Source organism: Triturus cristatus, chromosome 12, assembly GCF_964204655.1.
Source record: "Triturus cristatus chromosome 12, aTriCri1.1, whole genome shotgun sequence".
Lineage (NCBI taxonomy): Eukaryota > Metazoa > Chordata > Amphibia > Caudata > Salamandridae > Triturus > Triturus cristatus.
Genome location: NC_140595.1, coordinates 376666399 through 376810577, shown reverse-complemented (window position 1 = coordinate 376810577; position 144179 = coordinate 376666399).

Sequence of the window (144179 nt, the reverse complement as noted above, 5' to 3'; positions counted from 1 at the left end):
CGGGACCTGCTGGCGCTGCCGCGGCCCGTTGTAACGACCATCCTCACCGGGACCTGCTGGCGCTGCCGCGGACCGTATATCTTCCGGGGACCTGCTGGCGCTGCCGCGGCCCGTTGTATCGACCATCCACACCGGGACCTGCTGGCGCTGCCGCGGCCCATACCACCTAACCACCAAGCTCGAGGATTGTGAGCTCATCATCATCTCATCCGAACTACCTGATTGGTAAATAGACTGTCCCGCTACCCCCTTCCCTACCTTGCGAGACTCTAATCGAGGGGACCCCTGAGTCCAGACCTCCTTGTACCAGTTAACCGTACCTTAAATAAGTGCTTATAAAGAACACTGAACCTTATCCGTGTGTGATATCTGTCTGTGGGGGGGAAGTTACTTGTCTGTACGATCGCTGGAGACGGCTCTCCCCGGAGACCTCTCCTCCTGACCCCGGCCGACCCTCCCGGTCCATCTACCTTTTCTAACAACACACACATGAAATAGTCACATCGGTGCACGCTGGTCGTTAAATGACAGTTGTTAGTGTCCCTGTCCCTGGCATCAGGGGACAGTTGCGGGTGGTGGTGACTGTGCCATACCAGTGATGCTGTGCTTGACACGTTTGTACTACATGCACACATGTGCAAAGTGTGAAGGAGAAGTGTGCCAGATAGTGCCCCATCACACATGACATGTGTACACAGGTCATCACACATCAATTGTGCAAATACATGAGGAGACATGTGCAATATCACTGCCTGACACACCTAGGCCCTGCACATGTAGGACAGCAATGACAATGACTTGATGTACATCCTTTTGCGAGTCTGAGACCTCCATTCCTTTCGTGTGTGCATCCTATCAACAGTGTAAGCATGTGAAATGCACCATACACACGCTCTGAGGGCATGTGTACGGTCCATATCACTATATTAGTGGTGCCGTAGGAGCACGCGTGGTATGGACCGTACACACGTACGTGTACTACCAGTGCCTACATGTACAGGTACGCACTGGTAGTACACGTACCCGTACGTGTACTACCAGTGCCTACACATACGTGTACACACTGGTAGTACACAGACCCATACTTATACTACCAGTGCCTAACACGTACATGTACGCACTGGTAGTACACGTACCCGTACATGTACTACCAGTGCGTACCCGTACGTGTAGGCACTGGTAGTACCTGTATGTGTAGGCACTGGTAGTACAGGTACGGGTATGTGTTAGGGGTGGGCGGAATTTGCGAAATTAACTTTCGCAAGTTGTCGCGAAAATGTTTAAAATTATCGCAAACAAGCGGAAATATCGCGAAGATGCGGAAGTTTTTTTCCGGCATGTTCGCGAGATTTTCTGCATGGTTGCGGGTCGCCAACTTACCCATGTGGTTGCTTGCGGGCGCGGCCATCTTGTTTTGAGTTGTCTCGCGGTGCATGATCGCGAGAAGAAAGACGTGATCGCGCGACGCATGACGTCACTGCGGGCACGAACTGTCGCGAGACAGCGCAAATGGCTAAAAACAATACAACATCTCATGGAGAACGCGACCGGATCAAGAAAACTTGTCGGCGAACGCAGGGATTTAGGTAAGGCGATCGCGCGAGAATGTATTATTTTACAGCGCAAGCAAGAAACAAATTATCGCCAAGCTGCGGAAACCGGAAATTTTGACATTTTCGCTCTCTCCGCGGAACGCGAAAATGTCAAATTATCGCAATTTCCGCGAATGGAACAAAATTTTCACCCAGGCCTAGTATGTGTACTACCAGTGCGTACACGTATGTGTACTACCAGTGCCTACACGTACGGGTACACACTGGTAGTACACATACCCGTACATGTACTACCAGTGCCTACACATACGTGTGCGCACTGGTAGTACACGTACCCGTACGTGTACTACCAGTGCCTACACGTACGTGTACGCACTGGTAGTACACGTACGTGTAGGCACTGGTAGTACACGTACGTGCAGGCACTGGTAGTACACGTACGGGTACGTGTACTACCAGTGCGTACATGTACGTGTCAAATGCACTGTGCAACTGGTACCGTAGGGGTACGTGTGAAACGCACCGTACCTGTGTGTGGATTTGAAAATTACATAGGGGACACATAAGGGACAAGTATTAGGCACTAAATGCATGCTGGTTGTCATGGATACAGAGTTTTCAGTTCAAATGTTTCCATCAGGTGTCCTGGAAAAGTCAGTTGGCCACAAAAAACAATGTTGCAAAGTGGTTGCTGACTTGACATGATGCTCAAAATTTGAACGATGCAAATGCTGTCACTGGTGTATGTGGAAAGGGATTGGAGTAAACGTAAGATGCGAATGAATCTGACCAATCACTAGGCACTCCTCCAAATGAATGCCCCTCAGCAAGACAGATATAAGTCTGCCAGAACCCATGAGTGGTCACTTGCCTGCACAACTTTCCTGTTGACAACACTGCTGCAGTCTGTGCTTCTTCTTGCACCATGTCAAGGTCTGTGGAGAGGGCCCAGCCATTCAACCAGGAGGAGAATGAGGCATTGCTGGATGTCATCCTCCCACAGTACACCAGCCTGTATGGGAGACCAGGGGAGCAGGTGAGTGCTGACTCCACTACCTTTGACTGTGCACCTTTTTTGTGACTGTCACTTCTGGCATTGTGTCCAGGTGTGACAGACATGCAATGTTGTTTAGAGTGGGTCCCGGGGTTGGGGGAATGGCTTATGTCTCCCATGCAGAGCATGATGTAGTTCATGTGTGCACTCCTCACTTGCATTGTGCTTACTGTGACATTCACTGCATAGTGCATGACACATTCAGCCTGGCAAATCCTTTGTGGCATTTTTTGTCTATAGTCCTGAGGTGATTCTGTGGTCCCCCGGTGTGACAGGTGACTGTACCCACAGATGTGTGGGAGTTGAGTGGAGCTGTTGTGAGAGTGTCCAAGTGATGTGTACGCCTCCTGGACATTGATGTGTGTGAATGTTCCTTGTCATGTGGGTGAGTGTCTATGTGAAGTGTTGCACCACAGCTGCATGGAGGAGGCAACAGCTCTACCCATCTGATGTGAGAAGTAAGCCGTGCTGTGTGTCTGACTTGCTGAGCTAGCCCCACACCTGTGACACCTCACAGGCAAGTGGCACATGTGCAGAGTGAGGTTTGTATCCGCTGTTGCCAATGGCATGTGATTGATCTGTGCCTGTGTGTGTCTGTGTACTCTCCTGAGGTTGCTTCAGTGGCCTGGGGCATGTAACTGCTTGGAGGTGCTGTCCATCAGCCTGGTGTTGCTTGTGATGCACAGTGTGTGCCATGATCATGGAGTGTGTCGCACCCCTCATGCCACCTGTGTACTTTCAATGCCATGTAGTGCATTGGGGCTTCCACAGAGGCCAATGTCCATATGACAAAGATGCTATTCCTTGGCAGCATCCTATGCCCTGTTCAACATATCAAAGATGTTCAAATGTGTGTCTCTCTGACATGGAGCAGGTGTAGTGATGTTGTCTCACTTTGTCATCCTCACAGGTAACTGCCTACGAGAAGGGGGAGATCTGGAAGTGGGCCGTGAGATCGGTGGAGGGTCGCAGTCGGCGCCTAGCCCAAGTCCGTAAACGGTGGCAGGAAATCCAGTGCTGGACCCGGAGGATCGCCCGGGTCCAGCTGGGGGACTCTCCTCCACGCCCCCACGGCGATCGCCGACGCCTGACCCACCAGATGAGGTGTGTCCTGGCGGTGGTCTTCCCTGACATGGATAGGCAGTTACAGGAGAGACAGCAGGACGGAGGGGGTAGGTACATGTGTGTTTGTTGTTTGTCACCAGCTTTTGGAAGTGCTCAGTCGCCTGGATACACTGCCAGGGTTTATATGTGCAGTGCATATCCTGTTCCCCCAAGTCAACCAGTGCTGTTCTTCCTCCCTTCCCCTCCTTGACATGTGTTCCCTGGTCTGTGTGTCATCACTATTGCACATGGTCATCTAGGCTGCCAGTTAATCCAAGTGCACATTGCTTTCTGCATCATGTGTGGGGGGTGGTCTGTGACATGTGTTGGTACCTTGTCTGTGCCCTATCCTGTTCAGTCATTTGGGGGTCCATATTTGTTGACACTGATGCTGAGTCTCAACATAGGAGTGTGAGGTTTCAAATGAACAGACTTGCAGCATGCATGACCGATGTTGTGGCCTCAGACATGATGTGCATGAGTGGGAGATATGCATAGTGCCGGGACGGTTGCTCATGTTACAGTCAGATCATTCCAGGACCATGGAGCAGTGTGCCCACTACAGTCCCCTGAGACACCCTTGCCTCGTAATCATGTGTGTCATCCAACACTGTGTCCATTCTCTGTGTGTTCAGCATAGGTTGGCCTCTGTGGCATTGTTCCCTGGCCTCATTTGTATTTATCTAAAGTGTGCTACATGTGTCCACTGGACAGGGTGCCCCCATTTGGCTTGTGCATACTCACACTGGGCAGTGCCTGTGTGTCTATTCACAACTATCTGTTGATGGTTGTTTGTCACAAATATGGGTTGGCAGCCTCACGAGGTGATGTGGAGTACATTTGGGAATTCTTGATGCACATTTTTGTAAACCCTGATTAAGAGGTGTCACTTCTTGATCTGTCTCAATCAAATTGTCTCAGGTATGGGGGGTTTGTGCGGGTGAGGCCTACATGTACAAACCTTATGTCGCCTTGCCAGGTCTGACCTGTGTGTAATAATTGTCTGGACAGACACTCAACATGCAGTGACCCAGTGATGTTGTGCAGGGTTTAATGTTTGTGCTTTGCAGCATGTGTCAAAAGTTTAAATACATGATTCCTGCTCATCCATTTTTGGCACCAGTGTGTGGTCCAGATGCTACATAGTTTTGTCTTTGTGTGCTGACATCTGTGTGGACATTCTGGCTTGCCATGAGGGTTTCTCCTCAGTGCAGGTGTGCCGTATTCCAACACAATTGCAGGCCCATTAGCTTATGCATTGTCCTGTGTTTGGACATGTGTGCCATTCCACATGACAGGCAGTGGGTCAGATGTGTTGCCAACTGTGTCATCATGGTACGGATGGCCATGTGACAGGTGGCATGATTCAAGTTGTTAGTCAAAAAGTCTTGTACCTTGGCACTCACTACACTTGTCAACATGTCTTCATGTTTTCAATGCTTGACTTTGATGTTTTGTTGTGAATAATGTGCCTGCATGACAGATGTCTCCCAAGGACGTGCACAAGAAACCACCTTTACACTTTCAGGGAACACGCTGGCACATTTTAAAGAAAGGCACAGTTCGAATAAGACTGTTTTTCAGATTATACATAACCATGTTACAACAGTGTGGTGGCATTTGGGTAAGTCCTTGGTTGTTGCTGATACCAACTTACGAGTGTCAAGTCATCCAGACTGCCGTGGTCCCATGTATATGTACTTTCTGAAACCCCATTTCTTTCTAACAGTGGCTTCTTTGAATAAGGCTGGCAGCTCATACAATGACTGTGTAAATGTAGTTTTGTGTGCACCTCCTTGTGTGACTTCTTTTATACAGGCACATGTGTGTTCTGTTCACAAAGTGGCACATTCACACATTCTAAACATGTAGATTGTGTAAAGTGGTGTGATTCCCAAGGGATCAAAATGTATTTTGTTTGGGTTTCCAAAGTACTTACAGGTCTCTGAGTGTGGGGACACCTTCAGCATTGAGGTCTGTTATTTAGCCTTGGGTGCACCAATACTGTTTCTTTCACACTAAACAAAAGGTGGCATGCCTTCATAGCATTGCTGTGCTCAACTGTTCCCAGACACTAGCTTCTCAGTATATTTCTAATTCAAGTTTTTGGCTGTTGTGTCCTATTTTTCCTTGTTTCCAAGTGGCATGGTGGGTCAACCAACTGGGGAGTACAGGGCTTACAAATGTGCCGAGTAATCTAGATGTTACTCATGATGCATTGCCTGAAATGCACTGTGACCTATTTTGTTTTGACTCATGTGTCAGATGTATACAGGTGACTGATTATTTTCTGTATCTTCACCTTGCCCACAGCATCATCGTAGGAAACCGAGGGAGACACCTGCACGGACCTGGAGGAGGGATCCAGCACCGGTGCCACCAGTGCTGCCGAGTCTGCGGGAGCAAGTGGCACGGAGGGCGAGGGGAGACCGACTATGACGCTGATGGGTCCGAGGCTGAACTCATCGAGGGGGCAGAGGCTGCTACAACACCTGGCAGCAGCACAACATCTGTCCCCGCCTCCTCCATTCCCATCACCACCCTCCCAGTTGCTCTGGTCCCTTCTGTCTGTGCAGGGCACCACCATGTCTCCTTCATGCCAGGCACCGCACCCCCTGCCCCTGTCACCCTGCTGCCCTCACTGCAGAGTGTGTGGATATTCAGCGGCAGTTGCAGGTTGGCCAGACATCGATGCTGAATGTCCTCCATGGCCACACCACACTGCTGACACAGATGGTGTTGTTCATGAAGGGCATGTCAGCAACGATGTCTGACCAACGGATGTTGCTGAGTTCCATGGACTCTTCACTGACGGCAGCAGTGAGTCTCCTGCAGCGCTTCATCTTCCCCCTACCCCAGCCCCATCCACACTTCCCACTCCCATGCCTGTCCCATGCACACCCAGACATTCCCAAGCACGCACCCCACCAGACACAGGCAGCACACCACCACGTAAGGGCAAGCACACACCTCCTGGCACGCACACTCAGGGGGATAAAGGCACACCCACTGGGTCTGGGGCACACAGACATACACGCAGCCACAGTCTGAGTCCGCATGCCTCACTACCCAGTCCCTCCAAAGGCACTCCCCTTGGCTCCCCTGCCACACAGTCAGACAAGGAGAGCTACATGTCTGTGCTGGGCCGCAGCCCCACTGTGTCAGCAGCCTGCAAGCGGGCAAGGCACTCCCCGGGTAGGGGAGTTGAATCCCCCCCATATCCACCCCCTCCCCCAGAAGCACTGCACCCCATCCCTCCGACCCCCCCTCCTTTGTGCCTGTGGTTTCTTCTGGTGCAGGGGATACTCTGGATGCCCTGGCAGAAGTGTGCAGCGCCGAGCTCACCTCCACCTTTGGCACTGCCCCACCCCCTGTGGTGGAGGCGTCCAGCCCTGCACCCACCACACCTACCCTTACACCTCCTGTCCCTGCGGTGCCTGCTCCTTCCTCACATGATGCCCCCCCCAGTCATCGAACCTGAGGGTTCCAATGTGCAGGCAAGCTAGGGGAGACTCGTGCCCATGTGTCCCCCCAAGGACTTCTATTCTGGACTGGCCATTGGCCTTTGTATATAGTGTTCTTGAAAAAAAAATTATGCTGATTAAAGCATTTTCTTTTTACTTTAAACACTATTGCATTTCAGGTATTGATGTTGGTGCTGATGCTTCAGGAGTTGGGGTTGTGGTAATGTGTTATGTTTCTGGCAAAGGTTCGAGTCTGATGGTCATGAGGTGGACCATGGGATCTGCGTGCCATCACAAGGTCTCTGCAAAGGATCTTTGGTCGTGTGTGTTATTTATTTTTTGAGACATTGTACCAAGCAGTGTCCCTTCCTCAGTGGCACCTGACATCTTCCCTGCAGAGAGTTGCACAATTGTTGTGCTGACCTGTGTATACATTCCCTTTGTTGGTGACGGATCCCTTCAACTATGGCCATGCCTGCTCAGCAATGTCTCAGGCTGCATCGTCTGTGCCATCCTTGCTAGTCACTGTACTTGTGTATTGAGTATGTTGACATGCCTTCATGGAGAAACCTTTTCCGCACTATGATTGTGTGTAATCCCAGCCTAGCACACATATGGTACTTGTTCTGAAGGGTATTTGGGCACCTGACTCACAATTGTGGGCATTGTATCTGTGGGAACTCCACCCTATTCCTTCCATGAGAGACAACATCTTGGTGGCTGTCCCAGCACCTGTACATTCCTATCAGTCCTGGGATGTGCGTGACAGTGTTTGTTCCATTTGGCTCTCTTAGTTTAGTAGGTATTTACATGACTATACAGTCTTGTGGCATGATCCCTGTGTGTGTATTGTGCTGCATCCGCCAGGGGTGGGTATGCATGTGTCATTTGTCCTCACATCCACATGTGGTGTGTCATGCAGTGGGGGAAAGACATCCATCCTCATGGGAGTGGGACACTGCTGTCAGTGATGTGTTGTTATGGCACTATCAAAATAGTCAAAAATTAGGGATGCGTACATACACCCATGGAGTTGTGGTCATCTGATAATGATTTACACACCCCCATGTCTCTGTCCACTGCTGGTATTCCTCTGCATCAACCCCTCACATGTCTCTGTCCACTGCTGGGAGTGATAGGCAGCCACCCCTCACATGTCTCTGTTCACTGCTGGTATTCATCTGCACCCACCCCTCATATGTCTCTGTCCACTGCTGGGAGTGATAGGCACCCACCCCATGTCTCTGTCAACTGATGGGAGTGATAGGCACCCACCCCTCACATGTCTCTGTCCACTGCTGGGAGTGATAGGCACCCACCCCTCACATGTCTCTGTCCGCTGCTGGTATTCCTCTGCACCCACCCCTCACATGTCTCTGTCCACTGCTGGTAGTGATAGGCACCCACCCCCATGTCTCTGTCCACTGATGGGAGTGATAGGCACCCACCCCTCACATGTCTCTGTCCACTGCTGGGAGGGATAGGCACCCACCCCTCACATGTCTCTGTCCACTGCTGGTATTCCTCTGCACCCACCCCTCACATGTCTCTGTCCACTGCTGGGAGTGATAGGCACCCACCCCCATGTCTCTGTCCACTGATGGAAGTGATAGGCACCCACCCCTCACATGTCTCTGTCCACTGATGGGAGTGATAGGCACCCACCTGTCACATCTCTCTGTCCACTGCTGGTATTCCTCTGCACCCACCCCTCACATGTCTCTGTCCACTGCTGGGAGTGATAGGCACCCACCCCTCACATGTCTCTGTCCACTGCTGGTATTCATCTGCACCCACCCCTCATATGTCTCTGTCCACTGATGGGAGTGATAGGCACCCACCCCCATGTCTCTGTTCACTGATGGGAGTGATAGGCACCCACCCCTCACATGTCTCTGTCCACTGCTGGGAGTGATAGGCACCCACCCCTCACATGTCTCTGTCCACTGCTGGTATTCCTCTGCGCCCACCCCTCACATGTCTCTGTCCACTGCTGGGAGTGATAGGCACCCACCCCCATGTCTCTGTCCACTGATGGGAGTGATAGGCACCCACCCCTCACATGTCTCTGTCCACTGCTGGGAGTGATAGGCACCCACCCCTCACATGTCTCTGTCCACTGTTGGTATTCCTCTGCACCCACCCCTCACATGTCTCTGTCCACTGCTGGGAGTGATAGGCACCCACCCCCATGTCTCTGTCTACTGCTGGGAGTGATAGGCACCCACCCCTCACATGTCTCTGTCCACTGCTGGGAGTGATAGGCACCCACCCCTCACATGTCTCTGTCCACTGCTGGTATTCCTCTGCACCCACCCCTCACATGTCTCTGTCCACTGATGGGACTGATAGGCACCCACCCCTCACATGTCTCTGTCCACTGCTGGTATTCCTCTGCACCCACCCCTCACATGTCTCTGTCCAATGCTGGGAGTGATAGGCGCCCACCCCCATGTCTCTGTCCACTAATGGGAGTGATAGGCACCCACCCCTCACATGTCTCTGTCCACTGCTGGGAGTGATAGGCACCCATCCCTTACATGTCTCTGTCCACTGATGGGTGTGATAGGCACCCACCCCTCACATGTCTCTGTCCACTGCTGGGAGTGATAGGCACCCACCCCTCACATGTCTGTTCACTGATGGGAGTGAAAGGCACCCACCCCTCACATGTCTCTGTTCACTGCTGGGAGTGATAGGCATCCACCCCATGTCTCTGTCCACTGCTGGGAGTGATAGGCACCCACACCTCACATGTCTCTGTCCACTGCTGGTATTCCTCTGCACCCACCCCTCACATGTCTCTGTCCACTGCTGGGAGTGATAAGCACCCACCCCCATGTCTCTGTCCACTGATGAGAGTGATAGGCACCAACCCCTCACATGTCTCTGTCCACTGCTGGGAGTGATAGGCACCCACCCCTCACATGTCTCTGTTCACTGATGGGAGTGATAGGCACCCACCCCTCACATGTCTCTGTCCACTGCTGGTATTCCTCTGCACCCACCCCTCACATGTCTCTGTCCACTGCTGGGAGTGATAGGCACCCACCCCCATGTCTCTGTCCACTGATGGGAGTGATAGGCACCCGCCCCTCACATGTCTCTGTCCACTGCTGGGAGTGATAGGCACCCACCCCTCACATGTCTCTGTCCACTGCTGGTATTCCTCTGCACCAACCCCTCACATGTCTCTGTCCACTGCTGGGAATCCTAGGCAGCCACCCCTCACATGTCTTTGTCCACTGCTGGGAATCCTAGGCAGCCACCCCTCACATGTCTCTGTCCACTGCTGGTATTCCTCTGCACCCACCCCTCACATGTCTCTGTCCACTGCTGGGAGTGATAGGCATCCACCCCCATGTCTCTGTCCACTGCTGGAAGTGATAGGCACCCACACCTCACATGTCTCTGTCCTCTGCTGGTATTCCTCTGCACCCACCCCTCACATGTCTCTGTCCACTGCTGGGAGTGATAGGCACCCACCCCCATGTCTCTGTCCACTGATGGGAGTGATAGGCACCCACCCCTCACATGTCTCTGTCCACTGCTGGGAGTGATAGGCACCCACCCCTCACATGTCTCTGTCCACGGATGGGAGTGATAGGCACCCACCCCTCACATGTCTCTGTCCACTGATGGGAGTGATAGGCACCCACCCCTCACATGTCTCTGTCTACTGCTGGTATTCCTCTGCACCCACCCCTCACATGTCTCTGTCCACTGCTGAGAGTGATAGGCACCCACCTCCATGACTCTGTCCACTGATGGGAGTGATAGGCACCCACCCCTCACATGTCTCTGTCCACTGCTGGGAGTGATAGGCACCTACCCCTCACATGTCTCTGTCCACTGATGGGAGTGATAGGCACCCACCCCTCACATGTCTCTGTCCACTGCTGGTATTCCTCTGCACCCATCCCTCACATGTCTCTGTCCACTGCTGGGAGTGATAGGCACCCACCCCCATGTCTCTGTCCACTGATGGGAGTGATAAGACCCACCCCTCACATGTCTCTGTCCACTGCTGGGAGTGATAGGCACCCACCCCTCACATGTCTCTGTCCACTGATGGGAGTGATAGGCACCCACCCCTCACATGTCTCTGTCCACTGATGGGAGTGATAGGCACCCACCCCTCACATGTCTCTGTCCACTGCTGGTATTCCTCTGCACCCACCCCTCACATGTCTCTGTCCACTGCTGGGAGTGATAGGCACCCACCCCCATGTCTCTGTCCACTGATGGGAGTGATAGGCACCCACCCTTCACATGTCTCTGTCCACTGCTGGGAGTGATAAGCACCCACCCCTCACATGTCTCTGTCCACTGATGGGAGTGATAGGCACCCACCCCTCACATGTCTCTGTCCACTGCTGGTATTCCTCTGCACCCACCCCTCACATGTCTCTGTCCACTGCTGGGAGTGATAGGCACCCACCCCTCACATGTCTTTGTCCACTGCTGGGAATCCTAGGCAGCCACCCCTCACATGTCTCTGTCCACTGCTGGCAGTGATAGGCACCCACATCTCACATGTCTTTGTCCACTGCTGGGAATCCTAGGCAGCCACCCACCCACCCGCACCCTTGGTGCAGTACACTGCTGTCCTGAAAATACACACACTCCAATATACTGGTTATATGCTGCACCAGGCCCTAAGCCATCATTCGTGGCGTGTGTATGCCTTGTATCACAAATGTACTGGTGCCCTAGGGGTACGGGTGATGCAGACCATACCCCCGCATTCATAGGATGGGTACGGTCCGTACCATGCGTACCCCTACGTCACCACTGCAATAGTGGTACGGACCGCACCCATGCTCTGGTAGGGTGTGGGTACGGTCCGTACCACCATTGTAGTGGTGACGTAGGGGTATGCGTGGTACGGACCGTACCCACGCCCTCAGAGTGTGGGTACGGTCTGTACCACCATTGTAGTGGTGACGTAGGGGTACGCGTGGTACGGACCGTACCCACACTCTGAGGGCGTGGGTACAGTCCGTACCACCATTGTAGTGGTTACATAGGGGTACGCATGGTACGGACCGTACGCATGCCGTCAGAGCGTGGGTACGGTCCATACCACGCATACCCCTACGTCACCACTACAATGGTGGTACGGACCGTACCCACGCTCTGAGGGCGTGGGTACGGTCCGTACCACACGTACCCCTACGTCACCACCTCAGGGCGTGGGTACGGTCCGTACCACCATTGTAGTGGGGACGGGTACGCGTACACGTCCACTTCCGTTGTTGCGGTACGCAGGGATTGGTGGACATGCCCCCCGAAGTGACCAGACCCTGGAGGTAATGTATGTCCTCCATATTGTATGTTTTAATTTGTGTAGGGGGTATGTTTCATTCCCCTCACCCCCCCTTGACCCATGGGTGTTGTTCTCACCTTCTGCGGCATGTGTGTCGGGTTCGGTGCACCAGGTCGTAGGCTAGGAGGGCTGGGATGACACGTAGGATGGGGTCCACGGCTGTCCGTCGCGTACCGGTGTTCCTTATTCGCGTCGTACTCAATTTCCTGGGAGTTTTTGGCTGCCGTAAAAAATGAGCCGTGCGGAGTGACGTAGAGACAAATCGTACTTGCTGGTCCGTAAAACGCTGCCTGACTCCGTACGGACGTCACATACGCGATGTCCCGTATCAGAATTGTTGGTATTTTTTAGCCGTACGTAGTTTTGTACGATTCGTACGGAAATGGTATTTCTGTACAAATCGTACTTGCTGGTTTGTAAGGTGGATTTCCCGGGTACGAGTCGTATGGAGAATACGCTCCGTACGACTATTCGTACCCGAGTTTGACAGGATTGGAATCGGCACCTTAATGTGATTTGTAGTTTTTTATATTATGTGTGCACTTGAAGTGTTTGTATTGCTTTTTTAGGCATGATCTCAAACTGTCACTGAAACTGAAGCTTAAGCTGTCACTTTGAAATGAATAACCCTTGCTTTGCACAACACCCTTAGATCCATTAGCCCCAGGGTTGGGTTGACTGCCAGAATGAGATTCTGACCAGTTTCTTTGTGACCTTATTCAAAAATGTAAAAAACCTTTAGAACCGTTCTTAAATTAATTAAGCATTTTTAGCAGGATCCCAGCCAGACTAGTTAATAACAGCTTAGCATCAGGCAAAAAGTGAGGGTAAACATAAAAGCAGATCCTACCTTCCTACACTGCATGTGACTAAATCTGTGAGTGGGTGCATAAGTGTCTGAGTCGCTCTAGCCATCCGTGTGTGTGTCAGTGAAAGCAAAAGTCTCTCAGGGGGTCTGTGAGTGTCTGAGTGGCTTTGTGACAGGGTGCAAGAGTATCTGAGTGGGCCTGTCAGTGGGTGCATCAAACTCTCAGTGGGTGTGTATGTGAAAGCAAAAGTCTCTCAGTGGGTTTATGAGTGGGTGCATGAGTGCCTGAGTGGGTCTGTGAGTAGGTGTATGAGTCTATGAATGCTTATGTGATTACACACGTGGGTCTCTAAGCGAGTCTGTGTCTGGGTGCATTAGTGCCTTAGTGGGTATGTGAGTAGGTGTATGAGTGTGTGAAAGTGACTGGGGAGTGTGTACAAATATATATTTTTTATATTTTCACCAATATTCTTGATGGTATAAACACAAAAGGGGAGGGTGGAGGCTGATTAGAACCGCACCAAACAAATATTAGTGGTTAACGTAAATAGCTCAGAGATAGTGCACGAAACCAGAGAGTACTACCCTCTTTACTCTCAACGATGTGGGACAAAGTCCTACAACAACATATGGATACACGGAAGGTTCAGCACTATAAACTTTCATAAGGTCTCCAAGTACCTATACACTTTTGTATCTTTTCCAGGTAACAAATAAACTCCTGATAAAGCATACGACACATATAACATGTAAAGATGTTCTTCTTTATTGATTTTGAGTGAAGATTTCTTCCATGTCACATTTCATATTTTCATAGCCATAGCCAACGCGTTTCGTCTCCCATGAGACTTCTTCAGGGCTATCAAAAGAGCATACACGAAAGATTTTTAGGATTCAATGCTAGCATCTTTGAACATGGTTTGAAAATAATTTTTTGATTCCTTTACAAAACAAAAACATAACATTTCTGTATAATTCTACATTGACCATATCATTCACAAAGCATTTTACATGCACAGATGGAGGGCCTAGCCTATGGAAGGCAAGAGAAAACTTTAATGTTACTATTTCTCAGTAGTGACTATTCTCTACATTGTTGACTTCATAAATACATTCATAGGTGCTTTAACTCACAAATATGTGATATCATACTTAATTACAAAACACATATTGGGTAAAGACTTTTTGGGTACATCTAGCTTCATTAAAAAGTACATAGTGTTGTTATCATCCAATGTCACATCTTCATTGCCACTATCCTATGATCAAATTGTATCATATGCCGCTGAAATCATGCAGTGCGAGCTAGCTCTATGTTATGTAATTCGATAAATCTGAATACATTGTATCTGAATTTATCTTCTGAGCAGCTTCACATTGTATAAGGTAATCTAACACAGGTCAGAGATACACAGTAGCGTCGCTATTACATGTCATCCTTTAAAGTTATATCTAATTTGCATACCTCAATATTATGGTGAGTATAATTCTTTTCTGTCTTGCCGTTCTTTTGGATATGGTTTCCACGATGCAGGTTTTATCTGGGTCATAAAGTATTCTATGGTAAATATATTTATATAACCTTTAAGTATTCATTCCATAATTGTTATGTTCCTAATCTTATACTTAGTGACATCTTGCATCTTCATACCAAAATAGTTTTTGCTTGCCCATATTAATCAGTAGTGATATCCATTTATTGGTGGCCTAAACTTTTTAAAGAATAAAACCGTACTACATAATCACGTAGTTCCATTGCTAAGAATAAATATTAAAACATAAATTCCATTTTAAAAGCTATAATACATAACATATTTTATAAATGGATCAATACTGCAGTTGCATTTAGGGCTTATGATGTAGCCAAAATTATCTTTAAAGAAGTGACAATGAAACAGATAAATTTCAAGACTAGCATAGAAGCATTTTTTCTTTTTCTCATTCATTAGCAAGATAACACAGAAAGAAATATTTTTCTATATTAAAGAGTAAATGTCTACTTGTATACGTCATCGTGACACCAATTAAGAGTCTTCGTTCCATATATAATTGTAATGCAGGTGCTATGTAAATGTCCGCCTATGTAGGCATCATGACACCAATTAAGAGTCTTTGCTCCATATGAGATCATATTTGCATGTACTAAACGATCTCATCATCTTTTCACATATATTCGTAATAAACTATAACCGCGTGTAAAGGAGAGTCGCAAGAGCACAAACGATCATGAAGATCGTGCCTCTTGCTTGTGTTTACACCCCACCCATCCCGTGTAGGTGTAAGATGCTCGCGGAGTTAGTTGCGTCTATTTAGAATCAAAATGAAGCGCGTGCATCTGTTTAAACGAGTGCGCTAGTTAAACTGTAAAAAATCAAAGTGACAACCAAATGCTCCTCATTTAGATCTGCAACTGTACCAGGCCCATATTGCATTTCAGTTGGACAGGGGTTTTCTATCTAATCAACTTACTTGTGACGGTCTGTTAACCACCAACTCAGGTCATGATTTCAGCGAAGCCGTGTGCGTATTGACCTCGGCTTTTTAAATCCGGCGCCCGATGATACCAGTGTCACGTGCCCTGTATGTAATTTCGAGTGTTTGTCAAAAGTGTTGGTGCAACACTATCGGCCATCTTGGAATGGTGTAAAGGTCCCGTGTGTTGTAAACATCATCGCATACAATCAAATAAAAGGTGAAAACTAATTAAAATATTCTGGGCAGCATTCAAGATATATAAGTTTTCTTTTTATGATTAGTTGTTTAGTTTCTTTCATTTCGTTTTATGACAATTTAAATCCAGCGCCTGGTATTATTCATGTCACGTGCCCTACACGGCGCCTGGAGCGTTTCGACAAAGGTGTCGTAACTACTGGCGCGGCCATCTTAGAGTGGTGAAATAGTCTAGTGTATTTAAAACATATATCTTAATAAACAGGTGAAGGCCAACCAACTTATTAGGAACGACATTCCAAATATATAATGACAAATTATATGAGTTCAATAACTCACAAATGAATATATTGTTGGCATAAATAAATACAACGCCGTGAATATTGAAGCAATAGCAAATCCGTTTAAAACAGTATATGATTAATTCATTACTTTAAAATATCTATTTATATTTATTAATGATTAGTGTGCATAAGTTAAGATGTGGGCAAAGTTTTGACAGAATTGGTGTACACGTCAGATATCTTTAGAAAGTCAGTCTATCAATATATCGGTAAAGGGTGTTTAGAACAGTACTATATTAATTCATTGCCATAGCATGTCTTTATATAGTAGTTAATGATTCATATTCATATACTCGATTGAACATAAAATTCAAAGAGATTAAATGAAGTGGATAATCGGAGTACTGTTACAGACATCTATAGACAGATCAAGTTAAGTAAATGTATGGCGCGACATAATCATAACATATGTGGATCACTCCCTTCCCCAGTAAGATCATAGGAAGTGATGCATCTCATCATAGATATTAAGGCCAAACTGCACAGTTCTAAGACAACATATCCATGACGCCTCTCGTTGTCGCAAGATCAATTGTCTATCACCTCCACGTTCTGGCATCTTAACATGATCGATGCCAATGAATTTAAAGTTTTTGTCATTGGGGTGTTGAAGTACTGGGTATTTTAGACCCAGCGGTGCAGGGGCACACACCCTATGACTTCGGGGTTTCACCCTGTTCCGGACCTACAGAAACACAGAGTCTTCTGGGTGAAGTCAAAGAATCGTTTATTGGCTGCAGACCAATGACAGATATCCTAGAAGTACAACAGCGTGTATGTTCTCAGGAGACTGCTGAAAATCATAGGAACGGACTTCTCCTTAAGTACAAAATATCATGCTCCAGGCACACATTCCTTGGTTTACGATATGGTCATATAAAGGCATACATTACAAACGAAAAAGCAGAGTCATGAGGACCATCCCACATTCCAGTTCGGCCAGCCCACAATGATTTACACAGGAAGGTTCAGATCCCACATTAGATTTACAGATCCCCCCAATAAACATGAGCATCTCCTGTTTTGGGAAACAAGTCATAAAGCAAGAACAAGCAGGTGTGGAAGAGATTAGCCGGGGGTTTGTGTAGAATGAAAGGGTTTTATGACGGGTCAAGCCCTGATACGAATCACAGGTGGACGGAGGAAGGGGAGCTCGTGAGACCGGTTTGACCCGGGGCAGCAGTGCCAGCTGCCCAGGTCACAGAGAAGTCAGAGGGAAAGCCCATGTACTGCGAGGCCCGTATTAACTCCATCATAGCCTATGTGAGGGCAATGACAAGATGGCCACTGCTTCCAAAATGGAACCCGCGTAGTTGAGCAGAATAACGTGTACACAGTGCATTCATAGCTAGAACGGCACATAAAGCACTCGTACGTGCCGCATTTACCATTTGCGGTTCGCTAATACCAAGATAGACAGGGGTAGGGCCCTGTTCCCTACGTGGTTCCGAATATCAAAGTACGACAGACCCTCCTTTTGCCCTTACATAGGCAATCACTATACTCATCTTAATCCGAGTCTAGGTCAATGTTCACGAAGTCATGGAGATGTTGCTGTAGCATCATCCTATTACTTAGCTCGTCCCTCGATACAGGTTTCCTTACACATAAGGTAGCACAGAGGCCACATATCGCAGGAGCACACTGTATGCATAGACAGAACAGGAAAAGAATGGCTAAGATCATTCCAATGACCATCAGAACTTCCCAACCCCAGGCAGATATCAATTCCCAGAACCATCCCATCAGTGACCAATCTCCTTTATCCACATGTATGGATTCAGATATTTTATGGAGTTTGGAGATGGCTCGATACACTGTTGGAGCATTATCTGGTATGAAAATGCAGCAACTGGATTGGATGACCTTGCATACCCCACCGCGGTCTGCAAGAATAACGTCTAGAACCATGCGGTTCTGTAAAGTCATGAGGCGATCCGCTTGGAGCTCAGCTGTCAAATTACTAAGGGCACCAGCCGTTACATTGACGGTGGATTCAACCACACGAGTCAGCTGTCTCAGGTTCCTACTATTGACCATAGGTCCCCAAAACGGCAGGAAACCCAAGAAGAAGTCTCCTGCTTCCTGACCGGCAGTGTCCTCCTTACTAATCACACCTCTCACAACTCTGGTCTTGTGATAGTCAGAGGCGGCAGTAAATGTCGGCGGTAGCAAGTTCGCAATATAACATGTGCCCGAGAAATCAGGGGGCAACCATGTATATGCTCGGTCATGACAGATGAAATATGTGCCCTTAGCAGCCAAAAACGCAGGGGAAAACTGTGACGGGAAAGTGTACGTTTCAGTACAGTCACTTCTTCCCAGTTGAGCCCTAGGATTCTGACCATTACCCTGTAAGCAGAACCGACCCATGTGGGGTACGACCCAGATTGGAGATGAGATTTTTCGCTGTCTTTCACCCAGACTAATACTATACCCCGTCGCGTTCCATCCTACATAAGGTCTCAGCTCTTCTTTAGGAATGGATGAGTATGCATCGATATCTCTACTCATATCGGCAACTCCTTTCATCAAAGCCTTATTATTGGTGATGGGTCTGATGGAACGCGGTGGGCGAGGGGAGTATGTATCTAGAGCATAGAGAAACATGGTTTGGAATGCCCATGACGATCCATTGTAACTGTACGGTAGCACCAGGTAGGGAATACCCTTGTTAATGGTATGGGGCATTAACCCACAGACCCAGCAATTGGTCGTATTCACTACTAGCTGGTGCTGGTGCAAGAGCTGGATAAACGAGTTATTTACGAACTCTGATCGTCTGGTCTGTTCGTGCTCAGGCAAAGGGTGAAAAGAGTGAGAGGAGGCAGTAGAAAGAGATATAGGCTGTTGAGTGGGTGCAATGGGTTTTTTAGCAGAGAAAAACACACATCCTACAATAAACATCATGATACTACACAGTGTAAAAAAGCACAAAAAGACAAAACATTTACTTTTTACAATTCTACACATCCTTGTTTGAGAGTTCATTTCCTCAATCGGTCTCTCCATCCTACAAAACTCCATCCTCTACTCGGGCCGCTCGCGGTGGATGAGTTTCTTCTGCTAAGGAGTACGCCTGTCAGTCCAGGGAAACGCCCTAGACCAACCAGAACCGTCGACCTAGCGTCTTCGGCCTGTACCCCAAAGTCTTGGCACCGCGACCCTGCGGCAGAACCCGGATGGTGGTTCGAAAAACAAAAATCAAGAAAGTCCTTCAGATGGGAGAGCAAAAAATGTCAAAAGGGAAATAATGAGGAAATCTTTATTTGTCCATGGGCCTAGGTCTCAAATTATAGCGGAGACGGCCAGGTGCTGTTTGGTCTTGAAACAAAATTTCAGGCTCAGTGGTGTCCAGTCGATTTGATGGCGACACAGCTTCCTGCAGAATATTGTCACTCTCTTGGACTGAAGCTGTGTCTCTTAAGCGTGCGTCACTGAATGGTACAAAGCGAGGTACAATGTCTGTCTCTGAGTCGGCGATACCCTCGTTGACCCACTGGTCATATGGCAGAGGCAAGGGAACTACCTTGCAGTGAGTACCATGAATCCAGTGTTTCTTCCCTTTCACTCGCACTGCTGATCTTGTCGAAAGAAGAACAAGATGAGGGCCGATCCAGCGAGGTTCGTCGTTGCCCTTACGCTGGAAATTCCGGACCAGGACCCACGAGCCAGGGTTGATGGGGTGTCCAGGAGGTTCAGAGGCTTGGGGAAGAGTATCATGTACCTGTTGGTGCAAAACACGCAGTTTAATAGTCAAATCATACAGGTAATCGAGCAGTACTGGATGCTCTATTTCACTGAACTTCGTAGGCCTTGGCACACCCCATACATTGGCCGGGCGGCCAAAGACTACTTCATAAGGACTAAGTCCCACTCGTGAGTGTATCGTCATTCTGGTGGACAGGAGTGCTAGGGGCAGAGCGTCAGGCCATTTAAGACCAGTGCTCGCCTGGATTTTGGCCAACTTGAGCTTTAAGGCTCCATTGTAGCGTTCAACTAGTCCAGCTGATTGGGGATGATTTGCAGCGTGGAATTTCTGCCTTATGCCTAAACCTTCACATACATTCTTCATCACTTTACCCACAAACTCACTTCCATTATCACACCACACCATTCTCGGCATTCCAAACCTGGGGAAAAACTCCTTCACAAGGGCTTTGGCTGTGGATAGGGCAGTGTTATCTTTCAGAGGATAAGCCTCTACCCATTTGGAAAAAGCACAAACAACCACCAATACATATTTCAGGTTGTTGCATCTTTCCATGTGAATAAAGTCCAGCTGCAAAACTTCGAATGGACATGATGGGGGTGCAAAGTGACCGGCCGGGGTTGGGGTTCCCCTACCAGGGTTGTACTTCAAGCATACTATACAATTCTTGACCACATTCTCTGCACATTTGGGAATCCCAACATTCTGCCATACTGGAGCCAACAACTTACAGATACCTTTCGTACTGATATGCGCCATTCCATGCGCCATAGTAACTACTGGAAGCACATATGCATCAGGCAACAACCATCGCCTATGTTCTGTCAGGTCAATCCAACAACCATTCTCATCCAACTTACCCATACTCTCTCTCCACTTGCTTAACTCTTCTTCTGTAGCTTCAGCCTGAAGCGACTTCACACTCTCTATTGTGTTCTCGCACATTCCCACATCATTAACCCATCTTGCGGGGCCTGCAACATACATTCTAGTCTTCACATTCTGTGCGGTTTCTCTCGCGGTCTCATCAGCAAACGCATTCCCACGTCCAACATCATCTGTGACTTTCCTGTGCGCACTGCATTTCATGATCGCAACTTGCAAAGGTAGGGTCAGTGACTCAAGGAGATCATTCACCAACTTGCCATTCTGAATTTTAGCTCCATGCGACGTCAGGAACCCACGCTCTTTCCACAGTCGCCCAAAATTATGAGCCACGCCAAAGGCGTACTGGCTATCTGTGTATATGTTCACTCTCATTCCTTCAGACAACACACATGCTCTCGTGAGGGCGATCAATTCTGCTGCTTGGGCCGAATTATGTGGCACTCGTGCAGTTTCCACGACCGTATGTAAAGTCGTGATAGCATATGCAGCAGTCGTGTCACCATTAGGAAGCTTGAAACATGACCCATCTACCCATAAAGTGCCATCACATTCAGTCAGGGGAGTATCTTTAAGATCTACTCTCCCTTTCGTCTCTTCTTCTGTCCTGAACAGACAGTCATGTTGCTCAATCTCATCTGAGTCTGCTGGAATCGGCAATAATGTGGCTGGATTCAGCGTATTGCATCTTTTTATGTGTATGTGATTCGCTAACAGTGTGAGTTCATACCCTGATAATCGCGCACTAGTCAAGTGTTGTGTCTTGGTTCTATTTAATAATGTGTCTACAGCGTGTGGAACCATAACAATCAATGTGTTGTCCATTACCAGACCAGCAGATTGTCGGATAGACATCGCTGCAGCAGCTGTCGCTCTCAGACAGCTTGGCAATGCCCTCGCTACAGGGTCCAAGGTGGATGAAAAATACGCGCATGGGCGCGGTCTGTCGCCAAAAGGCTGTGTTAACACTGACAACGCACATCCATCTTTCTCGTGAACATATAATGTAAAAGGCTTGCTATAGTCAGGAGTACCCAACACAGGAGCTGAACACAACGCATTGCGCAATTCCACAAAACTTTTCTGGCACTCTTCAGACCATGGGATAGGATTCGGTGTGTCTTTGCATGTTAATGCTAATAAAGGTTTTGCCAACAAAGAAAAACTTGGGATCCAATGCCTACAGTATGAAGTAATGCCCAAGAAAGCACGCACTTCTCTCTGTGTCTTTGGCACACTCAACTGTGCAATGGCTTGAATTCTCTCTGGGGTCAGTCTCCTTCCCTCCTTCGATAAGAGATGACCTAAGTAGGTCACTTCTTGTCGACAATATTGCAGCTTAGAGAGAGACACTTTGTGATGGTAAGCGGATAAATGGCGCAACAGTGACAATGTGGCTTCTTTACAGATCTCCTCAGTATCCGCGGCGATTAGTAAATCGTCCACGTACTGAATCAGGATAGCTCCACTAGGTAAAACAAGTACATCGAGCTGCGCTTTCAAAGCTTGACTGTATATGGATGGACTCTCGCAGTAGCCTTGGGGAGCGCGTTTGAAGCGGAAGCTTCGGCCTCCCAGACTAAAACCAAAAATGTCTCTGCTCTCTTCTGCAATTGGGATACTAAAGAAAGCATTCTTTAAATCGATCACTGAAAACCATGCAGCAGAGGCTGGAATCATCGTTAACAAGGCAGTTATATCGGGGACAACCGGAAACTGAGGCACAACAATCTTATTAACCTCTCTAAGATCAATCACAAATCTGTAAACAGGTGGCTGTGAAGGGACCGTTCGTTTTAAGACAGGTAAAATCGGGCTATTGCAAACGTTGCCTCTTGTCTCTTCAATCACACCCTTATTAATCAAGTCGCTGACAATGTCTAACAATGCTTTCTGCCCTTCATTAGAGATCTTGTACTGGGGAATACGTGGCAGTCTGACATTAGCCTTTAGAGTCACCACATATGGTGGTATTTCCAAGAGGCCCACATCATTGGGACCAGTAGCCCAAAGGGCATCCGGAAGGGATGACAATTCAGGTGGCATCGTGTTTTTAGACAAATACATTGGAGAAACCACTTGCTTGCCTAATGTAAGTTGTACTCCTGAAGGAGAACAATACAGTGTAGCGTGCAATCTTTTCAACAAATCTAACCCCAGCAAATTCTCACCACAACCTGTTGTCAGGATCAGGGGCGCTTTCAGCTCGCAAGGTCCAACAGAAAGTGACATGGGACTGGAGATCGGGTTCCTAACTGGGGCGCCAGAAAAACCTACTGAAACATTTATATCGCCAGACAAAGGTGCGCCAGGGAGTTTTGAATGCATGATTGAACTCTTTGCAGCACCAGTGTCTAGCAGAAAAGGCTCCGTTACATTTGCTGTAGTCACCTCAACATACGGTCCACTCTGATCCACTGGCACTGAAACAACTCCCTCTCTCTGTCTATGGCTGTCCTAGTAATCATTATTCTCTGCATCACCATCTTCTGCATAATAATCATTATTGTAATACTGTGCCGTATTACCAGTCGCATTAGCTTGCTGATCAAAGCTATTAATTGCGCTTTGGGGCGGAAGAGGACGCGCGTTTTGGGGAACACTTCCACGCCCTCTGCCTCTAGGAGCTTGCTGACCACCTCTACCTCTGGCGCCATACGTATTACCGTTCCGTTGCATTAATTTAGGGCAACTATATTTAAAATGACCTTCCTCTTTGCAGTATGAACATTGGTTGGGACCTACCGGGACACGTGGTTGATAATACCCATTCATTTGCTGATTGTTCTGAAATTGTTGGGGTTGGTGATAGACACCTTGGGGTTGCCTATAATTATTATCACCTCCACGTGGTGGATAGGCCTGCTGTAAAAGGACCTTTGTCTTTAGTTCCTTCGTTTTCTTCTCCGTTCTATCTTTCTCGTCTTTATCTCTGTTTTCATAATACTGTGCAGTAGCCAGTATTTGCGCTGAAGAAGAAACGGCCCAAGAACTCTCTGAATCTTTCAACTTTTTACACAGGTCAGGGAGTAAATTCTGCACAAACTTATCCACAAACAACCGTTGGCCACCCTCAGTACTCATATCTTGCCCACTGTGGTCAATAAACGTTTCCTCAAACCTAGTAAAGAAGTCTGACACTGTCTCATCTTTCTTTTGCTTACATGCAGATAACTTGTCCCAATTTACGCGCATCGCAGGCATTATTGTCTTCATATACGTAATGATTCTACCAGGCAATTCAGCTACTAAAGGTTCTGGTTTCGCACCACCCGTTTGTCTAGCATCAGCAGCGACAATGTTAGCCCATGTATCCCCTAGTTCTGCATTGTGATCTACATTACGAATTGATCCCCATAGAGGCTGTGGAACAACATTACCAAACAACATGTCTATGTCGGCCAGATTCATAACGCATGACCCTGCCGTCTGTGACAACTCTTTATAATAACCTGCTGGGTTTTTACGGGGATCAGGCAATGTCTGCTTAAGTGCTAACACCTCAGAGCGCTTCCATGGAACATGCACCCAAACACGTTGGAAATGCGCTGGCACAGCGGGGTTATTGCCGACAGCTGCAACTGCTTCCTTCCATACCGGGGGAACTTCTCTCATAGGGTATTGTCGCGCTTTTGCCTTTTTCCCCACAAGGACCTCGTGTTCAAACAATGACTGCTGGCAATCGTCATTCCTTAAGGACAATACAACCGCAACTGCTTTATCTACTTCGCGGTCCACAATTATACCAGTTCCAAAATCGAACCTCACTCTACACAATTCCTACGGGTTCGGATTTCTACCACTATCCTCCAATTCTTCACAGAGAATTTCGCACATTTTCTCAAACACATATCTCTGTTTCGGGGCATCCCATTGATGGAAAGTGTTAACAACCGATTCCACATCATACAGTGAAGGAAAAACGATCCATCTACGCGCCATGTGATCTATTACCTTTTTCTCATCGGGGTTAGGCAATTGGCTGCGCAACTGCTTACGCTGTACACCAGGAGTTGCACCAGATGACCCAAAGAGAGGCGACATTAATGTAGTAACCACATTAGCTAAACGCTGTCGCGCTGAAGGAGAAGCTGAGGCGAGAACAGGAGGAAAAACAGAGGGAAGAAAAGAGGATGTAGAGACAGGTACTGGAGTGGTGGAAGGAAGAGTGTTAGGGGAGGCAGTTACTGGATTAGGCAAAGTCGCAGGAAGTGCGGGGGTAGTTGGAAGCACAACTAGCGGCGCTTGAGAGGACTGCGCTACAGGAATAGGAACTGGTTGCAAAGCAACTGGCGGTTGCGGCAAGGCTTGCAGTATATGCACTGGAGGTGGCATATTTACAAGCTGGGGAGGCGCCGTGGCAGTTTGAGCATACGGGGGTGGCGAACTCAACAAATGTGACATCAAGGGATCTTTCTCCTTTTCTTCTGACTCATCCTGCTTAGGATATGGCAAAGCTGGGTAACATTTGTCAATCCCTAACTTACGCTGCCTGTGCATTTGCTCATTCATTTGCTCCTCTTCATTGTCTTTAAATTGTACAGCTGCTTGCATTACTGACATACCTCTCTCTCTCTTATTCTTTTTCGCTAGCTTAATTTCCTTCTGTTTGGCTTCCTTTCGCCATAAGCGGAAAGAGTCAAACATCGCCGGCCGGGCTTTCTTCTTAAACAATTTAATTTCCAGATTATCTAAAATATCGGTATCAAAACTACCATTTTGGGGCCATTTTAAAACACCGTCTTTCCTGGTGTAGTGGATCCACACTTCGTTATATGCAATGGGGCCTACGCCATGTTTCACATAGAGCTCATAAGTTGGAGTTCCAACCGGAGGAACCGGACATGATTCCTCTAGCTGGAAATCTTTTCCACAACCCAAACAGAATAATCTACCAAATAGTCCAGAACCAGGCATCTTCGCTCACTAGTCTAGATCCAAATGTCAAAGGATTATCGATTACGATATTCTCGTGAATACACGAGTCCTCTGGCTTTGGGGTTTGCAAACACCAAATCACCAATTACCAAATCAAACCAAACGATCCCGAGGGATACCAAAACAAATGGGAGACGCTCCACTTATACTTAACTGAATATTGCTGATCGATGACGTCACCAGAAGACTCTCTCGATTGTCTCGCTCTCTCAAACTCGTCAAGGGTCCAAAACAGGTCGATTAATCAGGGCAGCAGTCCTTCGTAGCCGTCGGGACGCGGAGAACCTCGCAGAAAAGACTTTCGGACCACGTCGACATGCAGGGGTCGATGAAGTGGCGGCCTTCCTCCGGAATTTCCACACGAAGCTCCTCACGAACCTCTGGCTTGGACTGGTACCGCTGAAATCGGCCCGAGTTGGGCGCCAAACTGAAGTACTGGGTATTTTAGACCCAGCGGTGCAGGGGCACACACCCTATGACTTCGGGGTTTCACCCTGTTCCGGACCTACAGAAACACAGAGTCTTCTGGGTGAAGTCAAAGAATCGTTTATTGGCTGCAGACCAATGACAGATATCCTAGAAGTACAACAGCGTGTATGTTCTCAGGAGACTGCTGAAAATCATAGGAACGGACTTCTCCTTAAGTACAAAATATCATGCTCCAGGCACACATTCCTTGGTTTACGATATGGTCATATAAAGGCATACATTACAAACGAAAAAGCAGAGTCATGAGGACCATCCCACATTCCAGTTCGGCCAGCCCACAATGATTTACACAGGAAGGTTCAGATCCCAAATTAGATTTACAGATCCCCCCAATAAACATGAGCATCTCCTGTTTTGGGAAACAAGTCATAAAGCAAGAACAAGCAGGTGTGGAAGAGATTAGCCGGGGGTTTGTGTAGAATGAAAGGGTTTTATGACGGGTCAAGCCCTGATACGAATCACAGGTGGACGGAGGAAGGGGAGCTCGTGAGACCGGTTTGACCCGGGGCAGCAGTGCCAGCTGCCCAGGTCACAGAGAAGTCAGAGGGAAAGCCCATGTACTGCGAGGCCCGTATTAACTCCATCATAGCCTATGTGAGGGTAATGACAAGATGGCCACTGCTTCCAAAATGGAACCCGCGTAGTTGAGCAGAATAACGTGTACACAGTGCATTCATAGCTAGAACGGCACATAAAGCACTCGTACGTGCCGCATTTACCATTTGCGGTTCGCTAATACCAAGATAGACAGGGGTAGGGCCCTGTTCCCTACGTGGTTCCGAATATCAAAGTACGACAGTGTTCACATTGAACATGTATGGAAACTGGATATTTGTCATTGCCATTTTTTATAGCTCTTGCATGTTCTTGTATACGCAGTTTCAAACTGCGTATACTACTCCCAATGTATTTTTTCTGGCAGGCACATATAATCATATATACCGTAAAATCAGTATTGCAGTTGATAAAGCAATTTATTGTGTATTCTCGTGAATTGTTGCTGAATTTCTTATTCCTATTAATGCCAAACTGGCATATGCAGCAATTACCACAAATATGGAAACCCAGAGGTTTGTCTGGTAACCATGTGTGTATAGGTGTCTGTGAGTCCCTGATGTAGCTTGGACTCAGGACTTCTTTTAGGGTTTTGCTTCTACGATAGACAACTCTCGGTTGCTTAGACGTTATTGTGCTTATCTGACCATCTTTAGAGAGAAGGTGCCAATTTTTCTTTAAGATATTATTTACAAGATGACTCTGAGCATTGTATTCTGTAATGAAAAGTATCCCAGATTCATTTCTCTCTTTAGTTGGTTTGTTTGTGCCTTTCGCAACCAATAGCTCTTTCCTTTTGAGGGTCATAGCCCTCCTTTCAGCCTTATTTAAACATGCCTGGTTATAACCTCTCTGTCTGAATCTACTCTTGATTTTGTTGATGTTACTTCTAAAGTCAGTTTCCAGACTGCAATTGCGTCTTGCGCGAACCATTTCACCATAGGGAATGGCTTCTATGGTGGATCGTGGATGCGCGCTGGTAGCGTGCAAATAGCTGTTACAGGCAGTTCTCTTCCTATATATGTCACTGTGTATATTTCCATCCATGACAAACAGTTTTAAGTCTAGAAACTCTATATTTGTTTCAGAGTGCTGAATAGTAAGCTTTACATTAAAGCTGTTTGCATTAAGGTAAAAGTGATACCCCTCTAGCTGTTCAATTGTGCCATGCCATATCATGATAATATCATCAATATAACGGGCATAGAAGATTACATTGTTAACCCAGGTTTGGGCGCCCGGGCTCCAGACATGCTCCACCTCGTACAGCCCCATAAAGAGGTTGGCATAAGAAGGAGCAAATCTGGAGCCCATCGCAGTCCCACGTCGCTGTAGGAACCATTCTCCATTGTGTAGAAAAGCATTGTGTGTTAAAATCATCTCTGCCATGTCCAAGAGCATGTCCGTGTGTTCTAGATGTTGTGCGCCTCTCCTGAAGAGAAAGTGTTTAAGGGCTCTCATTCCTTCCCTAATATGAATACAGGTGTAGAGGCTCTCTACATCCATTGTAACAAAGTGTAAGTTGTCCTGGTCCCACTTGAAGTCTTCAAGTTTACACAGAAGGTCAGAGCTATCTCTAAGATAGGAGGGGAGATTCTTCACAATGGGTTGGAGAAAGTTATCTACATATTTGGCGATATTTTCAGTTGGTCCTCCATTTCCAGAGATAATGGGGCGCCCTGGTGGAAAAGGCCCCCTTTATGGATTTTAGGTAGGACATAAATACAGGGTGACCGAGAGTGGTGTGCCTGTAAGAATTTGTATTCAAGATCCGTCAGTAGATTGGATTCATGCCAATCCCATAAATGTGCATTAATGTTTCCTTCTATCCTGGGCAAAGGATTCATTTTCAGTTTATCATAACAGTTGATATCATTAAGTTGTCTTTCTATTTCTTGGAGGTAGTCTGTTCGATTCATAAGGACGATGTTTCCACCTTTATCTGCCTCTTTTATAACCAACTCCTTGTCATTTTTTAGGGATAGTAATAACTCACTCTCTGCCTTACTGAGATTTCTTGAGAATGCACACCTACGTTTACTATAGTATGAATCCTCTAATGCATAGAGATCTTTTGTTACATTTTTATGGAATTCATCAATGGCTGAGTTCCTCATTTGTGGTGGTATAAATTTGGAACTACAACGTAAGCCACAGTCAATTGTATGATCCTGTGTAATGTTTAAATGGTTAGCCATCTGTCTCACGTCCCCAACCTCCTCCTCGTCATAGAGTGTTGCAAGTAAATGTGTGTGGTGTAAGTCTGCAATAGATGGTACATTGGTATCATTAAACATTAATGAAGGAGTGCAGTAAACAGATTGATGATCATCAAAGTATTTTTTAATCTTTACCTTGCGTAAAAATTTGAATAAATCGGTGTGCAGGTTTACAAAATCACATTTGCTTGTGGGACAGTAATTCAATCCCTTACTCAGAACAAGTTCTTCCTGGGGTGACAATGCTCTTGTAGACAGATTAACAATTGACAACATATCAGAATCAGTGTGTGTCTCATTATCAGTGTCCATCACTATTTCTTGTTACCCAAGTTTTGTTCCCTGGCTCTTACTCCTGACCTTGTGTTTCTTGCCACCCCTTCGTCTACATCTTCGTTTGGTGGTCTTACCCTGTTTCCCAATCTGTACCTCCGTACCTCTTGTAAAAAAACTGAAGGTGGGTCTGCGTTGGATGTGTTACTAGTTCCTTCTCCGGGATCACTTCCCATAGAGGAAATCGAGGTGTTGCTTGAAGAAACACTGCATGGTTTTTCACCAGCGTTTCTTTCTGTCTGTTGTGATTTCTGAGGTAAGTCATCATATTTTCTCGCATATGTGAAAATGCGTCCCCTTCTATAATCTTCCTCATCTCTCCGGATCTTCTTATGTTTCTTTTCTTTTAGATACAGTTGATAATTACTTATCTCTTTCTTTAAGATTGTCATATTTTTCTGTATTGTTTCCTTCAGATTGCTCTCATTAATCTCTAGTTCTAACACTCTGATTTCCTCTTTAATCTTAGTGACCTTCCTCTCAGCATTAGTGATTAACGTCCCCATCATTTTATATGATGCTTCATACAATCCCTCCTCACAATCTTTTAAAAGATCTGGATCCAGATCCTCAAAGTTAGGGAAGATAAGGATTCTGAGTCCTCTGAGGATACGTTTGTTCTCAATGTATTTTTTGAGAGTGGCTCCATCCCACCATTTGCCTAATTCTGCCTCCTTTAATTTCTCCAATCTCATAAATTTGCTTTTTAGGCCCTCATTTTTATCTGTACAGGCACCTTTTTGTGGTGCCTTTGACGGTGGTCTGTCATTGAATAAGTCTTCTAAGAGATCTTCATGTTTGTCATCATAGTCCATAATTAAGAGTGTTTTAACCCAAAATGTTAGTGCTGGCAGCCCACGAAACAATATAAACACAAAAGGGGAGGGTGGAGGCTGATTAGAACCGCACCAAACAAATATTAGTGGTTAACGTAAATAGCTCAGAGATAGTGCACGAAACCAGAGAGTACTACCCTCTTTACTCTCAACGATGTGGGACAAAGTCCTACAACAACATATGGATACACGGAAGGTTCAGCACTATATACTTTCATAAGGTCTCCAAGTACCTATCAATCAATCAATCAATCATAGGCAATTATAGAGCGCTCTACTTACCCGGAGGGTCTCAAGGCGCTGGGGGGGGGGGGGTGGGTGCTGCTACTACCCGAACAGCCAGGTCTTGAGCTTCTTCCTGAAGGCGAGGTGGTCTTGGGTCAGGCGCAGGTCGGTCGGGAGGGAGTTCCAGGTCTTGGCGGCCTGGTAGGAGAAGGACCTTCCTCCTGTTGTCGTTCTTCGGATGCGGGGGATGGCGGCGAGGGCGTGACTGGCTGATCGGAGGTGTCGTTTGGGAGCGTAGAAGTTGATGCGGTTGTTGAGGTAGCTCGGGCCTTGGCCGTGAAGAGCTTTGTGTGCGTGGGTGAGGAGACGGAAGGTGATTCTCTTGTTGACCGGGAGCCAGTGCAGGTCTCTTAGGTGTCCGGAGATGTGGCTGTGTCGTGGGATGTCGAGGATGAGTCTGGCTGAGGCGTTCTGGATCCGTTGGAGTCTCTTCTGGAGCTTGGCGGTGGTTCCGGCGTAGAGGGCGTTGCCGTAGTCCAGTCAGCTGGTGACGAGTGCCTGGGTGACATTCTTCCTGGTCTTGGTGGGGATCCACCGGAAGATCTTTTGTATCTTTTCCAGGTAACAAATAAACTCCTGATAAAGCATACAACACATATAACATGTAAAGATTTTCTTCTTTATTGATTTTGAGTGAAGATTTCTTCCATGTCACATTTCATATTTTCAGAGCCATAGCCAACGCGTTTCGTCTCCCATGAGACTTCTTCAGGGCTATCAAAAGAGCATACACGAAAGATTTTTAGGATTCAATGCTAGCATCTTTGAACATGGTTTGAAAATAATTTTTTGATTCCTTTACAAAACAAAAACATAACATTTCTGTATAATTCTACATTGACCATATCATTCACAAAGCATTTTACATGCACAGATGGAGGGCCTAGCCTCTGGAAGGCAAGAAAAAACTTTAATGTTACTTTTTCTCAGTAGTGACTATTCTCTACATTGTTGACTTCATAAATACATTCATAGGTGCTTTAACTCACAAATATGTGATATCATACTTAATTACAAAACACATATTGGGTAAAGACTTTTTGGGTACATCTAGCTTCATTAAAAAGTACATAGTGTTGTTATCATCCAATGTCACATCTTCATTGCCACTATCCTATGATCAAATTGTATCATATGCCGCTGAAATCATGCAGTGCGAGCTAGCTCTATGTTATGTAATTCGATAAATCTGTATACATTGTATCTGCATTTATCTTCTGAGCAGCTTCACATTGTATAAGGTAATCTAACACAGGTCAGAGATACACAGTAGCGTCGCTATTACATGTCATCCTTTAAAGTTATATCTAATTTGCATACCTCAATAATATGGTGAGTATAATTATTTTCTGTCTTGCCGTTCTTTTGGATATGGTTTCCACGATGCAGGTTTTATCTGGGTCATAAAGTATTCTATGGTAAATATATTTATATAACCTTTAAGTATTCATTCCATAATTGTTATGTTCCTAATCTTATACTTAGTGACGTCTTGCATCTTCATACTAAAATAGTTTTTGCTTGCCCATAGTAATCAGTAGTGATATCCATTTATTGGTGGCCTAAACTTTTTAAAGAAAAAAACCGTACTACATAATCACGTAGTTCCATTGCTAAGAATAAATATTAAAACATAAATTCCATTTTAAAAGCTATAATACATAACATATTTTATAAATGGATCAATACTGCAGTTGCATTTAGGGCTTATGATGTAGCCAAAATTATCTTTAAAGAAGTGACAATGAAACAGATAAATTTCAAGACTAGCATAGAAGCATTTTTTCTTTTTCTCATTCATTAGCAAGATAACACAGAAAGAAATATTTTTCTATATTAAAGAGTAAATGTCTACTTGTATACGTCATCGTGACACCAATTAAGAGTCTTCGTTCCATATATAATTGTAATGCAGGTGCTATGTAAATGTCCGCCTATGTAGGCCTCATGACACCAATTAAGAGTCTTTGCTCCATATGAGATCATATTTGCATGTACTAAACGATCTCATCATCTTTTCACATATATTCGTAATAAACTATAACCGCGTGTAAAGGAGAGGTTGGGTTGACTGCCAGAATGAGATTCTGACCAGTTTCTTTGTGACCTTATTCAAAAATGTAAAAAACCTTTAGAACCGTTCTTAAATTAATTAAGCTTTTTTAGCAGGATCCCAGCCAGACTAGTTAATAACAGCTTAGCATTTTTCAAAAGGTGAGGGTAAACATAAAAGCAGATCCTACCTTCCTACACTGCATGTGACTAAATCTGTGAGTGAGTGCATAAGTGTCTGATTCGCTCTAGCCATCCGTGTGTGTGTCAGTGAAAGCAAAAGTCTCTCAGGGGGTCTGTGAGTGTCTGAGTGGCTTTGTGACAGGGTGCAAGAGTATCTGAGTGGGCCTGTCAGTGGGTGCATCAAACTCTCAGTGGGTGTGTATGTGAAAGCAAAAGTCTGTCAGTGAATGCTTATGTGATTACACACGTGGGTCTCTAAGCGAGTCTGTGTCTGGGTGCATTAGTGCCTTAGTGGGTATGTGAGTAGGTGTATGAGTGTGTGAAAGTGACTGGGGAGTGTGTACAAATATATATTTTTTATATTTTCACCAATATTCTTGATGGTACATGGGGTGGCGCTGGCAGACACATCATCATCGCATAATTCGCCCGTAATTAATAAACATTTATTTTGGACACATAACGTGTGAATAACACCCCCATTTCTCAAACATGGGGTCAGAGTACCTTCACCCTGACCTCTTATGTTAGCTTTGACAGAAATTTTCAGCCCCAGGAACTGTTCCCGATGGATAAAATGTCGGGGCAACTTTCTGTTCAGGTTGAGTGCAGCCAATCACAGAATTCCCGTTGGCGTGTGCATTCGCGATTGTCAGCTAAATCATCGCAAAATATCAGCAGTCAGAACGATTGCTATAAATTTCAACATAAATTTCTCAAAAACTACTGAATAGATTTACACTGGACAACCAAAAGGCACTTCCTTGAACCAACATCTACCTCCCTGTCAAATTTGGTGTAAGTCTGTTCAGTGGTTCGGGCTGCAGGTTTGATTAAAGGTTCCTATAGGATTTAACATTACAAAATGCACCCTTATTTTACACCCCTATTTCTCTGTCCCCATGGCACACATCACCCCCACACTTAACATGACACACAGAACCTACCTGGGCACTTTCTTTACAAAATTTCATGCAAATTGCTCAAATGACTAAAGTTACTGGCAAGTCAAAAAATGCTTTTCCTATGGAAACTAGGTCCTAAATATAACTACCTACTGGCAACTGCAAGTAGGTATTTTATATTACCTACTGGTGGTCACCAGTAGGTAGTTATAGTTAGAAGCTAGTTTCCATAGGAAAAGCACTTTTTGATTTGCTAATAACTTTGGCGTCGTTTGACAAATCTTCACGAAATCCTCCAAAAGAAAGGTCTATCCAAGTCAGCTCCTATCCTGAAAGTTTGGGGGTGATTCGTCAAGCGGGGGCTGAGAACAAATGGGGGTCCCAAAATGCGTTTTCTCTATGTTCATTTCCATAGGAAATTTTGAGACGGGCTACAGCCCAAACTGCTGAACAGAATAACCCCAAATTTGCCGAAAAGGTAGTGCTTGGTTCAGAAAGCGACTTTTTTTTTTAATGGTATAAATCCGTTCAGTAGTTGCTTAGAAATTAAAAAAATAAAAGTTTTGATATCTAGGGTAGCGGTGGAGTCGCAACCATGCCCGACCACAAGCTTCATTCTAATTGGCTGCCACGACCAAGAGCTTCATTCTAATTGGCTGTCAAGACTCCAAACCAGGAATTGTTGGCAGCCGTCTTGTGACTCAGTAGAAGCGAGTCACCAGAAAACAGAGAAGCAAAGATATAAAACAAGAGAACGGGGCAGGATAGAAACACCCTGACCCCCTAAACCTGCTCGGGTGGGGGGTCCCAGAAGGACCCCCAGGGCCAAACAAAAGCATTTTTTTAAAAACAAATTTGGCGCAAAATGCGCTGGGGTCGCGAATTCCGCCGAAATTGTTTATAAACAATGAAGCGCGGGTTCCCGCATTTTATTTTAATGAGGCCCCCGGGTGGGCTAGGTCTCGGGGCATTTCTTAAAAAATAATAGCGCGTCCACCACCTCCCTGGGGCTTCACTCATGTTGGGAGGGGGCGCGCGGCCCTTCTCATGGAGCCCGTTATGGCCCTGGGGACAGCCACCCCCCAGGGCCGTCTCCTGCAGTGTCCCGGGGTGCCCACCCCCGGGACACTGCTGTTTGCTATGACAGGGCAGGAGCCCCGCTGCTCCTGCCCTGTCATAGCAAACTTGCTTTGGATTTTGGAAGCAAGAGCAGGGAAACCTGCTCTTGCTTCCAAAATCCAAAGCTGATTGCTTTTCCACACACTGACATGCAGCTCCCCATGGGGAAAAGCAATGCCGGCTCCCGCAGAACGCGGGGAGCCGTCGGGACTGTGGGCACATTGGGGCTCCCCCCACGGTCCCCAATGGTGAGGCCAGGCCCCGGGGGATGGGGTCCTCGGGCCGGAATCGGCCAGGGAAGGAGAGCCGACGCGACCCTCTTTTTTTTTTTCTTTTTCTTTTTTTTTTAAATAATGAACATGTTGGCATGCTTCGGGGGATGTGGTCCTCGAGGCGAATGTAAATTAGTGAAAGTGGACTTTTTTTTTTAAATGGAGTCACGACTCTAGCGCGGCTCTGAGCGCGGCCCCCCTTATGAAAGCGATGGGTGAGTGGCTCTCAGTGCGGCACTCGAGTACTTCTTAAGTCTTTTAAACACCAAGGGGTATATATTCTGGAGGACACATCGCCGAGTTAACGGCATTTTATCGCAACCAAAATGGTGATAAATTTAACGCACCATTCACAAGCTGGAGCAAACAGCCCACATCACCAGTTTACCAGCAATAGCAGCCTCAAAAAGCATCGTCATGGATGACCCCGGCAAATATTGCTAATGAGATGTAGAGTAGGCATTCCCATGCAAAAAGCAGCAAACTCATCACCTTGCAAGTTTCTCAACCACCAGCAAGATCATCGAAGAAAGTACAAAACAGGCGATAAGGTGTGTTAGTAGCAGGAAGTTTACACGTGCTCTGAGCTGGTGTAAAGTCGGACTACAACTTGCAACATGATAGGGAGCCCAGCCCAGAGCCACACCTGAATAACAACAGATGCAATGGAGCCAACGATCATGCAGCTCGGACACCCAACACTGCTCCGACACCCCCTGCCACCAGCCCCTTGTCTGCCATCCCCCCTCACCCACACCCCTACAAACAAATGGGACAGCAACCTTAGGAAATCTGGAACTTAACACATTGGCTGATGTCACACAATTGTAATAAAGAAGATGCATGTGAGGTTGGACAAATAAGAATCTCAGTCATCTATGAATTTACATATAAAACATTTTATTTAAACAAAACAACAAAATAAAAGTAGGTACAGGCATGGCGTGCCATCCCTCAACAATTTGTGAATCCCAGCCTGCAAGACAAAAAGAAAGATAAGATTGTGCGTCATGCATCCATCAAAGGAGGGAGAGAGAAAGAGAGAAAGAGTGAGAGAGAGGAAGAGAGAGAGAAAGAAAGAAAGAAAGAGTGAGAGAGAGAGTAAGACAGAGAACGATAGAAAGAGTGAGAGAGAGAGAAAGAGTGAGATACAAGGAAGAGAGAGAGAAAGAGAGAAACAGTGTGAGAGAGAGGAGGAGAGAGAAAGAGTGAGACAGAGAGGAAGAGAGAGAGAAAGAAAGAATGAGAGAGAGAGGAAGATACAGAGAAAGAGAGAAAGAGTGTGAGAGAGAGAAAGGAAGATATAGAGAGTGTGAGAGAGAGAAAGAGTGTGAGTGACAGAAAGGAAGAGATGGAGAGGGAGAGTGAGTGTTGACACTGTGGAGAAAATCCTCACAGCTCACCTTTCTGCAACCGGTGTGTCTCCAACCACTTGCGGGACATAGTGCAGCCCTCAAGTTTAGTCATCTGAAACAAAGTATAGAATCAGTAATGGCAGAGTGCATACAACTGCACACGCGTAATTCTCTGTTTCGCCCCTGTGCACCCAGGCTGCTGCACCCCATCGACTCCCGCCACCCTGAGGTGTCTGTCCGCACTGCACACTCAGGCTGCTGCACCCCATCGACTGCTGCCACCCAGAGGTGTCTGCCCGCCTCTGCGCACCCAGGCTGCTGTACCCCATCCACTCCCACTGCCCAGAGGTGACTGCCCGTTCCTGCGCACCCAGACTGCTGCACCCCATCCACTCCCACTGCCTAGAGGTGTCTGCCCGCTCCTGTGCAACCAGGCTGCTGCACCCCATCCACTCCCACTGCTTGGAGGTGTCTGCCCGCCATGTGCATCCAGGCTGCTGCACACTATCCACTCCCACCGCCCAGAGGTGACTGCCCACTGCTGCAGAAACAAGCCTCTCTGCTCACCTTCTGCCACCGGTGTGTGCGTGTAAGAGGGTCCACCACGTGTCGAAGTAACCTCCTCAGCCGTTGCTTACATGCGGTGAAGCCGAGCTCACAATTCAGAGTGGGTGTTGATGGCCAGGATGGCCAATCATCATCACAGGCTCCACATGCGTTCAGCTCCGGTGGCACTAACTCAGTCGAACTGAAGTCATCGCCTCGTGGCAGAAGGTCCGCGTGGGGGGGTCTTCAATCTGTGAATCACAGCCTGCTAGACAAAAAGCAAGATAAGATTGTGCGTCATGCTTCCATCAAAGGAGAGAGAGAGAGAAAGAGAGAGGAAGAGAGAGAGGGAAAGAAAGAAAGAGTGAGAGGAAGACAGAGAGAAAGAGAGAAAGAGTGAGAGAGAGTGGAAGAGAGAGAGAAAGAGTGAGAGAGAGGAAGAGAGAGAGAAAGAGAGAAACAGAGTGAGAAAGAGGAAGAGAGAAACAGAGGAAGAGTGAGAGAGAGAGAAAGAAAGAAAGAGAGAAAGAGTGAGAGAGAGAAGAATAATAGAGAAAGAGAGAAACGGTGTGAGAGAGAGGAAGAGAGAGAGAAAGAGTGTGAGGGAGAGAAAGGAAGAGATGGAGAGGGACAGTGAGTGCCCACACTGTGGGCAAAACCCTCACAGCTCACCTTTCCGCCACCGGTGTGTCTCCAACCACATGCCGGGACATAGTGGAGCCCTCAAGCTCACTCATCTGAAACATAGTACAGAATCAGTAATGGCAGAGTACATACGACTGTGCATGCCTAAATCACTGTCCAGCCTTTGTGCATCCAGGCCGCTGCACCCCATCCACTTCCACTGCCCAGAGGTGTCTGCCCACCGCTGCGCACCCAGGCTGCTGCACCACATCCATTTTCATTGCCCAGAGGTGTCTGCCCGCTGCTGTGCACACAGGCTGCTGCACCCCATCCACTCTCACTACCCAGAGGTGACTGCCTGCCGCTGTGCACCCACACTGCTGCATCACATCCACTCCCAGTGCCCGGAGGTGACTGCCCACTGCTGAGCACCCAGGCTGCTGCACCACATCCACTCCCACTGCCCGGAGGTGACTGCCCGTCTCTGCACTAACAAGCCTCTCTGCTCACCCTTCGCAACCTGCGTGTAGAAAAGAGGGCCTACCATGTGTCGCTGCAAGCCCCAAGCCCAGGGCACATGGACAGGGCACCCTGCATATCATGCAGCCCCGCTCCGCAGGCCACCAGGTCTCGCATTTGGTGCTGGGTCTTGATTTCGCCATGGCAGACGACATACCAGTGCACCCGGCTTTTCATCACAGGCTGCACACCCGCTCAGCCCTTGCCGTGCCACTAACTCTGTGACCAGCGAGGCAACGCCACGTGGCAGTAGGCCTGTGCTGTCTGATGGCTCAGGCCTACACTGCAGTCCAGCAGGGCATACAAACCCTGAGCTGTCCAGACCGCCAGGATGGGTCATCACCCCAGGCTTCACACCAGCTCAGCAGTTACGGAACCTATACCTCAGTGGACCGAAAGTCACCGTTCCGTGCCGGTGTGCCTGTGCTGGCCGCAGTGCATCCGGTGCATGCAACTCTGAAATGGCGTAGAGCATGTGCGCCCGGTCTTTTTTATTGGCAGGGTCACGTGTCCTGTGATGCCTGTGCTGGATGGGTGTGGTGTGGGTGTATGCAGGCCGTGAGGGAGTGGCTGTGGCATACTGACAACTAGGCTGTGACCAGCAGATCACTGCAATGAAATCTGGGCCATGTATCGTTGTTGTCCTTCCCTGTAAGCGTAAGCGGAGTGGGCTGGCCTGGCATATGCCAGTCCTGCGTGAGGCTGTGAAAAATGACTTCGGAGCTATGGGCGTGGCTCCGTCCTGGGCTGTATGAGGAATCAACTGATGCGGGTGTCCCTGTTGTAGTGTTGACATCACCCGGGTCGCAAGCGCCAGTGTGTCACTCTGGAAGCCAAGTCCCACAACATCGCCAACATGGAAGGCACAGGGAATAACTGACCCTACATTCATCCATGGTTCCACATATGAAAGAATGGTGGATATGACACATCTGTGTGGATATGAATGTTTATTTCACATTCAGTGGAGTGTTGCAGCTGTAGCAATACAGGGCCATGCAAAGTTCAAGTTTCAGTTGTTGGCACATGGAGGGCAGCCAATTAGAGCCAAGCTTGTGTTCGGGGTTAGGCTGCGCCAACATATGTACTTATACAATCACTCCGCCTATCCCCAAGCACTTATAAATTCACTATATACTCTCCTTGCAGTACTCTAAAGATCAAGTCTCTACCTACGTACTTGTACAATGACTGAGACAAAGTTAAATAACCGAAGTTTTCCACACTGCCAGAGGTAACATGGTTGCATACGCTGTCCACAGCACAATGTAATGTGGTAGGGCCCAGGGGCAGCATCATGCATACATAATGAGCACACAGTTAGATAGATAGTGGAACTGGGTACAGGCACATGCGCTCGGCCCCTTTTTATTACTGGGGTCACATGTCCAGTGACGTCTGTGCAAGGTGCGTGTGGGGTGAGTGTAAGCCAGCCCTCAGGAAGTGGTTGGTGCTGGCAACAAGTACAACAGTAATCATCGGATCACACACAGAGATTCAATCATAAAGGGTCCATGACTTGTGGTGCACTGAGGTAGGGGCACCAGATCTGAAATCATACACTAAGGATTCTATCATAAAGGGTCCATGAGTTGTGGTGCACTGAGGTAGGGGCATCAGAAGCATTCAGCATGTGCGCAGCCTGTGATGATGCGTGGTGCGGGTGGGCCACACTGGGAGTAATGTCTCTTGACTACTGGACTGTGTCATCTGCAATCACCACTCGATCTGAATTGTGAGCCCTGCTGTCCGCAGTGTAGATGGAAGGCAGTAGTCAGCGCAGACATCAAAGAATCCTTTTTTGTCACTTACTCTTGACAAAATGTGAGGACATAGAGTACAATTCTCTCTGCAATTAATAAATCATGTCTCAATGTAAATTGTGAGCTCTGCTGACTGCAGTGTAGGTGTATGCAACAAAAGATGAAATATGTATGGAATACATTGTCGAAATGTGTAGGTTTCAGGGACAGTATAGTTAGTTGCCCACTGGACTCTGAAATTAATGAATCAACACTCAATTTTAATTGTGAGCCCTGCTGACCGCAGTGTAGGCCGGAGGCAGTGGTCAGCAAGGGCCCAGAGGTACGTGACGTTGACTTGAGCTGCACAGAGTTAGTGGCACCTGAAGCACTCAGCATGTGCGCAGCCAGTGATGATGTGTGATCCGGGCAGGCCGCACTAATAGCAATGTCTGTTGCCTACTGGACTACGTCATCTGCAATCGCGACTCTATCTGATTTGTCATCCCTGCTAACCGCAGTGTAGGCCGGAGGCAGCGGTCAGAAAGGGCCCACTGGCACTTGGAATTGAGTTGAGCTGCACAGTTAGTGGCACCTGAAGTACTCAGCATGTACACAGCTAGCGATGATGCGTGGTCCGGCCGGGCCGCACTGGGAGTAATGTCTGTTGCCTACTGTACTCTGCAATTAATGAATCAAGACTCAGCTTGAGGTGTGAGCTGTGCTGTGTGCAGTGTAGGCCGGAGGCAGCGGTCAGCAAAGGCCCACAGCCACATGGCATTGAGTTCATCTGCACAGTTAGTGGTACTAGAAGCATTCAGTGTGTGCTCAGTCTGCAATGATGATTGGTCCAGGCAGGCCGCACTGGTAGCAATGTCTTTTGTCTAATGAATTCTGCCTTATTAAGGCTACGTGTCAATGACTTATGGTGCACAGAGTTAGGGGTACCTGAAGCACTCAGCATATGCGCAGCCTGCAATGATGCATGGTCTGGGCGGGCCGCACTGGGAGCAATGTCTCTTGCCTACTGGACTGCATCATCTGCAATCACGAGTCGATCTGAATTGTGAGCCCTGCTGTCCGCAGTGTAGATGGAAGGTAGTAGTCAGCGGAGACATCGAGGAATGCTTTTTGTCACTTAGAGTACAATTCTCTCTGCAATTAATAAATCAAGACTGAATTTGAATTGTGAGCTCTGCTGACTGCAGTGTAGGTGTATGGAACAAAAGATGAAATAAGCATGGAATACATTGTCGAAATGTGTAGGTTTCGGGGACGTTATAGTTAATTGCCTACTGGACTCTGAAATTAATGAATCAAGACAGAATTTGAGTTGAGAGCACAGCTCACCACAGTGTAGGCCGGAGGCAGTGGTCAGCAAGGGCCCACAGGCATGTGGCATAGAGTTGAGCTGCACAGTTAGTGGCATAGGAAGAATTAAGCGTGTGCGCAGCCCGCAATGATGCATGGTCCGCGCAGGCCTCACTGGTAGCAATGTCTTTTGTCTAATGAATTCTGTCTTAATAAGGCTATGTGGTGATGACTTATGGTGCACAGAGTTAGTGGTACCTGAAGCACTGAGCGTGTGCGCAGCCTGCGATGATGCTTGGTCCGGGCGGGCCGCAGTGGGAGCAATGTCTCTTGCCTACTGGACTGCGTCATCTGCAATTGTGACTCAATCTGAATTGTGAGCCCTGCTGTCCGCAGTGTACATCGAAGGCAGTAGTCTGCACAGACATAACTCTGCAGTGCTGTGCTGCTGGGTTCGCAGGGGGCCTGTGTCGAGGAGGCCGGCGGTCACGGCGGCAGCCTCGTAGCATGGCAAGGGCCACCGCTTTGGCAGAAGCGTTGGCCTTCACAGAAGTGAACCACACCCAGAACCCCGGCCTAGCTATTCACACATCTACGCTGAAGTGGCATACGTTGGACCAGCCCACTCCACTTCTGGTTCCGATTACAGGGGGGGACGACACAGCTACATGACCGAGAGCTTCCCCACTGCCTGAGGTAACATGGTTGCGAGCACCGTCCACAACACTACAAGCACCAGCAGTATATGTACACATGGAGAGGTCTGTGCTCTGAATAGTGAGGTCTGTCCAGCACATTACCGCTACACTTGGCATTGTGTGCATTGTTATTGATGGGTGACTTGCATCCTTCACACATACTTCGTTCCCATGTCTACCAACATTCAGCTATTGTGTGGCTGAGGGGCAATGCCATTTGGGAAGGTTCACTGTTCTGTTCTGCGCTGCCTTGGTGGTAGTAGGGTGGTGGTCCGAGGAAGGACCTGGGGGTCGTGGCGGTGGGTGTTGTGACCTTCTTGGGTATCGGAGCTGCATGATCAGTAGCTCTATGACATGTGTTAGTCTTCAGATGTGCTTCTGGTCTGGGCTCCCTTTTTCACTGTAGGTAGTCATCCTGCTTTACACCAGTAAAAGGCAGATGTTAAATTCCTACTGCTAATGCGGCTTATCGTCTGTTTTTGGATCACATCACAGATTTTGTGGGATCCCCTGAGCAGGCCTAGGGGGTAAGGGTGTTTGTAACCTGCCCACTTTTCGCATGTAGCTAAAACAAAGTCGTAATAAACACAAGGGCTCATTTTAGAGTCACCCTATAACCCAACAGTTGGGACTTATCGCCGAGTTATCAGCAGTTTAGCGCGGCAAAAGTGGCATAAGAATTATCGCCCATTCTCAAGTTGGTGCACACTGCCACATTGCCCACAGGCTGACGGTACCAACACAGAGGACAATCAACATCATTACGCAGATAAAGCTGCTGGCTGTGCTGCACCTGTTGGTCTCTGGTATATTTCAACTAACAACTGCGAGAGTCGGAAGAGTCTTACAGCCAGCTCTATTAAACTTCCTCCCACGTCTTGGATGCATGTCTACAAAAGCAACGTAGGACCCCTGCATCCGCACCACTCGCTCGTCCCAATTCGTAGTATTCCTGCACAACCAAACTCAACCTCAGCCGTTGTTTGATGCCTCTGTGTTCCCGATCCAAGATTGTAGTCATTGAAATGGGGGTGTTCCTGGTCATGAAGTCTAGCAGTAAACAGTAGTGGAAAAACAGTACTTTATTAGAAAAACATAAATTAACAATACAAAAACATCAAACAACGAGTGACATTGCCAACGGGGAACATGAATTTGTGGATCGAAATAACTTTAGGTCATCCTGGAAATCCCAAATCTCTGTATTCAGAAACCTGTTGTAAATAAAGACAATGGTCATTTGTTAGTATGGTCACAAACGTAATATGATACAATGTATTGTACATGGACAAACCAGAATGCTTACAGGTATGATCAATCCTGCACAAAATGACCGTAACAGAATCTTGTGCGGTCGTAACCTTCGTAGGAAAGAAAAGGAATGTTACAACTTCATGAACTTCTGTTATGGTCTCATTATGCAGGATTTATCACACCTGTAAGCATCAGGGTTCGTTTCAGCTTGATTCACCTGCATGTTCACTTTACCTATACTGCACGGAAATAGCTGGAGACCAAGCAAGGGAACCACGCTATAGCAGGCTTGCTGCACGTGTTGGGAGCAACTGACTGCACACATGTATGACTTGCGCCCCCTGCCAACACTGCACAAAATCACCGCAACAGAAACCACACGCATTCTAACAATGTACATTCAAAACTGGACCACCGGGGCCTCTACACTAATGTCATCGCAAACTTCTCAGACAGTGTGCATGATTCCTACATCTTCCGCAAGCATCCCAGCCCTGGTCCCCAGACCAGTCCCACGCCCCTGGATGACTGCCCGACCCTGCGCATCCTGACCTCAAAGCTCACTTGCCGCGACCGGCGTGTCTCTAAGAGGGCCCACCACGTGCTGGAACAACCTCCTCCGCTGTCGCTGGATTCCGCAGCACAGGCCCCCAGTGCATCCTGCTGCACCACGCTGAGGAGTCATGTCTGTACAGCCAGCTGCCTTTGGCGCACACGCGGTCCAGCTGAGCTCACAATTCAAATCGGGTCCTGATTGCCAGGATAGCGTATCGAGGCCACCCATCATCGTAGGCTGCTCACCTGCTCAGCTCTGGTGGCACTAACTCAGTGCAGCTCAAGTCATCGCCACGTGGTGGGATGCCCATGTCGGCCAAAATGCCTCGGCTGCCACCAACTCTGTGCACCTCAAGTTATCGTCACGTGGCAGGAGGCCAGTGTCCGGCATAATGTTTTGGTTGCCACCAACTCTGTGCACCTCAAAACATCACGACATTCCGGGAGGCCTGTGTCGGCCAACCTGCCTCGGCTGTCACCAACATAATAAACACACAGATACACCCAGATAGAGAGTGGAAATGGCGTCGAGCACGTGCGCCCGGCCCTTTTTATTGGTAGGGTCACATGTCCTGTGATGCCTCTGCTGCATGGGTGGGGTGTGGGTGTTAAGCAGCCATGAGGGAGTGGCTGTGGTATGCTGACAACTAGACCTGTGATCAGGAGCTCACTACAGGGATGGCCTGGTACATGTAGTGTTGTAGTTCCCTCCCTGTAAGCGTAAGCGGAGTGGGCTGGCTGAAACGTGCATCATTCACGACTTTACCAATATGGCGGTTTGAATCCGCACACCCACTGAGATAGCTACGCGATGGGTGCGCGACTCCACTTTTTTCTAAAAAAACAGATATATATTAATATTTAAGAAAACAGAAGACATTATATTATTTTATTAACAAAATACAAAAACTATTTTTTAGATATTACTGAAAAAAACAGGTTTAATGAACATTATAATTCAAAATTAGCATTTAAAAACCCTCGAAATTCACTGAAAAAAACAATAGGTGTCATGCATGTTATAGTTAGAAATTAGTATTTAAAAAACCATAGAAATTCACAGAAAAAACCATAGGTTTCAGGCACGTTATAGTTAGTTGGACATTTCACTTGTACAAAACAGAGAAATTCCACCGTTATAGTTAATTCAGCTAACTATAACTCACGCCCCTGCAATACACTGCTGATGACATCACATATTACATCATTGATGACATCTCAAATGACATCACTGATGACATCACTGATGACATCATCCACGTGAAAATCTGATGCACCTCCTCACACTCTAATATAACCTTTGATACACCCACTGTAATATACAGACTAACATTTCGAAACAATTGACACACCAATACTAGTTACTACATACGCACTCACTGATTACTAACATATCCACTCATTCACCCATGCAATCATTTATACATGCAGTGACTCATCAATACAACACTATCATAAGCACTCTACAGACACTCACACACCACCACTCATCCAGAGTTACCCACACACCTAGTCAGTCATTCAAAGAAACTGATGTACCAATAAAATAAACTAAAGGACTATACCTACCAACAGTCCCAATACCATTACCAAATAATCAGTCAGTTAGCAGTGAAGAAGGTTCAATCATTTATTAGACAAAATACTCTATAGAGGAGCCTCTCCGAACCTCACCCATCAGGTGCGCCGAGAAGACTGTTGGCTCGTATTCAAACAAGAGGTTATATACTTTTCGGTTCAACATATACAATCACTGTAAAAGGAAAAATACCAGTTGGCCCTCGAGCTCCAGGGAAGGACCATATATGGCACACATCAGATCAGTACAAAGGCTTGACTATCTATTGCTGAGGAGGTCAGGAGGGGTGACTCCCTTTCGTCTTGGTGCCTGGGAGTGCAGACACAGCGCCTCCAGGAATGCACTTATCGCCCCCAGTAAGAAAACCTCTTTATGCCCAAAGTGTACCGAAACTATGCACCACGCCAAAGGCGTACTGGCTGTCAGTGTAAATATTTACTCGCAGTCCTTCACTTAACTCACAAGCCCGAAACAATACCACTAATTCAGCCGCCTGTGCTGAATGATAGGGTACTCGAGAAGCCTCAACTATAGTGTGCATATGCAGCAGTTGTCGTGCCATCTGGTAACTTAAAACAAGAGCCATCGAAGTACAGCTCCCCTTGGGGGTCAGATAGAGGAGTGTCAGTCAGGTCTACTCTTCCCTTCGTTTCTTCTTCAGTCCGAAATATACAATCATGAACATCATTGTTCTTTTCGTTCGAAGGGAGGGGTAGCAACGTAGCAGGGTTCAGAGTGGCACATCGTTTAATCGTAATGTGTGGAGCAAATAAAGTCAATTTGTATCCAGTAAGACGGGCACTCGTAAGGTGCTGGGTCTTTGCCTTGTTCAATAATGTATCCACAGCGTGCGGTACCATCACTGTGAGGCCAGTGTTCAGAACGAGCCCTTCCGACAGTCCAATAGCCACCACAACCGCAGCAGTAGCTCTTAAACAGCTAAGAAGTGCTCTGGCAACGTTATCCAACACTGCCGAGAAATAGGCACAAGGTCTCTGCATACCACCAAATCCTTGTGTTAACACAGAAAGCGAGCAACCGTCCACCTCATGTACGTAAAGTACAAAAGGTTTTCGGTAGTCAGGAGTACCAAGAACAGGTGCAGAACAAAGTGCAGATTTCAAAGAGTCAAAAGCATCTTGACAAGCATCAGTCCAGGGTAAAGGTTCATACACATCTTTGGTGGTTAGATACAGAAGAGGTTTAGTAAGAATGGAAAAATTAGGGATCCATTGGCGACAGTAAGAGGTTATGCCAAGAAATGCACGAACATCACGCTGAGTACGAGGTACAGACATATTAAAAATGGTAGTTAGACGCTCAGGGGTTAGTCTCCTCCCCTCCTTCGACAGTAGATGACCGAGATAGGTCACCTCCTGTCGACAATATCGAAATTTAGAAAGGGAGACTTTATTGCCGTTTGCAGCCAAATGAGACAATAATAGTACGGTGGCCTTCTTACAACCTTCCTCGGTATCAGAAGCCACTAACAAATCATCTACGTATTGCAAAAGCACATTACCAGGGGGCAAGACCAAATCATCAAACAATCTTTTCAAAGCTTGACTATAAATACTAGGACTCTCTGTGTACCCCTGGGGAGCGCGGCAGAACCGGAATCTGCGACCAGATAATGAGAAGCCAAAAATATGAATATGAATCGGAATGCTAAAGAAAGCATTTTTCAAATCAATCACAGAGAAATATTTAGCAGTAGGAGGAATCATAGTGAGAATAGTAGTAATGTCAGAAACCACAGGGTATTGGGGCACCACTATTTTATTAATTTCACGCAAATCAATCACAAAACGATAAGTATCAGTATAGTCAGGATCGCTTCCAACAGGGGCTCTCTTTAAGATAGGCAAAATGGGGCTGTTACACACATTGGCAGCTGTCTCTTCCATCACACCCCTTTTCACCAAATCTTGTATGATGGAGAGCAAAGCCTTCTCGCCTGCCGAACAATTTTGTACTGAGGTATACGAGGAAGCCGGGCATTTTGCTTCAAAGTAATAGAAACGGGTGGAATCTTTAATAATCCTACATCTGTGTCACCGGTCACCCACAAAATTGCTGGAATAGCAGCAAACTCAGGAGTAAGGGGTTCATTTTTAGAGAAACACTGCAAAGTATGCTTCCCAAGGGAATTAATAGTCAAGTAAACACCATCAGGTGAACAATGAATCCTAGCATGTAATTTCTTCAACAAATCCAAGCCTAACAAATTTTCGCCACAATGGGAAGTCAAAAGAAACGGGGAGTCTATCGTAACAGGACTAATAGTGAAATGAATAGGTTTGGAGATGGGGCTCACAACCGGAATTCCCGAGAATCCTTCTGAAACATTATTGTGCCCGGACTGAGCTTTGCGACATTTCTCCTGTCATGTCAGGTCAGGAACGCCCACTTTGCACCTCATTAGAGATGCAAAGCTGGGCGTTAAAAATTCCTACGCTAACGCAAGTATTCATGCATTAGCGTGAGCTTGCTAATTAGGCGATAAAATTATCGCCGCTTTTCGGCTGAAAACGGCCGCAAAAGCGGCGATAATGCTATCGCCTAGCTTTGCTGATATGCCCCATAGTTACTTGGACATGTACCATTGAGACATCCTTTCATTCAACAACACACTCATACACACACTTACTTACCCATACAGCTGTTTCCGTATGCACTCTTGAACCCATACACACAGTGAATCAACCACTCACACATCTATGCACAAATTCACACACCCCCCACCCACCCACACAAACACTCAGCCACCCATAACAATATTCACGCAACCAATACATAGCCCATAAAGACACTCATGTAGCTAATAACCAACCCATGTAGCAGCTTACACAACAACAGACAGACTGATACAGACATTCACACAGTTTAGTCACTAACCCATGCATTCAGTAAGACACAATTAAACACTCACTTATACAGTCAATCACACACCTATTGAATCCTCCACTCAGACACTTATACACCCACTCATTCTTCAATACACCTTGGCATATATATAATACATATTTAAACTTTAAAGAAAAACACAGTCACTGGATGATGTCATCAGTGATGTCATCAGTGATGTCATTTGAGATGTCATCAGTGATGTCACTGACCATGTCATGAATGATGTAATATGTGACGTCATCAGCAGTGTATTGCAGGGGCACGAGTTATAGTTAGCTGAACTATCTATAACAAGGTAATTTCTCTGGTTTTGTACGAATGAAATGTCCAACTAACTATAACGTGCCTGAAACCTATGGTTTTTTTCTGTGAATTTCTAAGGTTTTTTAAATGCTAATTTCTAACTATAACATGCCTGAAACCTATGGTTTTTTCAGTGAATATATATTTATATATATATACATGGATGGTGGTGACATTGGATGCATATGCACTCCCAAGGTTTCCAACAGAATCAGCCCCTGCAGCCACCAGAAGCATTTCGGACTGATAAGACCTTGTTTACAGGTATCGGCAATTGTGCTCCGATGTCACCACAACCAAGTCCCAAATTAAACAATTTATGCCCCCTAATGGCCACCCTCGTGGGTCATGGAAATGCATGTTGGAACTTGATGTTAATTTAAAATACATCCCCATATACTTTTTGATTTTGTTCAACTTCCATTAATACATTGTTCATAAAACAATGGACAATATTGAAAGCCATTAGATTTATTGATTCCTTGACCCCAGCCTTATCCACATTTGACATTTAATTGCACATTTCACCCAAAACATTTTGCTGATTCAAATCTGTGAAACTGTCACTGTTAGACTATGTGCCACATGATGCTTTCCTTTGCTCTATAGTTTAGAAAACATGGCTGTTAAAATGGGTTACTTTCTAGTTGGCAAAGGTGTGCACTCTGTCCAAGCAAAAGCTGCAATCAGGGTAAGCTAGATACACACAAAAAGATATCCTGTGCCCACCCTCTTGTAGTTTGGCACAGAGCATTCAGGCTTATCTAAAGAGGCAGGGGCCGATTCACAGAACAAACTTAAGACAAAATCCTAAACTTAGTACCATTTTGGTATTCACAGAATGCACTTACTACTTCTGGTATTCACAGAATGAACTTACTACTTTTTCGATTCACAGAATAAACTTACTACTTTTGCTAATCACAGAATGGATTTACGACTACTAAACTTACGTCCGCACTCGGGCCGCAAATTCCGGCCCGGAGGCGGAGCTTCCGGCCCGGAGGCGGAGCTTCCGGCCCAGAGGCGGGGTTTCTGGGCCGGAGGCGGAGCTTCCGGCCCGGAGGCGGAGATTTTGGCCATGGCAAAATCTCCGCCACTGGCCGGAATCCCCACCTTCGGGCCGGAAGCTCCGCCTCCGGCCTGGAAGCCCCGCCTCCGGGCCGGAAGCTCCACCTCCGGGCCGGAAGCTCCGCCTCCGGGCCGGAAGCTCCGCCTCCGGGCCGGAATTTCCGGCCTGAATGCGGACGTAAGTTTAGTAGTTGTAAATCCATTCTGTGAATAGCAAAAGTAGTAAGTTTATTCTGTGAATCGAAAAAGTAGTAAGTTCATTCTGTGAATACCAGAAGTAGTAAGTGCATTCTGTGAATACCAAAATGGTACTAAGTTTAGGATTTTGTCTTAAGTTTGTTCTGTGAATCGGGCCCGCAATGTCTAAAGTATCTGTGCAACACACACACACACAGTAACACAATGAACACACCACAAAAAGACTCAATGCAGGTGTATAACAATAGGTTATTATATTGAAAACAAAACAAGACCAAAATGAAAAAAATCCCATGTATAGAAGGTGAGATATTGAATTGTAAAAGAATAAATGAATGAAAGCGCTTAGAAGCAAGTGGTGAAAAAAAGTTTACTTTAGAAAATGCTGGACCGGGAAATAGTTAAAGTTTGGGCCGACTGCGAAGGAGTGCCAGCTAACTATAGGACTCACACAGGCCCTGGTGAACCACAAAGGCCCTGGTGAACAAAGTACCTTTCCTTGTCACAAGCAATGAGGTGCGTCAATCTTCTCCATGCATTGAAGGCAATGCGCCAGTTCCGAAGACAGGTGCCGGAGTCGAGAGGTGTCGAGAAATGCACCGGATTCTGCCACACAACTGAGGGAATGGTTCGTTCTCACTAAGCTGCAGCGGCCGTAATATGCTGTCCAACTCATCGATCTCAGAGGGCCAAGTGCTGGGTCCAATGCAATGTGGCAATTTAAATCCCTCAACCAGGTTGATGCATTGGTTCTGCTACACGCAGAAAGGACATGCGTCACAATCCATATTGCAAGTATCTGGGCCACTTCCAGTGAGCCAAGTGCAGGAGCAGGGGTAGAAACTTTGATATCCCGAGTCTCAAGCCACAGGCAGCAAGTCAACAAGTCCCTAGAGATCACTTGGAGGGAAGGCAGAGTCCACCTCTCTTCAGCAGAGTCAGAGAGCAGCAGGCAGCAGGACAACAAATAGAAAAGCAGATCTCCCAGATCAGCAGTCCAGTTGAGTCATTTAAGCAGCACACCAGCCAATTTGACAAAGTTTCAGTAACAAGTACAGTAGTGTTTGATTTCCCTTTCAATCCAGTCCTGTCTGCCAGGCTATCTGTGGGGGTTAGTCAGTCCTTTTTGTTGGGATAGGACACTGCCTAGTCAAGTGAAGTGTTCGCCCCACCCTACCATCCTGCCCAGGCAAGGCCATCAGAATGCATATGTATGTAGATGGGTACATGAGTTATATGCACAGAGAAATTTCCACTTTCTAAACCTGTAAAGTAACGGCAACTAGGAGGACCTCGGCCACACTTGACTGATAAAGGGTTGCCCTTGTGCAACATTACTCGTTTTTGAACTTGAATAAGAAAGACGTCTATAGCCTTGCAGTGTGCACTTGCAAAACGAAGGGCACCACTATGTAAGATCCTATTTTTGGAGTACCATTAATTCTCTGTTCCTGCATTGAGTCTCTCTATGCACTTGAACATATGGATAAGTTCTTAGTCTTCCATGGTGTCCAGTCCACATAAGAATGATTAGTCCTGAAGGTGGTCTTATGGATGTTTTCACAGCGAAGACCGACACTTCGACAATTTAACCCATTTTCATTGTAACCATCATCTCAGGAATCGTTCATGTATAGTGAATGATGATTTGCCTGTTCTTCAATTTTTGAAATGGGTTATTACAAAAGTGCTCAAGAGAAAAAAAAGTTACAGTGAAGAACGTTCATCTCAGTCACTTTTGTTTATATGTGAATTGCATTTTGTACCCTTTTACACAACATGGTGTTTTACATAAATTTGTATTCTGAAAAGTATACACCAGTTCTGTATTGTTTATTTTTGTTGTACTCCTGTTTTGCGATAGATTCGCTTTGAAGTCAAATAATTAACGTTGAAATTTATTTACAAAAAGCCACTGAATAGGGCTTAAAATAATTCATGTTTGAAGATTACCTAAGATTTTCTACACCTATAAGAATCGCTTGTAGGCATTGTTACCTGATATTCACTTTCTAAAAGTGGCATTTCTAAAACAGTAATGTTAAATCCAACTTCACCAGTAAGGAGGATTCATCATTACCATGTCAAATGTATGAAACATGAAAAAGCTACTCCTTTCAGATCAGAAATTACAGCTTGAAAGTGTATAGAGAAATTCCCCATACAAGCCCATGAGAGGAGTGGTCTCACAGTAGTGTAAAACAAATGTATCTATTTGTGACTACCAGGAAATGCAAACCAGTGTAGTACATGTCTTATCATTTACTTACCTAGTACCCAGCCCCTAGAGCTACCTAGGGCCTACCTTAGGGATGACTTATATGCAATAAAAGGGGAGTTTAAGGCTGGACTGGTGGTTTAAATTGCCAAGACGAAGTGGCAATTAACTGCACACAAAGGCCATGCAGTGGCAGACCTGAGACAGGTTTGGAAGGCTACTTGTGTGAGTGGCACAATCAGTGCTGCAGGCCCACTTATAGCCTTTAGGTTATGGGCCCAGGGTATTTGTAAACAGCTTTACAAGGGACTTACATTTGAACTTACATTTAAACTAAATATGCCAAACAGGTGTAAACTAATTATACCATGTGTAGAGGTGAGCGCACATGCTTTTTAGCACTGGTCAGCAGTGGTAAAGCGCTCAGAGTCCTGAAGCCAATAAACACAAATTCAGAAAAAGAGGAGGAGGAAGGCAAAAAATCTGAGTTGACCCCTCAGAGAGGGTAATTTTGCAACACTAACTTCATAAGGAGGTCCTTCTTCCCATATCATACCTGAAGGCCTTGTAATTGTAAAGCTCGGCCGAGTGGTATTGTGTCTGGTGTAATGAGGATGAAATGCATTTTTAAAAGGTGAAATAATTGCCATTTTTTATGGTACACATGTTTAAACTATTGAATTTTGTTCCATAAAAACACCCAAATATGTAATAGATAGGGCTATTAATAGATCGATAGATAGATACATTGATAGACATTAATATGCATATATGTTTGTGTCACAAAATGGTGTCAGCTGGGCTTCTGAAGGTTAAAGGGTTAGTTAACTGATAGTCGATGTGCTGGAAAGCAAGGAGAGTTGGAGTACATAAATGTAAAAAATAATGAAACATATTTGCATATCGTGATTTTCCCTTCAACCAAAGGACGATCCACAGTCACTGGAGTGTTTGCAAATCCAAATGACTGTATTTGCTAGAAACAACTGAATATTTTCATTGCATCTAATAGGGCATTTAAATAAAATGCAATACAATCGATTTTAATAAATGGGTAAAAAGTTAACATTTGAGCATGAATAGAAGAACATACTTTAAACGATGAAAATGTACACAGCTATCACAATTGTAAAGGCTAGACCTCAAACTGTTCTATTGCAGTGTTAAAAGTTGTTCTTTTAGAAATGTTAAAAGATAAAATGCAATACAATAGATTTTAATAAATGTGTAGAAAGTTAACATTTGAAGATAAAAAGAAGAAAATACTTGAAACGATGAAAATGTACACAGCTATCACAATAGCAAATGCTAGACCTCAAACTGTTCTATTGCAGTGTTAAAAGTTGTTCTTTTAGAAATGTTAAAACACATATTTCTTTTGTGGAAAATGAGCCCATGTACAATGAAGATATAATACAAATGTGTACATTGACACTCACTAAAAAATGCCATTTCGTAATAAGATCAATATGTTATAATTAGGGGTGGGCTGAATTTGCGAAAGTGACTTTCGCAAATTATCGCGAAAATGTTAAAAAATCTCCGCTAACACGCGGAAATATCGCGAAGATGCGGAAGTTTTTTTCCCGCCCGTTTGCGGTATTTTCTACGTGGTCGCGGCTCGCCAACTTACCCATGCGGTTGCTCGCGGGCGCGGCCATCTTGTTTTCACTCTTCTCGCGGTGCATGATCGCGAGAAGAAAGACGTGATCGCGCGACCAATGACATTACTGCGGGCGCGAACTGTAGCAAGACAGCGCAAATGGCTACCAACAATCCAACATCTCGTGGAGAACGCGACCGGATCGGGAAAACTTGTCGGCGAACGCGGGGATTCAGGTAAGGCGATCGCACGCGCGCGAGAATGTATTATTTTACAGCGCGAGCTAGAAACAAATTATCGCTTAGCTGCGGAATGCGGAAATTTTGACATTTTCGTGCTCTCCGTGGAACGCGAAAATGTCAAATTATCGCAATTTCCGCGAGCGGAACGGAAATTTAGCCCAGGCCTAGTTATAATATATTTCACTTATTTTGCAGAAATGTTGCTGTTTTCTTGGAAGCTCATTGGCAGACTTGATTAGGATATAGGTTTAAAATTGAAACTGTGCACCCTTACATGAGGAATTAGCAAAATCCTAACTTGTATTTCCTTTTTAGGTTATGTCATTGTAAAATGCTTATATTTTCCTGGAAGATGTTTCAGCTTCTACTTAACTTACTTTAGTTTGAAGGATAGTCTAGTATACATATGTGTGGGAAAGCTCAGCTGTAAGGGGTGCTGAACACTGTTTGATATTAGTTGCAACACGTTTAGATAACATAGTTGATAGTTCATTGTCTTTTCAAAGATGGAAAATCTCTAACGGTGATTGGATGGAAGAAGACTAGCAGATACAACAGTTGCTAATAGTAACACAATGTGTTGTTTATATAAGTGCTTGTCCCTATCATGCAGGCTCCCATTTGCAGACTTTGGTATGCAGCGCCTTGATTGAGAACCTTTCCCTTTTGCCCAGATCCTGTCTAGTACTGTGCTGAGAGTCTACCGAGTTTCTTGAATCTCTCTTTATGGGATTTTCTGCTTTGATTATTTACCATATTATTGAATCGAATCTACTAATGCTTTATGCTTGCCCTCACTCTCTTGATATAGAGCTCTTTAAGGGTTCTAACTGACTCATTTCCCTTAATACTTAGAATAGGGATTATTTCCTTTATGGAACGTGCTTATTAACGATTTATAATTGGTATTGATACTAACTTGATTTATTGATTGATGAATAAACTGATTTAATAAAATGAGCTACTAAAAGATCTGAAATAATAAAACCTTTAAAACTTCTTAAAACTCTTTTCATTGACTCACACCTAGTATTGATTATTAATAATATTGTTAAAGTGATTAGTGATTAGATTTCTCTTCCTACTTTAATTTTCAAGACCCACCAGCCAGATCGAGCGAGGGTTAACCTGAATTTGTTTTTGTATACCATTATACTTACTTTAACCTGACTCTTGCTCCTGTACATCTATCAATACAGAGTTGCAGAAACCAAAGCCCTTTTTCCTGGAAAAGGGTATCAAGATTGTAGAAAGGGTTTGGGGATCATCCCCATATTCTAATTATGATGTGAAGGTTCCCAGAGAGGTTATGTTTGCCTCTAAACTCAGCATCTTCTGCTTTTGTCGATGGGTTTACACACCTGGCCATCAGTTCACCAAATAAGGCCTAGGTTTGTGAACAACATTTCAGGTCCTACCAAAAATCTTAAAACGTCATTTTTGTTCATCTAGACCACAGAATGTCAATAAAACGAAATTCACAGAATGACATTGTATGATCAAGGACCAGTGCTTGGTGTTATGAGGACAAAGGACAGGCTCTGTGCCCTAAGCCAACAGTACACACTGAAAGCCATTGCATATTGGGCTCTATATCAAAGGGGGAAGCATTGTTTACATGGCATGCAATACATTGTATGCCATTAGAGCGTGGCCGTTGTTACATCGCTAACCATTACAGCGCAAGTCGTTACAACGACTTGCTGTAGGGGACAGAAGGTGTTCGATTTACAATCCAACACCTTACATACTGTTGCACAGACTAGAGTTGGAATAGTAAATTATACTATTGCAACATCCAGCGCCCCCAGAGCATGTTGTTGTAACGACTTGCGTTCTAATGCTATGAGATGTAACAACATTGTCGTTGTAACAACTGCGTTGTAATGGCATGTGATGTATTGCATGCGTCGTAACGTGGCCTATTCTAGCAAAGGTCGTGCACCAGGGGCTTCGTGTGTCTGCCCATCTGCCGCGCCAGTGGGCCCAGTGGAACAACTGTTAGTGATGGCCTGGCTGGAAGCCAGGCATTGTGCTAAAGCCCACAGCGCACACCCAAGACCAATCACACCAGGGTCTCCGAGACGGAGTTGGCACAAGACCTGGCTGCAGGTTAGGCCCTGCCCAGTGAGCTTTCTGAAGTGTATGCTCAGTACTGTAAATCAACATCGAAGCTGGTTGCAATATTTGCAAAAAAATCCCTGAAAACAATTTGTTAAAGGGAAGTTATGAAAACGCTGCTCATACGTCAGTAATATTTGTTTAAAATTCGCTGTTCAAAACACAGTTAACGTTATCTTACGGTTACGATTTTCAACCATAAATCAAGGCGATATGTGACTAATTCGTGATGTCGTTTGTGACGCCATCATTTACATCATGTGTAAAGTTATGAGCAATGCGTTGGAGGGCACGTTATTGTTAACCAATGGGGTAACGTGAAATGATGGTCACCTTGCAGAATCTGAAGAGGGGCAATTGATTCTCCCCTATCTCACAGATCCTAATTGGCCTTGGGCGAAATAGGGCGCCTCTGATAGGTTTGGGGGCCGTTGAAGGATTGACCAACCCCCTTCCCCCCACGAACCGCAAGAGCTGCGGTGGGGTCTCCATCCATTACGCCCCCGTGGTTAACCATATATGGTGAATAGCAGTGGTTTTTCGACTCAAGATGATAACCCTAGCGTCACTTTAATATGTTCGTTTCAGTGAATGTGTGTGTCGCGTGCTCGTCTGTTTGTGTTTGCACGTGACGCACGTCTCCTCTAAACTGCTCGCTCGTTAAACCACACGATTTTTGGCAGTCTGCACAGTGTTACCAAGGTGAAGGAACATCTGACACAACTCACGCTAGGTTGTGTCCTTTGAGGTGTTACCTAACCTCCCTGTTTTTGTTTTCAAACTTTCGCTAACCCATTGATATGTGAGCTTCAAAACACATGGAGATTAATAATGGCAACAGGAACATGGCAAAGAGAATAATGCATCTCTCATTTCCCCAATGATTTTTTGTATTGTGCTTAGTGAGATTTGCATAGAGAATTCAGATCTTTGCGTGCCTGGATGTGGTTCTGTTGGGACTAGATTGGTGTTATTTCCCACAATCAGCAACGTTTCTCATCTAGACGAATAAACTTTTCAGAAGTAAGCAGCTCTCTTCACTTGGGGTACTGCTTCATACATTTAACAAGAAAATGTGATCTTATCTAGAGTTTCTCAGCATGCACATTGTTTATGGAAAAATGTGCAGCTGATGAAAACAAAAATACATCCTAGATGTGCATGAATAAAAAAACAAAAATGAATCTTTGAACATGACACCAATTTTCCGAGGGACTAATTAAAGCTAACTGCTGTTCTCAGTTTCAACTAAGTTGCTTCGTTCGGAAGGGTAATTATGTTTGGATAGCACATTTTATTTATTCTTAGGCCTGCCATGTTCCTTGTGAAAGAGAAGTTGGCTGAATCCTCTCGTTTGATCAATAGCTATCATTCACTGAATTGCTTAATTTTATAGGACATTTTGTACCAAAATATTTGTATTTATAGACGAATCTCCCAAGGAGTCGACTTCACTTATAACCTGCAGTAAATACTTTTCTACCACAGATCGTGACAGACGTTTTATGTGTTTGCAATGTTTTCATTGCGCTTGTGTGGCCAACTTTTCGTATGGGCTTGTAGTGCCTGAATGTTCATCATGTGTGCCGAAATATGTATTGACTTTTTCTATCTGAAACAGAGTAACGAGGGCCACATCCTTCCTTTGAGACCCATTGGTAGACAGCATTTGTACGGATTAAGGGCCATATTTATGAGGGGGGGTTCGTCGCTCTTGCCCAAAATAGGAATTATGAAGCCATGCAAGACCACCTTGCGTGTCCCTGAGTGACTTCATAAATCTAGAGTGACGCGGCGCAAATTGCTGCATTGCGTTATTCTGTGCTGGGACAGCATTCCAGTGCTGTTGCAGGTGTGTTCCCACGCAACTCCCATGGTTTTTGCCGTATTCCCAGATTTACCAAAAGTGGTAGACTTGGGAATGCACAAAAACAATAGCCTTCTCAGGGGAGGCGTAAGGAGGAGAAATAGCTCTATTTCTCCTCGTTACTTCCTCTTTCTTTGTGTGATGCATTCTGCAGCACACATTGAAAGAGGAACATGCCTCTGAGGATTGATTTTGTGCAGGAAAGTGCCCCTTCCTGCACAAAAACAATCCTGCAAGCAGCACGTGCATCCTTACACCATGGTGCCTGCGTTGGTGCTAGGCAGCCAAAACGGTGCCATTGGACGTTTTTATTTACAGATTAAAGGTACTTCTATGGGGGCTTCTTATGCCCCCAATTTTGCTATTTTATTTGTTGACGATTTTGAACAACGTTTTATTTATGACTACAGACATAATCCTTTTCATAGTAGCGTTCGCCATTGGCGACGCTATATTGATGATATTTTCTTTGTTTGGACTGGGACTTGCACGGACTTGACTGTTTTTTTGAGTTGGTTAAATTCTTGCTCTTCTGATCTTAAATTTACTTCTCAATCTAGTAAGACTCACATTGATTTTTTAGATCTAACTATTTTCCCTCATGAGGGAGGACTGACAACTAGACTCTTTACCAAACCCACGGCTCGCAACACCTTGCTTGAATATTCAAGTAACCATCCTCGAGGCCTGAGGGATGGTTTGCCCTTCGGGCAATTTCTCCGTATACGCAGAACTTGTTTTTTTTAAAGTGACTACTTCATAGAAGCGGGCAAACTTGCAGAGAAATTGCGACAACGTGGTTACCCACGCAAACTGGTAAAGCGTTCAATGAAAAGAGCGTGGTATAATCAACGCAAATTTCTGCTTACACCCAAAACCAGAAAAGAGATGAATCTAATTCCATGTGTTACTACCTTTGGCACCCAGAGCAATCATATTTCGGCCATTATTCTCAAACATTGGCCTTTAGTCAAATCTACTGGCATTACTAATGAGGACCCCCTTTTTTCCTTTAAAAGAGGAAAAAATTTACGGGATCATTTGGTTAGGGCAGCTTTGCCTTCTAAAAAAACTCCTAGCTTGACAACTATGTGGGGCTTAAACAGAATTGTGGGACACTACAAGTGCGGTGGTTGTGTCATGTGCGAATCCAGCTTGAACACGAAACAGTTCATTCATGGTAATATTTGTCATGACCTACGAGAACATTCAAACTGCAATACTCAGAATGTAATATATGCAGTGTGGTGTCCTTGTGACCTCATCTATATTGGCCAAACGACCCAGAAGATAAAGTTACGCCTGGGTCAACATAAGAGCCGAATAAGATGTAAAACCGAGAATGCACCGCTGGTGGCACATTTTTTGGAATTTAATCACGCCCCCACTGACATTCGCTGGCAAGTCATTGAGGTAATACATCCCCCCTGAGAGGAGGCAGTATTACTAACATCTTAAATAAAAGTGAATGTCGTTGGATTTTTCGTTGCAATAGTATAAACCAGAGTCTCAACACTCTGGAGGAATGCCATTCTCTTGTTGTGGGGTAGGAGGTACTTCTATCAGCTTTCCCTGCCGAGATACTGTTGATTATGTATGTTGAGAAATACTGTTTGAACGTTCAAATTTTGAGATGCCGACATTTTGCCCCTTGAAACCAGTTTGTTGGGATTTTTCCATTTTTTCCTTTAAATGCATTGAAGACGGTTGGCAACTATGTATGATATTGCAATAACATACTGCCATCAGTACAAATATATGTACTAAAATGTAATAAAAATATCTTGCATTTTTAAGATGATAATGCACGGCCTGTATATAATAATGTATTGCCATAAGGAAGGAATCCCTTTCGTCTATATGTAATGCTACTGTCAAATTTGCGGCACTGTGAATATTTATTGTCACTTTGTTGTACTATATATGATAATGATTTGTGAAATGATTGGATGACAATTTATCTTTAATATTCTTTTATTTTGTCTTTCAATTTTTGGTGGTGGTATTTAAATTCAGTCTCTATTTTTGTCTGGTGCTGGGGCTTAAAGAGTAGTTGTGGACTCTCCTTCCGGTATAAACCTCTTCCCTTTCTATTCAGCACAGCCACTTTTGATAATTGTTTTTTGTAGCGGTGGTATAATTGGTTAGCATTTGAGCTCGGCATTTATAAGTGGGAGTTTGTAGTTGCCGTAAGGCGGCACTTTATTTGCGGAGCGAACAACTAAACAACATTTAATGATGTCCGATTCGAAAAATATTCAATTAAAATACACTGCCTTTGGATCCGTGCGACTTGAAGTTAACAATGGTGTGTAAGGATGCATAATTTCTTATATCTAGCATCACGATATCACTTATGCTTATTGTGATTTTGCCTGTCTCAATATGGCACTGAGGTTCAACTTTGGGCAATGTGAAGTCCTTTTCCATCTTTATAGCCCTTCCCGGCGTCTTTAAACTCGACGGAGACATTTTGACGCATAGAAACTGCTGCTTCTGGTCTTGTGATTTACCGTGCCGTGTGGTGTTTAAGTCCCGGTAAGCGCCCGTGGCTGTTTGTTTACTGGGTTTGTGATATAACTAGTATGCATTTGCAACATTGAATATGTGATTTGCTGGGTGTTTTAAGTTTCGGGAAGCGCCCGTGTTCGTTTGACCTAATTGAGTTGTGGTTCCTCAGCATCTATAACTTTGAATATGCTGTATGTTGCCAGTGAGGTGGGCGCGAACCCTTGCACAGCTTATTCAGCAAGAAGTAGGGGCGCGTGATTGACTTGTCTGATTGATACATTACGACAATATTTTGCTTTTTAGGCAGATTTCTGTCTTGTATCGCCACTTATTCTGTCATCTCTAACATTAGGATGACGATTTTTGCACTGGGAACGATTGCATATGCATTCAAAGCTGGATACTTAGTTGGCCTAGATATTAAATAAGTTTATCCCTCTCTTCCCCTTCCCCTTTTATTCCTTACCTCTCTCTTCCCCTTCCCTTTCTTTCACCCCCCCTTCTCCCTCTTCCCCCCCTTTTCTCCCTCCCCCCCACCACCCCCCCTCCTTCCTGTCCTCCCCCCCCTTTTTCCTTTGCTGTTTAGCCTGATTAAAAGGGGAAAAGTTGAGGACGATTTGCTCGCCCCCCTGAATTTACAAACATTTATGATCGGCTCTTCTAATTGTGGTTGTGGAAGTGACCCCGAGGATTGCCTAACATTTCAAGTGGCTTCTGAAATTGTGGCCGCTGAAGTAAACTGACAGTGGCATCAAATCTGTTGAAAACAGAAGTAAGTCACCTTTGAAGTCCTGAAGTTAACAGGTGGCAGGAACTGACTGCACATTGGTTTTTAGTCGGTTACTATATATAATTTTTTGTATGGCTAGTATAATCATTTTTATTTCACTGGTGGTTCTTCACTATCAATTCTTAATTTGGTTTGGTTGAAGGTTTCTTTTCTTTTCTTAAAAATCTTTCAAATTCTTGCCCCTTTTTCTTTTCTTTTTTTCCTCTGTTTTTTCTTTTTCCTCTTTTGTAAAATAGATATTGTTTCTTTGGCCCTTTTGGTTTATGATGTAATGCAAACATTTTTTTTTGTAATTTTAGATTACTTGTTTAGGATGCTCAGTATACTTTTCGTCCTGAAGATGACCATGCATTAACACCAAAGGTCGAAACGCCGTCGACGCTATTGTGGCCGCAACTATTGGAGGACACACTTCTTTGTCTATTGGAGGTTTAAGAAAAATTGTGTCAACTCCCTTGCTATGTACTCATCTCCTTGTCTGCCACTTGTCTGGTCATGTATATGTTTTTATGTTATATGTACCAGCTTAACACACTGAGCTGTTTTATTGAATACATTTTGTATGTTTTTCTATTAGGGTCTCCTTCTTTTTCTTTTTTCTTTTTCTTCTTTTTCTTTTTCTTTTTTCTGTTTTGTTTATACAAATTCATGTTTTTATTACTTTTGGATATTTGTTTTTGAATTGTACACTCTGAACCTTTTGTTTGGAATAATTATTGCAAGCACAAAGGCAGGAACGAGCTGTATTCTTTTAAATGCGGTGCATTCCTGAAACTTTCCTGTGCTGCAGAGCAGCAAGGTGACTTGCAACATTGAGTGACTTTCACATAAAAATGCCCCTCAATCTGTAACAAGCTATCCAGAAACTCGTTTCTGTAGGTCCAGATCATATGCCGGAATGCGTTTCAAATGCAAAATTATGTCACAGAGGGCTTCCATAATTGCCAAAATATGTCATCAAAATATATGGGCCTTAACATTCCTATTTTTGTTTCCACAGTGTCCCTCTCATTTCTAAAATGTCAATGCCAATGATTTATTCTAAAGAGACTCCTGGAGGAATTTCTATCTGTTTACCTTGTCAGTGTAGAATGTTCTAGAAGCTGAAAGTGCCAGTTTCCTATTTCACTGTTGAAAGAAAACTCCTGTCAGGTACACACATTAAGGTATCAAGATGACTTTCAACCTAGCTTGATTCAGTTCCTTGGCAGGAATCGTTCCTGAACCATCCCCAGTGTGACTTTAGATTGTTCACATTCAGGGGCAGGCAACCCTCTTGGTTTCTCTGTCACTTTCCCCAGCTCCCCAAAGATAACATAAGCATGATTGGGAGGCTTCCACAGAGGCAAACAGTGGTGGCTGGCAAGAAATGGGGGTGGCGGGGCAGGAGGGGAGGGAGACGGGGAGACAAAAAAAATAATTAAAAAAACACTTACCTTTTGCCAGCAGCAGTCTCTCCGCTTCGGTCCCTTCACACGCAGCCTTCTCCTCGGCTTAGGTAGCGGAAGGAAGCACACAGGCTCCCTCCCCTAAGCCAATCACAATGCAGAATTACAGCACTGTGATTGGGCTGATCACCGTGTTTTGGTAGTCAGATGGGGAATGGCTGTCTGGGCATGTTTCTCACCAGGCTGTGCATTATAGCCTGGTGGGGAATATGCTAAGTTCACATAACTGTTTGGCTGGCCCAGGAGGGTCAGCCAATCAGTCATGCGCACTTGGAGTGTGCAAACCACTCCTCTCCATGTAACCTCAGCCCGCCCTACCCTAACCCAGACCGTAGAATAAAATAAATTGACAATAACGAGGTTACTATCATTTTATTTTTCCACTGAACTACTCTTAAGGCAGTGGGGCAGCACTCCTCTGCTTTAGCGGAGGAGCCACCACTGGAGACAAAAAGAGAAAGAAGGAGGGGAAAGTTAGAGAGAAAGTAATTAGAAAGGGAGAAGAGAGCGAGGAAAGGAGAGAGAGAGAAAGAATAGATGGATGGGAGGAGATTGAGAGAGGAGATGAAGAGAGGCTGTCAAGTTAGATCATTTTTGCGAGGGCCGATGTTGTTTCCTAGTCCAGCCCTGTTCACATTGCCCCTTTACGAGGAGCATAGTATGTGACATTAGTTCATAATCCAGGATCACATTGTCAGGAATAAGCATGCATCTCATCCAAGGATTTTCATGGCCTTGTAGATTTTTGCTTCTGCAGTCTACACATTTATAATTTGTTGAAGAATGTTGGTTTCCAATATTTCATATATGTTTAAAACCTGGATTCTGCTAAACAATGTTATATCCTGCTGTTAGCTGCACTCCGTTTGTGTCCTTTGAATTCTTTCTTTAATGTTACACCTTGTTAAACGTGATTTTTGAAGTGTGAAAGCGTTTTCCTTTTTATTGTACATCATTTTGAAGTCTCTACTACTTCTACTCCAGGCACAGCTTTTCTGTTTCACTGGATCAGCCAAATGTCAAACGTGATTCCATTGAAAAGAAGGCAAGCCTGATCCCTTGACCTTATGATAGTACAACAAATGTATTGAATCACAGAGCTCGGAAAACAGGTTCAGGGAAATCATCTTCCACTTGCTGCTGAACATCATTTATGTAATGGCACAAAAGTCTAGTGGATTTAAAAACCTCTGACCCATAAACTTTGATGTTAAAGTTTGTGTACTGTTTTCAAAAGCCAATTACACTAGCTTTAAATGTTCTTAATATCCTACCAAATATAACGTGGTCAGTAGTATTCAATACAACTGGCATTCAAAGATGCATGTATACAGCAGAGAATGATGTCCATCAATCCAGTCTGCTACTGTCCTTCCTGCTTCATTCTCTCATACTTTTCATGATATTCATTTGAAAAGCTACTGACTGAGTAATATGTTTTCAATACTTTTTCTCAAGGCCTTTTGGAATATTTTTTCTATTATAGAGCCTTCATTTCACTTTGGGCAAACTAATACATAAAAAATCCAGTTTTTTGTCTCACAGTTAGAACATCTTCAGGTGAGGACCTAATTTAACAGGCATTATACCTCGTAACACTGGGCAGCTCAGCGGCATCCATTGGCTGCTCCTGCTAGGGTTAAGTTCAAACTAACAGAGGTATCCAGGACCGATAACATACTTCTAGCCTTGAATACACCCAGGATCTCCTGTAGACATCAACACTGGTCCATACCTTCTTTCCCAATTTAGGAAAAAAAATGAAGATATTCTTCTGTAAAGAATGTTACATCGCAACACAAAACAGGCTAATTACTCTTTCCAAATACAGCTACACATCGTATCACTTTTGAATGTATTTTTGCCTTTTACCCTGTACAGCACGACTCAGATTTTTGGATAGGTTTCTACAATCCAAATACCATACAGATACATTAATGAGCCCGCCTCACCTCATGTGTGCCTGGAACACTGCCAGCAACAATAATCCTAGATCTTCCGCCGTCTGCCACTACTATTGGACCAAGCTCACAGCCCTGAACTGCAGATCCCACAACAAGAACGGCTGGCGCACATCTCCATGCTCTGCAGCAGGACCCTTCACCTGCCACCTCTGCAAGTTCTCCTGCAGCACCAACACACCTGCGTTCCCCACCACCACCAGCTCACCCAATTCGACTGAGCTCAAACAAACTATGAAGATATGGGACACCGTCCCCACCCTCACCCCCAACATCATCTTCCCTACTGAGACCTGGCTAAACTTTGCTTCCCTAAGAACACCTACATCGTCAACATTCTGTACAGCATGAGTACCATCTGTCTGACCCAGATAGTCACTAAACCCACACACATTGCAGGACACATGCTAGATCCTATCTTCACCGCCAGCAACAAAGTCAAATACAGCCACACCACCAAGCTCACCTGGACCGACCACACAATTGTCCACTTCACCTACACAACAGCCCACAGTCAAGCCACCAGAGCAGTCAGCACCACTCACCACAGCTGGAACAAAGTATCCAAAAGTCAATGGAGGAAGACCCTCAACCACTCTTCCTGACATCTCCTTTAAACGTTGAACAAGTCATCAAAAACTTCACCACTTGCATCTCCAACTGTGCCAACAGAGTCGCCCTTTGCAAACTCTCCAAACCCAACACATTCTCCCAAAAAGCCAGCTGGTAAGAACCTTGAAACGTAACTGCAAACAAATGGAAAGGAGATGGTGCACAAGCAAGGAGTCCACCGACCAGACCACTTTCTGGACATCACTCAGCCAGTACCACAGACTCCTGAAATAAACCAGAAGGAACACCTTAGATAACCACATTAAAGCTAAATCCAACCACAGTAAAGAAATATTCAGAATTGTCAAGGAGTTCTCCAACCCCTTAGCAACTGAAAACATCGACACCCAGGGGATTCAAAATATTGTGAGATCAAACCCCTCCAAAATAAACTTTTTGCCACCCAAAAAAAGCTCAAAAACTACCATTGATCTTTATGATCCCCATTCCTGCCTAAATTTAACTCTTTCAGTTTAATATTGTCACCTCATTATCTAGGCGTACTGTTCTAATGAAAATCAATTTCTTCTATAATGTTATTGATCTTTAATAATGACAATATCTTACCCCATGTCCCTTCTTCATTTTAATGTGTACATGTTTTGGCTTTTTAGCCTTTCCTCAGATGACCATGTGGTTTGAAATCTGCTCCACATGGTAGTAGATAACAGAAATAACTCTGATCTATCTTTGAATGCTTGAGATTTGACTTTCAGAAGTGGACACGCTTTCTTTAAATTATGTCGCTGGGACAATACATGATGCCTCATTGTCATAATTTTTTACCCTTCTCAATACCCCTATTGCTTTCTCTTTGGCTTTCCACTTTGTTCATTCAAATTGATGGAATGCAGTCTGATGCACGTTGTTGACCTACAGGACCTCAGCATCCAACTGGTAGATGTTCTAAGTCTCTCTTTATCCTAGGTCTAAAATAAGGTCATAAAATAGGCACAACTTCCTCTACATATTCAACATTTCTATTATTATTTGCATCATATGTAAGCAATTATCACAGTATTTGCCACTTAGCCTGTGCCATCATTACTGAAGAAGAAGAAATGTCTTAGCAAATATAATAACATCTCTGCGTACATGTGCAAGGCACCAAAAACAACAAGTGGATTCAACCTTCATTGTGCTTTTTCAGGTCAAACATTGAGGAATTTTAAAGAACACATAAAGGAATTTTATATAACCACAAATGTGATTGGTCCCCTTGAGTATTGTTAAATAGATGCAAGTTTCTTTCAGTTTACATGCCATTTTGTTCTTACTAAATAATGATTGTTCAGTTCTGCAACTCTAGATTTTCCAGATGTGCATCAATTTCAGCACTGCTGCTACTATTATTCAGCATGTAGTCATATATTTTGGTGCTGAATTTGAGAGGAGTGATCTATATACACTATGGGTACTGTTATAGTATGCGAATGGTGCTGTAGGAGTATGAGTGGTTTCTGAGTAATTAATAGGGACAGGTGGTCCCATTATAATTCAGAGAGACATGACTGCTGTAAAGGATATATGGAGTAGGAGTGCTAAAGTCTAGTAACACTCTTAAGTGCATAATGAACACTTTAACAATATTGAAATGCATTCAGACTAGATTCTGTAAGGACTTTTTCTCAATAATCCAGTGGTACACTGCCATAAATTTGCTTGTTGAACACATGGATTTTTCTACCTCTTTGCGGCCAAAGGACATTTAAACAAACTACAAATCTATGCTCGGTTATAATTTGGTTATTCTTGTCCTTCAGAGTAATCATTTGTTATTAGAACATTAGAATGTTGGGAGCTCCATTGAAAACAATGGAGTAGCTCTGGGCTAATAATGGCTGGTATAAGCCCGGAGCTCCAACATTCCAATGTTTCTTTGTTTACAGCTGAATCCCCTCAAGCTCCCTGAAGCCTTTGTTTTATTTGTTGGAACATTCTGCCCTCTAGTGGCAAAATGTTCTAATAGCCTTATAGCCCTTCGTAGCTGAGCTATACCGGCTATTAAAGTCCTGCCCCCTTGTTAAAGGCCTTTATTGTTGGAGCTGTCCTTTAATAGCTGGTATAGCCCGCTACAGCGGTCTATAGGGCTATAGTATGTGAGTACCTGAGACTTGACAGATCAATAAACTGTCAGTGAGTCGCAGAAACTCAGTCTGGTTAGAGCATAATATAGCTTAAGCCCTGGTAGCAATGGCAAAAGCAGCATGACATTCTGCAAAGAAACACATATTAAGTTCAAGCAGTACAAAACAATTTTGAAGTCAAGAATAAACTCACAATAACATTTCCAAACCAATCTAAAAAATCAAGAGAAAATAATGAGCAAAATAACACTAAAATGATTTAAATCAGATAAGGGGAAGGAGCAATAAACTTTAAGGCAAAAAAGCAAAGAAATCTCAAAGAATCAATTGAAAGGTTCAATACATACTTAACTGGAACCTAGGCGTGATTTCAGGCAAATAAGCCATGGTTTACTAAGGCACAAGTTACATCAGTCAAAGTCTTTCTTTGGATTTTAGAAGGTTTTTGGTTCTCCAAGCCTCCATCTGGGCTGAGAAGTAAGAAGCAAGAAAGGACCTGTCAAACTCAGAAACTTCACCATTGAGCTCCCTTCCCAGTGGGACAAAGTAAACTTTGAGAGCCGTGGAGATGACTTTGCAAATTCGGTACATTTGACACCTTGCCCCAGTCCAAAGTTTTACCTTTGTCATCAGTTACTCTTTAATATCTTGAAATCTTACCAAAGGGCAACGCTGGTTAGGGCCCCACAAGTCTCCATATTGTCACAGTGACATCTTGCTGAAGTCTTTTTTTTTCCCCAAAAAGCTCAGCTAGTGATGAACCTAGACATCTTGCACTCTGAGGTGCATCCTCCCTGCGAGGTCCCAGCACCTTTTCCCATACAGCCAAAGGTACAACAAAGTGCTAGAATTGGTATTCTTTACTGCTGAAAGCACAGACAGAAAGCCTTGAAAGTGTCTGAACATCAATAGCTTCAGTTCCTGACAATCCCATTTGGGATTTCTCTTCAAAGGAAGAATATGAAAGCTGTCCTTAGTGTTGTCACTGTTCCTGTCCCCATCCCAGATGGTCCCTGCTGGGTTGCTACTGTTAACCCAGCTCTAGCCCTCCTGTTTCCATAGGCCATGTGATTATCTTCCAATCTGATGGCTGTTACCAGCCAGTCAGTGATGTGCATCGAGTCCCTGGAGTACGGTTGTGGTGCAAACCAGTTCTAACTCAATTGACTTTCAGGCAGCACAAAATAATCTTTTATAAAGTTGCTTCTACACTGAAGTTATCAACATTAAATAAGATGTTTAATATTAAGTGGAAAAAAAAATTGTTCATTGATAGTTCAACTATTTTCCTGGGATAAGAGATGAATAGAGTGACTTTCGTTGGTGTGCTTCTGAATATTGAAACCACAATATGGAAGAGAAATAATAATCAAGGACAGACTATCGAAAATAAAATATCGACATGTAACTAGGTCTAGATTTTCAATACCTAACTCCACATATATTTGCCTACATGTTACATATATCTTCAGAGTATGTAGATGTGGAGTTAGGAATATTACATCTATACATCCCTATGTGCACTTACCTTTTGATATTTTCTCCCTCAAAATTCTGTCCATGAAATTCTTGTACCACAATATTGTTGGTGTTGATATTCAGTAGTACAATCCTTTCTTAATAACTCTGCCTGCTCTTTGAAAATATAGCCTTACCTACCCAGTGACGATCATCTTTTTGCAACTATTCATTGTGGAGACCTACATTTCCCTAATATTTAGCATATAGTAAGCACTTAAAAGTCAAACTTTAGTGGTGATTTAGTGAACCTTTAAATGTAGATTTATTGTCACAGCTAAAACAATTTTACTTGCCATGCAACACGGCAGTGCTTTTAAATACCGTTCAGTGATATCACCACAGTGGTATCTGGATCCACACACTTTTTTCATGTATGCGGATTTTGTAAGTACACCAAAGTTCACAACTGACATCTAACATACCCACTACTGGCACATTTTAGCACCATTTACATGACATTACTAGCAAGTTTAATAAGCCATATTGGTGAAACCAATGCACAGTAACATGTAAGTTGTCACACTGATTAGCGGTAATAAAGTGCACATGAGTCCTAAATCTGCCAAAACCAAAGAGGAAAAGGTGGAGGACCCACTACAAAAATGGTGTTCTTTCTTACACTGTGATATTGTAACTATTTATAACCAATTTATAATAAATTGACTGTCTATGTGCACTGTTACTCCTACATTGCCATGTTGGTATTTATGTTTATATTAAATAAACCAGAACAAGGAAATTGGAAGTGGCGGGACTAGGAACAATCCTAGTCCACCCCTTCCAATATCCACCTCCTTGTTTTTTTCTTCGGCTACTGGAGTGGAAGAGATAATTTGAGTAAGGTAGGCAGAGCTGATTTGCTCCCGCTCCCCACCTTTAGAAAAAGTAGATGGCGTTGGTGGGTATGGCTAGTGAGTTGAAGGAGGCAGTTATAATTTCCCTGTGCTATTTCTATATGCTCCACCTATTATATGGATCCTGAGGAAGGATTTGGAAGAGGCAAAGAAATAGCTCCCAGCCCTTCAGGGTTTTATGAGGTGGTATTAATTACCACTTTTTGCGTGGGCACCCTCAATTTTTGCTGACTAATATTCCTGGTTTTGGACTCTGAACTCGGAGGCACTGCTGTTATTCTGACCCCTAAAACAGTACAATTGGGAAATCTCCAATTGGCATTTTTAATGTCCTATAGAAAGGCCACTGTATTTGATACAGAAAATGAACCACTGGAATGAAAAATTAGTGTTACTTTTAGCCTGCAGCATATATTGTACCGTCCGCTTGGCTGTTGCTTTTGAACCTGTAGGAAATCCTGTCAAATAATCCTGTTTTGCCAGAAAGGAAACCTGATTTCAAATGCTAAGTGGTTCACCCCCTAAGTGGGTCTTATAGTCCACACAGTAGGATGCCTAGCATTTGAAAGAAGAACATGTAAGAATTTCATGTTGGAATGTTCTTACGGTGACTAACTACCAAAAGCTATTTCACTGTATACAGTTTTAGCTGTTCCTGTGAGAAAACTAAAGCTTAATTAAAATGTTATTTTGCTAACTCTGGTTTGGAATAAGCTACATATTCTTTTTTGATCACTGCTTTGCACATTTATTAAACATCAAATTCCATGGTAAAATTTGAATTTTGGTTAGACTTTGCATGCTTGTATCTCCAGTGGGCTGTTAGCATTAGCCTGCCAGCGGATACCACCTTGGCAGTGCTTTCCCCTTGATTAGTTGTAAAACTGCCCCCAGTGCGGAAAGGATGGCTTGAGCCTTTTTGAAGGAAGAACTAGGTGTGAGTCATGTGACTCATCCTCTATCAGGAAGAGCATTTGTGTTGGTTTCCGGAACATAATTAACTTGGAAGGGATAAGTATGAAGCCTTACCCTTCATAGTTACGTGTAAAGTAAAGCCTGGGAAAGTAGTGCCCTTTCATACCAGGCCAGACTGTAGCCAGAATGGATTCATCCAAGAGGGAAGAATCAATCGTGTGTGGTTGAGGAGACACACCCCTAGTTGACCCCCAGCCTACTCCAGCTGAAGAAGACCTCTGCCATGTTGGATTTCAATTATAATTGTTTACTGTTGGATAGTTCTCGGCAAGGCAAATGATGTGCTGAAAAAAAAGAGAAAGACTTCCCTTTTGCAACTCTTTTCTCATTGGCTAGAGAGTGAGCAGCAGTCAGCCCCACCTAGGGACTAACGAATTGTGGAAAAGTGTCACCTCATTTCCTGGTCTGCAGCACACTTTTGGACCTATGGATGAACAGAAGTGAGCTGCAACCGATGTCTGTGACCTGTGAGGAGACCTGAAGAGCTTGAATGGCTCCCACTTGTTTCCAGAATTGGGAAGTGAACTCCAAGGGTCAGTTTGCTAATCTACTGTGTGACTATAGAAACACAATCAGCTGCAAGAAGCCTTTACCTGGAGAAACCAACTACTAGGTGCAGCTGGACCTGGGCTGGACTCTGCTGGCGGTACCTGCTGGAGTGCGTACTAACCCCTATGTGTTGTCTCTGAAGTCCTGGGAACCTTAGAACTGACCAAGCGGAGCTACTCCAAGATGTTGAAAAAAGGTCAGCTTCCAGACCACCAGATGATCAAGACCAATCACCCAAGGCAATTCGACCAAGGCATGACATAGGCAGGCAAAAAAGCAGATTGGTCTAGCTCAGAGCTTTTTGCTGAGCAAAAGAAGACTTCAACAAATGCTTGTTGCTAAGATATCTGGCCTTAGTGTTGTGACCTCTTCAGCTACAGCTTCCAGGCTTGTCCTACTCAAGGGTTTTGAGCTCCAAAAAAGAAAACATAGAAATCATGATTGGGTGGAGATGCAAAGGGTATCAGGCCAACTGGAGGACTTCAGCAAGTATGAATTTTTCTGATCGTTTCACGGCACTGGGGGGGGGATGACTACAGATCTGCCGCAAGGCACTGTGGTGCAGTCAAAGGGTCAGGTCTTGAGTCCTTCCTGAATTGGGGCAGTGACGGTGATTGCCTTATGGGGAGAGGCTGGGTGTTCCAGGTCTTTGCTGTGAGGTAGGAGAACCATTTCCCCCTGGCCGTGGTCTTGCTGATACGTTGGATGGTGGCTAGGGCCAGTTGAGTGGAGTTCTCTGGTGGGTGCATGGAATGAGAACCGGTGGTTGAGTTATTTAGGTCCAGTGTCATGTAGAGCTGTGTAGGCATGTATGAGGAGCTTGAAGGTGATCCTTTTGTTGACTGTTGGCCAGTATCTCGAGTGGCTGTTGATGTGACTGTGGTGGGGTATGTTGAGGATGAGTCTGGCGGAGGCGTTCTGGGTGATGTACAGTTTCTTGAGAAGTTTCTGGGTGATTCCAGCATAGAGTGCGTTGCCGTAGTTGAGTCTGCTGCAGATGTGTGTGTGGGTGACCGTCTTTCTGGATTCAGTGGGGATCCACTTGAAGATCTTTTGGAGCCTGCGTAGCATGTGGAAGCAGGATGACTAGATGGCATTGAACTGGCAGTTCATGGTGAGCGAGGAGTCCAAGATGATGCATAGATTTCTTGTGTAGTCTGTGGGTGTGCTCAGTGGTCCAAGATCTGCAGGCCTCCAGGAGTCGTCCCAAACAGAGGGAGTGGTGCCCAAGGTGAGGACTTTGGTTTTCTCTGAGTATAGCTAGAGGCACCAGTCCTTCATTCAGGTGGCGACAGCCTTCATCCCGCCGTGGAAGTTGCTATTGGTGACTGTGGGTTCATTGATGAGGGAGAGGATCAGCTGGGTGTTGTTGGTGTAGGAGACAATGTTGAGTCTGTGCTTCCTGAGGATTGCTGTGAGCAGGGCCATGTAGATATTTAAGAGAGTGGGGTTCAAACAATTTTGTCAGATACAGCCTTTAAGAGTGTCTGCTGGAGGATTTGAATTTCCATAAAAAGTCAGAGGGTAAAAACTTTAACCAGGATGACCTTCTTGGAGAATCCAATCTCCCCTCCTTCACAGTCAGCCTGAGATCGAGCCTAGGTGCTGGTCCACATCAAATAGTAACTCCTGATTAGTGTTTTACTTTGTCTATGTTGCTTAGTGTTGCCTTTTGGCAGTTTATTGCTTTGCTACTGCCAAATATTTTACAAATTTAAGCTTGACTTAAGCCTGTCTGTTAGTGCCATGGCTACCACTGGTTGAATGCAGCCTTATTTATGGAATTTCAGTGACAGGTGTTTGGACTTATTAAATGGAAAGGATTAGTGATACTGTTAACATTTATAGAGAGCACGGCTACTCAAGAGAGCCCCAGCGCTATACAGTCTGGGAAAAAGTTCATTTTTCACTACTGTGAGGCCCACTCCTCTCATAGGCTAGCATTGAGAATTCCTTAAAACACTTTTAAGCTGTAATTCCTGATTAGAAAGGAGTAGCTGCATTTTGTTTTAAATTTATGGAAGGGTAATGATAAATACTCTTTAATGATAAATTTGGGTTTAACATTAGGCCTGAGCAGTAAACTCTGCTCCACTTGCAGAGTTTGGAAAATTCGGGCACTCCTAAATTCCATCTCCGAGGCGTGAAGCAGAGTTTTTTTTCCATTTGAGTGCTCCAGATTTGTTTTGGCGCTCACTTGCGAGCGCCATGATACTCTCAGGCCGCATGGACTTCACACACTAGCACCACTGGTGTGCAACTGCAAAACTTCGCACTCACTTGCTTCCAGCCACCACAGTGCCAATGTTATGCCAATCGTGGTCATTAATGCATCAATCTCAGGTAGCTTTTATGATTGAGAAGCAGCTAAAGCTTCTTCAGCAGGCCGTTGGAGTTGTTTTTTTGTACTAGGAGCCTTTTTTTAAAAACTTTTTTTTCCAAAAGTAAGGAAGTGCCCCAAAGCCTTAAATTTCCTGTTCCTGTCCAGTAGGTTCCTCCCAGTACTTTTCCCATCTCAAGGTCACCTTTCAATTGGATTTTGAGCTGAAAGCATCACTCTCCTTGTCTGCTGCATATATCCTATTGGATGTATGGACTTTGTATTTGAGATTTCACAAGCAAGTTCAAAACCTCTTGTATAAGGGTGTTGTTTGTTTGAGAGAGGGCATTATTTGTTTGTCCTTTTATTTTATTTTTCACAGTTATTGTGGTGGATGGCCTGCATATGTCAGTAGGGGCCTAGTTATATTTTTGCATTTAATTTTTCCTCTTTTGTAAAGGAGCACTGTTGCACAGTTAAAGTAATTTTTCTCCATGTTTGTTAAATTAGCAATATTTATTTATTTTACTATGTGGACTAGTCTGCCAAGGGGCCATCCAGTAGGCCGAAGCCAGTGATAGTCATGGGTGCATAAAACAACTGTCTCTGTGGTACGTAGTGTTTTAGAGCATGGGGTGCGTGACCAAGCCAGCCAAGATGATAGGAGCAATCCCTTAGAGCTCTGCAGATTTGCCCAACAATCTGCGCTAATCTATGCCCTTACTATGACTTGGGGGGCTGCCTCATGTGGAGGGGGTAGCCCACATTTCACTACACATGGCCCATGGGACTGCTGTCCTGAACAATACTGCTTGGTGCTGAGAGCAGAGAAGACTGCACACCGGTGAACACAAGATGTTGGCCCGCGGCTCCTGGAACAGCTCTGCTAACTGGTGGGCTGGGCCAGGTGAGTGCTGCGATGGAGGAGCTGTCTCTGGGGTCCCCCTGTGCGATGGCCCGGCACCCCTAGCGACAGAGTGTGGGCCTTAAGCACCTTGAATAATGGCTGCTGCAGGATCCACAGGCCTGAACCTGGTGAGTTGGCCACAGCCCATTGCTGTGCAGCTGGGGTGCCGTGTTGCTGGCAGAGGTACCAAGGGGGTGAGGTCAGGACAGCTGCCTCACCCGTCCCCCTCTGTACAGATGACGCCTCCCATCTAGGCACACCGCTGTACCTCCATGAGCCCTGGCGTGACATCCGACCTAGGGCAGGCTGGGATCCATGGGCCCCGGGGGCCATTGAGGCAGCAAGAGTCGGCCACCGTCAGCCCTGACAGGGAGGCCGGTGCATGTTGTTGACATGCTGGAGGAGCTCCCTCCATGGACTGGCCAGCACTGAGTAGTGGCGGCCCTAGGTCTGCACCGAGATCTGCTGGGCCGGCAAGGGCCCCGCCTACACCTGTCTTGTCACTAGGGCCTCTGTCACCATGCTACTGTGAAACTGATCGCCGCTGCAGATAAAGAAGTTGGGGGCCACTTGGAGACCAGGCATTCATACAGCAGGTAGGAGGGGGCCCCATCTTGATCCTCCCACCTCCCCCAGGCCTGCATTCCAGCCTGAGCCAGTGATCGGGTCAACGTGGTGGACAGTCCCAGTGGCCCACATGGGCCCCCTGCATTAATTGGTGTCCACTCCATCGGGGGTCGGCCTAGCCATGCAGTTCTTCACCTACACCCCTGGGGGGCTTGATCCTGCCCAGGGGTAGACCTCTATGAGGGCTCATACCTTTGCATGCTATACTGTCCTCTGATGGCTCTCTCTTGTGATGGTCAATGGGGGGATTCTGGCAGAAACTGGATGTGCCAAGCGTGGGGTCTTGAACACTGCCCTTATTAGGGCCAGGGAGGTAACTTGGCAAAGCAGGGTATCTGCAACAGCCCTCACCTGTGTTCCTGGGCTCAGTCCGCGGGGTCCTGCGGCTCGTGGAAGAAGCCTGGGGGAGGGCCCAAGACACCGGCAGTTTCAACAGTGGGCATATTCCCTGCACTCTAGACGGTACAATCAATAACCTAGTGGGGTGGCTATGGGCCTACCTGGACAGAAACCTGCATCAGATTACACCTGCGGACCAAGACACCTCTATGATGAGGGGAGACTGAATCCACTTCACTGATCCACAACCCCTGGTAATGCCCCAATATCATGATTGAGGTGTGTACTATTGTGCCTACCTGCATTGAAAGCCCCCCATAAGGAGTGCTGTACTGTGCTTCACTAATGATGTTGTTTTGGTTACACGAGGGTGGCCTCCTGGTGGATTGACGGACCGGTACAGAGTCCTCGGGCACATGGGTGCCCCACTCGGGCTCCCCAATGTGCTCTATGCTGGTGAAGCTGCTCCACTACAAGGTCAGGGATGCAAAACTATGCACCGCCAAGTGGGAGACCTCTCTCTGAGTGGTAAACAAGCACATAATGCTGTTCCCAGACAATACTAGCACTGCCCAACACCAGAGATCCTCCATCTTGGAGGTCAAATGGTGCCTACACCAGCAGGAGGTGCAGTACTCCTTACTTTTTCTTGCCAGGTTCAAGATCATTGCTAGCAATACAGCACTCTTCTTCACAGATCCCACAAAACCGTGGGACTAGGTGGAACAATATGGTGGTGAGCCCGCGAGGAACCACTGCAACCGCTCTGCCAGCACTCGAAACTCCCAAAGCACCCAGTGAAACAGAAAGTGAAACGGAGCACAGCCAAGGCCATCCTCTTGTACGTCACCGGCCAGCTCCCTAAACCTTTAACTAATCATTGCCGACCGCAGAAAAGCCCTGCAGGTGGTAGCCAGCCTGAGCCCTACACCAGCAGCCATTGAGGATGTGGGTGGCCCTCACATCTTCACCTAGGAAGATGACACTCTTCAATCTGATAACTCACGCATGGGGTCATGACCTCGCAGACAGTGGACACCCATATCTGATCCTCCTGTTGCTCTTCACTACGCCACTGAACCGGAGGCCACCTTCACCCATTACGTCTTCAAGCCTGTCCCCCATTGCTAGTGGCACATATGGACCCTCCTGCATCAAGGGCACCTGAACTGTACCTCTTGGAACTCTTGATTGCCTCATCCCACAAGATTCCATAGAGAATGACATGCATGCTTCATGTGGGCATATCGCCAGTTGCGATATGGTCCCTGTATTTTAAATGCATTTCACCCCAGTTTTTCACATTCCTTCCTACTGTCTTATTCCACACTCCATATATCCCCAGGTGGGCAGATACCATTACACACCAATGGCGCAGGTGAAGCATCCGTAGACCGGCCTGCTCACAGTCTAACTTGCTATGATCCCCAACACTAAAACCCTGCCTCTCACTCTGAATGTCTGGGGCATGCTTTCTGCCAGGAAACTCTACACAAGCTACTCCTACATTAAACACCAGCAAGCACTGATAGTCTTCCTTCAGAAGACCCACATCACACCGGAAGAGTCCGACCATACAGCATGCAGACTATTTGGGCCGGATAGTCTCTGACCATGATGCACATGTTGTCGACCTAGCCTGCGTGTCCCCCTTATTTCCAAGCCCATGTGGAAACTACCCCTGGATAGCCTTAAAGACCCAGTATTCTGGTGGAAGCAAGCAACCTGCCATAAGCAAAACTTTGCTGAAAAACACAACACTGCCTCCTCTCAGACAATGGAGTGGGGCGCATTTAAAGTAGTCACCAGAGGAATGCGCATTCAACAGATATTGAGAGTACGCAGAACTCTCGAGAACGATATAGGTAAAGCTGAACGCACCCTGCAGCTCTTAGTAAGGTGGGGTCCTTCGCTTGCATCACAGCTGGTGGATTTAAAGACCACACACACTTTCCACCTGGTGAGCCTGTGATGCTACAATGTGAATGCTCACACCACCAGGGTCCCCCGCTAGGGCATGGATTCCCAGCTCCACAAGTCTCTCTAGATGCGGAAATCACACCCGCCGATGTGAAGCAGGCAATCAAGGTCTTGGCCTGGAACAAAACTCCGGGCCTTGTTGGTCTGCCCTTGGAGTACTACCATGCTTTCTCATCCTTGCTCGTATCCCGACTGAATGCAATGTATAATGCAGCGCTGAGCAGCTATTGTCTTCCCTATTCTCTCAGCAAATCTCTCTTGGTCTCTATTCTAAATCAAGACCATAACCTCAGAAACCTAGCCTCCTACTGGCCCATTGAGATCCTCAGAGCAGACATCAAGATCCTTGGCAAGATCCTTGTCATCTGCTATGCCCAAGTACTGCCAGAGTTGATGCATTCTGACCATAATCAGTTGGTCCCGGCTACTTCACCTTCCAAAACATACGTCGCCTATTCCACATGCAGAATCAAGTAATGTGGTGATTCCCCAGGGCAGCCTGCCTCATACTTAACCTGGAAAATGTGTTTGATACTCTAACCTGGCAATATTTATTTACTGTACTTATCCATATGGGGATAGGCCCTAAGTTCTTAGCCTACACCAAACTCCTATACGAGGTTCCGCCCTGCCGGGCCCGTTTGGGCCCCCTTGTCTCGGCTGCCTTCCTGGTGTGGCATGGGACATGGCAGGAGTGTCCACTGTCTCCCCTCCGGTTCCCCCTCTCTATGGAGCCCTTGGCGATATGCCTGCATGTGGGGCACCAGGAATGGGTTTTACTATATGTCCGTGACATAACCGCAGACCTCACACCTATTAAAACAATACTGACAAATTTGCTGTTGAGGCCGAACTCCAGGTTAACTGGATGAAGTCAGCCATCTACCCCCTTAAACTCTGGCATCCAATGTGGGAGGTGCACTCTCCCCCCGGCGCCAATTGGCAAGGTCGCCTCTGCGAATATGATCGTCTTGCATCGCCTCTTGTATTACTTCACAAATCTTTCACTCATTTGGCCTTGCTCTATTTTCACGGAGCTGGATGCACACCTTTGTACGATTATCTTGTGATGAGGGTGCCGACGAGTAGCCATGGCCAAATTGCAAATGCTGATTGATGGGGGAGGGGGCTTAGGGGACCCCCTATTTAGAGGCATACTTCTTAGCCCCACCACTTCAGTGGGTGTCTCGCTGTACAGCTTGGCGTTATTTGAACGAGACGCTTGTGGCGCCTAGGGACATTCCTAAACCTACGCTCTGTCAATTACTACTACTGGGATCATACCCTGCTCCCACCTGAACCCTCCAGGTGTCCCTGGTGAGAGCATGCATGGCAGAATACATCGCTTTTCCTGGGAGACCCTGCTCTACACACCAAGCATGCCTCTAGCCAACCTACCCAGAGGACAGGAACACTACACCATCAGGGCACTGCAAGGCTGGATGGACTTTTTGCTATTCGTGGTGGGACAGCTTCTTCCCTTTGATCAGCTGGTAAATAAGAGTGGCCTTCTACTGGGCCAGTCTCACCTACACAGACAACTCACTCAAAAATGCCACACCCTTCGTGATCTGTCGGTGTAAACCGGAGACTCGCCCAGTGCTCCAGTTTATATTAACCATGGGACCGGGCGAGGCACCTGATCAAATGGCTGTAGAAAGCCATCCAGGAGTTGTCGGCCCCCTCACCATGAAACGACAAAAATGGGAGGATGAATTTGGTAGAGTATTACATGACAAAGAGTGGGAGAGAGCGATAGAGTTCCCGAGGAAGTTCTCCTGCAACTCACCACTGAAGAAGATACAATTCTTCCTTCTGCACAGGGCACATTTAACCCCACTCAAGCTGTGCCGTTACTTCGCAGAAGCGCAGTTCTCCTGCTCCAATGTCAGACCCCAGATGCAACATTAATACACATGCTGTGGACAAGCCTGGGGCTCCAGACCTGCCGGTGTACCATACACAACACGCTGCAGGAGATCGCCGACTACCGGGCATAGACAGATGGGAACCTTGCTCCCTGCAGATAATAAAATCCAGAAAGCACCATATGGTACTGACATGATTCATTGCCCCCACCCTGTTCCCTGCCAAGTGTGCTCTCAAAATGCACTGGCGCTCACTGACGGCCCCTCACTGGAGGCATGGAGAGGGGCGATGTGCAAATGGGGTGCTGCAGAGGAGGAAGCCGTCCGATACAAAGAGGTCCATTGAATACCTTGACCACCTATTTCCCCACAATGGACAACCCTGTAAGCTACACTTTTTCCAGGTTCTCAGAAATGACAATCTACCACCAGGAGACCACTATCTTCTTCCATTCCACGGAGGATTACCCTCCACCAGACCCTGATGCCCCTTTTTGCGGCCCCCAGCACCCCACCATCTACAACCACCATATGCACGAAAACACACCCTCGATCTCCTGCACCCAACACCTCTCTCTACACAGATAGCATCACACTCTGCCACACTCAGTTCTCCCCTAGTTTTGACTGGGCATTCCCATATCAGACAGATCACCCGTGACAAGCACTTTGCTGCTGAGCAAAGTAAACACTCAAAGTAGTTCTACCCTGCACCTGAACATTATATGTGTCTGCTGCTGTCAAAGATCATTCTGCATGTACACCACTCTCTTCTATTACTGCCAATGACTTGTCTTGTAGGATTGCCTTTTCTTCTATTCCTGTGTTATAAAATAAAACAGTAAAGAATATTCCCAAAAGTATGTTGTTTTAAAAATCACTTAGCGCTGGGATGGCATTGGATGAAATTAAAAAAGTGGTGTTTATTTTAGTATTTCACTTTTTTGTGTACAAAAAGTGTATATGTGCGGTAATATTTGATGCCTTGGGAGGATGTATGATGTTGTAAAATGTTCATAGCTCAGTTATAATTTTTTGGCCATTCCTGAATAAATGGTTGTGTTTTCTTCAGTGTTACCATGCCTCTGTTGTCTGTCCAGGCTGTGTGTGTTTGCCATAGGTCACCATTGATTTGTCTCTATTCTACATGCCATGTGGCCGGGGTCCATTTTGTGGAGTCTGTAGTCCATAGGCCTGAATGTGTTCTCTTTGTTTCCCATGCCTCTGTGCTTGCTGTTGTTGTTTGGCCATGTGGCTGGTAGCCATTTTGTTCATCCAGCCAATGTACCTTTCACATAGGCTTGCACTTTGTCTTTGTTCTCCATGCCTCCTTGCCTAGTGTTGCTGTTTGACCATGTGGCACTGGCTGACATTCATTTTGTTCCTCCAGTCAGTGTGCGTTTGCCATAGGTTAGCATGCATTCTTTGTTCTCCAGGCCTCCTTGATCAATGTTCTTGTTTGACCATCTGGCACGTGTAGGCAGCCATTTTGTGCATCTGTACAGTTTTCTTTTTTCTTAGACTTGCATGCATTCTTTGCTCCCCATGCCTCCTTGTTCAGTGTTACTGTTTGGCCATGTGGCACTGACTGGCAGCCATTTTCTCATCCAGCCTGTGTGTCTTTACTATAGGCTTGCATGGATGGATGTTTTATCATTTTAATAATATGCTTGAGGATCATTTTAGTATGTATATTAAGAATATGGTTTTGATGTACAGTGCTTATATATCAAATGCATTTTTTTTTATTTTAAACCTCTTTGCCTTATAATAAGATTCTTCACATCCTCCTATTAAAAAATGGTAATTATTAATTGTTTTTCTAATTAAGTGTTTAATATTATCAATTTTATTTGTTATATATATTTTTTTGTTGTTGAAAAAAATCATGTGTTTTATATATTTATTTTTAATATTTTTTAATTTTTATTTTTTAATATTTGTTATGTAATTTTTTTATTTTTTTATTTCTTTAAAAAAATGCAATTGTATTTCAAATTTTAAAAAATATAATAATTTTAAAAAAATGTATTTTTATTTTGCCATGGTCGATCCATTTATCCACCCATTCATCCATCCATCCACCATAGGGGCACAGCTGCGCAACAGCATTCAGTTGTTTTTTAGGTATAACTCCATTTCCTCCTGGACACCCTGGCTGCAGTGCATCTCAGAAACATTAGCATCATCTATTATTTTAATGATTATTCCATTTCTCCCTGGACCACATTGCCTGCCATACAGGGAACAAACTTACCTGCATTAAAAAAATATATATTCCTTTACCCATGCAGTTCCCTGAGTGCCACAGGTCTCTCTTTTATGGACATAACAGAAAGAGCTATATCTGTCTATTGTGTGTGTTATTTATTTATTTCTGATTTTGTATAGCGCCTGGTTACACTGTCAGTGTGTCCCCGCGCTGTCAGAAGAGCAAGTTGCTCCGTCAGTCAGACAAGACGGGGCTATTCTTTAGGAAAGAGGAATGTTTTAAGTTTCCTGCGGAAGATGAGCTCCGATGTTTCCACTCTTAAGCTCAGGGGGAGAGAGTTCCATTTATGTGCCGCCAAAGTACGAAAGGATCTACCCCCCATTCTGGCTCTCTTGTGTCTGGGGACAGCGAGGAGGCCTGCTCCTAATGAGCGGAGTTGTCGGGTAGGCGTATAGGGGCAGAGAAGGTTCCGAAGGAAGGCCGGGCCCTTGCCATGTACGATCCTGTGACCAATGCATAGGACCTTGAAGTCGATCCTTTCATTGATCGGAAGCCAATGTAGTATTTGTAGAGATTTTTTAGAGGCGGCTCTTCTGGACAGCCGGAGGACCAGGCGAGCGGCAGCATTCTGGATTGTCTGCAGTTGACGCCGACTAGTGGCGTTGGCGCCTAGATACAAAGCATTGCCGTAGTCCAGTCTCGACGTGACAAGAGCGTGGACCAGGGTCTTCCTTGAGGATTCTGGGAGCAGGTCCAGGGTCTTACGGAGTTTCCGTAGAATCGAAAAGCACGTACCAGCGACCCGTCTGGTGTGGTAGTCGTAATTAAGCTTTGAGTCCACCCATACTCCAAGGTTCTTGACCTGATCACTGGGGGTAGGGAGAGGCCCCAGGGTCTGTGGCCACCAAGCAGATGACCAGACTGAGGGGGGTTTTCCTACAATCAGCACCTCAGTCTTGTCTCCGTTCAGACGGAGGCAGTTCTTCGCCATCCATCCAGCCAGCTCTTGGAGGCATGATGAGAAGTTCGCGGCGGCTTGTTCAGCAGGTTGGGTCAGAGCGACCACCAGCTGAGTGTCGTCTGCGTATGTCACTACTTCCACCCCATAGCGTTCCGCAGTAGTAGCCACGGGGGTGACATACAAATTGAAAAGGGTTGGACTGAGGCTTGATCCCTGAGGCACTCCTTGACCGAGGTCAAAGGTGTCGGAGCGTGCTCCTCCTTGCTCCACCGAGAAGCTACGGTTAGTAAGAAAAGATTCCAGCCATAACCAGGCCGTGCCTGTCACCCCTCCTTTCTTCAGACACTGTAGCAGCGTATGATGTGCTACAGTGTCGAAGGCTGCGCTGAGGTCCAGGAGCACTAGTGCCGCCACATGCCCGGCGTCCACGTGCTTCCTCAGTGCCTCAGTCGAAAAAAGGAGGGCTGATTCTGTGGAGTGGCGGGCCCGGAAGCCCGATTGGTTGGTATGCAGGAGGCCTCTGGACTCTATGTGTGCTGAGAGTTGTTGGTTGACCAGCTTTTCCGCCAGTTTTGAGAAGAAGGGTAGGAGCGAAATGGGGCGCAGGTTGCTAAGCTGGGACGCACTGATATGGGGTTTTTTCTTAAGAGGCAGTACGACTGCTTGTTTCCACCCGTGTGGGACCTTGCCAGTGTTAAAAGAGGTAGACAATATATGGCCTACATACGGTGCCAGAAGACTCATGGCACTGGCCAGGAATTTGGCAGGGGCAGGATCGTGAGGGGAGCCTGATTTGATTCCTTTAGCAGTGGCTATCAAAAGGTCCTCTGTCGGAACCTGGTATGCTGTAAGGCAGTCTTCGATCTTTGCCTCCCAAGTCGCTTCTTCCTGAGGAGGTAGAAGGTTGGAGCCAGTTCTGGCATCATCAGGGAAACTGGTGTAAATGTCGCGTACTTTTTTGTGAAAAAATTCCGCAATGACGTTACAAGATTGTACTGAGGTATCGGCCTGCTCTAAAGAGGGGGGAGGTGTAGTGATCTCTTTATACATCCTAAAGAGCTCCTTGGATGAGCAGTTAGCACTATCTATCCGGTCAGCGTAGAAGGTCGCTTTGGTTTTCCTAATTTGGAAGTGGTATTTTTTTATGCTAGCTTTGTACACATCTCTTGCCTCTGGTGAATAGTTCTTTCTCCAGGCACGTTCGAGCCTCTTGCAGGCTGCCTTGGTTTCTCTAAGAGCTGTGCTGAACCAAGGTGCAGTTTTAGTTTGCCGCTCCGGGCCCTTATTGGCCCAAGGGGCAGTGATGTTTAGGGCTTTAGTGATGTGTCCATCCAGGGCCATGCAAGCCTTGTCAACATCTACTCCTAAGTCTGTGGGGGAACCATTCAGTAGGAAGTGATATTCAAAAGAGTCCATGGAGAAACGGGCCCATTTCCTTTGTTGTTTATTGGCGCTATGGTGGGTTTGTTTATGGTGAGTCTTGACTAGGAAGTGAAAGGGGACTAGGAAGTGGTCGGTCCACAGCAAAGGAATGGGAGGGTCCTGTTTCAGATTCTCCAAATTACTAAAGATGGGGTCAAGTTGGTGCCCCTGTCGATGGGTCGGGGGGAGGGAGGCTATTTCTAATTGTATGGTTTGCAGCTCTTGACGCAATTCTTGAGCAGCTGAATTGTTGAATTCTTCGAAGTGGAGATTAAGATCCCCTAATACAAGGAACTTCCTGTATCTCATAGCCAATGGGGTAGCGTTCTGGATGAGACTTTCCGCAAAGTTTCTGCTACCTCCCGGGGGTCTATAGATTAATAGGCCTTTGATGACCGTATTTTTGTCGATACCGATGGAGAAAGCTCCAGTTTCGCTATCTTTTATATTAGCTGGTTCGAGGGAGCATGTCATATTCACTCTATAGATTATGGCAATGCCACCTCCCCTTCCCTTAGGTCTATCCTGCCTGCAAATTGCATAGCCAGGGGGAAGGGCCTCCCTGACTTCAGGGTCTGAGTCCTCGTCCAGCCAAGTTTCAGTGAGGCATAGTATGTCCCATTTGTTGTCTATTATAAGGTCGAATACTTCTAGTTTATGTTTTTTGAGAGAACGACAGTTAAGCAGAGCGCCACTGATTTTCCTAGTGTGCTCTGGTCGGGCGTTGTCGTTGGGCGTGCTTGCTTTAGGATGCTTATTGAGGATGAAGCCACAGTGTTCACAGGGATTTGTAGGACTGCGTATACTGAGATCAATACTGTGCTCACATACCTTAAAGTATTTGTAGCGAAGGTTGAGGAGCTCCTCTTTATCGTATCGGTTATCTGGGAGGTGAGGACTAGGGGGTCTGGCCCCGTGCCCCGGTCTGCCGCGGACGGGCGCAGACGGGCTTGCCCTAGGCGCGCCTTCGGCGCGCAAACGGCGCTCCCGCTGCGCTCGTCCGCTGCGCTTCCGGAGGCAACACATGATATGGGCGGGGGAGGGCGTGGCCTTGAAAGTGGGCGTGGCCTGTGCGTCGCCGGGGAGGCGAGCTAGGGGTCGTTGCAGCCGTCACGAAGGACGCTGTTTAAGATTAGGTTCAGGTAGGTGAAGCAACAAGCTTAAAATTGAATAAACACAGTTAAAAACAGATTTAACAAGCTTTTAAAAAGAACGTGTCTCCCGGCGTCTGCCTGCGGAGCTCTGGCACTTCTGGAGGCGGCGCACAGCCTGATGGTGAATTACATTTTATGGTATGGTGTTGTTTTTTTACTTTAACGTGGTTAATATCTAATACCTAAGTAACCAACCGCACTAATATTGGCTTTGCCTGCACTAATTTAAACTGCAATAATGCCACATTTCACTAAAAGTTTCTCTTGCTTGTTTCCATTTAGGTGCACAAGAGAAGAGACATCACCCGCAGTACTGCCAAACAGAAGGCCTGTACAGTTACATCACACGTCAGTCCTCCAATCTCTTCCGCTTGTGCAGCTTAGTGCCACTGCGAACTGAGAGCTTTGATATGGCCAACAAGAACGTTGCTCAAAAGAAAGTTGTCAGAGAGAAGAAGCAGCTTTCCACCAGTGGTGTGTCACCCAAAACCTTTTTCAGACAATGGTGTGTGCATGCTGCACCGGCCTCCAGGGAGCAAGCGGTGATCGCTCCTGAGACACTGCCTGTACCTGCCTGACTTTAAAATGGCAGCCAAAATTTCCCTCGATCCACGACTTACCTTTCAGTATGCACCATTTGCCACACGAATGTTCATCAAGGTAAGCCTGGTTCAGATTATGGTACTAGAGGCCAAACAACCAATATAAAAAAATACTATACAATCAAGTGGGAAGAGCACCCTAAAACATTGCTGAACGTGGTCGTGGTGGTGAGGAGAGGCAGGAAACATCAGCTAAAAGTCCAATCATGGTGAGGGGTGATGATGAGGAAGAAGAGGGTGACATCCTCATGCAAAGCAGCCCTGTCCATAGCAGTGTGGCAGTTGAATCACCAACCACAGCGACTTCACAATGGCACAAGAAGACACAGAGTGCGATATAGAAACCACGGCATATAGTGACTGCCCCACCACGACACAGTGACATGATAAGGCATTTTATTATATTTACAGTTATGCAATAATGTGTACACAAATATGTAGATTAAGACAAGCTGGTTCACACTGAGGCTTTTGGTAAGAGAGCAAGGTTTAATTAAGTATATTTACTTTTTACAAATAATGATATAGCTATGCATATAATAATAGACCAAAGGGCGCAGTGATGCATACATCTAGATAGTCAGAAGGAAGCTGATGTGTGCATCCTTTCCAATAGTAATTCAGACCTCCTTTATTCTCATTCACATACTTATACAGACACTGCTATACCCATTCGCATACTGATACAGAGACTCTGACATCCTCTCATACACCCATGGAGTGCCTTTCCTGTCCTCTCACATACCCATACATACACTCTCACACCCTCTCACATACCCATTTGGATCTCCTTTATTCCCATCCACATTTAATTAATTTATTTATTTGAAATGTTTTATATAGTGCTGGCTAGACCCGGAGGTATCAGAGCGCTTTACATGAGGAACAACATTGTTTCAGGACATACTTACAAAGTTACATCAGTTGCTGGAGCGTCGCATAACATAGAAAAGGAACAGTATAATGTAGTTACATGAGTTACATGAGCATAGCATAAACATTAGAGAAAAAAACGGAAAGGAGGAAAGAAATTCAGGGAAACAGGAAAATCAGGCTAGAACAGGGGAGGTAGACAAAGAATCGTGGAGGGAAGAGGCGGGGGAGGGGAGAGATACACAACGGGTAGACGAGGGTTGAACCAGAACCAAACTCCTCTATAGCTGAAAAGGACAGCTCCACCGGTCATTGGCCAAGGTTGCTAGGGCACCCCAGTATGTACAGAATGTTCTGGATTCCGCCTAGGGGGCATTGTCAAAATGTCCCATCGAGAGCGCCGGTCACGGTGTACGGAGCTGTGCTCCCAGTGGTAGTGGAACCATTCCCCATCCTCTACTGAGTGTGGCTCTATTGTCGCTGTGGTCTCTCTCAGAGGAGTCTCTGAATCTCCAGCGAACAAATGTTGGATCCCTCCTCAACAAGGGGAGAAGGAGTGCTTTTGTGGAAGGCCCACTCATGGCGGCCATCTTAGAGACAGTCAGGCTGCTAAAGAATGACCCTCACTGCTGTAGGAGGGATTGATAGTTGGGTCTCTGGTTCAGTTACCTGTGAGTCTGCTGCTCCAAAACAGCACATGTTGGTGCACTAATATTGCGGGTAAAGTACAGTAAATTAACATGTGTTGGGGACCATTTTGCTCATAGCTTTTTCAATAGCAGCTACCCTTGTGGCCTAAAATTAGTAAGAGAGTAGATTATAGCCGGTCAAGGGGCCACAAAGTAAAGAGAGCGCTGGCAAACTTTGAGATCCGCAATTACACAGGAAACAAATATTGCGGCGAGATGAGGTTAGTCGTGGATTGAGGGAAATTTCGGCTGCCATTTTAAAGTCAGGCAGGTACAGGCAGTCTCAGGAGCGATCCCCGCGAATGGCGAATACAGTGCAAAAACAAGTCAAACCAAAAGGGTACCTTGAGTGGAAGGTCACAAATGGCTTTCTTCAAAAAGAATCAGCCGTTCGGTGAAGAATAGAGAAGAACCTCAAGGTGCCATGACCGGGAGCATCAGCCATTTTGGAGCCGATGCGATGTTCCAAAACGGTACTTTTCAGCATGAAATTATGTGTGATTATAGTGACTCGTCGGCTTGAGCATCTCCTCCTGAGGAAATTCGATTTTCGATCCTGATCGTGTTGACCCACCGTTTTGTAAACCGCGCCCATTTTGTGTTGCCCTCACTCAGGCAGCACGGTGAACGAAGTCTTTTCTGCTTTTCCTGCAATATTGTGTCAAAATAGCCTTCTGCCTCTGTTTACAAAGCTGGTGTTAGGGACTGGCCGAGTACACTAATTCCCTGATCCCTGTCTTAACTATCTGTTGGTTCACACTATTCTCTTCTGACTTTATCTTATCTTCTGGCCTTCGCTGTCTTCTGCTCGTATTCTCTCGTTTCACAACTGTCCTCCAAAACACACATACTATCTCGCCACCTGCGAGTCAGCTACGGACACGTTAATAGATTAACCCGTAAGGATGAGCGACAAACACAGTTGAAGGAGAGGCTTCTTCGGGTTACTCGATACTTTGTTTTTCAATCTTCTCTATTGGCTCTATCCTATCTTAAACTTCCCTCGTTGATTCTCGATGTGTGTGCTGGGTGTGTTTTCTGGTTAATGTATATGTCTTCTATACACTATAAAAAATTGTACGCCACGGAGTGAAGTGGCAGTCTCCTGAGAACATACCGTGTGTACTTCTAGGACAACTGTACTAGCTGCAGCTAATAAAATCAGATCTTTTACGCCGACAGAGTGTCCCTGTGTCTCTGTTAGCTGAAGCAGGAGAACCCAGGAGATTAAGGCGTACCCAGCGCCGCCAGACCCAAAAGGTTCTGGTTCTTCAACTGGCGCCCAACGTGGGGCGGTTTCAGAGGTAGTGGTTCTGCCTGAAGGTCGTGAGGAACCCCGCAGGAAAATTCTGGAGGAATCGCGAGCCACGTCAAGCGACCCCTGTATGTCGAAAAGTGGTCCGAAGGTCTTTTGCAGCGTGGTTACTCCTTCCTGACGGCTACTGACGACTGCTGACCTGACTGCCGCCCTGCCTTGGCCCTCTTTTTGATGATGTATGGTAAGGCAAGATGATAGACGGGCCTCTGTTGGTGTAAGAAGACATCTTAGTTAAGTATTGGTGGGTCGCTCCCACATTGGTTCTTTGGTTCTTTGGTTCTTAGGTTCTTTGGGTCTTTGATTCGGGTATTGCAATAACCGAAGCCGAGGGGAAAGTACATTTGTGCTGTGCTGAATAATTAAACCCCCTTGATGTTTGTGAACAGTCCAGTGAAATAACGATGCCTGGTCTGACTAAGTTTAGGAAAGTTTGTTGCTTTGGTTGTGATAGGGATTCCCGGCTGGAGAACTCTTGTCCAATTCCTTCGGTTGGAACTCCCACTTATGAGCTCTATTCTAAACATGGTATTGGCCCAATTGCCTTTAACGAGGCATGGATCCGCTACACAAAGAATGATGGTGTTTTAAAATGGCCAGAAAATGGTAGTTTTGAGCCTGACATACTAGTTAATTTGGAAGCTATTTTATTTAAAAGAAAAGCCCGGCCGGCAATGTTTGACTCTTTCTGCCTTTGGCGTAAGGAAGCCAAACAGAAAAATTAAGCAAGAAAAACGAGATAGGAAAACACAGGGTATGACAATTATACAGGCTGCTCAACAATTTAAAGATGATGAAGTCGATAATGTGATGGAAATTTCAGAGAGACAGCATCATATGGCGATAGATAAATGCTATCCGATGTTGCCAGCTTCCCCTTCCGATAAAAGAAAGAATTCAGAAGAAGATCCCTTGATGTCTCACTTATTGAGATTGCCTCCGCCCTATGTACAAGGTGCTAATGCACCCCCGTTGTTTCAGCCTGCTCAGCCGCCAGCTGCGCCTCCGCTTGCTCCAGCTCTTCCACATTTGCCCCCTCAAGTATTGCCGCCGCTGCCAGCTTTGCCTTCGACTCCTTTGCCTTCATCTTCTTTGCCATCTGCTCCCCCGGTAATTACCGATTCCTTTTCAATTAGTTCGCCTAATACTTTGTTCCCTATTCTTATGTCCAATTCTCCGTCTATGCGTAAACGACTCACAGATATGGTTTCTGGTCTTTTATCTCCTTTCTTTGAGGCTTTAAATGTGTCTCCGGCTCTTTCTCGAAGACAGTCTCGTAGTCAGTTCCCAGCTTCCGAAGAACGAGAAAGGTTAAACTCTCTCGCTCGTAAATGGATTGAGAAGGGTCCCCAGTATAGTGTGCTCGACATTATGCCTACCTTTTCACAGTGGAATGCGCCTACGCAGAGGTATGTTTTCAATGTCATGTGTGATACTCCCATTAAAGGATGGGAGGATACGGATTTGGGTTCGGTTCCTCAGGGTCTGTTAGATATTCAAGCTGATTTTGATAAGGGTCTCATTGTGGGTTCCAAGGTTGAGGACGCCGTAAAGCGACTTGTTACCTTTAGAACTTTATTTACCTCTCAGACTTTTCTCCATTCCGATCCCTCATTTAGGTTGACACTGAAAAATTACCCAATGAGAGAGGTTCCTCCAGTATGGAGAGAAGAGGTTCCAGCAGCAGGTGCTAATCTAGCTATTCCTGCTCACTTCCAGCGTATATGTGTACATGTTCCCTGGAAAAGATCTGAAGTTTTGGCTCTTAAACAGGCTCTACCGGATCCTCGTAAAAACCCTGCAGGTTATTATAAAGAATTGCCACAGACCGTTGATGCCTGTATCATGAATTTAGCAGACATTGACATGTTAATGGGGAATTTAGTCCCACAAGCATTATGGGCTAAAATTCGTAAAGAGAATCATGCCCAAGAATTAGATGGAGATTGGGATGCTATAACTGCCGCAGATAGAGACCAAGTGGGTGGTGCGAAGCCTGATGCTTTGATTTCAGAACTCCCTGGTAGGATTATTACATTAATGAAAACGATGATGCCTGCCTTGAGAGTTAACTGGGATAAACTAGCCGCGTGCAAACAGAAGAAAGATGAGAGTGTCTCCGATTTCTTCACTCGTTTTGAAGAAACATTCATAGATCACAGTGGTCAGGATATGACTACGGAGGGTGGACAGCGATTATTTGTGGATAAGTTTGTGTTCAACCTGCTTCCCGAACTGTCACACAAGTTGAAAGACTCCGAGAGTTCATGGGCTGTTTCTTCTTCAGCCCAGATATTGGCTACTGCTCAGTATTATGAAAATAGAGATAAAGAAGAAAAAGATAAGCAAGAGAAAAAGACTAAAGAATTAAAAACTAAGGTTCTCTTGCAACAGGCTTATCCACCTCATTATGCTCAGCCCCAGTTTCAACAGCATTCGCAGTTTCAGAGGGTGTATCAAAAACCTGAGCCATATATTCCACGACCTTTGTTAGGTCCTAATCAATGTGCCTATTGTAGGGAGGAAGGTCATTTTAAGAATAGTTGTCCGGTTTTATTGCAGCGTAATGGCACACCATCTGCTTTACGAGGTCGTGGTGGCCTCCAGTCAGTGAACAGAGGTAGAGGTCGAGGTATGTTAACTCAAGAACAGCGTTCCCTTCCTCCTCCAAATTCCGTGAATTACTTTGATCAGCAAAACGTTCGGTCTACACAGTACTACAATGAGGATTGTTATGTTGAAGGCGATAATGAAGGTCTTCATGCTAACTAGGACAGCCATGGACAAAGTAAGGGAGTTGTGTCGATTCCAGTCGATCAGAATGGACCTTATGTTAATGTCCCTACAATGGGTGTTTCAGAGCCATTTCTTTTAGATACTGGTGCGATGAGAAGTTCTATCATTCATTCAAAACTCCCTGGGGCACCTTTGTCTGGCTTAACGAATGTATCTGTAGGTTTTTCTGGCGCCCCAGTTCGTAATCCGGGCTCTGGCCCTTTGCCTATTTCAATTGGCCCTTATGATTTAGAAGCTCCGCTTCTGTTAACGAATGGTTGCGGCGAGAATCTATTGGGTTTAGATCTACTAAAAAGAATACATGCCACAATATCTTGTTCTCCTTCTGGTGTATATCTTACTCTAGGACAAAGATTGACTTCTCCAATGTATTTGTCCAAAGACCAGTTCCCACCTGAATTGCTCTCTCTTCCTGCAACACTTTGGGCTACGGGTCCAAATGATGTTGGTTGTCTTGAGATCCCACCGTATGTTGTTACTCTCAAGCCCAATGCTGAATTACCACACGTTCCTCAATATAGAATTTCCACTGAAGGTGAAAAAGCGCTTTTGGAAATCATTCATGATTTGATTCAGAAGGGAGTGGTTGAGGAAACGAGAGGAAACATATGTAATAGCCCTATTCTTCCCGTTCTTAAACACACTGATCCTTCTCAGCCTCCTGTTTATCGTTTTGTGATTGATCTTCGAGAGATAAACAAAATTGTGGTACCACAGTTTCCTGTTGTCCCAGATATCACTGCGCTGTTGACAATGATACCTTCCACAGCGGTTTGGTTTTCTGTTATCGATCTGAAAAATGCTTTCTTTAGTATTCCCATTGCTGAAGAAAGTAGAGATATTTTTGGCTTCTCTCTTGGAGGCCGAAGCTTCCGGTTTAAGCGTGCACCTCAAGGCTATTGTGAAAGTCCTTCTATTTATAGTCAAGCTTTGAAATGTCATCTTGATGCTTTTTCTTTGCCGTCTGGTGCTGCTCCTATTCAGTACATAGACGACTTGTTGATTGCTGCTGATTCAGAGGAAATATGTAAGGATGTGACGGTTGCATTGTTGCGACACTTGTCCGATCTTAATCATAAGGTTTCACCTTCTAAGCTACAATATGTTCGTCGAGAGGTTACCTACTTGGGTCATATCTTGTCAAAGGAGGGAAGACGATTAACCCCAGAACGTATCCAAGCAATTGCGCAAATGTCTGTGCCATCCACACAAAGAGAGGTACGTGCCTTCCTGGGCATTACTTCCTATTGTAGGCAGTGGATCCCTAACTTCTCTCTGTTGGCCAAACCTTTGTTGGCACTCACTTTGAAAGATACGCCTCAGCCCCTTGCGTGGACTGACGAATGTCAGAGGAGTTTTGCTGACTTACGTGCTGCTCTGTGTTCTGCTCCTGTACTAGGTACTCCTGATTATAGTAAACCTTTTACGCTCTATGTTCATGAAAAAGAAGGTTGTGCGTTGTCAGTCTTAACGCAGCTATTTGGAGACAAACAGCGGCCATGTGCCTATTTCTCAGCTACGTTAGATCCAGTAACCAAAGCATTGCCTAGCTGTCTTAAAGCGACAGCAGCAGCAGCTATTTCTATTCGTCAGTCAGCTGGAGTGTTGCAAGATAATACTCTGATTGTTATGGTGCCACATGCAGTGGATACTTTGCTAAACAGAACAAAAACGCAGCATTTTACGAGTGCCCGTTTGACTGGATATGAGCTGATGCTTTTGACTAGTCACGTACACATCAAACGATGTAACACTTTAAATCCAGCTACTTTGTTGCCTCTTCCAAAAGAGAAAGGTGTTCAAGAACAACATGATTGTTTCCTCCGTACTGAGGAAGAGACAAAAGGTAGAATTGACTTAACAGATACGCCATTAGTGAATCCGGATGGAACGCTATGGGTAGATGGTTCTTGTTTTAAGCTTCCTAACGGAGAGACAACTTCAGCATATTCGGTTACTACTTTGCATACAGTTATGGAAACAGCACGCATCAGACATAACTCAGCTCAGGCAGCTGAACTGATAGCCTTAACTAGAGCGTGTGTGTTATCCAAAGGAAAAAGAGTGAACGTGTATACCGATAGCCAATATGCTTTTGGTGTAGCGTTCAATTTCGGACGTCTGTGGAAACAAAGGGGATTCCTTACTTCCCATGGGACTAAGATACAACATGGTCAGTTACCGACGATATTGGTCGTGGAAATGCATTTGCGGACGAGGTAGCTAAAAAGACAGCCAGAGATGCTACAAGTCGCATGTATGTTGCGGGCCCTGCAAATTGGGTCAGGGAAAGAGGAATGTATGAAGACACAGTAGAAAGTGTGAAATTAATTCAAGAAGAGGTTACAGAGAAAGAATTGAGTAAGTGGAAAGAAAGTACAGGAATGTTAGATGAGATGGGTTGTTGGGTGGAATTGTCAGAGCACCAACGTTGGCTGTTACCAGACGCCTATGTACTACCTGTAGTTACTATGGCGCATGGTCCAGCCCACCTAAGTACGAAAGGAATATGCAAGCTTTTGGCTCCAGTATGGCAGAATGAGGGAATACCGAAGTGTGCAGAAAATGTAGTGAAACATTGTATCATTTGCTTAATGTACAATCCGGGAAAGGGAACCCCAACTCCAGCAGGTCATTTTGCTCCTCTGACCTATCCATTTGAGGTGTTGCAAATCGATTACATTCACATGGAACGATGCAACAATCTCAAATATGTTCTAGTGGTGGTATGTGCCTTTTCCAGATGGATAGAGGCATATCCCCTGAAAGACAATACTGCTCTATCCACAGCCAAAATACTTTTAAAGGAGTTTTTCCCTAGATTTGGGTTGCTGCGCATTGTCTGGAGTGACAATGGGAGTGAATTTGCGGGCCAAGTCATGCAAAAAGTTTGTGCGGGTCTTGGCATCAAACAAAAATTCCATGCAGCAAACCATCCACAGTCAGCGGGTCTAGTGGAGTGCTATATTGGCACTCTAAAGCTTAAACTGGCTAAAATACAAGCCAGTACAGGACTTAGTTGGCCCGATGCCCTACCTTTGGCTTTCTTATCCACCAGAACGGCTGTGCATTCTCGTTTGGGACTTAGCCCTTATGAGGTTATTTTCGGACGCCCAGCTAACGTATGGGGAGTCCCTCGCCCTAAAAAGTACTCTGATATACCATACCCGATGTTGATTGATTATTTGCATGACCTCACAACTAAATTGCGTATTCTTCATCAACAGGTTCAGAGCGCTTTGCCCGAGGCCTCCACAGACTCAGGTCATTCCATCCAACCAGGTGACTGGGTCTGTGTGAAGAATTTCCAAAGGACGAAGACTTTGGAGCCTCGCTGGAGAAAGCCTCGTCAGGTGCTATTAACAACCTGTACAGCAGTGAAAGTTGAAGGAAAGAAGAATTGGATTCACGGTGTGCACTGCAAGAAGGTGCCTTTGTCTTTGCCTTTCGATCAGTGGGTCCGCAAGGGTATAAGAGACTCTGAAAGCGAGAAGGTTCCTCGTTGTGTACCATTTAGTGATGCACACTTGAATGGAACATTGACAGAAAAAGAAAGCAACAAAATTCTCTAGGAAGCTGTACCACCGCACCTTCGTCTGGATACCACAGATCCACGAACATTGTTTCAGGATTAGACTGTACCTGATAAGGCTCGTTATAATTTGAGACCTAGATCGAAGAAGAAAACATGAAATTCTCTCTTCCATGTAGTTTCTATCCCAGTTGCAGGGTCACGGTAGGAGTCTTGGTTGTGACCTGAGTAGTGGTAATAGGTCTGCAGGACCTGCAGTGTCATAGGATGGCAGATAATCATAACCAAGTGATTGAGGAAGATTGCCGCGAGCATCCACTTAGAAGATGGATACTACATTAGGAGAAAGAGAGAGAAAGGAAAAAATGAAGAACTACTGTAAAATAGTATATAGTCGTTGTGGTATAACCTTATGTATTTTCATATTATTGTGTATTTTATTGGCGTGTATAGGTTGGATTGTTCATGCTTTGCAGCAAAAAGTTGTCCCTTCTTCTATCACTGTGCCTTCTTATTCCACTATCTCTCCACATCTTTTTCATACACTTCCTCAACATGAACTGATTCGAAGAACCGAATAATACAATAACTCTTTTATCCAGTTATTACATCAACACCAATTAGTGATTAATACAACCGACTGTTGGGTGTGTGGACTAATGCCCCATGCCACAGAAAAAGGGATGCCATAATTAGTCCTTCCGTTCTCTTAGGAAGGTTCTGCTTGGGATTATTTTGTAATTTTCTCTAATGCCTATCAAAGCCGATTTAAACGACCTGTCAGTTCTTATATTGGTGGATCAGATTTCAGTCATAGTTCGTTGATAAAGGGAATGGTAGCTATGGCTAAAATCATGGAAAATAGTAAAATTTCTATCGATGAGAGAAAAGCATACACTAATTGGAACGTCACCCATTACATCACTAGTCTTAGTGATAAGGTTAAACAGGGAAAATCTCCACCAATTTGGACTATACCTCATAAAGGCAATTTCTGTTTGCAAATAAATAGTCAGACTGCTGACACCGAGCAGAGAAAAAGCTTTTGCTCCCATACGTACATCCATTCATCTCAGAATTCGCCGCCGTTAGTACCATCTCAGGGCATGTATTTCATCTGTCATGATAGAGCCTATACATGGTTACCGACTGATTTTTCTGGAACCTGCTATATAGCTTTCCTTCTTCCCCCTACATATACTGCTTCTTCACATTTTCATAAAAACAGATATGGCAGAGGGATTATTGATTCCAAAGACACAGCAGGACAAGAGGGAGGAGACTTCCTAAAAGGATTTCTTCCTTTTTGGGGTCCTATGGCAAACAGTAGGAATATGAGGCAACTGGTTCATGTAGTAGAGACTACCATAGACATCACCGTAGGAGCTTTGAGTAATATTACAGCGGAACTACAGGCGGATCTTCTTATGACATTACAGAATCGAGTTGCTTTAGATATTATTCTTGCAGATCGTGGTGGAGTCTGTAAATTGATCAAATCAAGTTGCTGTATTTATATACCTGATGACGCTCCGACAGTATACCAGGCCATCTCTAAATTACACATAATCTCTGAGTCGATTCATCAGGACAAAGGAGATTGGTCATTATTGGGGTGGTTTTGGAGACTACTGTCCAAGTGGGGTTGGAACGTATTAACATTCCTTGGAATGGTTTTGGCCATCATTTTCTCTTGTTGTCTCTGTATGCACTGTGGTCCAGCCATTTGTGATCTTTGTGCTACTATGTGCATCCCAAACCCTAAGTCACAGAGAACAGTGAATATCAAAATGATGTTGCTACAACAGCTTGATGACCTCATGACCATTGACATCGACTCAGATTAACATGAGTCCGTATATTATTGCCTGAGTTCTGGCAAAAGGAGGGTCTGAGGAAATTCGATTTTCGATCTCGATCGTATTGACCCGCCGTTTTGTAAACCGCCGCCATTTTGTGTTGCCCTCACACAGGCAGCACGGTGAACGAAGTCTTTTCTGCTTTTCCTGCAATATTGTGTCAAAATAGCCTTCTGCATCTGTTTACAAAGCTGGTGTTAGGGACTGGCCGAGTGCACTAATCCCTGTCTGGTTTCCTTGATCCCTGTCTTTACTATCTGTTGGTTCACACTAGTCTCTTCTGACTTTATCTTATCTTCTGGCCTTCGCTGTCTTCTGCTAGTATTCTCTCGTTTCTCAACTGTCCTCCAAAACGCACATACTATCTCACCACCTGCGAGTCAACTACGGACACGTTAATAGATTAACCCGTAAGGAGGAGCGACAAACACAGTTGAAGGAGAGGCTTCTTCGGGTTACTCGATACTTTGTTTTTCAATCTTCTCTATTGGCTCTATCCTATCTTAAACTTCCCTCATTGGTTCTCGATGTGTGCGCTGGGTGTGTTTTCTGGTTAATGTATATGTCTTCTATACACTATAAAAAATTGTACACCACGGAGTGAAGTGGCAGTCTCCTGAGAACATACCGTGTGTACTTCTAGGACAACTGTACTAGCTGCAGCTAATAAAATCTGATCTTTTACGCCGACAGAGTGTCCCCGTGTCTCTGTTAGCTGAAGCAGGAGAACCCAGGAGATTAAGGCGTACCCTGCGCCGCCAGACCCAAAAGGTTCTGGTTCTTCACTCCTTCATGCCTCATGGAGTCATTGGTCTGGTTTTTGAGCCACGCAGTCTGCTCCTTGCTAGTCCGGGCAGCTCTATTATGGCCCCATCACGGCTCCAGAGAGAGAGCAGTTGGAAGAGGCTCCGACGAGGATAGGGTCCAGAGCTCCGGCCATGGTGGTGGGGTCAGTCGTTGCTCCAGTGAGCCACCGAAGCTACTGATGAGGTGAGCAGGGTCTCTGGGATCAGTAAGGTGTCGGACCGGTGGCATCGGTGGGGGCAGGCCAGGGAGGGATTTTCCACAGAATTGATCCCAAAGCCCAGGAGTTCCCATTCAGGGCTCCGTTCCGGCGGCATACCCATACAGACAGTCTGACACCCATTCTAATACCCATACAGAGTCACACCCTCTCACATACCCATACAGACTCCCACATCCCCTCACCTACCCATGTAGACACCCTTATGTTCATTCACATACCCATGCACAGACTGTCACAGCCTCTCACATAACCATATAGAGACTCTTACATCCTCTCACGTGCCCATGTAAACACTCTATATACCCAATAACATATACATACATAGGTTCACACACCCTGTCACATACACAAATAATTTCACACCTTCTCACATAGCTATACAGGCCAATCAATCAATCAGTAAGAATAGAGATACTTTCACGCCCCTTCACGTATCTATACATATACCCTTATACACATTTGCATACCTATACTCAGACTGTGACATGCTTTCAAACACTTATACATAGATTCTGACATCCTCTCAGTTACCCATACAGATACTGTGATACCCATTCACATACTGATAACAGTGACTTAGACATCCTCTCACATATCCAATGAGACTCTCACACTCTGTCACATACCTATACATATACTCTCACATACCCATATAGAGACTCTTACATCCTCTCACATACTCATGTAGACATTGTTATACCCATTCAAATATCCACACAGAGATTTACACACCCGGCTACACACTTTCATATACCCATGTAAAGACTCATATCTATTTACATACCTATGCACAAGCTCCCACACCTTCTCACATATCCATTCATAGACTGTCAGACCACCTCACTTATCTATACAGTGTCACAACTATTGACATGTCTATAGAGATACTCACACACCCTCTCACATATTCATACATACACTCTTATGCACATTCATATGCCTATATCTCAGACTGATACACTTTTACATATTAACACAGACCTCCTTTAATCTGATTCATTTACTTATACAGACTGTGACACCCATGTCACATACCCATACATAGATTGTTACAACCTTTCACATATCCACATAGATAGTGTGATAACCTTTCACACACCCATGCAGAGACTCTCACACACTCTCATATACATATGTAGGTACCATTATATCCATTTAGATACCAATACAGACTCTCACACCCTCTCACATATCCATGCATAGACTGTCAGACCTTGTTACGAGCCCATACAGGCATCCTGATACCCATTCACATACCCTTAGAGAGTCTCTCACACCCTTTCACACATCCATTGACACCTCTTTTATTTCCATTCAGATAGTGTAACAGCCATTAACATAGTCATTCAGTCATTGTTACACCCGCTCACATATCTATGCAGATACTGTTATACGCATTCACATACTGATACAGAGAGTCTGACATCCTGTCACATATCTATAGTGAGACTGGGACACCCTCTTACATGCCCATATGTAGACTGTCACAGCTTGTCACATACCAATTTAGACCTCCTTTCTTCCTATCCACATATGATTACCGTCTAACACCTATTCACATACCCATACAAGACTGTCACAGCCTCTCCCATATTTTACAACTGAAAACTTTGCTCAAGACATTGTAAAGTTTAACACAGTTTTCTCAGAATAACCAAACTGTGTTTGTATTTGTTGTCAACATACTCACTACCAAACAGAAACTTGGAATGTGTACTCTAAAAGTGAAAAAGAGAAGTGGTAATAATTGGGTGCATATTTATTTGTTGAAAAAAGATTTCATTTGTTCACACACCAGATTATCTATAAATACTGCTATGATAATATAGAGAATAATAAAACTGTCAGCTAGAGGTATACATAACAAATTAGAATTGGTATTCAGTCCACAAAAGCTTAAAGCATTGAATGTTTATGAATCAATTCTTGTCCAACACATGCATACTTTTCAAGTAATAGTTCATATGGAGCCAAAAACAGAGTAATGGCCTCCAACTGAGCTCCAGAGAGAACTAAAAGGAAGAGTTGTGTATGCATATGTAGATTTTAAGAAGAATATTGAAACTGTAGTAGATAGAGAGATGGAAGAACCACTTATCATTTTAGTAAAAGGTATTGAAACAGAGAATAGAAAAATCTGGCAAGAGTTAGCGGATGTGAATAAAGTTAAGAAGCAATATTATACCTTGTTAAAAATAACAGTTACTATAGAAATTTTAATGTTGCTGGAAATGAAATTTGCATACAAGATGAAACCTTACTATCATGTGGACAGATTGGAAAAGTTGATCGAGCTAGATCAGAAAAAGATTACTAAAGCATCTACCCTTCTAAAGAAGTCATTGGTGATGCTATTGAATTGTTTCAAATGAAGCAAGTCAAAGGAATTCCCTTAGGTGTCTGCGAAAAAAGTTTAGAGGCTCATATTTGTCCGCAAATGTTTCTCACTGGAGTAGGTGGACACTGGGATGACCACCCTGTACAGATACCAGCAGTTGAATACCGCTCAACACGATTAAACTCAGGGGATCCAAGATTTTAATATACACAACTCAGAACAAACCTTGAACAACCTGACATCATTATCATATTGAAGATATTTATTTATTTATTTATTTTTAGAGTTTTCTATACTGCGAACCAGACCCAAGATAGGGTATCAGAGCGCTTTACATGAAGAGCAGAGTGTACACATTTAATGGAGAGCATTGCACACAAAAAAACATAATATAAAACTAACAGAGAATAGCAGCATTGAGAATTGTTATGAACAAGAAAGTACATGCAGGTCTTAACTTCGTGGTCTCAGTGACCCGAGAGTAGAGGTAGTTAGGAGGTTGTAGAGCTGGTGTCGTGATTGTGTGGATTTGAGGAAGGAATTTGCTCATCAAGAATAATTTTGCTTCCTTTTTGAAGAGAAGAGTAGAGGCGATTTTTCTGATGTATGGTGGAAGCGAGTTCCACATTCGTGGCGTTGCTCCTAAGAATGCTCTGTCGGAAGTTTTAGTCTTCTTGAAGCGTGAGGGTTTCAGAAGTAGATTGTCTGCGCTCCTTGAATGTCTGTTTCCTCCAGATAAGGTAAGTTTTTGGGCTAGGTACTGGGGGGTGTTGTAGTGTAGCGCCTTTTGAGTGATGCAGGCCATTTTTAGGTGGATTTGAGCTTCGTAGGGTAGCCAGTTGAGTGCTTTCAGGTGTGGCGATATGTGGTCATATTTCCTAGATCCTGTTAAGAGTCTTGCTTCGGCATTGAGACAGGTTTTTAGAGGGGCAGTTGAGATTCTGGGAAGCCCTGAGAGGGTGGTACATCCGTATTCCAGCCTCGAGATAACTAAGGACTGAACTGCAGTTTTGAAGTCCGAGTTCACGAGGAATGATTTCATTTTTCTGAGATAGCTGAGGTGGAAGCGGGCATTTTTAGTCAACAGGTTGATGTGACTTTCCATGTTAAGGTTTTTATCCAGAGGGATTCCAAGTGATATGGAGGAGTCCACCAAAATCGGCATGCAGTTCAGAGCAGTGATCATTTTGATCCACTCCTTTGTCTCAGTGGAGTCATTAGGGGGGGGGGGGATTAAAAAAACCTCTGTTTTTTTGGAGTTTAGCTTGAGGAAGTTGGTCGATAGCCATTGGACAGTCTTTTCAAGAGCTAGATTCATTGTCCTTATCTCTTCAATAGAGGAGATCTTGATGTATAGTTGGGTGTCATCCGTGTACATGTGGAAGGAGATGTTTGCCTGCTGTAGTAGATCGGTAAGTGGTTCGACGTATAGGTTGAATAGCATGGGAGATAGGGTGGAGCCTTGTGAAACTCCTAGTAGGATAGGTGAGGAAACAAGGAGATTTTTGTTGATCATGTACGATTGCGTTCTGTTTTCCAGGAAGGATTTGAACCATTGAAGGACTTTACCAGATAAACCTATCCTGTTTTCTAGTCTTCGTAGCAGTTTGTCATGATTTACCGTATCGAAGGCTGATGAGAGGTCGAGTAAGACTAGTAGGCAGGTTTTGTTGCAGTCAAGGGCTTGAAGGGCATCATCTACTATGTGCAGGATGGCTGTTTCTGTGCTATGCCCAGGTCTGAAACCCGATTGGTGGGTGTTCAGAAGATGGAAGTTTGAGATGTGTTGGTTCAGTTGTTGCTGAACACATTTTTCCAGGACCTTGGCTAGCATGGGAATGATGGTTATTGGTCGGACGTTGTTGGGGTCGGAGTTGTCTGCTGTTGTTTTTTTTAGGATAGGGGTCTCTTGGCCCGTTTTTAGGCAATCCGGGATGTGACCTTGTGCTAGCGAGGCATTGATGATTTTGGTCCAAAGAGGTAAGATGATATGGAAGAGGTGGGGTAAGCAATTTGAGGGGACATAGTTATTAAAGTGGTTGTTGAGTTTGATAGTCGCTAGAATATTGGTGATGTCATTGAGATCGTAGAGTTTAAAAGTAGACCAGTGAGAGTTATTTTTGGGCAGCGCCAGCTCATGTAGAACAGAATTATCGGCTTGACTGATCTTTGGGGTGGCTGAGTTAATTGCCGCCGTACTAAGCTCGAGTTGGAGGAAGTTTGTTTTAGCTGTGAAAAATGAGGAAAACTATTCACTACTCAGCTGTGATTTCGATGTTAGGTGTGAGGATTTGGCTAATTTGTTAGATTGTTGTTTCAGAATCTCGAAGAGTTTCTTTGGTCTATTTTTGGCCTTGTCTAGTTCTGATATGAAAAAGTATTTTTTTGATTGTAGGATACTTTTATTGTAGGAATCTCTCGATTTCCGGAGAAGTTTGAGATGATGGGGGGAGGGATGTTGCCTCCATTTCCGCTCCGTTGATCTGAGTTTGCGTCTCTCCTCATTCAGGGCTCCGCTGAACCATGGGTTTTTGTCTTTGTCCGGAATTCTTTTGAGTTTTGGTGGAGCGGCTTGGTCGAAGACTTTGGTCATTGAGGAGTTGTAGTGAGCAGTGAGGTCATTGACGTCTGACAAGTTATTGGGGGGAGTGAGAGCCTTCTCACAGAGGGAGGCAAGATTGTTCCAATCAATGTTTTTTGTGTCGCTTACCCAATGTTTTCACCTGATTTGTTGCGAGAAAGTTTTCTTGTTAGCTGAGGGAATTTGGAAGGTGAGAGCCATTCAATCGTATTTTGTTTAGAGATGATCCAGTCGAGAATGGCACCCTTGGTGTGAGTCAGCGTTGAGATAGCTTGGATCAGGGAATGGTCTGCTAGGAAGGTTTTGAGGGCGTTAACCTGCTTGTCCAAAGGGTTATCCCAGTGGAGATTGAAATCGCCAAGGAATATGTCATGGGAGTGAGGGGAAGAGTGTGAAGTAATGATTACTATAAGATGTTCTGTGAATTCTGCATTCAAACCTATCATCCATATCGCATGCAGGAGATGAATACCTGTTGTTGTGGCAGCATGCTTTGGCTGAGAATTACAGCCAGCATCATACTGCCGCAGTGTGACTGCTGTCATGTTATGTGCACTGTGTGGCATGCACCATGTTGTGCATGCCACAATGTGCATGCAGGAGAATGGACTTGTTGGAGGGCACATCTTGTGCCCCCTGCTTTTACCATCATGGGCAGATTCGCCCATTAGCTCTGTTGGGGGCCACTTTCCCTAACTTTCTGCCAAGCATTTCATTGCGGGGTCCCCACCATGAAATGCTTGGTGGAAAGGCAGGTCATAATTAACTTGACGGTGCCGGCATTGGCACCGCCACAAATTCGGCCTCCAATCTGTACCACCACCGCAAAGGAATCCTTGATCCTAGTGGTAGGGGTGGTCCTGTGGCTGTATGAACGTCGCACTCCTAATAGACCTAATAGAGCAGAGGGCCCACAGGGGTGGTAGTGCTCAGACTCTCACCACAAGTACGGCAGTCCCAGGACTGCCATACTGGTAATAAGGCCCTAAGGCTAGATGAGAATGATAAATCCTTATTTACATAATTTTTAGAAACTGGATGCCTACAGGTACAAATTGATAATTTTTCAACAAACTGGCTTCTCATCATTGGTTGAGAGATGAGTGCTTGCAACCTTTAACTGCATAACCAATGGTTACCCCTAATTAAGAATAAAAAGCAGTAAGATCCTCTTTGCGCTATCTGAAATGTATGACATTCTCTACCATTTTGCTGTGCCTACTCTGTGAATATGCAGGTATATCTTCAACAACTTTTGAATTGGTTTAATTGTATCAGCTCATCCAGAGTGAGAAAGTATGCTTAAGATCCTCGGTGTCTTCATCACCTAAAGGGCATAGAGAAGATGCATATGGGTCTTCACTCACTCTGGTGTGCTTCAATAGCTATTTTCTTCTGGTAAAAGTCAAGGTGTAACTAGATCATTCTCAGATGCACTTCCATTTGCAGGAGAAGAAGATTTTTATTTTGGACTGAATACACCACATCAATTTTTGGATAAAGCAGTATTTTTGTCTGATGGTATCAAAGATCGATTAAATTTAGTGTAGGAAATCGCTCAATGTCACTCTAGTTTATCTGGTGCTCCAAACTGCCCTTATGTCCCACCTCACTCCAAGAAATTAGAACCTTGAGGCTCGTGTTTGATTCAGACGTTATCTTTACCCCACAAATCAATGCAGAGGTCATTCAAACTAATTTCTAACTCTCCTTTCTGAAAAATCCCCCTATATTAAACTGAACCCCGCAATCTCAATACCAGAATGCAAAACATGCAAAATTAGGCAGATATAACGTGCTTGCAATTAAAGAAATGGGTCCATATAAAAAAAATGTGAAAACTCTCCACTGTTTCCAAGTTAAATTGAGGCTCAATTTCTAAACTCCATGCATATTACCCAGAGCACGCTGGAGAAAAGATTATGGAAAGTTTTAGGAATGGCCTGTCTCTGCACTTTACCTGGGTGACCCCCCTCAACTCAATTGATCCATCTTGAAACTGAAGTATGGTGGAAAAACATTTGCGGTCCGGAGTCCACAACCATAGAACAGCTCGGCCCTCAACTCTTCTTCAAAAATGTGTTATCTTCATTTTAGGGGAATTCCTGAAAACTGAACGTTTCTAAAACATCATTACTTAAGTCTGATATCATCTTCTTGAGACTGTCCAAGAAATGTCAGATCAATGTCCTTCCAAAACATTTACGTGAACATGATCTCCCATGTTGGCAGAGCTTTAGTTTTATTTTCTTCCCAGATACAGAGATTTCAAGGGACTTATGTGATGAATAACACTTAAAACATTTAAATAAATAATTAAAAGCAGATTTATATAATAAGGCCTTCTTTCATCAGAGGTCTTTAGTGTAATTATGAAGAATGGGTTATTGGCAATAAGTTTAATCAGATTCTAGTGACTGCTCAGCCTCAAGTAAGGGCCTTATTATGAATGAGTTCAGCGGTCCATGGACCGTCATACCCGCAGATGTAGTCCAACCGCGACGAGCTCGGCGGTTCGACTGCCGCTTTACGAGATGGTCAGATTGCCTTTGCAAAGACCGTGGCTGGACTGCTGACACTGCCAGCCAACTCCGACCGCAGCTGCTGCAGAATGGGCCAATGAGACTGTGGGAGGCTTGGACCCAATTACAAGTTGCATTACAGCCGGCGTGACTGTGGTGGTCCAACCACTATATCTAAGATGACGGTAAGGGAGGGATATATGGTCAAAACTCACCTCTACACTTCTTCTACCGCCTTGGAGCCCATCAGACACATCCTGCAGCTGCTGTATCTGCTTGATCTCATCCAAAACCCACTCTGTCAGGGACAAAATCAGTGTAAGTCATACACCTACCTGTTTTCATAGACTCCTCAACAAAACGATGCCCACCATGGCCCAGGCAAGGGAGTTGTGGTCCCTAAATAATATATATATTTACAGGGTCCCTGTCTGGATTTTATTGTGAGAATAATCAAAAATACACCTGTAGGATGCTGTCTTAGGCCAAAAAACTGGTAATGAACGGGCACACTGAGCCCAAATGGACATGTGTTTGCAAATTATATTCAGTGATGGTGATGTGTGTATTATTTTGTGTTCCACAACATCTCCTTCTCATCAATATCACACCTATTGATGTCTGTGACACACTTCTTTTGCCCTTTATCACTTGTTTGACATGTTACTACTGATCATCATGGTTCTTGCAGCTTACCATATGTCAAGTGTTGGTAAAGAGAGATTGAAGTGACTACATCTACCATGAGGCCCTCTCATTCCAACTCTAACCAAGATACTAGACTCCTTTTGTCTATTCTCACGTGTCTGCCATGTTACAACTGATCTTCACACATCATGCAGCTTACAATTTCTCAAGTATTGGTAAAGTTAGATTGAAGTGACTACAACTACCACGAGGCCCTCTCACTCCAACTCTAAACAAGATGCTATAGTGAATGTGACACACTCACATTGCATACATCCCAGGTCCTGTTATGATGCCAAAGCAAAATATACCTTCAATGCTACAACTCTGTATTGGACTCTCACACATCATCCACATGCAAAGGCAATGTCAGTCAATGGGATTACAAGGAATCAGTGTGAGAACCATTCTAATGGCACAATGGAAACACTCTCTGCAGGATAGCTACGTCTCTATCAGGGGGAACCATGAAAGTCTGGGGCCCTGGGGCACAGTACATTTTGTACATGCCTAACAAACACACAGTAGACTGTCCTGGGAACTGAAGTACATCAGGGACAGCCATTAGCATAACCAAGTGCCAGGCATGTGTAGGGAATGTATAAGTGTAACTTATGAAAGCAAACACAGCACCAACAGCATATGGCACAAACCTAGATAAACTGTAAGATACACACAGGGAAATGGAGGCATGCCATGCAGAACTACACAATGGTATGACAAGTTAACGCCCTTCATGTGTGGATCAACAAATATCTAACTTCAACACATCAAACACATATGCAACCTACATCAGAGGGCCAACTGCAACCTATATGATGCTGACTGTGGCCAGGCCAAGCTGAAATACTTACCACATAACATGTCACCCAAAGTAATGTCTGCCCTATTTGGATTTCATCCCACATAGACAACAATTCAACATTACCCCTTGTCCTGTATAACTCCAGCACTGGCTCCAAGGTCACATTATACTAACCACAACAACTGGATCAGCAATCAGGGATGGAACAAACACAAGTGTACTCACACATCACTAATTATACAAAAACATCAAATAGTCAGAAAAGTAATGGCAGGACCAATGTCTTCAAAACTATAAAACAATTTTAATGACAGTATGTCACAACAAGAGTAGAAACAAATGCCAATGGCCAGTCCATTTAGTGTACGTGTGCCACAGCCCAATGCTTTGCCATGAAACTTGACCATACTAACACTGCCAGGGAACCTACTCATAAAAGGGCATCCATGAATTTTTATAACTTTTCTTATTTTCCAGGCTGATCCAGGCGGGTGGGGATGTTTTTTTTCAGGGGTGGAGTGGAAAGTGGAAGGATGAGTTTAGGTGCGGAGGGTTTTTTTATGTTGTTTTTCTTTTCTAGGCTGGGTTCAGAAGGGGTGGGGATGCTTTTATTCAGGGGTAGAGTAGGTAGTGGAAGGGATGGGTTTGGGTGTTGGAGAGGTTTTTGGGACTTTGGGAGGGATTTCTGGTTTCAGAGGGGTAAGGGCAAGAGCAAATATGACATCCTTACTTGGAAAACAGGTCGGTATTCGGGATGAAGTTTGGGTTTAGAGGAAGATGGAGTGTAAGTATAAGCTAAGTCTGCCGTCTGCACAGTGTGTTGTGTTGGTGTCTGTTATGTGGGTGACTGTGAGCATTTGTGTTTTTTGTGTGAGAGTTATGTGGATGTGCTGGGTGTTTTGGAGGGGTTATTTTATGTTGGTGTGGTGTCTGCAGGTATGGTTGTGTCTGTGGAGGGATCAGTGTGTGTTGGTGTGATGTCTGCGGGTATGTATGTGTCTGTGGAGGGCTCTGTATGTGTTGCTGTGGTGCCTTGGGACAAGCTGGGGGTGGTGAGGGAGGTGAGTATCTTCTGTGTGCTTGCATGTTTGAGTTTTATTGATGCCTTGCATTTGTATGTGGTGCTTGTATCTGGTAAATTGTGTGCATGCGTAGGGGTACATGTGCTTGAGATACAAATGGTAATAGGACATTTTGATGGGGAAGGGGCAGAAGGGGGTGGAAGGTTGGGATGGGTTGATGGCTGCCATGAGGGGGGAGGACAGAGCCTGAAAAGATCTCTGCAGGCCAGACATGCTAGTGTGAATGCTTTCCAGTTAGGCAACCATCTAGGTCAGCCTGTTGCTTTGGCATACAGGACTGCATTCTTATCCACAGATATGCTCCTCAGGAGGTCACTAGCCTCCTCACTCGGGGCAGCAGGGCTAACAGGGGCAGGGGCTGAGGTGCAAGGAGCAAAGGAGATTGCTCCCCTCTTAGGGAAGAGGGAATGGCCAACTTGTGGGGGGACAACAGGGAGGGTAGCAATGGAACGGGGGGTGGTGGACAAGGATAAAGGTGGAACTAGTCCTCTTGGATCAACCACCACTCTGGAGTTCCCACCGGAGGATAACTCAGATGATGACAAGCTTGAGGTGATGTCCTCTGGGGCACTCCTCACAAACTCCTGGTCACTGGGTCCCTCCATGTCTGACATCTCACATCTGAAACCACTGTGAACAGCTGTGTCCCCACTGATGTTGACCTCTTCTCCTTTGCTTGCCCTGGATCTATCTGAAATGACATGTAACATGGGTTTATTGCAACTGAATTTCCTCACCTGACCATGATAAATCAACAGAAAACATTTGAGAAGTTTACGTATCACACCACCTTCATGGTTTCCTCCACAGGCTTCATATTTAGCATGAGCACATGCATGCATGCTACATAACCTGCAAACAGTTGGGTCCACTCATGTCATAACCCCGGACAGGACAAATGCTTTGTTGTATACCATTGTAAAAAGATGTAACCAAATAGGATGGATTCAAGTGTGAGATTTACACAATGCTGATGCCAGGCGAGAGTGAAAAAAAAATAACTATTAAACATCATGATGTCATGAAGGTCAAGTTTAGCACCAATGTAGCATCAGTGATGTTTGCACTCTCTTTTCACTGTAAGACCGGTACTTCCCAATGGACCTGGTTTATAGTCACTGCATGTAGGGTGCACTCTATGTCATGTCACATGTAATAGGGCCAACTTCTGATGAGATGTAGTAGTGAGGGAACATCATCCCTCACACAAGCAAGACAAGTTGCCTGTGTGGTACAATTGTCACCCTGATTTTACTGAGAACATGAGATGATTACTCACTTCACTCAGCCAGGCGTCGGCTCAAAGGGAGAGAATTGGATGTAGACAGGACTCTGCTGTGTTCCAGGTCAGAAATAATATAGTCACAGCACAGCAGCATGCACCTACTACCACACTTACACTAACAATTACTCATCTTGATTGTGGCACATGGGCCTGTATGGATGCAATAGATGTAGGAACAGACTGTAACTGGATGTTTATGGATATCTGTATGGTTGATACTCATTTATTTACACCTTGCACAAACATTCATCAAGAGTCAACACAATACATGTGCCTATGTCACATGCTAAGCACAACTAAAGTATGCACACTTTGTGGTCATCTGCTGACTAGCCTTAACCCTGGTCATGACCTACACTGACTGAGGCAGCCCATTAATATCATGTAGATGAGGGCCATCCTACATGGAATGGAATGTGAGGTACCATGACACACAGCACACCATTTGGACCTTCTGAAGGGTAAACTACCTGTGCATGATTGTCCAGACACCTTTACTGACAGGCCCATTGCATTGATGCATGCAGTCCATAGAGGCAAGTACCATAGTATACACATCTTAAGAATAAGGTCACAAGGTAAGGGCTGATAGATGTGGCACTCACAGCTACCTCTCTGGGGGCTGATTGGACATGTGGACTTCTTATATGAATATCGAAGTACGTCATAATGAGTTTGTGTTGTTTGTAAAGCCATCACAGGACATCTCTTTTGCCATATGTGGCACTGTAACAGGGATGATACCCAACATACCATTGTATGTGTAGTGTGATAGGAAATAGCATAGCCAAGCTGATGATTCACATTTTTACACCTATTGAAAAGTGACCCACTATCTACACTTTTCATATCTCAGATGTGCAATAGGCCTGTACAGTGTAACCAATACTATTAGAAACGTGTCAACAGACCTGAGTGAGTAAAGAGACAGTCATTAGTGACAGACACACACTGACACTGTGGGTCAATGGAAACAAGTATCAGGTCAGGGGATCACGCGTCATAGTGTCCATGTAACTGCTATCAGGGCTACTAGTGGTACAGATAGCTATTTCTGGTAACATCCATGGATCAACAGGTCTACAGGGACATTACTCTGTGCATCAGTTCTCTGGCCATAATAAGGCCTTGCTCTTTGCAGGCTGAGTCTGCTTATCCTATATGAACCTCACATTTCCACCAATTCAATACAGAAAATTGAAACTTCTGCCCATTTCATATGTGACTATATGGTTAAGTGGCACTCTGAAAGGGGTCTGTGAGGTATAGCTACCTCCCAGACAACTGTTTTACAAAATCTGATGTGGGCTATGTGATCGGTGGGACGGTACTTTTGGCTAACATTATCCTCGAATGCTTATAACAGTATACAGACATGGCTCGTGGTGTGAAGCCTATACATAACAATGCACATATACCATATTGTGATTTGAGAACTAATTGTAGCTACTATGAATTTGAGCCCTGCATTGGGATATGCATGTAACACAAGTAGAAATCACCCTTATCACACATTCCACTAGTGGCTTTCTCCCCACAAGGTTCAGGGCCCCATAATCCAGTATATGTGTGCCCAATGTAGGGAGCCACACAATGCATGCAATCAACATCACGCTTACACTATGACACTCAGAGGCACATTGTAGCCTATGTGAATAGAAATGAAGGAATGAAATGAAGTTCAATTTGTATTTGAGAAACTTACCTGTCCCTCTGGTGAGCCTTATAGCTTGGAATTCAGGGGAAGAACCTCATCCACCAGGGCATCCAGCTCCTCTGGAGTGACGGGATGGGCCCTCTTCCCTGTAGTGTGTGCCATGACTGATAGCAGCAGTGTCAGGAGGCAAGTGAGATTGTTTTTCTCCTGCTGCATACATGTATCCACGTGCATGTTAATCAGAGTTGGCGCACACAGCCATTGGGCTGCGACCATCACTATCCACAACTTTAGCTTATTGTGGTTACTGCCGTGCATGCAACCGCCCACTGCGGGGTCGACTATTGATGGTGGGGTACATTCGACATGTCCTATTAGTGAGGTTAGACAATCGCCATGTTAGCAGTTGAGAAAACTGTATTGGTGACATTTAAGTGCTTCACCACCACTAAAAATGAGGGTAAACATGTTTACATTTGAAATGGTCCATTCTCATGTTATGTCCAGTAAAACACTTCATCTGTGTAATTCATTACTGTGCACATAGGTAAAATTTGCATGGTGCACTGTACACTGTGGTTGGCAGTATTTCACATGAAAAGTTCTGCTACCCTCCCTATAGTTGCAACGTAAAGTTTCTGAAATGATGATGTGCACAGTTCTGTTACAACACTATGAAGGCTATCTTGGGAATGACCTTTGGATGTTCATTATTTGACAATTATGATGTAAAATGTGTAATTCTTCATGAAGCATTTATGTTCATACTCATGAGTTTTGCCTTACTCTTCAAATATGCTACTCTGCACACTGTCAACAATATACATTTTTGTGTTACTTCTCACATAGGTACCCTGGGAGGTGCCTGGCTCCAGCGTACCACCCATTTCCATTCAAAGTCCATGGAAGAGTGACATGTCATCCAGAATTTCTGTTTGAATTGTCAAACAATCCTGGATTTATGACATCAGTTACTGCCTGACCTCCAGCTCACATCAAGAATCCAGCATCAATCCCACCACTTGTAAACCTGCCCGCAGACTCGCACTCACCTCAGCTTACTTATTTTATTTTTTACTTAATTTGCCTTCTCCCTGTTTTTAAAGTGCTGCCCGCAGACTCGCACTCACCTCAGCTTACTCGCACAGTAAAATTGCCAAATCACCGCGTTTTGCGGGTCCTTCTGCCCCGACTCGAGATTGGCGGCCATCTTAGGTGAGGGAATCACGTCCGGTGCCTGTAGTGTGTTTGCAGCGGTCTAGGGTCACAAGGACACAAGACCACTACAAAAGGCAGGCAAATCTTGCAATCGGTCTTGTCACTCGAAAACGCATCTGTGCCTTACTGCCAGCAAATCCTTTTAGCAGCGCTCTGACTACGCATGTTAGTTGAGCATTTCGTGCATTTTGTACTATTTTTAAAAATCCCGTTAGATATTTTATTTTTTACTTAATTTGTCTTCTCCCTGTTTTTAAAGTGCTGCCCGCAGACTCGCACTCACCTCAGCTTACTCGCACAGTAAAATTGCCAAATCACCGCGTTTTGCGGGTCCTTCTGCCCCGACTCGAGATTGGCGGCCATCTTAGGTGAGGGAATCACTTCCGGTGCCTGTAGTGTGTTTGCAGCGGTCTAGGGTCACAAGGACACGAGACCACTACAAAAGGAAGCCACACCAACGCGCAGCGGATACGCGCAGCGGGACGCCGGATTTCAGCCGGAGTTCACGCCAGAGTTTAGCCCGTCTGCGCCTGTCCGCGTCTGTACGGGTCCAGGGGCCACTCATTTTACATTAAACATGGCAGTTTGCCATGCACTCGCAGGAATTTGCTCATATACAGGTGAGGCCTTAAAAAACTTGCGACCGTCTCCTCATGTCAACTGTATTCCCTGCATTTTACCGATTCATAATTTTAAATGTTCTGGTTGTAATTTTTACACATGTAAAATGACTAGATGTAAAGCGTCGACTCACACTCGAACTCGTGGGAGCCGACGAGCTGCTAAAACTCCACTCACTCGTCCTCCACTCCAATTTTGGAATATCAATTGTAGGTCTCTCTCGAAACATAAATATCATATTCATGATTTTATTATTGATGAGAGGCCGGATGCAATATTTCTTACGGAAACGTGGCTTCAGGACAGTTCTGGCCTGGATGTAGCCATTGCTGTCCCTGACAACTATGTCATAGTAAGGCAAGACAGAGTCTCCGGAATAGGAGGGGGCATCGCTATAATTTGTAAATCTAGCTACGTGTGTAAGCTTGAAGCCTTTCTCCTACCTGGTTGCGAAGCTGCCTTATTTAAACTGGCAATTAACCCTCAATTTACTTTTTCGGGTCTTTTGATTTATCGTCCCCCCGGTAACGCGAGTACATGGACGTCGTCCTTCGCCGATTTTATAGCTCCCTTGCTTCTTAAAGCGGCAAATTTCACCATTTTAGGTGACCTTAATTTACATCTTGAAGACCCTCGCTGTACTCTTAGTACGCATCTTTTAAATGATCTCGAAGTTCTGAATCTATCATTACGGAACTCTGGGCCCACTCATTCTGCCGGTCACCTGCTGGACCCTGTTCTCTCTAATTTACACTTTGATTGCTCTCAAAGTGCTCGTCCGTTGGAGTGGTCTGACCACTTCGCAGTTCATTTTTCCCTGTCCCTTTTTAAGAGTTCAGTCAAGGGTAGCTGTGGTAAGGATGAACTTATTCATCAGTGGGGAAAACTTGATATTGTAGAGTTCAATCAGTACCTCTCCAATACCTGTCCCGATACCAATGCTTCTGTTTCAGAGCTTAATATGGCAGTATCTCACTGGTTTACTATTGCTATAACTACTTTACTGCCTTTAACACCTAAGCGCTCTAGATTACATCATCCCCCTGCACCTTGGTTCTCGGATGACTTGAAGATCTTAAGAGCCAAGTGCAAGGCACTTGAAAGGAAATGGAGGCATTCCTACTCTGCTTCTTGTAAGGCTGAATGTCAGCATGTGGTTCTCTTTCTGAACCCATTGGCAAATACTTGGACTATTTTCTACAGCCTATCGTGCAACATCAAGTATCATATCTCAAAGATACAACTGACCTTTTGAATACTCTTCAAAACCTGAACCTTGAACACATCAATGAATGGCACTTATGTACCGTGGATGTTACCGCTTTGTATACTTCCATACCACACAGGGATGGTCTTGATGCTATTGAATGGGCATTATTGTAGTATGACAACATTAAGGCTGAAAAAGTTTCTTTTAGAATTGCTGCATTTTGCGTTATTCCATAGTTATTTCGAATGGAAAGGCATATTTTATGCACAGAACAACGGCACTTCGATGGGCTTTACAGGGGCACCCTCGTACGCCAATATCTTTATGTCCAAACTTGAACATGATCACATCTTGCACAATGAAACATGGTCTCAACATCTGATCTTAGACAAGCGTTACATTGACGACATATTGATAATTTGGAAAGGCGACCCTAATCTTCTTGAAAACAACATTGGCGATCTCAATCATATTCACGATCGTATTAAATTCACCTATACGATCAACAAACTTCAAATCAATTTCTTAGATGTATTGATTCAAATCCACGAAGGTCACATCAAAACCAACGTATTTGTCAAAGCCACAGACAGAAATAACAGTTTGCACTTCAGAAGTTTCCATCAATTTACACTCAAAAAGCACTTGCCATATTCTCAATTCATTCGTCTAAAGAGAATAACTTCTGATCCTCAAGATACTGTAGACATCATTCATAAATTTTCCGATAAATTTCGAGTAAGAGGATATCCAGATCACATTCTTGAACAAACCTGTCAAAGATTGGAAACTGTTGACCGCACTGATTTATTAACATCCACTGAGAAACCATACACCAACCGCCCTGTTTGTGTCTTAAAACATTCAACACAATCGTCATTGATCAAATCAACCATCATAAAACATTGGGACATCATACAAACCGAACCAGATCTCAATCATCTCTTTCCGCAGCGTCCGATTTTTGCAATGCAACGATCAAAAAATCTCAAAGAACTCTTGTCAGAGAAATCCACGGATCCTAAAACAACATTCAAAGGCATGCAAAAATGCATGAATTGCATACACTGCAACAACGTAATGACAGGCGCTCTTTTTTATCATCCAACTAAAGGGTATAAAATTAATTTACAGCACTCAAGCACTTGTGACACCAAGAACGTGATTTACGCTTTGAAATGTCCTTGCGACAAAATTTATGTAGGTCGAACTGAAAGAAAAGTCAAGACACGAATAGGAGAACACAAGAGCAATATTCGACTGATGAATGAGAAATCGTCAGTAGCATTGCATTGGGAAGAAGCAAGGCATAACATAGCGCAACTGCGTTTCACTATTCTAGAAGTGCAAAAACCCACAGGAGAGCATGATCCCGTTAAATCATTGGCACGTTCTGAATTTTTTTGGACCAAAAAATTGCAATCTCTCCAACCATTGGGATTAAATGACAGGATTGAATTTAGTTGTTTTTTGTAAATAGAACTTGTACGTGACATATATATTTGCTGAACTTCTTGCTACTTTTTTTCATGATGAACTATCAACATCTTTATTAGTTTTAGGCTGTTTGATCCTGTGTTTGTTTCAGCGTTTCTACTCATTTCCGCTTTCTATGTTCATCGCAAATCACGGTGACCCGTTTTCTATGTTTATGGTTATGGGATCTTTAAATAGTCACGTTGATTCACGCTACGTAAACGTTCCTGGCTGAGAAGCCATGCACAATGATTACTCTTGGTAAGTTCGCTGCGCTCTTTAAATTCTTGGCGTTTTGGCGCGTAACCTCACTTTACTTGGTGAGTTGGCAGTTTAATCATGATTTGCACTATATTTAAGCCGGTTGAGCCTCAGTAGCAATTATCTTTTGTACTTCGTGTAATCTATGGTAAACACTCCGTGTTTTTCATGCTTGAGCCACTGTTTTTTATGATTTCCATGTCTTTATTAGTCACGTTTTGCTCACCAAGTTGCTAGATTACATCTCGCTATCGTGTTTCTTATCACTCATTCAAACGTTTATTAAGGGCACAATTGTATCTTCATACACACATCAATGTTAATAATGGGTAGCAGTAAGTACAGATTGACATCATGATGTGAGGACCGTTTGGTAAATTGCCTTTTTGTTTATTTTTCAGTATGGATGAAATGACCCCTGACGAAGGGTCTGGATTTGACCCGAAATGCATTGGGTTTTGATGAATTATGTCATTTTCGGATGATTAGTGTTTGTTTCACACAACTTGATTCCAAATGAATCAGATATGCATGGAATTAATGCAATAAAAAGTTTTGAAAGACTGTATACACGCTCATGAGCGTTCATAACTAAACTCCAATATTGGTTTATCTGAGTGGTAGCAACATTGTTTGCTGTGTTAACGTGCTCACACCAGCAGGAGAGACCTTCTCTTCATGCACTTTCGTTCATATTCATCTATGTGACGCTTTGGACAATCGTCTTGGTGTTTAGAGCACAATGAACTAATATTATTGAAAAACGTTTTTACAAAAGAGTGCACGTTGGCATCTATATAGTAATTGAATACAAAGAAGCCCTGAAGGGGTATCATACCCAATGTAAAAAAGCCAGGGCTGCTTACACTGTGAGTACAGTGACGCAGGCACAGAATTGCCCACGTACTCTTTTTTCTGTTGTAAAAAAGCTAACAGGAGCAGACACTGTCCCGACCCCTCTAGCTTTGGAGGAAGATCAATGTAAAGCCATTGCCGAGTACTTTATTGCCAAGGTTGAACGCATATATGACTCTATGAGTTTTCCCCTGACAGCAATTGATTCTCATCTGGCGCAATCGGCTGTGCCTGAATTACCTTCCCCTTTGGTGAAGGTTACCAACTGGCAACTGTTTGATGATATCTCCTTCCTCTCTTGCTTGAACAGCGTCAGATCCGGATCTCCCCTTGATCTAATACCAGTAAGAGTTCTAAAGTTACTGGATCTTGAACCCCGGCGGGTTCTCATGAGACTTCTTAATGCTTCCCTGACTGAGTCTCATGTGTTACCAGAATGGAAGCACGCAATGGTTGTCCCCCTCCTAAAGAAGGCAGGTGCGGACACTTCCAACTTGTCCAATTTTAGACCCATATCCTTGTTGCCTTTTTTATCAAAGGTGCTGGAAAGACATGTTAACTCTCAGTTAAACCAACTAGTGGAAAGTTCGGAATTTTTGCATCCTTCCCAATCCGGCTTCCGAGCACACTATTCTACTGAGACCGCTCTCCTTGGGGTTACGAAGAGGTTGCGGCACGGTATTGATCGAGGGGAAACATCTGCACTCATCCTATTGGATTTGAGTGCGGCCTTCGATACCGTGTCCCATTCCATCCTTTTAAACTCTCTCCGGTCCCTAGGAGTAGATGGCCCTGCACTTGCCTGGATTGCCTCATTTTTGAGTGAGCGCACTTTTCAGGTCTTTTCGGCGAAAGCCTCCTCGGCCATCTGTTCATCGGCATCGGCCATCTGTTCATCGGCACATGGCGTTCCCCAGGGGTCCATACTCAGCCCTCTGTTATTCAACATCTATGTTAGACCCCTGGCCACCATCGTAGAGGACGCTGGGTTGACAATCTTTTCATACGCCGATGACACCCAGATTGTCTTTTCTCTTTCCAGCAGTGAAGGCAACTGTGAATCTGTCTTGAAGAACGGATTATCGCGTGTCGCCGAGTGGATGCAAATGCATCTACTTAAGTTGAATGGCGACAAGACTGAGGTCGTCATTTTGGGAAAGAATAAAGAGTTATGGGGCCCTCAGCACTGGCCAAGTGATATGTGACCCCTTCCACAACCTGTCTCTGTAGTTCGTAACCTTAGCTTTCTTATAGATGATAAGTTATCCATGAGACAGCAAGCTACCAAGGTTGCCTCTATTTGTTTTGCCATCCTAAGATGGCTTCAGAAAATTTTGTGGATGCTTCCCCACTCTACTCAGAGAACCGTAGTACAGGCGTTAGTTATATCTCGCCTTGATTACGGTAATGTACTCTATCTTGGCGCCGACACCTCTACCTTGAATAAACTTCAGGTGGTGCAAAACTCGGCGGCACGACTTCTCTGTAATCTACCACGGAGATCCTCGGCTGCACAGGCTCTTCGCGATTTGCATTGGTTGAGAATCCCAAGCCGCATAAAATTTAAGGCCCTTTGTTATCTTTTTAAGATTAAACAAGGCGTGGCCCCAAAATATTTAAAGAGTCTTGTCCAAACCTACAAACCCAACCGCTTGTTGCAATCCTCGGCAAATGGCGATTTTGTTGTCCCAAGATTTAAACTTGAAAAAAATGGGTGGTCGGTCCTTCTCCCATTTGGGCCCCAAATTTTGGAACACATTGCCTATTGCCCTTAAATTGGAAGCCAACTTGTTTGGTTTCCGGAAAAAACTTAAGACTCTGCTTTTTTCATAGCTCTATTTGCTGCTTTAGTTGGTTTTTGACATAGTATTGTGTTTTGTTTCTTCTTGAGTCTACCCCTGGCGCCGGGAAACTCACTGCGGGTAGCTGTTGCGCATTATAAGTTCTAATAAATAAAATAAATAAAATAAAACCTCATGTCTGTTTTGCAATTTTTAGCCCCAGGCTCATTTCAATTCACTGCGGCTATTTCAGGTGGAATGTCACAACCAATGTTCAGTCAGGTACTCCAAGAGGTGCTAGCAGCACTTTTGAGACACGTGGCCGCCTACATACAGTTCCACAGACGTGAGGATTCAGTCAATGTGAAGGCGGATTGCTATGCTTTTGGTCCCATCCCACATGTGATCAGATCCATTGATAGTACCACCGCCTTCCAGGAAACAGGTGTACCGCAACAGGAAGCACTATCATTCTATCACAATGTGCAAGTTGTCTGCTTGATTGATTTGTACTCAGTCAACTAGTTCACAAGAAACTCATTAAAAAAAATTTTTTTTTAACTTGTTTCAAATATATAATTTTCTGCAAAGACTCTCTCATGAGCCTAAAAGAGAAGCAATACAATCTAGAAGTTTAAATTAATTCCAACTTTGCAGTATTTGCCTAATGCTTGTTAATGAAGTAGCCCAGAAAATGTATTAGTTAATACTCTCTTCAGTCAAAGTAGGTAACGTTTTATTTGAAATTGCAAAAGAGTCTTAATAAAAACTACTGCTCACATAACACAACATATATTGATAATGCTTGCGCAGATATACAAAAGTTAGAAAAAAGGTGACTTAGGTGACCCCAGTGAAGTGACCATAACCAACATATAATAAAAAAGGAGTGACTGTCTTAAAAAACAGGTTATTGGAATAAGAAGGATGTCTTTGTGGTTCTGATTCAATGTTTCCGATCAAGGACCAGAGTCTTTTCTAGTGCTTTCAAGACTATCCTTATTGGATGCTGATGACTTTTCGACCCCATATGGATATGAGGGTCTCTTCAGGACAGAGAATTCTGGGGACTACTGGTACTTAATCTCCTGTTGTAGGTACCAGGTCACTGGTGGCAATTTATGTAAATATACCATTGGTCTACACCCTCTGTTTAGGGCATCTGGGTGACTGATACAATACAGGTGCAATGCCATGCAGAAGGACTGATTACCCCGCAAGCTTGAGCCCTTAAATTGGGTAACGTCTGGAGCAGCCGCGGCCCGTGGAGGGAGTTCCGTGGGGCGGAAAGGTGGGGCGGGGGAGGGGCAGGGTGGGGGGTTCTAAAAACCGGAATATGGATAATTGCGGGTAAGTAAACAATAAAATAAATAAAACGAATTTCGTAGCGCGCGCTGCATCGCATTTTGCTATGCAGGATGCGCAACAAAATTCGTTTTATTTACTTTATTGTTTACTTACCTGCAATTATCCATATTCCGGTTTTTAGAACCCCCCACCCTGCCCCTCCCCCGCCCCCCTTTCCGCTCCACGGAACTCCCTCCACGGGCCGCGGCTGGTCTGGAGTAGTTAGGTGGAATAACCATGAACAATTATGATAATTATGATAATTATATTGGGTAATGCCTCAGCGGAGAACCGATTAATTCCTGTGTAAGCAATGAATGCCCATTTCCTAAGCTTCAGGAACCAGCGTGTGGAAAATTCTGTAAGTGCTTGTCACCAATCCGGCAAAACAGGGGCTCCAGGTAGCAGTTTGAATCGAGATGCAGTCGTAGATCACCGATCGGCTGGAACTGTCAGGAGTCGATGCTCCGACCCGATCTGTTGATTGGTTAATTTGTACATCTCAAACATCTGTGCTCAGTTCCCAGGATCTGCCCATGATGTCTTCATACTGCGGAACAGCACCATAAGCCAGCTAATGTCACAGCTACTACCAGAGAGGGTCTGTCTAGTAGGTAAGTGTGGTCTGTCCTAACTTTGTGTGGTGGATGTCAGGCAGTATGATCTGAAAGTGTGCAACTCATTGTTGCACTTCTGTCTATCTTCCATCTGGGAGACTCAGTGTATCCCAACCCGCCATAGTTGTTGGCACAGCAGAGGAATACTACTATGCCAGGGGGAGTCTGCTTCAATGAGGTCCATTGAAGAACACAGCGGCCAGTGGAGTGGGCTTTTGGGCTCCTGGAAATCTAGATTTAGATGTATGGACAAGACTGGGGGAGCCCTGCTCTACTCACTTGGGAAGGTGTGTAAGATCACCATGGCCTGCTGCATACTCCGTAATATTGCCCTGCGACTGAACATCCCTTACATCTAAAAGGATGCAGGTCATGAAGAGCCACCGGGTGAGGTACCTAAAACACCAAATGATGATGATGATAGTGGTGAAGAGGAAGGAGCTGACTTGCATCAAGATCACATCCAAAACTACTTCTCATGAGTGTAAGTATGGTGTGAGATGGAATGACTATTATTGCAACTCTTATAGTGATGTTGTGAGAAGAATGTTAATGCTACATAGTAGGATTATATGGGCCTGAACATTTCTGGGGAAAGTTGTTTGTAGTAAGTGTAGCTTTGTCCAGCTGTATATTTTGTCTTGGACTGTGTTCTCTTGGAGTTGGCAATGTGATCTGTGCCTTATATATGGTTTCTTAGCTAATCTCTCTGTGTTGGTCTGTTTAAGGTGACTTCACCATGATATATTCATGTGGACATTTCAGAGTTGTGACATTAGCAGGTGTATGATGCTGTTCAGACGTGCGAGGTTGATATGGATTGGTCCTGGGAATGTCTGTTACAGAATTTGGGTGTACAAAGCCAGCACCAAGACAGCTCGCACAGGATGGAAGTCACCTGGCTTCCATTAGACTTGTACCATATGGGGTGCTGGTCCTAATGCAATATGTGTGCCATCATGTGATCCAACACAATGTTGTGTTGGGCCCAATTCATGGTAGGCTCCCTTCACATTGGCTAAATTCTCATTGTGTATGAACTGTGTGTAGCTGTTGATGTCTCTCTTCATTGTAGGCCAAAGTGCTTGTGGCACATCACTGAAATGTGTTTGTGACATTCTACCAGCCAATGATTTGGACAATGGAATAAAGATGTTAACAGACAAGACAATTGTATGTTTGTGTTGTTGTGACATGGTAGTGTGCCTGAGTTGGAAATTGTTTACATACAACATATCCATGCTTCCACAAGTTCCAAGTTTTGACATTGCAAAGTTCACATGGTAGTACTTACACAATTGTTTTATATGAGAATTACAACAGGAGACAATGATTTGGTGACATATGTTTCTAATGGAGTGAACAAGGATGAGATAAAAACATTAACTAAAAATTACACAGTGCAAAAAAAAAGTGAAGTCTTCAGGCACGGTGGATGAAACCAATGTCGTAGAGTCCAAATTGTCAGGAGTCCAAAGTCCAATATACTCTTTCCATCAGATACAGAAAAGTGGGCAGTAATAGTCCACAAAAGAGAACAAGTAGCACACACAGGATGACATTAGGGGCAAGGTTTCTTCCTGGTGGTGGTGGGTGTCTTGTCATTCTGAACCTCTGGAATTTTGGTTGGACATCTCCTCTTTTTGAGAGAGAGGGGGATCAGGAGTTGCTGAGACAGGGGTGCCTGAAGACATGTCTTCTTCTGACAGGGCCTCCCTTCCTGTAGCTGTGGCAGATATTGATTGTCTGAATGTACCTGGACCCCAGGAAGGGGTAGATGCAAGTGTAAAGGTCCTGCAGAGGGTGGTGTTGATGTCTAACAGCACCGCAACCCAGAGGCCACATCAATGTTCCTGCCAACCACCTCAGCGTGGATGTTGGCCACCTGGTGGTATGTGTCCCTTTGCAGCTCTTTGATTTCACAGACTTCAGTCAATATCTGGCCCATTACACTTTGGGAGTCCTGGTAGATTTTCAGGATTTGGGCAATGGCAGCCTGGGTGTCAGTGTCCCCAATGGGCTCACTCTGTGGGCTCACAGTTACCCTCCCACTATGCCTAACCCAATGGCCCTGTGGCATTGACACGGACTGCACCCTCCCACTGGGTCCTGGTTCCTCAATGACTGGGGTGGTTATTGCTGCCCAGAAACCAGGGCTGGGGGACACAGGATGGGACTGACTGTGTTAGATGCACAGGTTGGGGGGACAGTGATTGGTTGTGTTGCTGCTGCTGTTGTGGGAGCTGAAGTTGTTGGTACAGTGAGCCCCACTGTTGGTGTTTGCCCAGGCTAACCTGTTGGGCCAGGACGGTCATCCGCGTTCACCTCTTCAGGAGCACTGTCATCACTGAGGGCTTCGTCCTGAGGTGGAGAGGAGCTCTGTTAGTTTACCAGCCTCTGTGCAGGTACAGTGGTGGATCGACCTGTTGAGAACTAGAGAACATTGTTAATGGTGGACGTGAAGTATCTAGATCCACACTGTTGGTGTCAAAGTAAATCAGGACCTAGAATTAAACAGAAAAGATAGAGATTAGTAGTGTCATCTATTTTCATGAAGTTGACGTTGGTTATTAGACATTTGCAGACATTCAATAGATGTAGTAGATTTCATCAGCTCATTAAATGTGGAGATATGTAGCATTTTGACTTTAGGGATAAATATGACATCTCCAAAACTCTGCTATGAACACAGCCTAGTCAACATGTGTACTTGTCCATTCCAAGTTCTAGTTGTGTCTAATACATGCAAACACTCAGCTTGGTTGTATATTTAGCATTGTTCATAATGTGAGAAGTGTAGAGTCAATGGGCCCACATATATTAGGAGTACACTGTTGTTATGATGTCACTCCTGCCCTCACTAGTTTCAGTTGATGAGAGCAGGACACCATCAAGCAACGTATTCAGACATATATCTGAGTGGAGCATTCTCTGTACATTGCACAGTCCATGATGAATGAAGATCAATACAGTAACATAGCAGACAAGTGAGAAGGGGAAAAAGCAGTCTAGCATTTGGTTAAAGTTGCAGTCATGGGCCTCATGGTAGTTGTAGTCACTTCAACCTTACTTTACCAACACTTGACAAACAGTTATTGTACCATACCTTTTGGCAACATGCATTTGAGATGGACCATACCTTTGAATATTCACACATGTCATGGGTCCTGATGTATATTTTTATGGCAATGCACTTACAGACAGCATTGCAACATGTGGCATGTCATGGCGTTGGATACATGTGGTCTTATGTGCAACAATACACATTGATACAGACAAACCAACATCTCAGATACTTTGAGAATTGCATGTCAGGAAAGTAGATATGGAACACAATAGCAAATTAAGAGTTGAGAGCAAACAGGACATTGGGATACTGTGCCAGTTATTGAAGTGTAACCAACCAGAGTTCACTCCTCCAGCTATTCCTCTCATGCCCTCAGAATGCAATCTGGTAAAGATTCTTCTCCTCCCAGGGAAAAAAATTGTAATGGGGCACTGAGCCTCCAGGTGGTGGTAGTTGTACCTGGTATGCACCCTCAGCCTGAGGTCATTCCACCTCCTCCTAATGTAATTCTGTGTGCTCAGGATGGTACCAACAGCGTTCACTCTGTTGACTATAATGTCCCACATTTCAGCTTTCATACTGAGAGGAGTATTCTGGACTTGGGAAACAAATATTTGGGACTCTACTCTAATGGTTTCATCAACCATCACTGTCAACTCTTGCTCAGTGAAGCATGTTTTTTTGCTAGGCATGATGAGAAAAATAAATGTGAGTAAGTAAATGAAAGGAAAAACAAACAAGTGATACAGGGAAAAAGGTGCAAAACAAAAATTACAGGTGGTGGAGAGTGATAAAAGGGAAGATAATAATTGGTAGCTGAGAAAAGGGCTGCCCACGGTTGGCGTTTCAGACAGCACAACTCATAATTTGGCGGGAAGTAGGTCGCCGGCGCAGCAGTGTCGCAGAGGACGTGGATGAGCTTGTCGGGCGGTCAGACCGCCAAACTAGTAATCCATCCCCTAAGTCTCATTAGGCCAGGTCTTTACACAGCACTAGTATAGATATTCAGATATGCCAGTATATGTACTTAAAGTACCTCTTTGTCAGACCTCAGAAGGGACTGCATATGTTCACTTATTACTCACAATGGAACCGATTAGCCCATGTTGCCCTTAGCACCAGTGAAAGGCACACAAATGGGAAATGAAGGGTTCTCAGGCATTTCCTATCAATGTATCAGTAAAGATTACTGCCTCAAAGGGTGAATAATCACTCATACAACCCAGCACTCATTATCAACATTCCGTTAATCCATGAGCTGATTGACAGATGTAAACTAACACTTTTGTGTAAGTTTATGATTTAATGCAATTGACAAAGCAATTTTATGAATAGTATATTTACGACTGTGACAGTTCCAAACTTGTGGTGGAGACTCTGCACATGAAAAGATAGGCAGTCTTATAGATACTACACGTAAAATTGATTCGCGAATTGCAAACAATTGTAAACTTACACAAAAGTGTAAGTTTAGCTTTGTGAATCAGGCCCTCTGTTTTTTCAGTGCATTGGTTGTATAGTTACATAGTTGCATGTTGACCACAGACCATCACAAATTAACTATGTTTTTTCTGTACATTGGTGTATATCAACATAGTTACATGTTGGCGATAGCCAATCACAAATAACTATGGTCCTGGTTTAGAGATAAGACATTCAGCATCATGTGTGAGGCATAGGCTTACACAGGATGTAAGAAATATTCCCACAGGCACTCCATGCAACAGGGAGCTAAGACAATGAGATGGAAGAAGTAATCTGGATCTTCAGTAACTACCTCTCTGTCCTACTTTCTACAATATTTTCAACATCGCTGAATTCTGCCCTGGCAAGTGACACTAAAGCAATTTTGGTTGTTCCCAAGTAGTCCATGGTGAGGAATTAACATGGTAAATCCAAAGATCATCGGAGAGATCTAGGCATACCAAAAGGCACAAGGCATTCAATTATGCTTTGACTTTCGATTGTTTCTTCCAACATGGTTCCATGAGTGATATAAAAGTAAAAAGGAAGGCTGGTAGATCCCAAAAACCTTTATTTCCCAATTAGGACATTGCAGTGTTGGGACCTTTATTGAAGAACATGGAGTGTAAAATGGTTATTGATGGCTCGTGTAAACCTGCTTTCGCATTCCAATGTTTGCCTAAATTATAATTCTAGTTTAATTTAGAGAATTCTACCCTTAGTGTGTGAAATATTCTAATAGTATTATAGCTATTTTGCCTTGGGCTGGAATAGTTTGTGAAAACTCTCATCCTTGTTATAACGTGGGAGAGGGCCTTATCAAATATTACAGCCCTAGGCAGCTAGGGTTTTACTCCGAAAGTCATTGAATAATTGGTATCCGTTACTTCCTTTATTCCACAATTTGGTTGACTTACTGTCTCTAAAAGTTGATTTTGTGTATGTGTTTTTCTCATAGACAGATGTCAATAGATGCTGATAGTATTACCACTGTTACTATATCCTCTTCAAGCAAGCACTGACGGAAGGAGAATGGGCCTGGTGGTAATGACAGGCTAACTAACTGATACTTTTCCTGACACTCAGTTTGACTGTAGGTCAGTTTCCTGGCTCCCCCCTCCCTCTTGCTCAACCGCATGTCTATTCAACCAATATCTTATTGCTGGGCCTTACAAACAGGAAAACTGTGCGCCGAAGCTCAGATAGTGTGACTCAGTTGAGTCAGAGGGGCTAAGGGTCTGTTGACGGTATGGAGTCACTGCAGTAGCCTGTTTCCAGACCTAGTAGTGCCTGCCTTACCATTTTTGCAGTGAAGTAAGCCGAGCTTTAAGCTCTGAATTTGTTTATAAAGAAGAGTTCATCCTTCATATAATTTGAATAATGTAGACCATAATGATTATGTCTGTTAGATGACTACACACTACAAAATTAAGTTAATATCTTGCATATTTGAAGTGTAATAAAAGAGAAAAAAAACTGCCTATTACATTTCAGGAAGCGCAAATTAAAGCCATTTATATTACCTACATTTCTAGTGTACACTTCGGAGTCAACTGCTCGTTTTTGTTTGAAAGATTCCTGCTGTGTGGTAAATTAATTCATGCTCTGTTTATGAGATGTTCAATTTGCAAACCTTGAAATTGTGGAGCATGTAGAAGTCAATAAACATAACGGTGGGTGCAGGTGTATTTTATATAGTAGTGAAAAAAGCGCTTCTTTCTAATTAGATCCCTTAGTATGTTATTTGAAAGCCACATTAGAAAGTAATATTCTCGACAATCTATCTGCCACACGTAAAGTGTTATTTGATGGCCTTGTGTATTTAGACCACAATTCACTTTTTGCTTGAATTACAATATATAAACTCAGAGTAACCTAGTAGTGGCACATCGCAACTTGTTGCTGGACTTAAAAGCCAAAATAGTCAGGGGCATATTTGCAAATAAGTTAAGTAGCACAGCGCAGCAAGTCACTGTGCTGTGCTGCGTGACAGGGAAAGGGCATGAATGCACTGTATTTAACAAAATACAGTGCATGCCTGTCTCTTCCGAGCACTGGTGCAGAATGTGCTGTCTAGTGCCAACTCAGGCACCCTTGCACAAAGGTGCAAGGATGCCTGTGTTGTAAGCAGGATTGTTTTTGTGCGGCAATGGACACCTTCCTTCACAAAAACAATACCCCCAGGCATTTTCCTATTTCTATGTGTGCTGTAGAACGTAAGTAGGAGAAAAAAAAACTGTTTGTTACCCCTTCCCTGGGAACGCATAGCGTTCTGACACATTCCCAGGTCTTTCAGTATTAAGTAATCTTTATTGCTTGATTAATAAAAATTTTAGCAAAACAGCTGCATCTAAAAACACATATAACGTAAATCAGCGCTTGAGCCGATAAAATCGCAGTGGTTTCATAAAATACAGAAGTATAAAACTTGCATATTCTACGGATGATAAAATATTAGTATGTGTATCGTTTTTAGGCACACAATGACTGCTGGGGGACTGTCATCCTTAAAGTTTGCCTCGGTTCGAGTTTCTGTGTGATTAAGTGTAAAAATCTTGGCAGGTTAAGGGTAAGTCTAAAATTGGTTGTTCCCCGTGAGCAGATACCCGATGAGTTAACAGCAGCATAGGGTGCAAGCCAATTAGTTGGGAGGTTGCGAAGTTTAATTTTGTTTTTACTATTTTCATAAAATGTACAAAGCTACAGGCTAACCGGACGTCGCCCCCCCCTAGAAGCTGGCATTCACCGCCTCTCTGCATGATCGTATTAAATTTTCGTTCAGGCGCGGCTTTAGAAGCTGTCTTCATTCAAAATCTAAACTCTTACAAACGTCCTGTTCGGGGTTATTGCATAGTCTGCAGTTGGTGGTTGGATGTGTGCGTTTCCACGGTGGTAAGTGTGGTTTTACCGGTAGAATCCCCAGCCTCATTGCCAGAAGGCTTTCCTTCATACTTCTCGAGAAGCTTGTACCTAAGTATGGCTGAGGAGCGCTTTTTGAGTAGCTCTGGATCATGAACCAGCTGTATGCCCTCTTATTTATGACTGTTTTGTCTTTTCTAGGGAAATAATCTTCACCAATTTGTTCACCAAGGCTTTAAAACTGTTGTAAGGAAGACCGGATTCCCACAAATCCTGTAAAGCGAGCATCCTTATTCCTGATTGAAGATAAACCAGAGCAGAGCTGTCATTTTTCCTAGTCATCTCTTCCCACAAGTATGAGTTCAAAGAACCAGACTTTGCACTCTTTATTTTGTACCAGCATTTGGTGTAAAGGCCCTTCCTTGCTATTTGCTGCTTTTGTAGGTCAAGCTCCAGCCTTAATTGTGCTGGAGAAGTATATTGTCGGAGATTGAATATTATTCTAGCAGCTTTGGAGACCACCTTATCCAGAGTTGTTTCATCTTTCCCTCTCATTGACTCACTGCCATACATGATTGTAGGTAGAAGCTTTGCCCGGAGTACTTCCAGTAGAGGGATAAGGTTGGGGCCAGTTACTTTGTGCTCGATGTTTTTTTAGCATAACAGCCAGAATAGTTCCTCTTCCTTGAATAACCATTTTTTGTTTGTGGTACGTTCCCATGTTGTCAAAGATAATTCCCAAATATTTGTAACTTTTAACTGTCTCCAACGGTCTGTCCCCCAGCCGCCATGTGAATTGATTATTGGTGCTTCGTTGGTTAAAGACCATTACTTTGGACTTCTCATGGTTTATACTTAGTCCGTTCTTTATGGCGAAATCGCTCGTGACATTTATCAAATGCTGCAGGCCAACTTGGGTTCGGCTGATCAGTATCAGTTCGTCGGCATATAGTAAGTTTGAAAGTGACAGGCCACCCAAATTCGGGGCGTGGTGATGACAATTATCCAGTTCCCTTGAGAGGTCTGACACGAAAATGTTAAACAGGGTTGGGGCAAGGACACAGCCCTGTTTTAGCCCCTTAGGGGTCGGAATCCTCCTCAACAGACTGTCTCCGGTCCCCAGCTTAATTTGGACCCATGTCTTGGAGTGGAGCAGGATTAGTTGGTTAAGAAGGGTTGGAGGTATTTTCCACCCGGCTAGCTTAGCTCACAATTTCCCTCTGTTAACGCTATCAAAAGCAGCTTTGTAGTCGATAGAACAAACCTATAGTGGTTTGTTAATTGCTTTTGTGGCATCAATTAAAAGTGATAGAGCAAGAATGTTTGTGGTTGTCCCCAGGTTTTTCTGAAAACCTGTTTGGTTGATTGGGATTAGATTGTTTTCCGCTGCCCACTCGATTAGCTCAGTGACTAGTAGGCCGGCCTATGTCAATTAGCGCTATGAGTCTATAGTTCTTTGGTTCATTCTTGCTACCTTTCTTTTTGATAGGTGAGATGATCGATTCTTTCCAGGAATCTGGGATTCTTCCGGCTTCCAACATTTTGTTAAAGACTGGTAGTAATGCTCCAGCCCAATAAGTTGAGTCCTGCTTGTATACTATTGGGGGAAGCCCATTAGGTCCAGGAGCTCCTTCGTTTCATCTTTCAGTATTAGTATATCTGGGAATACTTCAGAACCCATGGGTGGCTGCTTTGAAACACCCATGACCCACCCAAGGATCGACTTCCCAGGGCAGAGAAACAAAACACACTGATTTGCTCGGAGTTGTGTTACTCTGGATTTTTCAAGCCACAAAGGACTACTCAAGGTGACCTTGCGCAACTTGATAAATCAAATTTAAGGATTGCGTAATTTTTCCACCCCGTTGCTCGGCACAAAAGTGAAGCAACCCTAAGGCAAACACGTCGCTTAGTGTCTACCAGTACTAATGCCCAATATGGAAAACAGCTTTGTCAACTTATAGAAAATACCCTGAGCTATCATTAAGATTGGGTTATATAAATTAGAATAATTCCAAATTAAAAGCTGCTTACTACTGTTTTCCTACTGTCGTATGATGGTAAACAAGGGCTACTATTTCCCAATGTAACTCAGTGGGGAAAGAAATCATGCTGCTAAAAATTATGAGTTTAATTCTCAAATCAAATTAATTTGTGTACATTCAGTTTACACAAGCAGATTACTTGATTTACAAGTGCAACTTATTCCTAAAAGATGACACTGTGCCTGTGAAACAATTTCTTCAATTGCATTTTTAACCCATGCTGGTCATATTTTGTGCACAAGGAGATCTCAACAGTAGTAAGCACTGGGTTTTCTGTAAAGACTGGAAACACACAACTACACGGGAGATTTTGAGTATTTAAAAAAAAAATTAACACATACCTCCCTAGTAATATTTGGCAGTTTACTACTGTTAAGAACATGAGTAAATCCCTTTTTAGGGTTTGAAGGTTAAGAAAACACACCAAACGGTAATCGTGATGTAGAAGTGGTTTCTCCATCGGAAAATGTATTCATTCTATAAAGAATTCTCAATTTTTCTTCAAAAAATACTACTGCACTAATGTAATGCCATTTTCTCATCCACAATTTATAATTCCGACGTGGGAAGTTCTTACATATAGGCTCAATGCTAGTTCACAAATGTTTTCCAATAGTATATCTAGGGTAATCTTATACATATGGTTCGCTGTCCTTGTTTGCACCATGGCTCACATATAACTAGATGTGCCATCCTCAAACAAGGACTACACACCCTACCACAAATAAAGTGCTGTCCCCCGCCAACTATGAGCTTGCACCAGGCCTTCTGGCAACGCATTAGTGAAAGGAGGACCAGCTTTTAGAATCAGCTGCTTCATAGTTCACATTCCATGCAGCAACCTAGCATGCTTTACAAATGGGGAGGGAGAACCCCTGGTGGTGGGTGCCATGAGTGACTGTACCTTCTAGAACAGGTATGTCTGAGGGAGTACATGGTACTCCATGTGCCAACTTCCAGTGGTGCACACTCAGTGCGTATTCGGGCAATACAGTTCATTCCTGTCCTTTCCCTCTGCACTGGTGCCTTTTCAGCAACCTAGCCCCAATGCAGGTACTCTTTCACCACAGTGCAAGGGTGCCTGTGTTTTCGGCAGGATTGTCTTTGTGCAGGAAATTGCACCTTCCTGCACAGAAACAATACTAAGAGGTGTTTTCCTCTTTCTATGTGTGCTGCAGAATGCAGTACACATAGAAAGAGGAAAAACAATGAGAAATAACGTTATTTCTCCCTGTTATGCCTCAACTCGGGAGGTGTAAGGCTTACGTGCTTCCCAGGGTTTGCATGCTTTCATAAATCCATTGGTGTCGCATGGAAAAACCCACGGCAACACCCATGGAACGCCTCCCATGCACAGAGTAAGGCAATGCAGAGGGTTGCTATTCCTTGACTTACTCCATATCTATGAGGCCGTTTAAAGTCACATACAGTGTTTTTGCATGGTCTCATTTATATGTTTTTGTGATTTGTGCCACTGGAGCATCACAAAATCGGATGCTCAGGAGGCGCAAGGGGCTTGTAAATATGCCCCTCCATGTCTAGTACACCTAATAACAAAATGAAGACCAACTTTAAATATAGTTATATCACATCTCATACAAATGAGAAAACTTGCACAACATTATATGCAACACATTTCTTCTAAGTTCCTATTTCCCACAAGACCTAGTCAAAGTATCATATTGTGAGAATTATACAAATAAAAATATACCTGCTATATAAGAATGAGCAAATATAATTCTTGTGAACTCGTGCTCTTTGGGTACTTTTGTTTGTCAAAAGGTTTAAGGTTTGACTTCCAGTTTCACATCGTCATGTATTTCAGTAGAACTTTAGGTCATGTCCATAGTAAACCTTCTAAAACAGTTGGTATCAATTACCATAAGTTGGAAATAGTTGCTAAAATGCTTATATTTTTCTCATAGATTTTGATGATAAAGACTTTGTAACAGACACGGTCAAATGTTAATAAAATATCTGACTCCCAAGAAGAGATATCCAATAATAAGTCAAGTTTTATGTGAAATTCTGTAAAATTTTACACTCAACGTGCAGGTTGAACCAAATGTCATTTTATTAAGATCTGTCTCTTTTTGCTTAGATCCTTTTATCTTTTGGGGTCAATTAAAATTGCTGCCCATGTGTGTAGAAATAACAACCAATAACCACTAAATATCACATCATTTTGACCAATTGCCAGGTCTCTTGCAGCAAATATTATTTCAAGCCAGTAAGTGGCATTTTTCAATCCATGCAATGCCTGGAAGAAGTTTTACTCCTTCGCTACCACCAATTTGCAGATCAACAAGGCCATTTTGTGGGATGCCCACTTAAGGACAGAAATGCATTTTCTGGACCAAAATGCCTTGCCTCACAATATGACTCTCATGGTTATATATTGCATACAATTTTGTTGTTGAGTATTATATAATTGAATTCCTGACATTGATTGAGAGTCAGTGACTGAGATATTTTCTAGCCCTTTTGTGGACAAAATCCTTCGGGGCACATTTATGAGGCCCGTTGCACCATCGGAACGTCACTTTTTGTGATGGTCCGTAGCGCAGAAGCCTGCGTGATATTTATCAGGCAGCACTGAGCCACTTTTTGTGGCTTAATGCTGCCTCATAAATATCAGTCCCTTTAACGCAGTGTTCTGCGTTAAAGGGCCGTGCAATGGGTGATGCTGGGGGCGTTCCCAGCAACATCCATGACCTTTTGACACTGCCCCAGATTTACGAGAAATCGTACATCTGAGGCAGCGCCAAAAGCTTCCGCCTCCCCAGGGAAGGCGTAAGGGAGGCGCAACGGGGAGAAATATCTTTATTTCTCCTCGTTTTTCCTTTTTCTATGTGTGCTGCATTCTGCAGCACCCATACAAAGAGGAAAAACCTCTTGTGATTATTTTTGTACAGAAAGGTTTCTCTTCCTGTACAAAAATATTCATCTCCGCAACGCAGGCACCCTTGCACCATGGTGCAGATGTGCCTGCGTTGGCGCAGGCAGCCCATTGTGCGCCGGCGCAGGGAAAAAGGACAGGAATGCGCTGCATTTTATAGATACGGCGTGTCCCTGCCCTTTACTTTTGCCGTAGAGAAGCGCAGCAGGAAGGCCTGCTGCGCTTCCCTACGGCAAAACCTCATAAATCTGCCCCTACGTTGCTTTCATCCCACCTTCCAATCAAGCAGTGATAGCACAGAAAGCCTAATGGGCTGTTATTCTCTCACCCCATAAATCAGCACCATGTCTAGCAAGTCAGGATTGTCTTTGGATGACTCACAATCTCGTGGCATTTAGATGAGTGACAAAAAGAGTTTTTGTCTCTGATCCCAGAATTCCTCAATCCATCATAGATTATAGGATGATTGTGTGGGTCCCTAAAATTAACAATATTAGCTAAATGTTTGCAACATTCTTTAGGTATTGCACCATTACTACTTTTATTTGAGTCATTTAGTTTAGTTAGACATTGAACTATTAAAACACTCTCGGCATTCCTACAATATATGGGTGCTGCTTTTGGAGGCCTTCCTTAGGTGTGACTGGCATATACCAAAGATAGTGCTTGACTTCGCCACACATGGTGAGGGTAAAGTCGAGTTCAAGCAGTTTACTCTGCACCTGCAGTCTGCAATGGCAGGCCTGCTGTAAGTAGTTTATTTGGCTAATAAAGGGGGAGAACAGGTAGTAATTCTTTAAAGAGGTCCAGCAACCATGCTTCTTAGTGAACAGTAAATTATCAGATGAGGTGCAGTACCACAAACAGAAGGGAGACCCCAGCAATTGATTCAGGAGGTCTGGTCTGAAGGATACCCGTTAAGTGGGGACCCATTCCTTAGGGGTGACTGGCGAATACCAAAGATAGTGCTTGACTTTGCCACACATGGTGAGGATAAAGCCGAGTTCAAGCAGTTTGCACTGCTCCTGCAGGCTGCAATGGCAGGCCTGCTGTCAGTAGTTTATTTGGCCAATAAAGGAGTGATTTTTTAAAGAGGTGTAGCACTCATGCTCTTTAGGACAGTAAATTATCAGATGTGGTGCAGTACCACGAACAGGAGGGAGACCCTCGCAATTATTTCAGGGGGTCTGCTCCGAAGGATGCCGGAGAAGTGGGGATCTGAATTGTCAGATCAAAGTGCCCTCACACACCTGGTAGGGTGTCATGTATCATCACAGGGCACTCCTCGTCTGGCCGGAGCTGCAAGGCCTGACGTGTTCATCAGTGGGGACTTTTTGGTGGAGTACTTTTGATCTTAAAGGTGTATGATGCATACAAGTGAGGGGATGTGAGTGTAGGGTGGTGCATAGGTAGTTAAAAGAGTCAAAGGTACCCTCAAGAGATTTTATTGGGGTGGTGGTACCCTTGATGAGGAGCTAATGTGGGATTCAGTGTACTATGATAGCTTCAAAAAGTGTTGAGTGAGGTCGACATTTTCATGCCTGAATGCCAGCAGGGTCAGTGCATTTTATCAGGTCTGCGTGAAAACCTACCCTACTATGGAATGGGGTCCAGAAAGTAATGCAGGGCCTCCACTTAAATAGGTTAATACAGTGGTGAGAAAGCACATTGTTTGATACCAAGCATGGGCTGAGGAGGCCTCCCTTAGGGATGTCTACATATATTAAAGACAGTGGGGCAGATTTACAAGCCCCTCGCGCTGCAAGTAAGTCACTTTTTGTGACACACTGGCAGCACAATACACTGCCCCATATTTACAAGCACAGGAAAAGCCACCCTGCATGGCTTTTCCTGTCCTTGTAAATATGGCCCTTTAACACGCAGCACTTTGGGTGAAAGGGGTGTTCCATGGGTGTTGCTAAGGGTGTTCCCACGCAACACCCATGGAACGAGACACAGTTCCAGATTGCCGAGGAATCGTAAATCTGGAAATGCATCTGAATGCTTCCCTCCCCAGTGGAGGCGTAGGGTGGCGCAATGAGGAAAAATTTATTCATTTCTCCTCGTTTTTGTTTCCTGTTTCGATGCGTGCTGTATTCTGCAGCACACATTGAAAGAGAAAATCACCTCTAATGATTGTTTTTGTTCAGGAAGGGAACCTTTCCTGAACAAAAACTATCTCCCCATGACGCAGGCATCCTTGCACATGGTGCAAGGGTGCCTGCGTCGGCGCATGGCTGCAGTTTGTGCGCCAGCGCAGTGGGAAGCACAGAGATACAATATATTGTTATACATTTGTTGCATCGCTGTGCTTTTTAAATTAACGCGGCATGGCACAGCAAAATGACTTGCTGCACCGTGCTGCTTTAGTTTATTGTAAATGTGCCCCAGTGTATTGACTGTGCCACACATGGCAAGGCACAGTCTAGTTCGAGCAGTTTGCACTGCTCTTGCAGTCTGCAGTGGCAGGCCTGCTGTCAGTAGTTTGCTTGGATCAGACAGGGTGGCACAAGACCATGCAGCAGCCTGGGAAACCCTTTACCACCTATGCTCCAGGCACCCCTGGTACCATCTACTAGGGGGTTATAAGGGGTAAAGATTTTTGCAAACATGGGATGACCAAGTAGAACATAACATTGGTGGGAGAGAGCACAGGTCCTGGAGTCTGGTTAGCAGGTTTCAATGCACTGTCAGAGTTGAAACCAGCATCTAGTAGTCCAAATGGGGGGCAATAAGTTGTGGGCATCTGCAAAGAGTTCTGTTTTCTTACAACTCCCTTCCCCAGTTTTGGTTGGAATGTGCATTGTCTGCATCTCTGAACTCTATTAGGTGTCTGGTGGTTTCTACCAGTGTAAAATAAGCAGCTCTTGGAAGGTGAGCTGCAAGCAGGCCAACCAAGCTTTAACAGGGCATTAAGGATAATTTGTTTGCAAGAGGAAATTGGCCTTACCTAGGCCATACGTCCAGTGAAAGTCTGTATATTTTAAAAAGGCCATGCCAAATAGACTGACATGGAGTATTGCTCATCATAGAGCATATGAGAAAAGCATCCTTTTCCCTTCTCCCAGAATGGAAGTAAAAAGCATTCGCCTATGTGCAGCCATGTAGTGGTGAATGGTGCACAAATGGAGACCTAAATATAGCTACTGAGTAGTAGACCCCACTGGGTTGTTATAGCTGGGACCATATTTTCATCGGAATTTTTTTTTATGATTTGCTAATAACTTTGGCACCATTTGTCACACCTTCAAGAAACTTTTTTCAATAAAAGGTCAATTCACATAAGCTCCTTCTGGTAAATTTTGAGGGTAAATCCATCAACAGTGGTATGAATAAAAAGAGGGGTCCCAAGTAGTGTTTTCCACATGCAATTTCCCATAAGAAAAGTGAACAGTGATAACGCAAAAAAAGCCCGAATGAAATAACAACAAATTTGACAGAAAGTTAAATCTGTGTCAAGAAATTCGTGATTTTTGTGATTTAGTGCAAATCCGTTCAAGATTTATTTAGAAATTAGGGTTTTGGTTTTTTTGGATATTTTTTTTAAAGTCCTCATACGCCATTATATATGTTCAGAATCAGCTTTTTCACTTTCTGCGGCCTCCCTTTCAGTGAGATAGCGCCACCAGTTTGCAGATTCTGATCTAGACTTAATGGGAGCGCTTTACACAGAGCCTCTCCTGTTAGGTCAGTACAGTTTTTCTAGCTGGGTGACCCTTTAAACTGATCCGAGAGGTCAATGCTTCTGTGCAAAGGCATAATCATTGGACAGGTGGGTCCCTATGATCACAGCTTGTCAAGCCAGCCCATGCATGGCAACCAGAATTCTTTCTTCCTTTTCCAAATGGCTCTATCTAGTTTTATTGTATATTTGATTGCGTTTACCCAGTCTAAGAAAGTCGGGGAGATAATCTTGAGCCAGCATTTGCAGATTTCTCTGCGGGCCAGTAGGACCAGATAAAAAGACAATTTGCTTACATGTTATGTTATGTTATGTTATAGAGGATTTTATAGCGCGCTCAATTACTCAAGAGTGTCCTGGCGCGAGCAGTTATCGGAGAACCTGAGAGGTCGGGTTGTTTGAATCAGCTAATTAAAAAGAAAGGTTTTAAGTCGTTTCTTGAAAGGTCCGAGCTCCTGAATGCTCCGAATTTCTAAAGGGAGAGAATTCCAGGCCAGCGCAGTTTTGACAGAAATGGACTGACCTCCCAGCCGCGACCTACGAAAGCGGGGGATGGTCATCAAGTTTTGGGTAGCTGATCGTAAATCTCTATTAGGGACATAAAAGCTAAACCGCTTCCTTATGTATACAGGACCCAAACCATGCAGCGCTCTGTGAACCACCGTAATAGCTTTAAATTGCACTCTTTGGGCCACTGGAAGCCAGAGCAGGTCACGCAAATGCTTTCTCACGTTATATTTTCTAGAGATGTTAAATAGAAGTCTAACAGTGGCATTTTGAATCGTTTGTAATTTACTCAGCAAATAGCCGGGAATGCCACAGTAGAGGGCATTGGCGTAGTCCAAGCGGGAGAGAATGAGTGCCCGAGCGACCGTTTCCTTTGCTTGGCTAGGAAGGAGAGGAAAAAATCTTCTAAGAGATTTAAGTATGCCAAAACAAGCACCAGTGAGTTTCTTAACTTGCACCGCAAAGCGGAGATCGTCGCCGAACCATAGTCCTAGGTTCTTGGCGGGCGCACGCACTAACTTCGGACGAGGAAAGTCATTCGGCCACATATTTTCATGGAAGGCAGGTGGAAAGGAGCCATATAGCAGCACCTCTGACTTGTCCTCATTGCACTTCAGTTGGGCACGTGCCAGTCACTGAAACACAGAGGAAAGGCAATTCTGCGCTCGAGAAGTTAACAGGTCACCATCGTTCCAGGTGAATAGGAGCTGGGTTTCATCGGCGTAGGCAATTATTTTTGCCCCCAGCTCCTCTGCCAAGTAAATAAGAGGTGTCAAATAGATGTTAAAGATTAGTGGGCTCAAGGTGGAACCTTGAGGAACCCCCGTAGCCACTTTCCTAGCAGTTGAGGAGAAAGGAAGTGACCAGACCTGCTGGGAGCGATCTTCCCAAAAAGATTTCAGCCAATCCAAGGCAGAGCCTGTGATGCCGATGTTAGCCAGGCGCGTAAGTAGAAGATGGTGGGGTGCCATATCGAAGGCAGCAGAGAGATCCAGTAAAATCAGAGCCGCTCTGCCGCCTGCGTCCTGGCACTCCCTGATTGATTCAGCCATTTCTAATAGAGCCGTCTCAGTGCTGTAACATTTCCTAAATCCGGATTGAGCTGGATGGAGGGCACCGGAGTTTTCAACAAAAGTATCCAGCTGACGGAAGACAACTTTTTCGCAGACCTTGGATAAGGCTGGAAGAAGAGAGATGGGACGATAGCTAGCCACTAATAGCGGATCCAGTGAGGGCTTCTTTAGAAGTGGCAATAGTTTGGCCTGTTTCCAATGCAGCGGGACCCGCGCCTTGCACAGAGACAGATTAATGACTGATGTCACTTCTGAATAAATAACCTCAGCTACACCCGCCAGTACTCTGGGGACATGGGTCAGAAGGGGAGCCTGACTTAAGAGTATTAGGAATGGCCAGTATATCAGGGCCAGTAGCAGGAGAAAAGCCAGAACATGTAGGCGACCCTGGCAGCAGGGGGGAATGAGGCAGATGGTGGGAAACCTCAAATCCCTGAAGGCACTTCATCACGCTATCTTGGATGGCTTGAATTTTCCCAATGAAAAAAGATGAGAGCTCCTCACACCATTGAAATGAAGTGGGGGAAGCCAATTGTTCGGCGCAAGGTGTCAGAAAGCTTCTTACAATGGAGAAGATCTCTCTACCATTGTTTTTTGCTTTAGCGATACGTTCAGCATAAAAGCTACTCTTAGCCAGTTTGATGGCTGAGTAGTAGATGTTTTGAGCTTTTCGCAGAGCAGATTTTGCTGATGGCGAGTACTCCATGCGCCAGAGGCGTTCCAGTTTCTTGCAACCTAATTTGAGCTCTCTTAGTGCACCAGAATACCAAGGGCAAGAGGGAGAAAGGCGTGACTGCTTTTTACAATTAGGGTGAGAGACCGAGCAGACACCCTGCTTGATCCAGGTGGCAAAGTCGTCGATCGCCAAATCCAAGTCACTAGAAAGCACCGGGCGAGAAAGTGAGAGAGCCGTGTAGAGGACGGGAATTTCAATTTTTGGGGGAGGTTTACAAAGAGTAGAGGCACTGGGGGCCAAGAAAAATAGACCAAGAAATGGTCAGACCAAGAGACCTGGATCTGATTCTCTATAGATAGTCCAAAGTTGGAACACATCAGGTCAATCGTATGGCCGCCAGAGTGAGAGGGCATTTTCAACCACTGGGTTAAATGCGCCAGGTCGAGCAAATCATGCAGTTTGTTGGAGCCCTGAGACCCGGGACAGTCCAAGTGAACGTTAAAATCACCCAGCAAGAGAAAGTGTTTGAATCGAAGAGCACGAGGCACAATGATGTCGTCCAAACTCTTCAGAAAGGCGCTCGAAGGGCCGGGGGGTCGATACACCAATGTGCCGCCTAGTGTAAAGTGCGGAGACAGGACAATGGAGAAATCAAGAGCCTCCCCGTCGATCAGCCCAGCTGTCACCTCACTGGTGAAAACCCAAGTGTCTCTTAGCACTACGGCAACCCCTCCCCCTCTGCCAGTCAAACGGTCGGCTCTAGAAATGTTGTATGCCATAGGAATAGCTTCCTCAATGACTGGTGCACAAGAGTCGTTGAGCCAGGATTCGGTGACAAGCAACAAATCCAGGATGTGATCAGAAAGGAGTTCATGTATGTCTGGAGCATGCTTGACTACAGAGCGGGCATTAATAAGCGCCGCCCGCAGCTGGGGAGATCGAGCAGAGTGAGAGTGAGGAGCAGGGGCTGGCAAATTATCTTGCAAGCAAAACTGGCAGAGGGGACATTTCCACCCTATGTTATATATGCCGGTTGATTCATTGTCACCACAACAGATAGACGTCTTTAATGCAAAGAGTTCCGAACGAGTATATGAATGGCTTTTAATCTGATCTCCTGGCCTCAAACTCTCAACATGGCTGGCGCTGGGCGCTTCCGGGGTGCGGATGGGCGCAGACGGGCTTGCCTTAGGCACGCCTTCGGCGCGCCAGCGGCGCGCCCGCTGCGCGAGTCTACTGCGCGTTTGCGCCAGCGTTCAAATTTATAGAGGCAGGCAACAGAAATCAGGTGAAGGAGCCTGGAGGACTAGACCGTCAACCCAGTCTCCCCCAAAAAGGCGTCGCAGAAGCTCAAAAATGCAGAGAAACGAGGAACTGGCTCCCTCTTAGTTCGGATAGGCATAGAAACCTCACCCGAACAAGGTATTCTAAGCAACAATTATTAAAAAGTACTAAGTTACAATTAATTGAGTTGAATGAAAAGAATCAAGGTGCGCTAAGTAAATAAGTAAGTAAGAGAATGGGTTAAAAAAAACAATAGTTACATCAATGGCATCAAATAGCAGCGTGCTGGACAGGTAAGCAAATCTAAAAGCAAAAACTCCCGGCTCAAGCCTCAGGAGCAATACATCACGAGGTAACGACTCATAGTTCGATACAATAACAAAAAATACCAGAGTTATGCTCACTTGGATGTCGAAACTGAACATAGCTTTCATACCTTCAATGACTGCTCCCCAGAATGTATGTAGCATTGGGAACCTCAGGAACATATGGATGTCATCTGCTTTTTCCTGCTGACACTTTGGGCAGCAAGACATGGGTCCCCTCGAAAATTTAGACAACATAAGAGGTGACCAATAGACTCTATGGAGAGAAAAAAGATGATTCCTCTTTAAATTGGCAGCTGACACTGTAGAATGTAATAGGTCAAAGGATACTTGCCAGATAACTTCTGAACTGTGATCAGATAGCTGGTCTCCCCATAGCTGGAGTGGTAAAGTGAGATCACCATACGCGATATCTATCATCATCCAGTAGAGATGTGCTACTTCTTTCTTGTTCCGGGTACTCATGAATAACTCTTTCTCCAGATCGTTTGAGATGCCTACCGTTGTACCAATTGCCTGAATCCAATTACTGATTTGTAAATATTTAAATTTTGATAATTTTCAGTCCGAGATATTGTTCAGCTCTTCCCACGACAGCAGGGATCCCTCTCGCATTAGTTGCGCCCATCGATCCAGCCCCGCCTCTTTCAGAGGAGTTACCAATGCATCTTTAGTCCACTCCGGTGATCGTGGAGGTTCACATATAGGAGCCAAGGCACTGTAGTATGTGATTTTCGAAATCTTCCTGACTTTATACCAAGTAGTCGCCATGTCTCTTAGTGTCTTTAAGCGGACTTTCTTGAAGAAGCACGGATCTCCAAATTTATACAGAAAAGCTCGGTCACCTCCTTTTATCTCCCATAGCATTGCCTTGAACATTTTACCTATATCTGAGTCATCTGGCTGTTTCAGGAGCATTTTCCCTGCCCTTGTTAAGAAAGCCCATGCATAGAGGATTAGGTCTGGTGCACATAGTCCCCCTTTATTTTTCTTCCTTCGCAATTTTTTCCACAAGATTCTTTTACCCTTACAAACCCAGATGAAAGAATTCATTTTGGCTTGTGTTTTTCTTAAAGCCTCCTCCTTAAATGCAAATGGAATATTTTGAAATAGGAATGTGAGCTTGGGTAAGAGCATCATTTTCACAAGATTGACTCTACCTATTAGTGTCAAAGGGAGAAACGCCCAATTTTTTAGAGAGTCAGCAATTTCTTTGTCTATTCTGGATAGATTTATATCGGGAATTTGGTGAATGTTTTGCATGATTCTGATACCCAAGTACCTCATCTCATCTTTCAAAATGGGAAGATGTACTTTCATGTTCCATGCCATGCACTCCATCTTTGACTGGTTAATGTCGTACTCTGAAATGTGTCCAAACTGTGAGGCTATATTATATATTGCTGGGATAGCTGTAGCGGCGTCTGATGTATATATCATCATATCGTCAGCGTAAAGGGATACTTTCTTTTCCCAGTTTCTAAACTTGAAGGGAATTATGCTATCTTGCATTCTAATCCTCCCCGCTAATGGCTCAATATAGAGATTAAAAAGCAGCGGTGACAAGGGACACCCCTGCCTAGTCCCTCTTCTGATGGTTACAGCCGCCGATAGATTTCCATTTACCAGAATTCTGGCTGTGGGCTTTTGATATATTGAAAAAATTGTTCTACAAAAGTTTTCACACAGATTGCATCTATCTAAAACCTGGGCTAAATACTGCCAATTCACACGATCAAATGCCTTTGTGGCGTCTAAAGTGATAACGGCCAAAGGCTCTTTATGAAGTGTCGCAATATCTATGGTCCCAACCAGATTATATATCAGGTCCTGAATACTCCTGCCTTTGACAAAGCCCTTCTGGTCCCCATGTAATACATCTCCTATGACCCCATTTAGTCTATCTGCTAAGATCCTGGCAAAAATCTTATAGTCAAGATTAATCAGAGAGATAGGCCTATATGAGTCGCACTGATTTGCTGGCTTAGATGGTTTTAAAATCAGGGCGTTCTCAAAAATATGCGAAAATAATTTATACATTACAGGGATGAGGGCTCCCGCTAGCGCTTTATACAGCTCGGCTGGTAACCCATGCGGTCTGGGTACCTTACCCTTTTTTCCTGACTGAATTGCTTTAATTATGTCAGTGGAACTGATAGTTTTATTAAGATTGATAGTCTTGCCCGTTTCAATTTTATTTAAAGGCCATTGGTCAAGCCAGGAATGAATCAAGTTCTCTTGTGGGATTAAATCTTCCCTGTAGACCTGATCAAAATGCTTAAAGAAGGCTGCTTCAATATCTTTAGGGTTGTCGAGTAACTTGCCAGAAGACTCACATAATACTTCCTTTATATTGTTTTTACTCAAGTCCTGTTTAGTTTTCCAGGCTAGGAGCTTACGGCTGGATTCCCCATATTCAAAGTGGGCCAATTTACTGGCCTCCCACCTTTTCCTCAACCTGGAATCTAATACCCCAGTCAATTCGAGTTTATATGATGATAGAGTCTCAGCGAAGTCCCCCTGAGCTATATCCCTCTGGGCAGTAAGGACTTGCTCTATATTATGAATTTTTACCTCTATTTCTTCTATCTCAGCCTTGTATTCCCTTTGCCTGGCTATTTGTATAGATGTGATCTGACCTCTCAGGAAGGCTTTGTACGCATCCCACACCATTTCTAAGGAGGTGGTCTCTAGATTGATCAAGAAGAAGTTTTCTGTTTCAGCTACCAATTTTTGCACTATTTCATCCTCTAATAAAATAGTTCGGTCCAGGGTCCATCTTTTAGTGGCCTGCTGTGTAGAGAGTTTCAAAGCTAACAATACTGCCGAATGGTCGGATAGATGGCTTCCTATATGTCTTGAATCTAGCACCTGAGTTGACAGCTCCAAACTTATCAGAAAGAAGTCTAATCTGGACTTATGACCCTGTTTTTTGTTATGGAAGGTGTACCCCCTTTTACTCCCCATTTTTTTCCTCCATATATCTATCCAACCCAATTGCTTCATTGCACTTGTTAAGAAAGATCTCATTTTGCAGTTCTGTGCTGACCTGCTCTTATAAGTTCTATCCAACAGGGGTCTAACACCAAATTGAAGTCCCCGGCCAAAATTCAGGGGATCCTGAAAACTTAGCAGCTCTGCCAACAGCTCCCTCAGCGGAGCTGGGTCATCCAGGTTGGGTCCGTAATAGCCCGCCACTGTAAATTTATAAGTGTGAAACCTTATCTTGGCTATGGCCCATCTGCCCATCTTATCAACTTTAGAGCCTTCCACCGCTAGGGCTGAGGTATTTTTAATGAGAATGGCCACACCCTTCGTAGTCATCTGCTGTGTGGTGCAAATTACTTCCTGAATCCATTTTTTGGTCTTGCATGGATCCTTCATCTCCTTTTCAATGAGATGTGTCTCCTGTAGGATGAGAATTTGTTCAGGTATATCTTTCAGATATTGAAAAATTCTCTCCATTCTATATTTTACCCTCAGTCCATTAAGATTCCAAGACAGGACCTTTAGATATAATACCTGATCAGTCATGTGTTGTGCCATTTCTCACAATATGGGTAGAGTATTGTTTAAGTAACGTATGCTGGCGTTTTAGACTTATTATTTTTTGGTTTTTTTCCCTATGCTCCCCACCACATGACCACCCCCTCCACTTTCCCACCCTAGTGCTCCCCTGGAGAACCCCCCATCTTCCTCTTGAGGCCCTACTCTGGCCTTGAGGCATCCCTTTCAGGTACACGGGACGGAGGTTGACTTTATATCTGTTATTTTAGAAAGAAAAAGAAAATGTGAAGCTCAGAGCGTGGAAAGAAAAAGGAAAAGAGAAATAGAGAAGAGATTCAGAGGAACCTGCAGTACTACCGGCCAACTAGCTCACCATCTACCTCTGATATTGGTTGTAAAAAGGCTTCTGCTTCTTCCACCCTTTTAAAAACCCGCATTTTATTACTGAACATTACTTTCAAAGTTGCGGGAAATTTTAGTTGAGCTGTTGCTCCTTTCTGTCTGAAGGGGTCTAATAGCTGGCCTAGCTCCCATTATCTAGAGGCTGTTAATGATGACACGTCCGATCTTATTGGAAACGATATGCCCTCTGCATTTATTGAACTCTATTTTAAGGCTCTGTTTAGTATTTCATCCTTGAGGCTGTAGGTTAAGAAGTGTACCAGGATTTTCCTAGGTCTAGTTTTGTTTGGGTTTAGTCTGAATGGATCTCTATGCACTCTCTGAATATCTGTCATGAGTTCTTGCTCTGAAGAGTCAATTAGGGTTGATTGTTTGATCAGCTTAGCCACAAACTCTTTGATATTATTCCCCCTCTGCTCCTTCCGGTAT